The following is a 144179-nucleotide window of genomic DNA, read 5'->3' as shown; positions in this document are numbered from 1 at the left end:
TGGGATTTTGGAAGGCCAGGAGTGTGAACCCTAGATTTTGCAGATAAGGCCAGGTAAGACGAGGCCTGAACTTGAGGGATTTGTTTGGATAGCCAGGAGAGGTAAGGCACCCCTTTGGATATGGTTCCTGGACACCTTTGGGAGAGGTAGTGCACTCTTTGGTATTGTTAAGAGTAAGCATGATTGTGCGTAAAAAGTGTATAAAGTTATTGGAACTGTCAAGCTGTCAAAGAACTGTCCAACTATCAAAAAATTGTCAAAGAACTGTAAAAATCTGTCAAGCGATTGTCAAAGGATATTAGGTGAGTTGGCACTGAAGGGGTAAGCACAAAGGGTGGTGGGTGGGGAGCATGGATTGGCATGAGTTGTCACTAAGTTGGCATGGGGGCTATAAAGGGTCAAGGGCACGGGTTGGCACAGGGGTATGAGCATCATCGGAATGGGTAGGGGGCATGAGGTGGCATAGGGTGGCATGCATGCGGCATGGGGAATATGTGGGGGTCGAGGGGGGTCAGGGGTGAGGACTAGGGGGCTGTTTTTTTGTTTCATTCTTTATTTGAATTCAATTGAACAAAGTGCCAGATCACAGAGGCAGGTCTTCCCCCCAGCCCACCTCCGCAACCGGCAGCCTTCACACTGGTCCAGGGTGGTGGTCCTCAATTCCAATCCAGCCTCCCCGCACCGCACCTTCCCCCCGCAACCCTCAAACCATCCCCACTCTGAAATGAAAATCAGACCTTCAGGTGACTATTTTTAAAGGTCAGGTTGGCAGAGCTGGGAATTCTCTCATCTCTGCACACCTGACCCAGGGGCAAAAATCTGGGCCAACATGACAGGGAGAATGAAGAGAAGTGACAGAGTAGAGGATAAGCTACTGTAAGAGGGAGGGTAGGAAGGAGAGGAGGGCTGTCAGCAGGAGGCCATATCCACCCAGAGTGTTCAGGGAGCAACTCTCCTGCTTCAATCCCAGTGAGGAACAGTGTGTTAGATGTTTCTGCTTCACTAAGGCCATCCTCACTGAAATCTTCCACAACTGCAACCTCAGAGCATTCCCTCAGGATGAAGGTAGTATTGCCAGTGGCTGTGAAGGTGAGTGGGACCATGAATTTCTATGCATCTTGCTCCTTCCAGGCTGGTGCAGGTGATACTTGCAACATCTCCTAGTTTTCCACCCACTGTTGCATAAGAAAGATCACTGTGTCTCTGTATTTAAATAGATTTCATTCTCTCTTGTCAGACAGAAGTAGACAGAGCATACACTCAGCACCATGAGGTTTGCAGGCTTCCCCATGACGTGCCATTGACTGCACAAATATTGTTTTGTAGGCACTGCATGACAATTCTGAGATGACTGCAACCAAAAAGACTGGGCCATTTCAGCATGGCGGCACCTGTCTGGGCTGGCTGGCTGATCGGCAACAGCAAAGACACGAGCAGTGTAACAGTGGTGGGAGGACAAATGGTCTCATCCTGAGAGTGGACAGCAGTTTTTGTACTCCACAGTACCTTTGTCCCTGTCCTGGGCCGATGCTTCAGCAATTCCAGTCATCTGCTGGAGGACAAATTGCTGGACTGTAGTGAGAGCTCATAAACTCCTTTGAACAGTGGTATCTACAACCATAATGGCAGTAGCCTGAGCTCCCAAAGCAGCAAATTGACCTTGCAGGGCTTCATTCTGAGGAACCAGACATTGGGTGGCTTCTGTTTGTTCTAAAGCGGAAGCTGAGACATCAGCCATCAGATGCTGGGTCCACAAGTGTGCTAATAGAGCTGGCCACTACTCCCATGCTGGAGAAGATGGGCTCTGCACAAAGTCCTATGTCAAGTTGATACTGGACAGTTCCATGCTCCTTGTCATTGTCCACAGACCTTTTGACAGACCAGCACATGCAACAAGAACATTTTCTGTAGACTGCCCCAGAGGGGTCCTCCTTTGAGGTCTCTGCAGCAAAACCCATGTGCAACCTCCTCCTCCAGCGAGCTGGCACCTAAACTACAAATGTCTCCTACTCAAGCTGCAAACCACTCATGCTCGATGTCTCACCACATGCGAATCCTGTCTCTCAGCTATTCTTTAAAGTTCCTGCAATGTTAGTGTCTGAGCTGATTGCTCCAAGTGTGAGAGGGAGTGATGGTGTCTCTTCTTCATCACTGTCTTCCTGTTCCTCCAGTTTCCAGTCGCTGCAACCAGCCCCCTCGCCCCCACCCCCCCCCGCCACAGACCCCCACTGCTGCCTGGCCAGGTTGCAGTTCTTAGGTACCTGAAGGTAGAAAGGCACAAAAGCAGTGTTGTGTTGAAGGGCCGAGGGAGAGCAAGATGTGCATGTTTACACCATCTGCAGCTTCTAAATCAGAAGTGATTATAACAACGGTATCTTATTCAAGAAACATATTCGCATTCCGAAGGCTTAATTGCATTGTGACTTACATCAAAAAATTCACAAATAAACTAAGTAATCAGGTTAAAAAATGCAAACATGTAACAATCATGTAGTAACAAAAATAGACAAATTCAGGAGGTGGAAATGATGGATGGGATATTAAAGGAACAGTAATGGTGAATTAAAATTATATTAAAATTACAAATCAACACACTATTGCTACAGTGCAGGTACTTCAAGTACATATAGGGCAGAATTCCCGCTCACCGACGTGTAAAATGATGCGCGGTGATGTTGGGTGGAACTCCCAATGTCACTGCGCCTCATTTAAATTTTCAGGAAGGCGGGAACACAGCAAAATCAGCTGTGCGCCCACCGACCTCCCAATGCTCAATTGAGGCCATTGACAGGGTCAATTAAGTAATTGAAGGACCTGCCCATCCAACTGGCAGGCCAGGAGCCCCGGCGGGAACTAGAAAAAATAAGAAACTTCATCCACGGGCGGGATGAGGTTTCACGTAGGCTTTAAAAAATTTAAATAAAGGTTTTGTAAAAATTATGGACATGTTCCAACTCATGTGACATTGTAAGGGAAATTTTATTTTTCTATTTTTGTCTTTTTCACATTTAGAGCTGATCTCCCTGAGGCAGCACTTAGCCTCAGGGAGATGAGTGCGCTTTTTCGTGCGCATGCGCGAAAAAGTGCACTCTCAATTTTGGGATTCCCAACCCCGCCAACAGAGGGAACTCATAGTGCTTCCTGGTGGATGTCACGATGGGCAGGCCTTAATTGGCCCGCCCACATAAAATGGCAGCATGCCTCCGATCGGGGATGCCGATCCGACGCGCGCCCATACGTGCCCGCCCATCAACCTCCCCCCCTCGATGGGGGGAAAGTTCAGCCCATAAATTTCATCATTTAAGTACATCATTGAGGACCTGAACCCTGTAAGGGTTAGGGCTACATCGGTACCTTTCTGTCCTGGATCCTACAGGATTGGATTAGTCGCAGATGCCTTAATTGCTCTGGGCGTGGTGGTGGGTAACCAGTTCTATAATTGGGTAGGTTTTCCAAAATTAGCACAAGTATTAACTTTCCAACTGAGCATTGTGATGTGAAGGGTGTTGTCGTACAACTGGTACTGGCTGGGGGGTTGCCTAAGATCAATCTCAGTGTGGGTTTCTGTACTCTTTCAATCTGAGCAGTTTGCATGCATGCGAGGCACAGATTATCTGACCAGCGGGTGAACGTAGCCTGTGTAGATGAACCACAGGTCATAGACAGGGAGTCCGAAAATGATAAGGGACCTGAGAATGAATATCCATTCATTCATTGTAGGATGAGGGAGAAGTGGGATTGAAGAAAGAGGAGACTGTCAACTTCAATTGCTTCAGTCCTGCCATTGGCCACATCCTCAGCTATGGCCACATAAATGGTGATGACTGCCATCCTCTCCATGGGATGAGGGTGTGCAGCCTTTCCCTCCCTAGCTGGTTAGGTGTCATGTGCCGCCTTGTCCTGCAAGAGGGAGGTAAGTGTGTCAGTGAGTCTGGTGAAATGTGTTTTGGTGATGCGGCTGTAATAATTGACCAGCTGGCAATGTGGGCAAGCTGTGAGATGGATGGGTGTTGGGCTCACAGCAGAGCTAAGTGTGTGATGTTGAGGTGAATATTATGAATGTTATTTATGAATCATAATTGATAGAGATTGTTGGTAGGTGAGTGATAAAACATGATGGATTAAGCCATGGTGAGATATGGCATTTGAAGATACAGTCACTGACCTCGACCACTCATGACCTCAATCACTCATTTAAGGGTTACTATCTCTCTAAAGTCTAATTTTTGGTTACATTTAGCAATTAACTAATTATTACTGTTTAAGTTAAGAGGTAAGTTAAATTTCTTCCAGTCTTAAACAGGGACACCCAAGCTGTCTGAGAGCAGCTGTAACTTGTGAATTAGATCGCCAGCTTAAACAGGTTTGTGAGCTGACTCATCATTGTTTTTCAGAGAGTATATAAAAACAGGGCTTTTTAAGTGCTGCTTGAGTGCACAGAGTGTGAAGCTGGCAGTCTGGGGAGTGAGGGGTCTTAAGAGTTAATGGGAAGAATTTTCCCCCCGTCGCGGGGGAAGTGCAGGAGCGGGTGCGTGCAGGCGCGCCACCAATCGGCACCCCTAATCGGGGGCACACCACCATTTTAAGTGGGCAGGCCAAGTAAGGCCGGCCCAGTGTGACGTCCGCCAGGAAGCACTATGCGGGCGGGGCGGGATTCCCTCAGCTGAGAGTGTGCACTTTTGTGCATGCACGCGAAAGAGCGCACTCATCTCCCTGAGGCTAAGTGCTGCCTCAGGGAGATTGGCGCCAAATTTAAAAATGGTAAGTATACAAAAATAAAATTTCCCTGATATGTCCCCTCATGTGACACTGTCACATGAGTTGGGACATGTCCATCACTTTTAATCAAACTTTTATTAAATTTTTAAAAACCCTCATGAAACCTCATCTCACCCGTGGATGAGGTTTCATGCCTTTTCTGAAGCCCGCCAGGTCTCCCAGCCTGCCCGCCAACCTTAAGGTTGGACGGGCAGGTCCATTAATTACTTGAATTAGTTTTTAAATGGCCTCATTAGGCCGTTGACAGGTCGGCGGGCGCACAGCTGATTCGGCTGCACCCCCCACTGACCTGAAAATTGAAATTTTACGCTCGTCGACCTCAATATCCTGGCCAATGTCTCTCTAAAGTCTAGTTTTTGTTTACATTTAGCAAGTAACTAAAAATTTGCTTATAGGCCATGAAACAGCAGTGGTAAAGTAAATCACAGTATAAATCCGAAAATTAGAGGTGTACGTAACAAGTGATCATGGGGGATTTCAATCTACATGGGTAAAACTAAGCAGTACTAATGTTGTGGAGGACGGATTCTTGGAATGCATGCAACATGGTTTCCTAGAGCAGTACATCGAGGAACCGACTAGGAAATGGGCTATTTTAGGTCTAATGTTGTGCAATGATAAAGGGTTAATTAATAATCTTGTTGTAAAGGAGCCTTTAGGAAAGAGGATACTAATATGATAGAATTTTACATTAAGTGTGAAAGTGATGTAGTTCAAGCAGAAACTAGGGTCCTAAACAAAGGAAGCTATGAAGGTATGAGGGGCAAATTGGCTATGGTGGATTGGGAAGCTACGTTGAAAGGTATGATGGTGGACAGGCAATGGCTCACATTTAAAGAGCTAATACATAGTTTACAACAAAAATACATTCCTCTAATGCACAAAAACCCAGCAAGAACTGTGGCTAATGAAATAAATCAAAGGTTGTATCAGGTCAAAAGAAGAGGCATATAAAGTTGCCCAGAAAAACCTGAAGATTGGGAACATTTTAGAATTCTGCAAATGAGGACCAAGAGAAAGGTTAAGAAAGGGAAAATAGAATGAGAGTAAACTAGTGAGAAACATAAAAATGGACTGTAAAAGCTTCTATAGGTATGTAAAAAGGAAAAGATTAGCAAAAACAAGTCCATTACAAGTGGAGCCTGGAGAATTATAATGGGGAGCAAGGAATGGCAGAGAAACTAAACAAAAATGTGTCTGTCTTCACAGAGGAAAATACTGACAAATTTCCCAGACATAATGAAGAATCAAGGACCTGATGATCTAAAGCGGGGAGTATTGGAAGAGATGGCTATATAGATAGTAGATGCATTGGTGGTCATCTTTCAAAATTCTACAGACTCTAAAATGGTTCCTGCAGATTGGAAGGTGGCAAATGTAACCCCACTATTTAAGAAAAGAGGGAGAGAGAAAACGGGGAAGCACAGACCTGTTAGCCTGACATTAGTCATAGGGAAAATGCTGGAATCTATAATAAAGGATGTGGTAACAGGACACTTAGAAAATAATGGTAGGATTGGGCAGAGTCAACATGGATTTATGGAAGGGAAATTATGTTTAACAAACCTGTAGATTTTTGAGGATGTAACAAGCAGAATAAATAAGGGGGAAACCAGTGATTGTGGTATATATAGATTTTCAGAAAGATTTGATAAAGTCCTACACAAAGGGTTAGTAAACAAAATTAGAGCACATGGATTGGGGGGGAGGGGGGATATATTGGCATGGATTGAGAACTGGTTAATGAACAAGAAACAGAGAGTAGGAATAAATGGGTCATTTTCAGGTTGGCAAGCTGTGACTAGTGGGGTACTGCGAGGATCAGTGTTTGGGTTCCAGCTATTCACAATCTACATCGATAGTTTGAATGTGGGGATTAAATGTAATATTTCCAAGTTTGCTGATGACACAAAACTAGGTGGAAGTGTGAGTTGTGAGGAGGATGTAAATACGCTTCAAGGGGATTTGGAGATGCTAAATGAATGGGCAAAAATTTGGCAGATGGAATACAACATGGATAAACGTGATGTTAGCCACTTTGGTAGGAAAAACAAAAATATATTTCTTAAATGGTGAGAGGCTGGGAAGTGATGCACTTCAAAGGGACTTGGGTATCCTTGTTCATGAGTCACTGAAAGCTAACATGCAGGTGCAGCAAGCAATTAAGAAGGCAAATGGTTGGTTTTAATTACAAGAGGATTTGAGAATAGGAGCAAAGATGTCTTACTGCAATTATACAGACCCTTGGTGAGGCCACACCTGGAGCATTGTGTGCAATTTTGGTCTCCTTACCTAACGAAAGGTATACTTGCTATAGAGGGAGTGCAACGAAGGTTCACCAAACTAATTACTGGGATGAAGGGATTGTCCTATGAGGAACGATTAAATAGACTGGGCCTTTACTCTCTGGAGTTTATAAAAATGAGAGGTAATCTCATTCAAAAATACAAAATTCTTACAAGGCTCAACGGGAATGCAGGAAGGACATTTCCACTGCATGGGGTTGTTGGGGTGCCGGGGGGTGTGGGGTGGGGTGGTTTAGAACCAGGGGACACAGCCTCAGAATAAGGGGCAGGCCTTTTAGGACTGAGATCATGAGGATTTTCTTCACTCAGAGGGTGGTGAATCTTTGGAATTCTCTGCCCCAGAGGACTGTGGAGGCTCAGCCATTGAATATTTTCAAGACTGAGATGGATAGGTTTCTACAAATTAAAAACATCAAGGGGGTATGGGGGAAGTGAAGGAAAATGGTGTTGAAGTAAAACATCAGCCATGATCGCAGTGAATGGCAGAATGGGTTTGAAGGCTGAATGGCCTACTGCTGCTCCTGTTTCTTTTGCACTTATGTCAGGCTTTTGAACCTCTTGGGGCACTGCATGCAGGTCCTTGGACTAAACCCCTGGCATTGAACACCACGATTATCTGCTGCCACTGCTTTAGCCCACCTATAGATTGATGACCTCTTCCCACCTCTTCACCTCCTCAACCAAGGTATCCAGCAGAGTGTTGGAGAATTTTAGAGTATGCTTTCTCCCTGTTATGCCGGAACTCAGTCTTCCTCTTGCTCACACTATGTCCTGGAACCTAGGTTTAGCTATGGCCCAAGCCAAAATGCACCATTCCCTTTAAAAATTGCAGGTTGGCTTTACTCTGAGCAATGCAGGCTACCTTGCAGTGGTGCTAGCATCACACAAACATGGGCCATGCTGAGAGATGCAGCAACTTTGGAGCTGCGTCCACACGGTTATCATGCAAATCAGAAAGCAACAGGATGTTTGTCTGCTGCCTGCATCAGAAGCAGGGTGCAGGCTAATTACAAATTGTGATAGCCGCACCCATTTACGGGCCCTGACCAATCTCAAGGCCAGAGTTCCAGATAATAAACCACTCTAACAAGGAGTACCACAAACAGAGGTAATGTAGGAAGCATTGCTTGCTGGTATTATGCTCAGAGTTCTGGATTGATGCAGTGGTCCTTTTGTTTCTGCCATAAACAGAAACTGCCAGACCCTCTGTGGGATAGATCAGAATTATCCATTCCGACTGCTTTCATGACTTTTGACTGTTGAATGCAGAAGCGAGAAATTGGTGCCACCCACCGCCTACCAAATAGAGCTTTAATATTCTAGCTTGAGCAGACCTTGTCGAATGCTGAAAAACTGACAAGTAAAATACTTGTTTCCCCAACAATGTTTAACTATAGTTCTGGTGATATCAAATCTGACCTAGCCTTAGAGCTAGAGTAGAATACACTAATTTGGAGGAGGTACTCACATAGAAGGAATGCTTGGAGCACTATAGACTTTAATGTGGAGGGATGAATGGAAAGTTAATACGATCTAAATTTAACATTATTGCAGCCATTTAATATGTTTAAAATAGATGCAATAATAGCCAGGTATTATAGAATTGATTTTCCAGGCAACTTTTCTTGGTAGAAACATTGAACTTTATTTACAAGACAGCATCAGCAGCTACATGTGTGCACCTAACTCTATAACTAAAGATGGGCTCTCTCCAAGAGGTTCCCCATGCTGCTAACTCATTGGTTTACACAGATCATGTGATCTTACAACACAGGATTATTCTTAAAGCTATAGTCCTACGTTTATCAAAACGATAATTACTACACCAGGTTAGCAGTCCAGAGGCCCCCACTTGGGGCAGAATTTTGCCCTCAGTTGGCGGGTGGACCCCACTGGCTCGGCGGCGGATGGGCAGCCAAACTCTGCCGCCGAAGCGGGCCCCGCCGCCATTTTAAGTGGGCGGGCCAATTAAAGCCTGCCCAGCAGCCTGCCCGACGGGATGCGCTATGCGCTTCCTGTGCGGATGTGGGGGTGGGGAGAGGGATTCCCCATCTGTCAAAGTGCACACTTTTGCGCAAGCACACAAAAGAGTACACTGCTCCCTGAGACTAAGTGCTGTCTCAGGGAGAGCGCTGACAGTGTCACAAAGTTAAAAAATAGAAAAATTTAAAAATTATTAACATGTCCCCCTCATGTGACAATGTCACAAGAGATGGGACATGTTAATAAATATCACAAAGTTTATTAAAGTTTTTAAAAACTGACATGAAACCTCATTCCACCAGTGATGAGATTTCATGTATTATCAGAAGCCCGCTGGGGCTCCTGGCCTGCCCGCCAACCTTAAGGTTGGATGGGCAGGGTCTTTAATTATCTTAATTACCCTGTCAATGGCCTCAATTGGCCATTGACAGGTCGGCGGATGGACAACTAATTTCACTGTCCGCCTGCCTTCCTAAAGATTTAAATGGACCTGGATGACGTCGGGGGTTCCTCCCGACATCATCCCGCGTCATTTTCCTGTCGGCAAGCGGGCCCCGCCCCCAAATCGCTGGCGGGAAAATTCAGGCCTTGATCTGCACAAGTCCAGGGCATCTAAATTGATCAGAGCCCTTTTTTAAGCAACCCTGGTGACTGCCTGAAATTAGCATTTAATATTGAAGAGAAGCACCTGCACTCATTTCAAACCCATGTTCCTAAATTTTCTTGCCATAGTCACAGCTTGTTGTCTTGTAATCGCTGTTTACTTAAGATTAATTTTCTGTCTGGCATGGCTGAGTGATATGCTAATTATTCCCCACTGAGCGGAAAATGCCAGAAGCTGTGCAAGCTGATTTTTATTTTTTTGCATGTTAAATTGATAAGAACGTAAACAATTTTGTTGCTTTCGGGGTTTTACTAAAAGGAAGTACTATAGGCCTCTTCACTCCGGCAAACAATATTGTTTAAATTATTTAATGGTGGTGTTTATGATTGACAGAAAGTTTGGCCATCCACAGTGGATGTTGCTTGGGAGCCCTACCCTCTAACCACATTCAAAAAGATGCAAAAACTGTTAACTGAATTCTGCTAGTTCAAAGTGAAAATAACATTTTATTAAATTAGCCATGTTCATATTAACATTTCCATAGGGGCAGAGGCACAGAGAGGGAATATTTATTTATGCAGCTGTGATATTCAGTTAACCAAGGAAAGCAATATTTTGCCAAGAGCAAATTATGAAATAATTAATTCAATGTTTGCAGAGATTTATTAGAAACTTACAGCCAAGTGTAGGCTAGAGACAGGAACTTTCTAGCCCCAATAATCCACCGATGACCTAGAGGATTGCTACCAGTTGTTCCCAGCACTATGCCACCAAAGTCAACACCACCATCCTGTGCTGTAGCACCACAGGACTCCCACCTTAGTATTCCCAAGTTAGGGACCCCTCCTCAGTGCTGCCAAAGCCAGGACATTCCCAATTTTTATAAACTTTGTGATCTCCCTCCATTCTCAAAGCTGTTAATCCCAGGTACCTGTAACCTAATACATCTTGTTTTTAATCTTACTGTTATGCTAAGCTTTAAATACAGGACAAAAATTAAATGTACAGATAATTGAATCTATTTAGAATTAATTCTACCTATTTATCAGTCTCCTCTCGATCATCAGCAAAGTGATGGAAGGTGTCGCCAACAGTGCAATCAAGCGAACTTACACAGCAATAACCTGCTCATGGATGCTCAGTTTGGGATCCGTCAGGGCCTCTTAGCTCCTGAACTCATTACAGTCTTGGTCCAAACATGGATAGAAATGCTGAACTCAAGAGGAGGATGAGAGTGACAGCTCTCGACATCAAGGCAGCATTTGACCGAGTGTGGCATCAAGGAGCGCTGGTAAAATTGAAGTCATTGAAGATCATGAGAAAAGCCTCCACTGGTTGGAAAAATACTTAGGAAGATGGCTGTGGTTGTTGGAGGCCAATCATATCAGCCTCAGAACATCGCTGCAGGATAATGTCCTCGTTCCAACCATCTTCAGCTGGACCTTCCTTCCAACATAAGTATAGCATAAGGGTCTGGCACATACAGGATTAATGTGGGACTGAATACCTTACCACCCTCACAGTGATGCAAGAAGGCACATGACCCAGACAGTGTCAGTGTGGTGTTGAGCAGAGACTGAATAGACCTAAGCATAGAGATATCTCCTAACCTGTACCCTTTACTGTCAGTGTAAATAGTTATAACAGTTAATAAAGACTTACAGTTAACCTACAGGAGACTATGAAGGCCTCCTTAAGACATACCGTTCTGTAACCAACACTTTCCCAACATAGTGACAGTAATGGAATAAAAACCCAGAGCCTCACTAAAATGCAGGGACAAACCGAAATGCTGGAAGACTGAGAAAAGTTCAGCAAAGCATTCTGACCTGAAGGAAACTCCTAAAGAAGTAGAGGCACAGAGGAAAGATCACCAGAAAACACTCCAGAGAAAAGGCCTGGAAGCTGAAGGCAGAGATTTAAAATTCCTTACTGCAGCAGAAGACTCTATTGAATCTCCTTTGAAAGTCCAATTTCAGAGTGCAGTTGACAGAACCTGCAAAGGTGAGCTAAATCTTTTAAAATTCCAGGCTGCAGCAAGTCCTGAGAACTCCTTTAAGTAATTCAGTGTCACAAGATCCATTTGAAAGAAGCCCATCACTAAAACCCGATCTGTGAGTCAGAGCCTGAAAACGTGGCCTCCAAGTTCATCAGGAAAAAAAAGGGGAAATAATTAATTAAATATTTCAGGAACATTGCAACAGCCAGCTCAGTAAAGTACAAGCAGAAGTTCCAATCGACCAACTCAACATTTTAAAGATTAAACCCTTGAACAAGTGAAGTCGGTAGGCAGTAGATCCAGGCAGCTATTGTTAAATTTTACTTTGTAAGAAGTTCGCCATCGCCATTTTGTGGAGTCCACCAAAACTAGGAAGCACAGGAATTCCCTTTGCCTTAAAGTGAACGGCAATGCCATCTTGAAATTCAGGAAAAGCTCCAGAGAAAGTTTTTAAAAAGAATGGAAGGCAGAACAATAAATCTCCTTCCAGCATAATTTTTCAATGTAAAATCCCCCTGACTGACCCAAAAGTCTTGTTTGGAGGCCTCGCTGCAGAGTTAAAACCTTGAACAAAATAAAACAGTCCATCAGCACAACTGAAGCTCACAAAACCCTCCAAGAACCCTTGGAAGAAGAGCAGTGAGAACAAAATCAGTTCCTGCACAGCCATTCTTAAAAGGACAATGACATTTAAAGCTGTAACTGCAAAAAAGTAGAGAGAGAAAAAAAATAGCTACTGCTCAGTCATTCTTGAAAGGACAACAACATTTAAAACTATAACAGCAGAAAAATATTAAATGAATATGGATCAAAATATCCCTCTTTTTAAGCTCTGTGTTGCTACACAACTTGAAGATTAAAAAATCATCAAAGCCTTTTAATATTCTATTGAAGCTGGTTGAGGATTCATCAATGCCTTACATTAAGATTACTCAATCTGCAAATATACCAAATGAGCACAAAAACGTATTCATCTGGACTTCTTCAGATTCTGTGCTTAGACCTGATACACTCTGGTAATTTAAAAATTCCCTTTTCCAGGAAACCCAATTTTTCAGTAGGTTTGGCCCTTGAATGCTACTTCAGAAAAAGCTGTGTTGGAGCCATCAGTAGCGACAAAGCAATGCACTGAAATGCGGAGCGTGAAGGCAAGAGCTGAACAAGAAAATAAATTATTGAAAGAACAGCTAATTGTCCTTTAAGATCAAATTCATAACCCTTCAGTAACATGACGGAATAAAGTCTACCTTGAGCATTAGAATGGCAGAACAGCAGAACAAACTTAATGAGGCTCTTTTAAATTACAAGGAAGCTCAAGACGAAGTAACCGAGCATCGCAACAAAAAGGAAAACCTGTTGAAGGACATTCACATGGACAAGGATCCCTCAGGCCAGAGTTTGTTCCTCTAGAAAATTATGAAGTGAAACAAAATTGAATTTAATGCCACTTGGAAAGAACTGAAGAACCAGATGTCAGAGCACACTCAGAAATGTTCTATATTCCGGGAGGAAGACAAGAAGTACAAGAAAGAGGCTGCAATGCTGAAGAAAACAGTTGAAAATTTGCAAGGAACCTTGGAAAAACATTATGGCCTGAATTGCGGGTGTGCGCGATCTGCGGGCCTGGGAGCCAATTAATAGCCAGCCAGCATGAAACACGCGCTGAAAAGCGCAGCGCTGCCGGGATGGGGGTGGGAAGAGGGCGGGCGATGACCTCACTGCAGGCGCGGGTGAGCGGGTGAGACAGCTGCCTCAGGGACCTGCAGACCCGCAAATGATCAAATAAAGGTTTATAAAGCTGCAAAGAAATGTCCATGCACCACAATCAATCACCTGAAAATAGAGCTGATAAAAATGCTGTCCACAGATATTTATTTTTATTTTATTTCATAACGGGAATTTCATATCGCCCTTGGATAAGGTTTGATGAAAAATGCAACGGTCGCTTGGCTGATTTGCCCATCCGCCAACCGTAAGGTTGGACGGGCCAGGAAAATTCGGAGACAATTGCACCATTAATGGGCTTAATTGCCCTCTTAATTGTCAGCGGGCGCGCTTCCAACTTTTGCGCCTGCCCGCTGAGCGAAATATTGCACGAGTGAGCGATGACGTCCAACATCTTCTCATGCGATTTTATGCCCGATCGGGTCGGGCATGTGCCTGCCAGCGGGACATAAAATTCTGCCCTATATTTCCATGGAGATATACAAAGAGATGAAAGTCAAGAACATATAATGACAAGCAAAGGTAGAAGTTCTCACTAAAGAGCATGAAGTGTCTCAAATACAATGAGCAGAAGTGCAATTACAGAATGTGAGCTTGAACAATAGCACAGAGAAATTATATTCTGCCAAAGAAAAACTGATCAGTGCAGAGAACCAACATGCACATACAAATGATGATTTTGTTAAGGAGAAACAACAGCTGATGAGAACACTGGATTGTCGCTCACATGAAGTAGAATGAAGACGTCAAATGCTTACATGGTGAACTTGTGCAAACAAATTCAACAAAAATAGACCTTCAGTCACAACTTGATGAACTTGAAGCATCAGGTTTCTCTAGTAAACATTGTGAGAAATGCCTGGAACAGGAGAAAGACTTGAAGAATCAGAGCAGTTGCTTGAATGCAGAATTAATAACCAAAACTGATGAAATTGTTGAACTCCAATCCAACCTGAACAACATGATGGATGAGAGACGTAGTGTGGAAGAGCAAAGCCTGGCTTTGAAAGCAGATAAGGAGAATTATAAGAAACACATTGAGAACCTAACAAATGAACTGAAAGAGTCTAAACAGCAGTCGGTGACCAGGAAAGAAACATTCCAAACAGAACTGAATGCCCAGTTGAAGTTGTCAAAATTATATAAGAGTCCCGCAGATAATTCTGGGACAAAGACAACTCAGCTTACTAGAGTATTGCAGAGCAGGGTTGTTAGTTCTTGTTAGAGATCCTGGAAAATCCTCAATGGTCAGACCAGCCAACCACAGAATCACATAGTGCAGAAGAAGCCCTTCGGCCCATCGATACCACTATATCTTCTCACCACAGGAATGCTCTTCCTCAGCCACAGAGTGTATCGAGACAGCCCACACAATGAAAGAAGAAGAGAAAGAAGTGCCAAGGAGACAAATACAATGTTCATCCACCCCACAAGAAACAAATTAGATAGCAGCAGCCACTGATCAACTCAACAGCCAAACTGACCAAGTACAGTTCAACAAGAAGGAATAAAAGAAAAGAATGAAAGAATACTCAGTTGCTAGCTCAACCTCCAAGCCAACAATAAGAACAAGCAATTTTAGAGCCTACCACTCCTCCAGTAGAACTGCAAACAAGATATAGAAGGGTTATAAGGTCTCCAGGCCACCTGGAACTTTAAATTCAAGGACTTGAAGAGGGGAGATGGGGATAATCTAGTAATAGTAATAATGTAGTAACAACAATGCAAATGTATGGGAGCAATAACAACGTAAGACAAGAAGTAAACTAGTAACACTCCAAATACATTGGATAAAGACTTCTGGGGAGGTGTAGTATAAGGGTCTGGCAAATACAGGGTTAATGTGGGACTGAGTTCAGTACTGAGTACTAGAGATGGCTTCTAGCCTGTACCCTTTACTGTACATGTGTAAATAGTTATAGTCGTTAATAAAGACTTACAGTTAACCTGCAAAAGACTACAAAAACTTCTTTAAGACACTTCTTAAAACTTCCCTCTTTAACCAGCTTTTGATTGTCTACTCTTTTCTTCTGTGGTTCAGTCAAATTTAGATTGATAACACACCTGTGAAGCAATTGGGATGCGTTACCACATTAATGCTGCTATATAAATGCAATTTGTTGTTGCTGTAGCATTTTCCTGTCACACCAATTTCTGACATACCACCTCCTGCTTCTTCTCAGAGTTCCCGCTCCATCTCACACCCAAATAATCACATCTTTCTTCTTACTCCCAATGTAATTCCAAAAAACCCCTTTGGCTACAATTTTGTCAGCTGCATCCCAGTACCTGACACCCAGAATCCAACCCCCTTTCATACTGCCGCACCAAAGCTAGTACTATCCACAGTACCATTTCTTAATACTTTTAACCTGCACAGTCTCCACAATTGTTGCACACAATTCTTACAGCTTAGTTCCTCTGTGCTTATACAATTTCTCTACCATCTTCTACCATATTTAGAAGAGTAAGAAATAAAAATTAGCAGCATAGTTAAACTAGCATTTACGGTAATTTAAAGATTCCATTAAAAAATGTGCACTTAATCGTAGAATTTGAGCTTGAAAGTATAATCTACAATAGAAATGCAATATGGTTTATTCAATCTCCATAAGCTAATACTCTTGATAGCATAGGGCAGGATTTTCCAGTCATCAGGCAGGCATGGTGGACGGGCCCGGGAGCAGCGGCGAAACAGTCTGCCGCCCACGATCGGGCCCCAACCGCAATATCACGCTGACTGGCCAATTAACGGCCAGCCACCGTGAAACACGCACTGAGAAGCTCAGAACAAAAACAGAATTACCTGGAAAAACTCAGCAGGTCTGGCAGCATCGGCGGAGAAGAAATCAGTTAACGTTTCGAGCCTTCATGGCCCTTCGGCAGAACTGAAGCATAGTTAGAAGAAGGGAGAAATATAAATTGGTTTAAGGTGGGGGGGGTGGGGGGGTGGGGGGTTGGTGGGGGGAGAGAGAGACATTGAGGGTGTGGTGATTGTGGAGATGAGCAGATAATCAAAAGATGTCACAGACAAAAGGGTCAAAGAGGTGTTTTGTCTGAGAAAAGTGCTAATTAAGAATGGAGGACAGGATATTCAAAGTACAGCTCTAGTGGGGGTGGGGTGGAAAGGCTCAAAGGATCATCCCCCATCAGCCTCCACATTCAAAGGATCATCCTCCGCCATTTCCGCCAATTCCAGCATGATGCCACCACCAAACACATCTTCCCTTCACCCCCCCTGACGGCATTCCGTAGGGATCATTCCCTCCGGGACACCCTGGTCCACTCCTCCATCACCCCCTACTCCTCAACCCCCACTTATGGCACCTCCCCATGCCCACGCAGAAGATGCAACACCTGCCCCTTCACTTCCTCTCTCCTCACCGTCCAAGGGCCCAAACACTCCTTTCAAGTGAAGCAGCATTTCACTTGCATTTCCCCTAACTTAGTCTACTGCATTCGTTGCTCCCAATGCGGTCTCCTCTACATTGGAGAGACCAAACGCAAACTGGGCGACCGTTTTGTGGAACACCTGCGGTCTGTCCGCAAGAAAGACCCAAACGTCCCTGTCGCTTGCCATTTTAACACTCCACCCTGTTCTCTTGCCCACATGTCTGTCCTTGGCTTGCTGCATTGTTCCAGTGAAGCCCAACGTAAACTGGAGGAACAGCACCTCATCTTCCGACTAGGCACTTTACAGCCTTCCGGGCTGAATATTGAATTCAACAACTTTAGATCTTAAACTCCCCCCTCCCCCCATCCCCACCCCGTTTCTTCCCCCCCCACCGCTTTCCTTTTTTTTTCAATAATTTATATAGATTCTTCTTTCCCCACCTATTTCCATTATTTTTAAATCTAAAACTAAAACCTTGTTAGCCTTTCCACCCCACCCCCACTAGAGCTGTACTTTGAATATCCTGTTTTCCATTCTTAATTAGCACTTTTCTCAGACAAAACACCTCTTTGACCCTTTTGTCTGTGACATCTTTTGATTATCTGCTCATCTCCACAATCACCACACCCTCAATGTCTCTCTCTCCCCCCACCACCCCCCCCACCCCACCTTAAACCAATTTATATTTCTCCCTTCTTCTAACTATGCTTCAGTTCTGCCGAAGGGCCATGAAGGCTCGAAACGTTAACTGATTTCTTCTCCGCCGATTCTGCCAGACCTGCTGAGTTTTCCAGGTAATTCTGTTTTTGTTTTGGATTTCCAGCATCCGCAGTAGCTTTTAGCTTTTTGTTTTTATCTGAGAAGCTCAGCGCTGCCGCCTGGGTGGGGAGGAGTGCGAGTACATAAATCTGCGCATGCGCGGGAGAGCACGCGCTGAAAGCTCCCCAAGTGCATAGAGCTGCCTCAGGGAGCTGACAAATTGTGGACGCAAAAATAAACATTTTAAAAATGGGAGAAACATGTCCCCACATGTGACTCAGTCACATGAAGCTGGACTTGTTTAAAATGATGTTTAAAACTTTTTATTTTAAAAAAATTACTTCTGGAAACCACATCCCGCCTGTGGATGAAGTTTCGTAAAAAATCCAAAGCTCCTTGGCTGATTTGCTCGCCCGTCAACTGAGCGGTTGGACGGGCAGCGAGAAATACAAATGAATTATCTGCTTAAGGGCCTTAATAAGCCTCTTACCTGTCGGCGGGCATGCTGCCGGCTCTTGCGCGCACCCACCGACCGAAAGGTATGGCAAGTGTGCAATGACGTTGGGTCACTCGCCTTACGTCATCACCCGTGATTTTATGCCCGATTGGGTCAGGCCCGCGCCCGCCCGCGGGACATAAAATCCTGCCCACAATGTGCATTACAAAGCACAAAATACCATATCCTCAAGCTAACTGTGACTAATGCCAAGGGCAATGCACTAGTAACAATAAACTGTATAAAATACAATTACATGGAACTTAGAATTATTATTATTGGAAAAATAATACAATTAGCTACTTGTCAGTATTTTCTACAATCAAAACAACAATTATTGATAACTAAATAAATGTTTCCTCAATATACTGACATTGGTGTATTAAGTTCTTGATTGCCTATTAAAAATAATTAAAGATAAGAACATTAAGTCCTTCATAAAGTTAGAGTTCATTGATTTTCAACAGCACAATTAATAAGATCTAAATCAATTCCACCGTCCATATTATGAATTTCCTTTTTGTGCCAAGGCAGAGACATGGAAATGTCATGGACAATCTAAGCTGCAACGCAATTTTAAAAATTGAAATTCAACTCAATTTAATAGGTGTTACTGAGGGTAATCCTTTACACATTAGCATACCTGGCGAGTAGGTAGCTCAATAAAAAGGCAGATTGGACATTTGGTCCATAAACGGCAGTGGACCCAATTTGGAGCCCCTTTCTGGTCATTCAAATTCATGGAAAGGAATAAATCCTCATTCTATCTCTTTCTATAAATTTCCCTAGCCAAAAAACGTATTTGTTGGTCTGGTCAATGATCTGGTCCTTATGGGTCAGCAAAATTGAATTGTCCAATGCATAATTCAGTTTGAAGGCTTTTATCATTTTTATTTGTTAGCCTTCCTTTGAAATACAGCTGGTAATCTGGAGTGGAGTGTATTTTAACTGAGTGGTTTCCAGACTATCGGCTAATATTTGCATATATTTTGAGTGCAGCTGTTGAATTTCCTTTCAGAACCAAGTGGAGCAGAGCATTACACTATTTCAGTAAATGCAAAAAACCTTGCATTCTTTAAAGTGTTTGATCAAATCTTAAGGATGCATTTGATGAATTATGCCATTTTAATAGCTGCATCTCTAATGACTTGTACAGTAAGTCCCCTCCTTAAGCTGCCCCGTTTTAAGTCATTTTTTTTTAAAGTCCTGCAGGTTTTAGGGCCAGAATTCCCAATTTATTATGTCTTCGGCTCGGTTTTATGCCAATTCCCATTATTGTTGCACAGTACTGCTCTGTGTCGTTTTGTGACATTGCATTCATTTCACGCCACCGTTTCGTGTTGGCTAGCCTCGGGTCCCAATCGTCACTGTTCTGAATTGAATGCGAGGAGAGGTGTTCAATTGCATTTGAAGGATTCACAATTTTTTTGTTCAAAACCTCTGAATCAAATTTTTCCAAGAAGCATATCCAAATGAACAGGAATTGTTTTTGGAAGGAGGAGGTTGAAGGCTGGGCTGCTCATTTCTGTGAAGAAAAGGCCTATTTCTTGACTCTGCAACCTGTTCTTTACTTTGGAGTCCCCGGTGTGCTTGCTGTTCATGGAGATTTACATCGGGTGAGGCAGAGAGGCTATTTTAAAGTCTTTGAGAAAGAGGCATTTGTTACAGTTCACAGGTAAAATTGCTTTCCTTGTCTCGGGGCTTGTTTGGGTGAAAAATACAGGGTGCAGTACTTACCCTTTAGGAGCCTGAATCCACAATTTTCTGATTAGCTTTGGGGCCTCAAGTCTGGTCCTTGTTCAACTCTGCAGTAGATGAGGTGGAGAGGCCATTTTAAAGCCAGTGAGAGGACTCAGAATTGAGGTAGTAATCACTCAAAGCCCCTCCACTAAAATGGTTTAGGGATGTCATCAAAGCATTCCTGAAGAGGTCAAACATCTCCACTGATCGACTCATGGTCACAGGCCAAAATGGGAGAGGGTTCACTTGGCAAGACACCGGGCATAGGGAGACTTCGTTGGGAACATGCAGAGGCAAAGTCAAGGCAGCGAAGAGAGTGCAAAAACTTCCAAAGAACTCATCCAACTGATCCTCCAAGCCATACCTGCCCCATATATGGCAGTCTGCAGATCGCACATTGGACTTATCAGCCATGTTAGAAGTCATCAAACTGGAGAGGAAGCAAGAAGGCATCCGGCCAGCGCCTTCTCAGGGCAACTAAGGATGAACAATAAATGGTAGCCTTGGCAGTGATGGCCACATCTTCAGAATTAATTAAAACAAAGACTAGGCTCATGGAAGGTGATGTTGTGGCTGTATCCACCTCTGGGAAGGGCATGTGCAGTGGGGAAACTGGATCCTTGAGGCAAACTCAAGAGACAGAAAAGACAATGGAGAGAACCATTGTTGCAGCTTACTATAAAATACCTTATGTTTTGAGCTAAGCCTGAAAAAAGTTGAAAGCCTAAATTTTCAGGATGGTGGGGACTTGGCTACTGCCATCTGAAGAGTCGGCGGAGAACACATCCCCGCCGACTCAGGCAGCCTTGATACAATTTTACACTCTAACGAATGTTGATTGGCATAAGGTGGGACTTCTGCCCTCACTTGAGAGGAAGTCCCGCCTTGGAGAGCTGCTGCCCGCCCCACCATAAAATTGCTACAAGGTCAGGGCGGGAAGCTGGAGGGAATCCCGTCCGTGCAATTTCATGCTCACTCCCCTCCCCCCCCACACCCCCACCCCCCCACCTCAGAACCCATTGGGTTCTGGCCGAAAATCCTGCTATCTGGTGAATATGTGGCTCTTCACATTTGCAAGACCTGAGGATATCATTTGCCTCTTCATTCATTCAATAAATTTATGCAATTACGGGCAGAATTCTCCAGTCGGCGAGCGTAAAATGACGTGCGGTGACGGGCGCTTATATTTTCAGTTCGGCGGGCGCACAGCCAAGTCAGCTGCGCGCCCACTGAACTGTCAAAGGCTTATTAAGGCCATTTAAATAGTAATTAATTCAATTAGCCGAGCTGCCCATCCAACCTTAAGGTTGGCGGGCAGGCGAAGAGCCCAGGCAGCCTTCGCATTTTTCATGAAACCTCATTCATAGGCAGGATGAGGTTTCATGAAGTGTTTTAAAATCTAATAAAAATTTTAACATTACTTCTTTGACATGTCCCAGCTCATGTGACAGTGTCACATGAGGGGACATGTTTTAAAAGTTTTTATCCTTTATTTAAATTAACACATGCCAAATTAATCTCCCTGAGCTCTTAAGAGCGCAGGGAATGACTCAGGCAATGACCCCCCCCCAACCCCCGCCTGCACAGGGAGCGTACAGTGGCCTTAATTGGCCCACCCATGTAAAATGGTGGCACGGACCTAATCGGGGGTGTCGATCGGGTTGCACTATGACATTTGGTGAGATTTTCTTGTTGGAAAATTATGGGCTGATGGTGTAGACATTCCTGATATGCCCTCTTGTCATGTGCCGAATTACTGAAGTGATATATCTCCCCTACAGGACCAAATGTTTTCTTCCACCTTGTCGATTCCTCAAGCCTGGAAAAAAGTACATGTTTCTGGAAGAGCTATAACACTATGACCTTCCGGCATATTTAATTTCACTTGACAATCAACTCATATTTCAGAACACCCCAACAATGTTTATTCAAGGCTCACGTGGATTTCACTTTTCTGCACTGGTTTGTGTTTATTTTTATTTATTTATTTTTTGCTTGCTTTAGTAGGAAACTAAACTTGCTTTTTAGGGAACACTTTAGTAACTCAGGTTATCAGCTTTCTTTTGATTACAGTGGTTAGGAGCTAGATTCTGGCACCATCTAAGATTGTTAAAGATTGATATGTACATCGATTCCACCTTCAAGGGATGGGAAATCATTGGTAAAAGTTTGTGGCGTTATTACAGGAAAATTCCAAAAATTAGAGGCAGGTAAGTCTAGTGGCTCATAGACCAATTGATAGGTCTGTTGGAGCTTCATAGTGACTCAAAGACAACTGCTGATTGTGGAGGAACAAGTTTGTATGTGGGCAGCTGAAGCAGCTAGGTCAGGTATGGTTGGATAGTGGGAAGAAATTGAAATTGAGCTCAAAGATTTAGCCAATCTGTTGGGGCTCGGGCAGCCAGTTGAGGCCAATGACTTGAGTCATGGGAATGCATGCTTCACAGCGTTGTGAATGAGTTATGATTTGTGAAGGGTGCAAGTAGGGAGACTTGGAAGGAGACTGTTGAATTTACATCTGCAAGTAACAAAGGCATGCAAAGTGTTTGACAATTTTGAAGGAGTGTGAGGCATTTCTTAGGAGTAGATGAAAGTAAGTTTTGCTAACAGTTTGGATGTGGAGGTCAAAGCCAGAGGAATGCGGGTGCTGGAAGCTGGTGGAGGATGGGTTCAGTTTTCCCAAGAACAAAAACATACCTCAGCTGGAACTGCTGAGTACAGTTGCCAACCAGAAATTGGGACCAGTTGGCAACAGTTGACCTCACCCCCTGCTCGTTGTTGCCGGTTGGCTTTCCAGGTTGGAACTGGTCGAACCCAACTAATAAAATGGAAATATCGCGAGCCCACCATTCATGCAGCTCTAAGTGCCTTGTGCATCAGCATGATGATGTGTGCTAAATTGTGAAAAAACTAGTGAAGAAGCTAAAAGAAACACTGACTAGCTATAAGTTTCAAACTTTTATTGGGAAGAACAGAAATGCAAGAAAAAAAATTAAATTAAACATTACATATATCAGCAAGTTTATTTACATGCCTAACATGTCACATACTTGAATTACAAAACTTTATAAAATTTTCTGCTCAGTTCATCTCAAGGAATCTTTGCTTTTAAACAAAGAGAGAGAGGGAACTGGGGAAGAGAGAGAAACAAACTGAGGGGGCAGAAAGGGAGAGAACTGGGAGAGAGATAGAAAACACGCATTTGAAATAAAAGATCTTATAGCTACCTGTAAAAATTCTGAAGAGATCAAGAAAATAAGTATTTAAACATGCAGCAAATAGGTGAAGGAAATGTTGGTTCATCCAGGATTTAATATCATGAGCAATTAAAGAATGTAGCACTGACCTTAGGACTGAGGGAGGAGACAGAGGAACAGAATGAGGCATTTTCAGCGTCCATGGGGTGTCCAACACTCTGGATTTCTAAATATTAACATATAAATGACGAATAAAAAAAGGACAAAGATTGGAGTGTTACATGGAATGCACTACCTGAAAGGATGGTGGAAGCAGGCTCGATATCAACTTTCAAAATGGAATTGGATAAATACATTAAGGGGAAACGATTGCAGAGTTATGGAGAAAAAGCCAGGGTTTGGGACTAATTGGACAGCTCTTCCAAAGAATCATGCTGGCAAGAGAGGTAAAATGACTTCCTTCTGTGCTGTATCATTCTATGATCTAGGAACTACAGGAGATGGTATACATTTTATCAGGTAAAGAGTGGAGTATTTACAAGACAAGGGAGTACAAGGGAGCTGGGCTGCAGAAGAGCAACATTGGAAAAGAATAGAATAGTTGTAATATCTTTGGCGGAATCATCCCAGATTTGAACTAAGTGCAGTAGTGGGTGGGGAAAACGATGTTTTACCCACTAGACACAATGGTGGTTTCTCGCACTGTATGGTCCCAAACCTGCTGCATTAATTATCCATTCCTGCGAATCAAGCAGGCTCTCATTTGCCCGCCACGCCATCACTTCACTGCTTCATCGCGCCAGGCGCCATATTTAAAGTGCAACCGCGTGCACACCTCTCAGGGCTTCCAGCCCAGGGCGGCTGCACAGAAGGCAGAATGGCCCCGAAAAGCAAAAAGATTGCAGCCCCAGGTTTAGTGATGCGTCTCTCAAGCACCTTTTGGACACTGTAGAGGACCGCCGTGATGTCCTCTACCCCTACACTGGCCGCAGGAGGGGCAGCAGCATCACTAATCCAGCTTGGGAGGTAGTGGTAGTGTGGTCAGTGCCAACGCGCTGCAAAAGAGGACAGCCACCCAGTGCAGAAAGAAGATGAATGATCTCCTCCGCTCCGCAAGGGTAAGTCACTCTTCTCATCACTCTCAACTCACGCACTCTCAAACCCATCACACATCCACAGGGATCTCACTCATTGCCAGTTCAAGGGGCATCACCATTCACTCTCTCACACACACCTTCATTGTCCTCATCCCATCCATGGGACCACTCACCACCCACACATGTTAGGTATGCTTATCATCTGGCCTAGCAGGCATCCTGCTTACACTCCATCTCTATTCATGCTGGACAAGCTGGCACACAACCAGAGAGAGAGGTTGCAGACTGGTGGAGGAATGCCTGAAATCAAGGTCCTTACAGGCTTTGAAAACAGCCATTCAGCTGCCTGGCGAGGATCAGGACTGTTCCTGCCCTGATGGTGAGGTCGGCGGTGAGGTTCCAGCAGTGCAACATTCATCAGACAACCATGCTGTGAGTGATGTGTCCTGTTTCACAGGCCACTGCCATGTACTAATTATTTCCCCTTGCTTTTCAGGCACATATGGGAAACAGCCAATGAAGTCCATGACCCAGGGTCTCCAATCAAGCCCCGAAGAAACCACCAAAGAGGAATCTGAAGGCACCCTCATTGAAGGTCCATCACAGTGCTCACCCAAATCCCTCCACCAGTGCAGAAACACATACCTTGTTGGTGGGACCTAGCTTTAGGGTAGCCTCGGGGTCACAATCTAGTGAACACATCGCACTTTCTGATCCACAGCAGGTGGCAGCAAGGACGTCCTAGGTGTCCAGCACTCGGTGGACTGCTGGAGGCCGGAAATTTGCTGAGTCCAAATCAGATGACAAGCAGCTGGACTCGGTTATGTCTCAGTTGCTGGAGCTGCAAAGCGACATTCGGGAAGGGATGTCCGCTGCACTCCTCAGATTGCAAGGCATGATGGAGGAGTCCATCCGCCTTCAAGCTGAGGTGATAGCACCAGCATGCCAATGCAATGAAGTCAACACTGGTAGGATGGCGACCGCCATGGAGACCTTGGTCCAGGACGTCGTTCCTGCGCTGCTGCGCGGGCAGAACTCTATCGCTGATGCCTAATTGGCCTCCAACAGTGTGTATGCAAGACGGGTGCAGGGCAGCTCCCTCTTAATTCAGCCTCCCCTTCTCCTCAAGGATGTCAGCCAGGGGCCCTTGGGCACCTATAGGGAGGAGGATTAGCAGGTGCTCTGCCCAGGGCCATCAGCCCAGGTAATCTGGGAGGTTCCAGTCCAGCAGCTATGACCCCAGCAGCTCTAGCTTCACAGGCTGAGGAGGGTACCACTGCCAGACAGCAGGACCCCAAAAGCAAGCTGAGACCCTCCAGGCCTCGGCCCTCCAGAGGATGCCCGTCAATTAAATCCATCACAATTAGGGCTTCGCAGTCAGCAGGCTGCCTCCCCCTCCCCTGTGGATGCCTGGGGAGCTCCAAGACGTAGCTGCAGGGTTAGGAACCTTAAGAAGCTGTAGTTGTACAGCCTGGCCATGGGTGTTAACCACTTGTACATAATGTTCACTGTTGTAAATAAACTGTTAACAATGTCTCCCTACCTATGGTTCCTTGTTATGGTGAGCAGATGTGAAACCTTTCTGCACAAGATAAAGGCAGGTGTCTTAGTCCAGGACGTCTTCCCTGTGCTTTGTGCAGCCTTCAGAACAAAGTGACGGTCCAGCCTCACGTATTAGAAGTGCCTGCACCTCGATGGTGCTTGTTATTGCTGCCAGAATGTTGTGAGCAGGTGTCACCAAGTTCTATCATTCTCTCTGTGTGCTCTCAGCACCTTTAAGATGGGACTGGCCCCCATCCCTTCAGCATCTGTGACCAGTGAGCCTGTTCTCCTGAAGGTGTCAGGTGCAGAAGGCAGACAAAAGATCAGGCTTTTTAAAGCTTCATGGCTGTGACTCCATGATATGACCCTGATCACAGAGTGCTAGGAGCTGCCCTCGGCTAGACAGGAGTTAGACATTCTCAGAGGCTATGTGAAGATCTATGGAGTTGCATGTTGTCACCATCCTCCTGCAATCGGCGACTATTAGGGCCTCCACTGCATCTCCATGACAGGAGCATTATCACAGAGGGCATGTGTGCTGTCATAAGCCAGATTGGAGTCAAATGTTCACAGATGCAATGTGAGGATCTATGGTGGCTCTTCACTGCATGTCGTCATCCTCCTTCACAAATCTAGTAGTTATGAGGGCCTCCTGAGCGCACCTGCCTCTTCTGGCCAGTGCGAGGGCATCATCACCGTCATCGTCGCCTTTGAGAACCTCCTCACCCTTATCACCATCGACTCCCTCCTCAATGGAGGAGAGCTCCAGCTTCTCCATCTCCCCCTCAGCCAGCTTGTCTCTCGTTGCAGCGCTAGGTTGTAAAGGGCACTACAGGCGACAACGATGCGTGACACCCTCTGTGGACTATATTGCAGGGCTCCACCAGACCGGTCCAGACACCGGAGTCTCAGTTTTAGCATCCTGATGGTATGCCCCACCAAGCAGAGAGCCTCATTTTACCGTCGCTCTGCTGTAGTCTGAGGCCGCCGCACGGGTGTCATCAGCTATGTCCTCTGCGGACAGTCCTTGTCGCCGAGGAGCCATCCCTGCAGTCTCTGTGGATCCTGGAAGATGTCAGGGACCTGTAACTGACTAAGGATGTAGGAGTCGTGGACACCCCCGGAAACCTTGCGCAGACCTGGAGGATGCGTTTGTGGTGCTCGCACACCAGCTGCACATTCAGCGATTGGAACCCTTTGCGGTTGACATAGTTGACTGCTTGGTGGGACAGAGACCTGAGCGCCACATGAGTACAGTCAATGGCACGCTGCACATGTGGGAAACCCAAGATCTGAGAAAATTCACTCGCTCGTGCATGCTGGCTTTCCTGGTCCTGGGCGAAATGCACAAATTTGTGTGCCCTTGCAAAGATGGCATCCGTGACTCATGGATGCATTTGTGGGTGGAGGTTTGCGATATCTCACAGAGTCACCTGTGGATCCCTGAAGGGATCTACTGGCGTAAAAATTGACCACTGCGTTCACTTTCACGGCCACTGGCATCCATGTCCCTATCACGCCAAATCTTGCAGCAGCTGGCAGATGTGACCAACCAGTTCCCTAGACATGTGCAGTCTTCGGTGACACTGTTGTTGATCATCTTCAAGAATTATAGGTGGCATCTATAGACCCTGGGTCTAGCTAGGCACCGACATGCGCCTGCTCGCTGTGACTCTTCAACGGTGTGTGCGAGAGCCCCAGCCGCCCCTTTTTCCTGAGGGTGCCGCTCCTCCCTCTGCCCAGCCAGGCACCTCCATCACTCTCTTCTCTCTTGTCTTCGCTCTCTGTACGCCACAAGGCATACAGCTAGTTCATCAGGCTCCATGTTCTTGATGTACTCCTTCTGCAGGATGAAAGAGAGAGCCACGTGGGTTAGCTTGGGCGTTCTAAGAACCTCTCTTGGTTCAGTCTGAAAGCCCCTTAATACATCCCGGAAAGTGCTGGCCACCACTTGGATGGCCAGAGTTTAGTGCGCTGCATGGCTGCCCGAAACCCCACCTTCCTCCGCCCCACTCCACCTGACCGATTGGCAACAGCTTTGCCCACTGGACTGCATGCTATGTTCTCAGCTCAGGCACAGGCATTCTCCTAACCTGCACTGCAAGGCTGCGCTGTTAGCTTGAACCATTGGGGAAGCTGGTCCAAACCAGTTTGATGATGTTGCAAAGGTCTGTGAGTGCCTCCACCAGTGACTGCTCCATGGCCAACTTTAGCAAGGAGATTGTACAACGTGCCCAGTCATCCAACTGTTCTGCTGTTCACTAAAATTCTTATTAGTTTGCAGTCTGTACACAAGGGGTGAAAAGCTCTGGAGCACTTGGTGGCACTTTCATGCCTCTGTGGTGCCTGAGTGGACAGGTAAGCTAGAGTCCCGACTCCACGCACGTCAACGTGGCTGCATCTGAACTGTCTCAGCTGCAGAGTAATGGTCACTTTATACAAGGTTTCCTTAATGTGTGGCCGCATCCCTCCCCGTCACCTGACACGTACTTGTGCACTACCTTCAACCACAGGGCAGCCCTTGTTCCCCAGCTCCCCAACGCACCTCAACCTTGAAGTCCAGCAGGTGACCTGGGTGAGCGCTGCGCAATGTTACTGTTCACTCACCTCCAAGTTTCCCTCGAAGTGTAGCCCACCAAATGCACACCTTATATATGCAGTTGTAAAACATGTCGGCGTGGACAGATGATCCAGCTTGGGGGGTGCTGATTTCGGCATGCTGGCCTTATGGTATACAGATGTATTACAATGAGGTTCCTGACATCCGATGGCAGGAAACATGGCCTGCCATTGACGGGCTAAGCGGACGATCGCAAACTGGTTTCACGACGTCTTGAAACCTATTTCTGGCCTTCTCACCATATTGTCTGCTCACAAAATCACAGAATCACAAAATTGTTACGGCACAAAAGGAGGCCATTTGGCCCATTGCTTCTGCTCCCTAAATGAGCATTGCAGCTTAGTTCCATTCTCCTGCTTTCTCCCTGTACTGTTGTGCATTATTTCTACTCAGATAATCATCTTTAGCCCTCTTGAATGCCTCGATTGAACCTGCCTCCAGCACACTTCCAGGCAGTGCATTCCAGACTCGAACAACTCGCTGTGTGAAAAGGTTTTTTCTCACATCACATTTGCTTTTTTTGCAAATCACTTTAAACCTGTGCCCTCTTTTTCTCGATCCTTTGACAAACGCGAACAGTTTCTCCCTATCTATTCTATCCAGCCCCCTCATGATTTTGAACCCCTCCATCAAATCTCCTCTTCGGCTTCTCCTCTCCAAGGAGAACAGTCCCAAACTCTCCAATCTATCTTCATAACTCAAATTTCTCATCCCTGGAACCATTCTTGTAAACCACTTCTGCACTTTCTCCAATGCAATCACATAATTCCTATAGTGTGGCGCCCAGAACTGTACACAATACTCCAGCTGAAGGCTAACTAGTGTCTTATATAAGCTCAGAATAACCTCCCTGCTCTTACACTCTATGCCCCTATTAATAAAGCCCAGAGTACCATATGCTTTATTAACTACTCTCTCCACCTGTCCAGTCACTTTCAATGATTTATGCACATATACACCCAGGTCTCTCTGCTCCTGCACACACTTAAGAATTGTACCCCTTATTTTATATTGCCTCTCCATGTCCTTCATACCAAAATGAATCACCTCACACATCGCTGCATTGAACTTCATCTGCCACCTATATGCCCACTCCACCAATGTGTCTATGTCCTTTTGAAGTTCTATACTGTCCTCCTCACAATTTGTAATACTTCTAAGTTTTGTATCATCTGCAAATTTTGAAATTGTCCCCTGAAAACCAAGATCTAGATCATTAATGTACATCAGGAAAAGCAAGAGTCCCAATACCGACCTCTGGAGAACTCCACTACAAACCTTCCTCCAGCCCAAAAAATATCCAGTGACCGTTACCTTCTGTTTCTTATTACTCAGCCGATTTTGTATCCACGTTGCTACTGTCCCTTTTATTGCATGAGCTATAACTGTTCTCACAAGTCTGCTGTGGCACTGTATCGAATGCCTTTTGGAAGTCCATGTACACCACATCAACAGTATTACCCTCGTCAACCCTCTCTGTTCCCTCTTCAAAAAATTCCAGCAAGTTAGTTAATCGTTAGACGATTTCCCCTTTAAAAATCCATGCTGGCTCTTCCTAATCAAACCACATTTTCCATGTGACTACTAAATCTATCCCGAATAATTTTCTCTAGAGGCTTGCCTACCACTGAAGTTAAACTGACTGGATTATAATTGCTGGGCTTATCCTTACAAACGTTTTTGGACTATAGCGTAATGTTTGCAATTCTACAATCCTCTGGCACCTCCCCTGACCCTAGGGATGACTGAAAGTTTATGGCCAATACCCCTGCAATTTCCATTCTTACTTCCTTCAATATCCTTGGATGGATCTCATCTGGTCCTGGGTCCCTTGTCAACCTTAAATACAGATAGCTTATCCAACACTTCCTCCTTACAAATTTTAAATCCTTCTTGTAACAGAGTTTCCTCCTCTGTCACCATGGCCTTGGTAGCATCTGCTTCCTTGGTAAAATCAGATCCAAAGTATTCATTTAACACCTCAGCCACGCCTCCTGCCTCCATGTGTAAATCTCATTTTTGGTTGCTAATTGGCCCTACTCCTTCACTTACCACCCTCTTACTATTTATGTGCTGGTAGAAGACTTTGGGATTCCCCTTTATATTGGCTGCCAGCCTTTTCTCATGATCTCTCTTTGCTTTTCTTATTTGCTTTTTCACCTCCCCTCTGAACCTTCTGTATTCCGCTGGGTTCTCAGTTGTATTTTCTACCTGACACCTGTCATAAGCACACTTTTTCCTCTTTATCTTAATTTGTATTTCCTTTTTCATAGAGGGAGCTCTGGATTTGTTTGCCCTACCTTTCCTTTTTGAGGGTATATACCTTGACTGTGTCTAAACCATTTCTTCTTTGAAGGTAGGCCATTGTTCAGCTACAGTTTTTCCTGTCAACCTTTAGTCCCAGCTCTGTTCTTGCCCTATTGAAGTCGGCTCTCATCCAGTTAATTATTCTTACTCTGGATTGCACATTGTCCTTTTCTATCATCATCCTAAACCTTAGGATACAATGATCACTGTCTCCTAAATGTTCCCCCACTGATACTTGATTTACTTAGCCCACCTTATTTCCAAGAACCAGGTTCAACAGTGCATCCTTTCTTGTTGGATTGGACACACACTGCTGTATAAAATTCTCCTGAACACAATCTAGGAACGTTTTCCCATCTCTGCCCTTTACAGTACCACTGTCCCTGTCTACATTTGGGTAATTAAAGTCCCCCATTATAACTACTCTATAATGTTTGCATTTCTCTGTAATTTCTCTGCAGATTTGTTCCTCTACATCCTTCCCACTAGTTAGCAGTCTATAGGCTACACTGAGCAATGTAATTGAACCCTTTTTGTTCCTTAGCCAAATCGTTTCTGTCCTTGATCCCTCTGGGAGATAATCTTTCTCCAGCACTACAATGCTCTCCTTAACCAATACCGCCACCCCTCCTCCATCTCTTCCTTTCCTATCTTTTCTGAACAGCTTGTACCCAGGAATATTTAGCACCCAGTCTTGCCCTTCCTTGAGCCAGGTCTCTGCTGTTGCCAGAACATCCTTTTTCCATATGGCAATCTGCGCCTGTCACTCCCCAATCTTATTTTCTGTACTCCGTGCATTCACATACATGCACGGTAAACCTGATTTAGACTTTGTGACTTTCTCCCTTACTCCGACTCCACATATTAATTTACTATTCTCTATACTAGTGCTATCTGTCTCTCCAATATTTTGTGCACCCTGGTATTCATCTCTAATACTCTCTGCTGGTTCCCACATCCCTGACAAGTTAGTTTAAGGCCCCCCCACCCCCACCGCCGACAGCACTAGCAAAAGAGCCCACAAGGAACTCAGTCCCGGCTCTGTTCAGCTACAACCTATCCAGCTTGTACAGGTGCCAACTTCCCCAGAACCAGTCTCAGTGTCCCAGGAAACTAAAGCCCTCCCTCCTGCACCATCTTTCCAGTCACGCATTCATGTGACTTATTTTCCGATTTCACCGCCGAGCATGCCCGATGCCAGCAGGCAGGGAAAATTCCACCCCTTATCTCTGACACCTTTTTGTATGTTGGTTGTGACTGGCTAAGGGATATTCCAGCCACATAGATGCCTGAACAACAACTGGTTTATTGGATGAACATACCTATATACAAATATACAGGACTATGGGCGGAATATTCCGAGCCCGCTGGCGGTGGGCATGATAGGTGGCATGCGTGGAAAATATGGCGGGACCCACTTCACGATGGCGTGAAGACAGGTCGCAATCTTCCGCTTAGCCTGCTGCCGACGGGCCACCATCGGTCGGCGGGGAGCTAATTGTAATGCATTAGCATATAATTAAAAGGCCATCCTGCCAGGCTTTGGGAACCCCACCGGATCGTCCATCCACATCGGCGGGAAAGCACACCCACATGTTTCACAACAGCACACAGGCGACGGGCACTTGGCGGCCTTCACTTTGGGAGAACTGAGGTGAGTGAGCAGCAGCGTTCTCCACAGTTCACCCGCTGTTTACAGGCCTCAGGGGCGCTGGTGGGGGGCAGGGTAAACTGATGCCTGGCCATGCAGGTGACTGTTGAGTGGTGGGGGGCATCTGGGGGCAAGTCCTGGCCAGCCTCTGAGGCAACTGCTGAGGAGGGGGGCTCTGGGGGCAAGTGCTGGCCAGCCTCAGAGGCGACTGCTGGAGGCGGAGGGTGGTTGAGGCAGGGGGCAGGTCAAATGATGCCCTGGTGTTGCATCCCACGCACAGGCAATCGAGGTGGGGGACAGGGTAAGCGAGGGAAGTGGCCATGCATTAGGGACACCTGTATAAACTGACCATGCCTCTGCAACTAAGACAGATCAGGGGCAGCCACGTGATATGATTGGGGTCAGGCTCCTAGCCTGCCCACTCATGCAAGCATCGCGGAGGCACCAAAGGGCCACCAGGCACTCCATACCTTACTACAAACCCCCCCGCCCCCACCCACCCCCCCATACCCCCGGCACAGACTTCGAGTCCGCCACCACTTTATTGGACCGCAGGACAGTTGGGCTGCACACGTTATCTAATCTCCTCGCCAGCACTGGCCATGTAGCAGTCACTGCTGGAGGTGCTCACAGCCCCTTGCAATCTCAGCATCCTGTTCCGGACCAATGTCCCTCATGTCACAGGTTGACAGGGCAGCCATGCAGCTCACTCATCTCTGGCCATCCAAGGGGTGACCAGCAATCTCCGGGAAGCATTAAGGGGCAGTCACAGAGGGCCAAGAAAGGTGCTAAGTACAGCCGTGATAACCACGTCTCTCTCTCTCTTTCATGCTGCAGGAGAACCACGTCAGGATCATGGATCCTGCTGACCTAACTGCATGCCTGATGGCCTACAGAGAGCATAGAAGATGGAGGAGAGAGCGACTGTGGCACCTGGCTGTGCAAAGGCAAAAGCAGCAACCTCATGAAGAAGGGGCTCCCGCACACACTGTCCAGGAGCGACAGCGAGCCCTGGCTGGTCAGCGCCTAGCGACACCCAGGGTCTATAGACGCCGCCTGCCATTCCTGCAGATGACTGAGAACCAATGTCACTGACGACTGCACATGTCTAGGCACCTTGTGGCTCACATCTGCCACTTACTGCAGGACTTAGCGCCAAGGGGACATGGAGGGTGTCCACTGCCAGTGGTTGTGAAAGTGGCTGTGGCGCTCAATTTCTATGCCAGTGGCTCCTTTCAGGGTTCCACAGGTGACCTCTGTGGGATTTCACAATCCGCCACCCACAAATGCATCCATGAGGTCACAGATGCCATCTTCCCCATGGCACACAAGTTGGTGCATTTTGCCTGGGACCAGCACAGCCAGGATACAAGGGCCGTTAGATTCGCCCTGATCTTGGGATTCCCACAGGTGCAGGGTGCGATTGACTGCACTCATGTGGCGCTCAGGTCTCCATCGCTACACTCTGTGGACTTCATCAGCCGCAAGGGCTTCCACTCACTGAACTTGCAGCTGGTATGCGACCACCAGAGACACATCCTACAGGTATGCGCACCGTTTCCAGGGAGTACGCATGATGCCTACATTCCGAAGTGCTTGCAGATCCCTGCAGTTTCCCAGGGTCCACAGAGGCTGCAGGGTTGGCTCCTGGGGATAAGGGCTACCCCCAGAGGCCGTGGCTGATGACACTCGTGCAGCAGCCTCAGTCTGCAGCAGAGCAACGCCATAATGGGGCTCATGCAGCAGCTCGCAACTTGGTGGAACAGGCCATCGGGATGCTCAAGATGCGGTTCAAGAGGACCGGTCTGGCGGAACGGAGGAGATTATTCATCCATTTGCGGCACTGGGCAGCTGTCCTCTTCCGTAGGGCATTGGCGCTGACCAGAACTGCCACCGCCTCCCAAGCCAGGTTGGTGACATTGCTGCGGCCAGAGTGGGGTAGACCACATCCTGGCGGGCCTCCACGACATCCAGCAGTTGCTCAAGAGACCCGTCGTTGAAGCGGACGGGCTGCAGTCTTTTTGCCTTTGCTGGCCATGTCTCCCAGACAGCGGTGGTGAGCTGGTGGTGATGAGCGCTTTGCTGGCGGCTGCCTTTTAAAGATGGCAGCTGGCCTGATGCAACAGCGGGGTGATGGCAAGCGGGCGAATGAGAGCCCACCTGCCATGGAAACGGCGTGTTTTGTGGGAGTGAATATATAATGAGGCAGGCTCAGGAAGATACGGCGTGAAAACCTGTCATTTTCATTGGCGGGTAGAACTCCATTTTCCCTGCCCGCTACCGCACTTTGTGCAATTCTGGGAAAATTTGGCCCTACGTGTTACTCAATCTAAGCCATAAACTTTCTCCTTGTTGCGTCTTAGTCATGTGTCTCTCTTACATCATCATGTGGGTAGTACTGTTTTTCCAGTCCCACACATTAGCCCTTTCAACTCTAAACATCTTAATATTACAATAGGTAAAGGTAAACCCAATGAAAATAAGAACATCAAGCTATGATCACATCACACGTTGGTTATAGTGTGGAAGACTGGGTGAAAGCCAGATTAGAAACTCTTGAGCAAGGAAGACCAGGAGCATAATTAGGGCAAGGACACACTAGGACTCTTGAGGGAAAGGGAAAGGGCAGTGTAGTAAGTATGGGTTTATTTAGTGTGTAATGTGCCTTTAAGAATAATACTTGTTAGGCAAGATCACATGACATGTAGTAATCAATAGGAGTGTAGCGCGGGCTACCTCAGCAGTCCAGGGTAGAGATAGAGTTGGAGTTGAAAGTGCACATGTAGTTGCTGCTGAATATATTGTAAATAAACTTAATGTTTCCACCAAAGAAGTGTCTGCTGATCAACTCTATCATTAATAATACAACTCAGCCACCCTACAACAAACTGGTGATGAGGATAAAACAGGATTGAACAGAAGAAATCAAGTTAAAAAGAAATCGGCGCTATACCTCACCCAGTGATGGTAAGTAGCAAGCTCTGTTAGAATTGAAGAAGTTATCCCCTCTCAAAATGCTACAATTTTGAAAAATTGATCCTTTTGAACCTGCTACTGATGATTGGTCTCAACACATAGAACGCCTCACATTCTTTTTTCAAGCGAACAAGTTTACGGGGGAAGACAAGAGGTGAGCGATCCTCTTGAGTACTTTTGGGACAAAAACCTACAGCTTGATTCAAAGTTTGACAGCACCCAGTGCTGCAGATTCAAAGAATTTTGAAGAATTGGTGGACATCGTGAAGGGTCATTTTCAACCCAAGCCCTCAGTCACGAAGCAGAGTCAGGTTTAATTCACAAAATGGTGCCACGGGTGAGACAATTGCATGCCACATGGCAAATTTGAAGCAGTTAACAGAACATTGTGAGTTCGGTACGACTCTGAACAACATGCTCAGATGTCGTTTAGTGTGTGGTCTGAAAGAGGACACTGTTCAGAAAAGATTATTGTCCGAAGTGAATCTGGATTTCAAGAAGGTGCTAGAGATAGCATTGGCCATGGAAAGTGCAGTAAGAGATTCAAAAGCAATACAGGGTGTGTATTCTCCACATTAGGCGAGAAACCTCAGCCGAAAGAGGCGCGAGAAAGTGAAACTCTGCCGAGAAGCGGGAAACAGCTTCCACTAGCCGAAGAATAAAGAAAAATAACTTAGCAGCGAAATTGAAGAATAATTTTAATAGAGGTGGAAACAATCAGTCTTTTAGCGATTGGCCGTTTTAAAAAATCAAATGCTACTATTGTCATAGAAATGGACATGTTATGAGGCAATGCAAGGAAAGATTCAAGCAGGCTTGTAAACGGAAGAAGAAGCCCATTGAAATCGACAATATAAAAGAGTCTGAAACAACAAATTTAGACATTTATTCATTGTTTAAGCTGAAAGTTAGAAAGACAGAACCAATATTCATCACAGTGAAAGTAAATGGCATATCTGTTAGAAAGGAAGTGGTCACGGGAGCTTCCACTAAAATAAATGGGGAACATACCTTCGAATTTTTGAATAGTGGTGAACATCAATTAAGTTTAGAAGAAACAGATGTCAAGCTAAAAACATATACGGGTGAAGACATTCAAGTAAAAGGCATAAGCAGAGTAACTGTCCATTATGGAAGCTAATCAGCAAAGCTACCAATGTTAGTATTGTGAGGCAGAGGACCAAGCCTTCTAGGGCTAAACTGGCTAAGGGTAATCGAACTTAATTAGCCACTGGGATTCCAAAAAGAAGCTGGAAGCATTCCTGTTTTGAAAAAGGAGTGTGTAAGGACTCAACAACCTGAAGAAATGCAGACTGTCCTAAGCCAAAATCTGGAAGAACAGTGGAAGGAACTCGAAGAGACCCTGCTTAATGACAGAGTTTGAGATGAGGTGAGCAACCTTCGAAGTGAAACAGAAAACCTGTTGAAAGACCTTCACACACTACAAGATTCCCTCAGGTCAAAGTTTGTACCTCTGGAAAAGTATGAAGAGAAACATAAAGAATTCAACATCTCTCTGAAGAGTCAGTTGACAGAGAAGTACAACAATGTACAATTTTCCAGGAGGCAGTAAACAAACATAAAAAAAAGAGATGGAAGAACTGAAGAATCAGCTAAATGAATCCAAAGAGGCTTTGGAAGCAAAAATCGCAGAATTTTCCAAGAAGCAGACAGATAATGAAATTTTGGGAGGCCTAACCACTCAACTAAAAGTTGAGCTTGCATCTGAGAGAAGTCTGGCCAACAGTGAAATCAAAAAGAAGGCCGAGGTTAAAGTCTGCGCTTGAAAGAAAGAGGTACGTAGAAAGAAGGTACAGAAATACTAATAGGGCCTTCATTCTGGCAGCATACGAATACACTTCCGTACATAGGCCTGGCAATCAAATCGCAAATGCCGATGCCCTTAGTTGTTTGCCTTTACAAAATTTCATTATCTATCCGCTTCTTAGAAAGTTCTGCGACTTTTGCATCTAATTTACAAGGAAATGATGAGCACGTCCCAGTTCCACAGGAACTACTTTTACTGTTAAATTTCTTAGATTCCTCGCCGATATGTGCCCAACAGATCAGAGACTGGACAAGTCGGGACCCAGTCCTATCTCAAGTACGAGAACAAGTGCTTCATGGTTGGTCACAGGAGCTCGTATCTGATGAAATGAAACCGTACTTCAACAGAAGACATGAAATAACCAGCCAGGATGGCATCTTATTATGAGGAGCACAAATGGTAGTTCCTCCAAAAGGAAAGGGAGCCACTTTTAATTGAACTACACAGTGCCCATCCCAAATGAAGACTATAGCGCAAAGCTATCTATGGTGGCCTGGGATGGTTGGTGGAATAGAAAGTTTAGTAAAGCACTGTGTATCAGTTTACTTTACTAAACTCAATATCAGCAGCTGCAAAAGTTGTCAGTGACAGCTCCGTTACACCCATGGGAGTGGCCAGGTACACCTTTTGTGTGGTTACACATTGACTACGTTGGGTAAAGGCAAAATACTGCGGATGCTGGAGACCTGAAACAAAAACAAAAAATGCTGGAAAAACTCAGCAGGTCTGACAGCATCTGTGGAGAGAAAGACAGAGTTAATGTTTCGAGTCTGTGTGACTCTTCTTCAGACTACGTTGGGTCTTTCCTGGGAACAATGTTTCTGCTCATTGTCGATGTCTATTCAAAATGGTTGGACGTATATAAGGTGGGGTCACCGAAGTTGGCCGCTACAGTTGAGAAGCTACGTCAGAGTTTTGCCATTCACGGACTACCAAAAGTAGTCGATTCCGATAACAGCACGGCATTTACAAGTGCTGAATTTCAACGGTTTAACAGCCTCAACGGTACCACTCATGTGAAAATTGCACCATACCACCCTTCCTCAAATGGGCTGTCTGAAAGCGCAATTCAAACATTCAAGTCACGCATAAAAAAGCTAACTGTGATTCCTTGGCAACCAAGCTAACATGCTTTCATTTTCATTACAGGTGTCACACCTGCAGAATTATTGATGAAACACCGTCTCAGGACAAGATCGAGCTTAATAATACCAAATTTAGAGGGGAAGGTGGAAAGGAATCAGGGAAGTCAGAAAACTACACACGGCTGGCATAGTCTTGAGAGGCAATATATCATGGGAGAGCCAGTATTTGTGAATAACTTCAGGAAAGGACCAAAGTGGATCCAGGTGAAATAAGTGCAGCGATTGGACCTCTATCTTACCACATTAAGATGGAAGGCCGGATCATCCATAAACATGTGGACCATTTACGGAAGAGAGAGACAAATCATCAAGATATGGTTCCACCAGACTGGGTCTACATTTCCTTTTGAGAATATTCAACCCAGGGCTGACATGTCTGATGTTCCTGTAAGAGTTGGGGATACAGAACTGCAAGTGCCCAGCAAAGCACCTGAAGTTCAGGCAACTCCAGAAAAGGAGGTTCCTGACAAAGAATCTGAAGTTGTGGAGCTGCAACATTCCACACGTACCAGGAAACCACCTGAAAGCCTGAACTTGTAAATTCCTTACCCAGTGTAAATATTATGTTGTCTTAGCAAATATGTACTTTTAAGTATATGTATAGCCGAGTTAAAAGGGGAGGAATGTAGTAACTATGGTTTTATACTGTGGTAACTATGGTTTTATCTAATGTGTACTATGCCCTTAAGAAGGATGTTCTAAAGGAACATCACATGATCTTGTGTAACCAATAGAGTAGCGCGGGCTACCTCTGTAGTTAGTTGGAAGTCAGTAGTCAGCAAATGAGCAGCAGAAGTATGTAGATAGAGATTGGTGCAGAAGCACCCATGTGTAGCTGCTGAGTACCTTGTAAATAAATAGTATGTGTTTCACCTAAGAAGTGTCTGCAGAACTATTCTATCTAAAGTACCAACTCAGCCATCCCATAACAAGTGTGCAATTACGACTCACAAGTCTCAACATGTATCTTTATGAATAATAAGTGTTAGGCAAGGTCTCATGATCTGCAGTAACCAATCAGAGAGTAGCGCGGGCTACCTCAGCAGTCAGTATAGAGTTAAGAGTTGGAAGCAGACATGTAGTTGCTGCTGAGTATATTGTAAATAAACTTAACATTTCCACTCAAGAAGTGTCTGCTCATCAACTCTATCATTAATAGTACAACTTGGCTGCCCTACAACAGGCAGTAACAGAGGGCTGGGGGTGGTTTGAAGGAGGCCAATGTTGCAGTTGGGAAGGAGGAAGTAGCAAGTTTGAAGGAAAGAGGCGTGATGATGCAGGGCTTTCTTTCTTTGGATGGAGTTGAAAAATGGTATGACATGAGTCATGAAATGGTCCTGCAGGAATTGTGAGCAGCTCAACAAGCTGATGGTTGGTTTTATCAATTGGCTCTGTGAGTTCTGCCCAACTGGGAGAGGAAATAAGGAGCATGGGGACTGGGAGAACTGGATGTAGAAGCAAGGATGTAGATGCCCTGATTTTACAAATAAAACAGATTTTCAAACGGATGATGCAAAATAAGCAAGTTAAATACTGCAACAAGGCCAGTGAACCAGGGCCATAATGAAAAATAGTTCAAATCCGCTTCACCTGCACAGTCTCTACCAGGGGGCCATTAGTGCTGGCTGTCTAAAGAGATGCCTGCTGAATCTGGGGGGGGGGGTGGAGAGGGGATGCTGGGAGAAGCACCGTAAAACAAACCAAGATAATAAAAAAATGAAGCTAATTAAATCAGTAATCTTGATTTACTGGAAACATTGTTTTTTTTCAACCTACACTTTTCTTTCGGGATATGGAGTAGACAGCTCAAAGGGCGGTCCTTTCTCGGAACACTGACGTGTGATAGAAGCAATCCGTTCCGGGTGACTCAGCGCGGTCATTTCCGGGTCAGGCGGTGCCCAGGAGTGGCTCAGGAGGGACAATGTGAGCGAAGCGACTTCGCGGCGGGTGTGGGGACCGGGCCGGTAGGACAGGACGGAGGACGGGTGTAGGGAGGTGGAGATGGTGCTTCAGTTGCCCTGACATGACTCAGTGCTGAACATTTCAGCAGTAATCCTCTGCCAGCCGCTGCCACAGTGACAGGGATGTGCACTGCAGTAACATCATTCGAAGCCCGTTAATCACTGCAGCAATAAAGTGTTGACGTGGATCATTGATGTCCCTTTCCCTTCAACCCGTGTCCCATTGTGTATTACCCCCCTAGGCTCACCTTATCCACCAGATCCACCTCCTGCTCCCTCAACCCTATTCCCGGGCCCCCCCTCCCCCCCCCCCAAAAAAAAAACAGTCACCTTCCCTTCCTGGTCCCTGTGCCAGATGTTGTTCTACACTTTCCCTCTTCTCTGCTTTCTGCCCCTCTCTCCTTTCGGATTTACTGTCACCTGCCCCTGTGTACTTGTCAGCCTTTTTTTCCAGATTTACTTCTCTGTAATATTGTCTGCTGCCATTCCTCACCATTGCCCATATGCTGAAACTCTGACCTGCCATCTTCGTACTCGACTATTCCACAATCTGCAAAAGACTGCGTGTGCTGGAAATCAGAAATAAAACTGAAAATGTGGCTCCTGAAAATTCTGATGAAGGATCACCGACCTGAAACATTAAATCTGTTCCTGTCTCCACGATTGTTGCCTGTCCTGAGTATTGCTAGCATTTTCTGTTTCATTTCGTGACTTCCTGGCTGGCCTATCTTGCATTTTCTATAAACTTGGGTTTTAACAAAACTCTGCTACCTGTTTCCTATCTCCGATTCCTCAACTCATCCCACTCACCTATCATCCCTCTCCTGAATTGCCTACTCTCGACTCCTCACCTTCTGGTGTGTTCATATTCTAATCTTTTCTGTTTAAAATCTTTCATTAAACACTCACCTCTTTGATCAAGAAGGACCATTCTTATTTACTGTTTGCACAATTAGCTGTCATCTGTGTCTATATAATATTGCTTAAATGTGTCCTGAGGACTTGAGAAGGCACTGTGTAAATGCGACCATTCATTCGTAATAGTAATTTAAAAACCAGCAACAGATGCTAAAACATTATTAACTTAAAGCATGCAACAAAAAGATTAAAGAAGTGGGGTAATGTTATTAGCAGCAGTGTTAAGATTGGTAATAGTGTAAAAAGGGAATGGGCATAAACAGTGATAGACCAATATCAGCAGCTGAACAAAGCTAGTAACAGCAACTTTGACCAGGCTATTATTCATATCACTGTTAATGTCATTATTATTGTACTCACAGCAGCTAGTGGAGGCTGGCTAACTCTGTCCTGATTTTTTTTATTAGGTCAAAAGTCACATTTAAAATCACGCTGACGTCTGATCCAAAGTTGCCCTACAAAGTGTAAGTGAGTGTAGCTGAGAATAGTCTATGGGAGCTGCTGCTCCAAAGCCTTGTGACACTTTTCATCCTCCTAGTGAATGCTTGTTATGATGTTTAATATGATGTTTGCAGCTGTTTTAAAAATTGTTTCCACTGACTGTGGTATTGGGGAGTGGTTCATCTTTTTAGTTACTCTTTATATAAAATATAACTTTATTTGCAACTGTTGTCTTTTTTAAAGTATTTATGTTGGTAATTATGCTGTGGAAATGATTTTGTGTTTTGAACATGTAAACAATGTTGGCTAATTTTAACACATTATCATGCTTTTGTTTAAGTGTTTAAGGTTAGGTGTTCAGTCAATATGTGTCAGATATATAGTGGTTGTAATGTATGTAACAAATGTGTTTAATTCTAATTTGAAGTACATTATAACCTTGTACAGTCTGTCAAGGCGATGTTTAGTGTAACTTCCTGTGGTATTTATAACACTCAGAAATTATTAATAAGGGACAGGTTTAAAATTTTATAACACACCCTACATTGAAGATCACCATTTTCTCCCAATCCTCACCACTACACTTCAATTTTGGCTATTCTACTTTCAAAGTTGTGTCAGAGAGATTTAGTGAGTAACAGGCAATTGCAGAACTTTAATCTTATGGTAGGAAGAGAGAGAGCCGCAGAGTTGAACATATTTATGGCAGAAAAGAAGAAATAAAAAGGATATGAAGCAAATAAAAAAATGCTGTGAGACATGGAAACTGTAGATGTAAACCCATGATTTTGTTCCGATTGTGAGTGCAAAGCTAGATGATACGGGATGTGAGTATTTTGAGTTATGGCATATGGTAAGTGTAGCATTCTTGGGAGAAGCAGCTGTCTTTGGCCCTCTAGTTTCCAAACCTTTCCACCACTGCGGTTTATTCTTACCTCATGTCTTAGTCTGTTTTAAACTAATTGATAGAGATTGATTATTATCATTCATCAACAACTCTGTTACAATACAGTGTCTCATATCCCGCTGTGCAAAAACCAAAGTTGTCCCCAAAACGGACGTTTTTAGAATGTGCCATGCATCAATTTTAATTGAGTAAAAGAAAGAAAACAAACTTACCTGGACAATTTGGCTAAGTGCTGCATTGTTGTGGTATTGCATCAGACTAGTTATCCCATTTGTCACTTGCACGCCGGACTATTCCTGTGCTCTGTGCAACCCTTGACTCCACCTGACCCGAAATCTGGCAAGATCCGAAATCCAGCATGGCTTCAGTCCCGAAGTTATTGGTTTGGAAACACTCTACCTGTATTGTAATCCTTTCCTCTCGTTCATTTCCATCCTTAAAATGTCTCAGTCCAGGTACTTGAATAAGAAATTGACTTTTCATCACGTTCTGGTAGTAAGACAGTATTAATGATTGGTTATGTTTCAGATTGAGTGTACCTGAAGTCACACCTTTCACAGCAGTTTTGAAGTTTGCAGCTGAAGAGGTAAGCAAATCAGTTTGTGTGATAGAATCATAAAATCATGCAGCACAGAAGGAGGCCATTCGGGTCATCATGCCAGTACCAGCTCTTTATAAGAACTGTGTCTTACTCTCCTCTTGCTCCATAGCTCTGCAAATCTTTCCTTTCGAAGTATATATCTCTCTTTTGAAAGATACTATTGAACATGCTTCCACCACTATTTCAGACACGATAACTATGGGCTGTCAACTTCCTGTTGTGGTTTGTTTGCAGACAGAGGACACTGTTCAATCCTTTTGTTTACTGATCGATTTTGTATTGGAAACAACACAGGTTTCCATCATGTTTCAATTCTTATGTAAATGTGCTGTCTAGGCCACTGTGGTATAGTTTCAAATCATCTAAATATCTACTTTAATAGAAATTCCTATCTTTTCCCTCAGATTTGAGGTATTTTCTCCCCTAAAAGGTTGCTGATGGATTTGAATTATTTAAATTAGGGTACAGTGCAAGTATATAATCTCACAAAGTGGAATTTTACAAAATATATCCTGATTTGTGCAACATGGCTCTTGTGCAAGTTTGTAGTTGCAATATATTTTAGAATGATCTTGTGAAGCCAGTTAAGATAACGTGTTTGCATGTTACCCTTTCACATGTCAGTCTTGGGTTTGAATCCTTCCCAGACAGAGTAGGATTTTTTCCATGATTGTAAGGTTCCGACCCAAGAAGACTTCCCACATCTCTCATGCAGTCCTAGATAGGATATAAGATAAAACTTGTCATCTGATAGGTAGTTCTTCCCTCACCTCCAACTCCTTCATCACAAGTTCTCTTTCATATTTTATCCCTACCAGTATTCCTCTGAATATTCCTCTGATTACTTCTAAGCTCCAAATACGCCATTCTACAGCTCTTCCTCTTACATTCCTAGCATGGTAGTATTCAAGATTCATTGCCTACACAGTTAGACTTGACACATTCTCACCTGAGCCATAGGTCATGGGTTCAAGTACTCCTCCAAGCACTTGAGCATATTATCTAGGTTATAGTACTGAGGGAAGTGCTGCGTTGCTGGAGGTGCTGTTTTTCAGGCGGACCCTTAAACTGAGGTCCCACTTGGGCAGATGTAAAACATTATGTGACCCTGTTTGAAGAAGAGCAGGGGAGTTTTGTGATGTCTTGTGAACATTTATCCTTCAACAAACACAATGAAAATCGATTATCTGATGATTATTTAATTGCCGCTGTGGGACTTTGCAGTGTACAATTTGGATGCTGAATTTCCATGTAAAAACAGTGACTGCACCTGGAAAGTGCTTTACAAGCTTGAAGTGCTTTGGGATGCCCAGAGGTCATAAAAGGCACTGTCTTCTGAGGAGAGGATGACCAGGTTGAGCCTGGACTCATTGGACTTTAGAAGAATGAGAGGTGATCCTATTGAAACAAAAAGATTCTGAGGAAGCTTGACAGAGTGGGTGCTGAGAGGATGTTTCCTCCCTTGGATAATCTAGAATGAAGGGACACAGTTTAAGATTTAAGGTGAAGATGAGGAGGATTTCTTTTCTCTCAGAGGGTTGTTAACCTTTGGAATTCTCTTTACCAGCGAGCAGAGGAGGCTGGGTCATTGCATATATTCAAGGCTGAGTTAGACATTTTTGTTTGGCAACAGAATCAAGAGTTTTAGGGGCAGGAAAGTGGAGTCAAGGCTATTATCAGATCAGCCATAATTTATTGAATGGTGGAGTAGACTCAAGGGACCAAATGACTACTTCTCCTTTTTCTCATGTTGTGTATGGACGGACCTTTGTTCCACCGTTCTATTCAAACAGGGCCTTAAAATTAGGATCCTTCTTAAGTCATTATTTCCTCCTAGGGTCCTCATCTTTTGACATAATTGCCACGTTTTGAATAACCATTTCTTTTTTAATCAACTGCTGGTGGAGCCTTTATGACAAAGGGATTGAAGTATAAGAGTGAAAAAGACACTGCAATTACATAGGGCCGTGGTGAGACCCCACCTGTAGTACTGTGTACAGTTTTGGTCTCCTTACTCAAGAAAATATATAGTAGCCTTGGAGAAAGTGCAAAGATGGTTCAATTGACTGATTCTTGGGATGAGGAGATCATTCTATGAGGAGAGAGTTGAGTAAACTGGACCTATATTCCCTTGAATTTAGAAGAATGATAGGTGATCTGATTGAAACACATGAAATTCTTGGCTTGATAGAGGAGCTGTTGGGTGAATTGCCCTACCTATGAGTCTAAAACTAGGGGTCATAGTGTCAGAATAAGGGGTCAGCCATTCGGGAAAGATTCCTTCAAAGGTTGTGAATCTTGGAATTCTCTATCCAAGGGAATTGTGGATGATCAGTCGTTGAATATATTTGACCAAGATCAATAGATTTTTGGATGTTAAGAGATGTGGGGATTGTAAGACTACCCCCCGCCCCACCCTCTCTGTCTAAAGGTTCTTGTCTCGATATCAATGGACACAACAACACCTTTATTAAATCTATAAGCAATAGTACACACTCACAGTGCCACTGGTTGCTTAGGAATCCTGCGAACTAGGATCCGTATCAGGTGACCAGCCCTTCATCAGATCTCCCAGCGTGACTTCGGAATGGCTGACCAAGCCATTCTACCGACTGCAGTAACAATGTTATTGAGCACTGAGTCTTTACACACCTTCCTGGGCCTTAGCTTATAAGGCAATACCTTAAATCGGATCATATGATTGGGTTTTTCCCCCCTGGCCATCCAGGACCACCCCCACATGGTCATATCCTGCCCTCATCAGGGTGGGGTTTCTCCAGGTGCAGGCCAATAGCGGGTGTGATTACTGTACAGTGGGCAGGGAGAAGGCCATTCACACATTCCCGAGTGGCCATTGTCTAGTTCAGTTTCTGTAGACAAAGTGTCTGTGGCAAGCCACCACCTCAGGGGCATACCCTGACACGTGTGTGTGTATGTGTGTGTGTGTGTGGACCAGCTCACATTCATTAATATGAAAGAAATGAAGGCACATTTACATGATTAAAAGTGATTAATACAATGCTGAATGACGCATTGGCTTACAGCATAGCACAGGAAGGTGGAGTTGAGGTAGAAGCTCAGCCGTGTTAGATGGTGGAACAGGCTTAAGGGGCCGAATGGCCATGTCTTGCTCCTATTTCTTAAGTTCATGTGGCGTTCTGCTGTATAAGTCTCAGACCTTCACCTGAGTTTTTGTACAAAATATTTAGGACTCCAGCAGTACATGAATCATCCCTTTAAAGTGAACTTTTGCTATCTCTGAATTTGTGTGACTTTATATGCTCAATATCCATAAATGAGGCAGAGTTCAGGGTCAAATAGAGTACCAATATTTTTATAATTTCTTAACTGGAATTGTTGCAAGCACTCTCATGCTTTCATAGTCTTTGGATAACGGAAGAATGATCCCGCTAATAGACCTTGTGGCTGATATTGAAAGAAATAAAGCAGTAGCAAAAGATTAATAAACTGATATCACTTGATAGAAAATTTAATTTTCACCTCCTCAATGCAAATAATGAAGGTCATAACACTTCACTAGCTCGTCAAATAATTTTTAGCTGGACCAGAATTTGTAACCATAAAACTTTAATGTGTTGCTGAGTCTCCATCCATGGACATTTCTACACGGGCTATGGTAAAGTCGAAGAGGAAGAACTGACAGTGGGCTGCTGAATATGTTTCTCTTTTCAGACATGGGGCTGTCCCATCAACCCTTTCTTCTAGAGATGGCCTGAGGATATTGATCTTAATGCAGTTGGGTATGTCGATCAGCAACCAAAAGATAGTACTAATTACACCTTAACACAGATTAAAGCAAACTTTGATAATCCAGCCATTAAGAATGATGATGCCTGTTACTCCGGCTTGTAGCATTCTGTAATGTGCATGAAAAGATTAAGTAACAAGATCATAACTCTTTAATTTAGTTACCCATTCTAAAAAAGAAGGCAGGCTGACAAGATACAATATTGGGGTGTACAATTGCCACTCTTTGAGGTGAGTTTAAAGAATATTATAACAAGGGTGGAATAGGAACTAGAATTATGCTATATTTACACTGATTGAAAATAGAAGTGGAACTATTAAATCCCTAGCACAAGCATCCATGATCTTAAGCATTGTTTTACAAGAAATACATTTTTCAGTCTAAATCGCAGCATGTTATAAAGAAAACCAAATTGTACAACTTGTAGAGTTGGGAAAGATTAGACTAACTGCAGGTACAACACAGAGAGCAGCATTTTATTTAAAACAAAATTCTGCTTTTGAGGCAAAGCCGTAGTAGTGTTATGCTGGGACAGGGAAAATAGAAGTTACTGTGCATTGATATTTATTGGAGAGCGCAGCGTATATTGCATTGCAATTGTGCTACTTTACAGGTTGATGATGTGGGCACTTTTAAAAATATTTGTTTCTGAATGTAGTGGGCAAAACAGATTCCTATAGTGAGAGATTGTATTTTAATGTTGCTCACTGAGGTATTGCAAATTCTCCACAAATATTCAGCTCCTTAGCTTGATAATCATAGCTGATTAATGCTGGGACAAACAAGTTGCAGAAGCAAATAAAAACAAGTCAAAGAGTAGAAATTTTCAAAGAGTATCCACACTAATTACAATTGGTGCCTTTGTCGTTCTGTACATTATGCACAGAATGTATTTTGTTTTATCTAACTGTTCTGGTGTAGAATTCTCTACGAGATAGGAGAGTAATTTGTACATGGAGCTGATCATTACTCACAACCTATTACAAAAGTATTAAGGCTGTTAATATCCTGCTTGTGTGAAATCTTTCTACTAATTATTAATATACAAAAAAGCCAAGGGATTCTTTGTTGCTGTTTTAGTAGTTGTACATTTAAGACTTACATGTGTGGACATCTAGCCTAATGGGATTGGGAGGTTGCTAATTGTACATTGTGAGGATTATTTTGTTGTTGCAGCTTTGAAACATCACTTTTGAAATGCAGCAGGCAATCACCAATTACAATGTATAGCAGGATGATGGGTGGCAAGACTTGGATTTTATTTTATTTGTTCATAGGATGCAGACGTCGCTAGCTAGACCAGCATTTATGGTGCATCCCTAATTGCCCTTGAGAAGGTGGTGGTGAGCTGTCTTCTTGAACCGCTACAATCCATGTGGTGTAGGTACACCCACAGTGCTGTTAGGGAGAGAATTCCAGGATTTTGTCAGTGAAGGAACGGCAATATATTTCCAAGTCAGGGTGATGAGTGGCTTGGAGGGGAACTTCAGGTGGTAGTGTTTCCACATGTCTGTTACCCTTGTCCTTCTTGGTGGTAGTGTTCATAGGTTTGGAAGGAGGCTTGGTGAGTCCCTGAAGTGCATCTTGTAGATGGGACACACTGCTGTCACTGTGCATAGGTAGTGGAGGGAGTGAATGTTTGTGGATGGGGAGCCAATCAAGCAGGCTGCTTTGACCTGGATTATGTCAAGCTTCTTGATTGTTGTTGGAGCTGCGCTCATCCAGGCAAGTGTAGAGTATTCCGTAACACTCCTGACTTTTGCCTTGTAGATGGTGGACAGGCTCTGGGGAGTTAGCGGGTGAGTTACTCGCCGCAGGATTCCTAGCCTCTGACCTGCTCTTGTAGCCACTGTATTTATATGGCTAGTTCAGTTCAGTTTCTGGTCAATGGTAACTCCCAGGATGTTGACAGTGGGGGATTCAGTGATGGTAATGCCATTGAATGTCAAGGGATGATGGTTAGATTCTATCTTGTTGGAGATGGCCATTGCCTGGCACTTGGGTGCTGCAAATGTTACTTGCCACTTGTCATTCAAGCCTGGATATTGCCCAGGTCTTCCTGCATTTGGACGTGTACTGCTTCAGTATCTGAGGAGTTGTGAATGGTGCTGAATGTTGTGCAATGATCAGCGAAGATCCCCTCTTCTGACCTTATGATGGAAGGAAGACCATTGATGAAGCAGCTGAAGATGGCTGGACCTAGGACACTACCCTGAGGAACACCTGCAGTGATGCCCTGGAGCTGAGATGACTGATCTACAACATCCACAACCATCTTCCTTTGCCCTAGGAATGACTCCAACCAGCGGAGTGTTTTCCCCCGATTCCCATTGACTCCAGTTTTGCTAAGGCTCCTTGATGCCACATTCGTTCAAATGCTGCTTTGCTTGATAGGGTGGTCACTCGTAGCTCACCTCTGCAGTTCAGCTCTTTGGTCATGTTTGAACTGAGGTTAGAATGAGGTCAAGAGCTGAGTGACCATGGCGGAACCCAAACTGAGTGTCAGTGAGCAGGTTATTGCTAAGCAAGTGCCGCTTGATAGCACTGTTGGTAACCCCTTCTATCACTTTACTGATTATGGAGTGTAGACTGATGGAGCAATAATTGGCTGGGTTGGATTTGTCCTGCTTTTTGTGTGCGGGACATACCTAGGTAATTTTTCACATTGCCTTGTAGATGCCTGTGTTGTAGCTGTACTGGAACAGCTTGGCTATGGACGTGGCAAGTTCTGGAGCACAAGTATTCAGTCCTATTGCTGGAATATTGTCAGGGCCCATAGCTTTTTTGGTATCCAGTGCTTTCAGCCATTTCTTGATATCACGTGGCGTGAATTGAATTGGCTGAAGACTGGCATCTGTGATGTTGGGGACTTCTGGAGGAGGCCAAAATGGACCATCCATTCGGCACTTCTGGCTGAAGATTGTTGCGAATGCTTCAGCCTTATCTATTGCACTGATGTGCTGGGCTCCTTCACCGTTGAGGATGGGGATATTTGTGGAGCCTCCTTCTCGAGTGAGTTGTTTTATTGTCCACTTCATCAGCTGGGAATTTAAATTCTATGAATTAAAGGTGGAATAAAAAGCTCATCACAGTAATGGCGACCATGAAATACTGGATGGTCATAAAAACCCATCTGGTTCACTAATATCCTTTTAAGGAACTAAAGCTGCTATCCTTACCCGGTCTGGCCAGATGTGACTCCAGATTCTTAACTGCCCTCTCAAAAGCCACTCTTGTCGACAAGGTGGCTCACCAACACCAACTCGAGGACAATTAGAGATAGGTAACAGATGTTGGTCTGTTAGCGATGCCTACATCCTACAAATGAGACAAATAAAAATTGCTACAAATAGGAATAAATTACCAATAAGATTGTACCTTTTGCATGTACAATGAGTCCTCACTTAACGGTGTAGTTGTGTTCCTGAAAAGTGAAACTTCAAATGAAACAACATTAAGCAAATCAAATTTTCCCACTATAACCACAGTGAAAGCTGTAGTTGGGCTCTGTAGGATCTTTCTCATTAGAAAAAGAATTAGAACATTTTGCCCTGTAAGTCGAAATACTTCACATTGCTAAATTCCTATATTCGTTAAAGAAATCACTCAAAATAAAATTAATTAAAAAATATAAAAGAAATAAGCTGATTCTAATTACCTCAGGCTTCCTGCCTCTCTTGCTCCCAACCAACCTGGTCACCACCGATTGTGCTCTCTGACCCGCCTCCTCGCTGCCTCCCTCTCCTTACCTCCCTGTTAGAGCAGAATGAATTAAAACAGGGCAATGTAAAACGGGGACTTACCGTATTAGCAAATTCAAAACCCTGTGCTTAGTTATTTAGAATGTTGAGAAAATAAGGGGCTAAGATACTCTTAAAGTTATGTCAGATCATTTTAAAAAAGTAACTTTACTGATTCTGTGTTTCATTGCCTGGTTCAAGTGAGCCAATTGAAGGGTGGCTTTAAATAAAATCAAACTACTGACTTCAGAATCAATAGAGATGACCTGACCAGTGAAGATTTCAAACATAAACACATAACTCTTATCAATTTAAAAGAAAATCAAAGCACATTTGGTTAGCAGCATGCATAATAAGCTTGTAGAAGAAATTCAATAAAGTAGAATGATGCACATTACTTAAAAATTCCATTTTATCACAAAATGCTTTTGCAGATGAAGAAAACTAAATATAGATATTACATAGGATTTCAATCCAAAAGTAACAGCTGCACTTCAAAAAGTGTGCATGCAAATTTTAAAATCAGATCTGAGTTGAATTTCAAGGTAATAAAACTTGAAAAATCTCCAAATTTAGCCATTTTACACTCGGTGATTTCTTGAGCTCTAATGTAGCTACATTGCAAGGGAACCATTAAAGATCTGTTTTTTCACACTATGAGCTAGTCCCTTAATTCTTCAACTTTTTATTCAATGAAGAGCTTCTTAAATTAATTTCGTATTGTGTAATCCCAAACTTTATTGAAAATGTGTTGAGCAATACTTTACATTTAAGCAAAATGTAATAAGATTTTGAATGGCTGATTGTTATGTCCAGACCCCAAATGTTTGGTATTATCCAATTAGGCACCAGTAACTATTTGTTTAAAGTAGATAAAGTTTGAGATTCGAGACACTAAGAGAAAAAGCCACAAGATTCCACTGGTTTTGAACAAACAAAAATAAACTTTACTATACAAGGTCAAAATGATAAAACAATTTACAACCTCCATCTTATACTCAAACATTCAGGGTTAATGTGAGGTACACGTGAATTAACAGGCAAACTGTGGTCGAACACATCACACCGCACAATAAATGGCAGCTGCGACAAGTCAGAGTCCAGGATTGCTCAATGACCCACCCAGGGGTCATAAAACACTGTGAGTCAACCAATCTCGTTGAAACTCTGTCCCCCTCATGAGGGACTCCAAACTTTTAACTTTCGAAGATCAAGCCACTGAATTCCCTCAAAGCCGCTGCAACCCGGACTGCCTCAATGACTGCACACCTCACAGGGTTTCAGTCTCATCGCCTGAGACTCTGTTCCCCTGGCTTTCTGAGTCTGCACTCCAACCCCCAGTTAATGTCACAATTTTAGCTCTTCAATAGCTGGCTAACTTCACTGGGCTGGCACTGCCCCTGAATTTCATCAAGCTTCAATCTCCCCAGCTATACCAAAATGGCTCCCAGGGCTTCTTCTGAGCCCTAACCCTTTCCAGCTCAGAGCCAATGATGACCTGCCCCCTTCTCAGCCCCCTGGGACTTCTCCTGAGCCCTAACTGCATGGAGTTATCAAATGGCTCCTGGGACTTGTCCTGAGCCCCAATCACACAAAACAAGCTAACAGCAGTACTTTTGCTGTGTGGAGCCTGCTAACAGCAGCACCTTTTCCCTTGCTGCAGAACACTCACTCTCCTAGCAAGCACACAGATAAATTGAAACCCTAGAACTTTCTTAAGCTCCACCCATCTCCATGGCGACGTAGCCTTCCAGGGCTCTCTGCTTTTAAATTAATGTAGCTTTAACTCCCAAAACAAGCCAACTCTTTTGGCTGCATTTCTTTGCCAGCATTGTAGACCCCTCATCTCCAATTCTCCAGCTATCTAAGCCCACTCGATGTTATATGATCTTACCTTTCCAGCTGTTAACCCCTTAAGTCAACATGGCCACCAACTTTTAAATGTAATAGTCTTCAAGCTGCTTTAGTTGCATTTATCCAATTTTCTACAGTTAACTTTAATTTTCCCAGAACTAAAAATTAAATCTAAAATATTACTATGAACTAGGTATTTATAACAAGCTGGAAGCAGCTCATGGGTCCGAGAAAGCAGCAGAGCAGATAGGACAGGCAGGAGACATTTAATAGCGTGAGGCAGCAAAAATTTGGAAACCTTGACTGCTGCAGAATGGGCTCTGGCTTATAACAACTCCCTCCATTTTTGGCATCAGTAAGTGCTGCAGAAAAAATGAAATGAAACCTTCAGATCCCTGAAGAAATTTTCCAGACCTACTTCCAATTATTATCCAAGGTTATCTTGCCCCCACTCCATGACTCCTCACAACTATATTACTTAGATTACAGGAGACGCTAACCATTCTACTCAATGGCAAAATACTTTGCAGTCATGCAGCTAACTTCAAGATATAAAATAGTGATGCCAGTCACAAGAACACAAGAATTAGGAGCAGGAGTAGACCATTTTGCTCCTTGAGCCTGCACTGCCATTCGTTAAGATCATGGCTGATCTGATTGTGGCCTCAACTCCACATTCCTGTCTGCTCCCCATAACCTTTGACTCCCTTGTTGATTAAAAACCTATCTAACTCAGCTTTGAATATATTCAATGACCCAGCCTCCGTTGCTGTCTGGGGAAGAGATTTCCACAGACTAACAATCCTCTGAGAGAAAGCATCCTCCTCACCTCCATCTTAAATGGGAGGTCCCTAATTTTTAAACTGTGTCCTGTGTTTGAGACTCCACCACAAGGGGAAACATCCTCTCAGCATCCACCTGTCAAGTCCCCTCAAGATCTTATACACTTCAATAAGATCACCGCTTGTTCTAATAGGCATAGGCCTAACCTGTTCAACCTTTCCTCATAAACTAACCCCTCTCACCCCAGGAAACAGTCGAGTCAACCTTCTTTGAACTCTTCAAATGCAATTATATCTTTCCTTAAGGAGACCAAAACCGTACACAGTACTCCAGCTACAACTCACGAAGCCCCTGTACAGTTGTAGCAATACTTTCCTACTTTTGTATTCCATTCCCCTTGCAATATATGCCAGCATTTTATTTTGCCTTCCCAATTACTTGTACCTACATAGTAACTGTTTGTGATTTGCATACCAGGACAGCCAGATCCTTCTGTACCATAGAGTTCTGCAGCCTCTGTCCATTTAAATAATATACTGCTTTTCTAATCTTCCTGCCAAAGTGGACAAGTTCATATTTTCCCACATTATACTCCACCTGGCAATTTTTTGCCCACTCACTTAACCTATTTCCCTTGGTAGACTAGTCATTTCATCTTGACATTCATGTGTTTCTGTGCAAAGACCATGGTTGTTTCCTTTAGGCTGTACTTACTTAAAAAAAAAGTTCCAATTTTGCACAAGTGAATACAGAAGTAAATGTCATTCTGTCTGACAGCCTGTTCCAGAAAGATGATCATTCCCAGAACTGCATAGGTTTCACTGCTAGGGAGGAAGACTAAGCAAAATTATAATTCCTAATCGTTTCAGAATCTTATCCTTTGAAATATAGAAGGGGTTCTTGAGCAACTTAATAGCCTGTTTGGATCATTTGTGAGTCAATATTCTTCTTTTAAATGTTACGACTTATTTTGTGTTGGAATTGTTGAGGTGGCTTTAGCCTGAATTGTATAATCAAGGTTGGGGTAGTTTTGAAAAAAACCTTGAAGTGATCTGGTAGCATTGGAACAAGGTGTGGGATTTGTGTATGCTGAATATTTAGTTTATTTAGAGTTGTAAATTGTGAATTTGTAACTGTATGTGTTGAAGACGTATAATGAATAGTGTCATCTCCCACATCAATCCTTCCCACTTGGATTGCATGTTACTGTTTACCTAGTTACTGTGACATACTGCAGCTGAGATCCTGCTTACGTTCATGGCAGAATGAGCAGTGTGTTGTTTCTTCTAAAATAAGTACTTTAAGTAGAATATACACAGTGCAATAATCATCAAAAATATCAATCACATGCATTAGACATGTGGGTACATTATTAATGTGCGCTCAAAATTATTAATGGATACAGTATCATCTAATTTCAGAAGATATTGCTAGTGTTCAAAGAGATTATGTGTTTCTAAAACAAGTGATCAATAATAAGGATTCATTTTTTGTTAATGTGTGTTGATTTTGTTCCTTGGAATTATTTTACCCCAAGTGTACGCTACCTGATTAAATGGTCTCGAGAAAAAGGTTAAGTATTTTGCCAGCCTGATGACTGATTCTGGATTAATTTGAGTTTTTGCTTATCTGCGATGGTGCAGGCTTATTTCACGCTGACAGCAGTGACCTTATCAAAAAATAATGTAGTCAGACCTGGATTAAATTCTATTTTTGCTGGTAGGGTACAGTATTTGTATTGAGGTGTAGTAAGCTTCTCTGACAGCAAAAATATTAAGCTTAACAAATTGGTTTGTACTGTAATCACAGTGCGTACACCAAGAATACACAAGGAAAATCTTTCGGGTTTGTGTGAATTTGGTTCGCTTTTTCCTTTCCACTCGTGCAGAATTAAATTTATTTTTTTGAAATTTGAAAATTTGTTGCTGCGTTAGTAATACTAAGCTCCAGTCTGCTATAGTGCAAAACCACACGCACAAGTTCTGAAGCTTCTCACTGAAGAGATTATTTGAAACAAAAAATTCAGTGAGGGCACCCATTGCACCTTAATTCAGAAAAATAATATATGTAAAATCCATGAAAAGCTAAACATGAGATAAATAATTATTGAGCTTTGCCATTTTTCCATCAATATTTATAAAGTAAACTGCTCATCTGGTGAGATTGATTTCCACTTTGTGACTTTTCTAATTAGTTACTGAGCTTCAAGAATTTTTCAAATTAAATAATCAGTTTAGTTTAATTTGTGCAGATTATTTATTGTATTTACATAGATTGTAAAGTCAACCATGTTAGTCTTAAGTATTCTAACCATTAAATAGCTGAGTGAAGAGCACTGCAACTGGGTGGCCTTTGTTTTCTGACTGGCTGGGTCATCAATGGGGAGACAGTCACAGTGGACCCACTTATAATCACTTGGAACACACCTGATCATCTGAGGGATTGATCTTTACCCACAAATGTTGTGAAATGTCAAAACCAGGGTATTGCACTACAGATAGAGCACCTCAAATCTGGTTACACAAAAACTGGAACAAAAACAAAAAATGTTGGAAAAACTCAGCAGGTCCGACAGCACCTGTGGAGAGAAAGACAGAGTTAACGTTTCGAGTCCATATGACTTTTCTTCAGAACTAAAGGGAAGTAGAAATGTGGTGAAATATATACTGTTTAAGGGGTTTGGAACAGGTGAAGCTGGATAGAAGACCAGCGATAGGTGGAGGCAAAGGAGAGATTGCAAAAGATGTCATAAACAAAAGGTTGAAGGGTTGTTAATAGTGGTGCCACTGGCTAAAGGAGTTGCTAATGGTAACATTAAGAGTAGAAAGTAGAATATGATAATGGCCGGACTAGGTTAAGCACTCTGGAAAGTGACAGATGGCCCTAGTGGGGGTGGGGTGGGGGCAGGGAACGGTGGTGGGAAAAAAGATCGAAAATAAGCTAAAAGCTGGGCATAAAACAATGAATAAAAATGGAAATAAATTTTTAAAATAATAATAATGAAAATAAGTGGAAAAAAATAAAAATTAAAAAATAAAAATAAATATAGAAAAAGGGAGATCAAAAAGGGTTAGGGATGGAGAGAAAGTTCATGGTCTGAAGTTATTGAACTCAGTGTTAAGTCTGGAAGGCTGTAAGGTGCCTAATCGGAAGATGAGGTGTTGTTCCTCCAGTTTGCGTTGAGCTTCACTGGAACATTGCAGCAGGCCAAGGACAGACATGTGGGCATGAGAGCAGGGTGGTGGGAAGAAATAGCAAGCAACAGGTCTGGGTCATGCTTGCGGACAGACCGAAGGTGTTCCGCAAAGCGGTCACCCAGTCTGCATTTGGTCTCTCCAGTGGAGAGGAGATCGGGAGCAGTGAATGTAGTAGACCAAATTGAGGGAAGTGCAAGTGAAGTGCTGCTTCATTTGAAAGGAGTGTTTGGGCCCTTGGACAGTGAGGAGGGGAGAAGTAAAGAGGCAGGTGCTGCACCTTCTGCGATTCCATGGTAAGGTGCCTTGGGAAGGGGCTGAGGTGTTGGGGGTGATGGAGAAATGGACCAGGGTATCCCTGAGGGAACGATCCCTACGGAATCCCTGCAGTGGGGGTGAAGGGAAGATGTGTTTGGTGGTGGCATCATGCTGGAGTTGGTGGAAATGACGGAGGCTGATGGGGTGAAAAGTGAGGACAAGGGGGACCCTATCATGGTTCTGGGAGGGAGAGCAGAGGTGTGGAAGATGGGTTGCACACGTTTGGGGGCCCTATCAACCACCATGCGTGGGAAACCTCGGTTAAGGAAGAAGGAAGACGTCAGAAGCACAAAAAACTGGCATTGTCTGAGAACCAGACATTTTTATCCCCATGCTCCAGCAAACTTTGCCCTGATCCAACTCAATGCAAATGTGACAGACGGTTGAACACACCCAGGAAGAACAAAAGACTCTTGCAGAATCCAATGAGGTAGAATATTTAGCTATGTATTATACCTGGAATCAGGACATATGCCTACTCTTACTACAGTACAGGGTACTTGTATTGAATTTTGATGCAATTAAGGCCACCCAAATAGAAGCCCACGGGCTTAAATTCAAACATTGCACTTGATTCCCAAAAGCCTTTAAGTTCCATGACCACTGGTTGCCTTCTTGTGGCTGGCCAAGTCAGTCCAAAGAGAGCTATTAAAAAATACTGTACAATCTTGCATGAATAAACAACCGATAGTTTTCAATTACAACTACAGTATATTTTAATATCATTTCAGTTTAATTGATCTTTTCTCATTTTAAACAGGTGAGTTGAAGTAGGGAATTGGGGGAGGTTTGAAAGAGTTATTAAATCCAATGCATGAGAAGTAATTTAATATCAGCTGCAACATAGCCATTAACCTAAAGGGCTGTGCAATCAAGAACAAAGAACAAAGAAAAGTACAACACAGGACAGGCCATTCTGCCCTCCAAGCCTGCGCCGATCATATTGCCTGTCAAACTAAAACATTTTGCACTTCCGGGGTCCATATCCCTCTATTCCCATCCTATTCATGTATTTGTCAAGCTGTCTCTTAAACACCACTATCGTACCTGCTTCCACCACCTCCTCTGGCAGCAAATTCCAGACACTCACTACACTCTGCGTAAAAAAACTTGCCCCGTACATCTCCTCTAAAGTTTTCTCCTCTCACCATAAACCTATGTCCCCTAGTAATTGACTCTTCCACCCTGGGAAAAAGCTTCTGACTCTCTACTCTGTCCATGCCACTCATAATTTTGTAAACTTCTATCAAGTCATTTTCCTGTGTCTCCTATTCACTGAATTAAGGCTTTCCAATTTGAATTAAGGTGCCCTGATTTTTTTCCCGAAAACTGACGAGTTCCAAAATCTAGCAGGGACTCTATCCTGAGGTTGCTGGATTTGAGGTACTCTACCTGTATTGGGCCCCCCCTGCTAAATAGGCTTGAGCAATGTTTAAAGCTTGTTCTTGCCATCTAGCATGCCATCTGGAGGTAACATCTGTGCTCTTCTAGATATTGTCCAAATGGGGTACATTGAGCTGAAATGCTGGCTTGGTGATTGAAATATGTCTTAAACAGGAGTAAATTTGGCATGTCTTACTCCTTAAGGAACAGATCCCCTGAAGTTGCCCTGGTACCAAATGAATTTAATCATAGAGGTAATGGAATAGTACAGCATAGAAGACAGTCATTCAGCCCATCGAGTCTGCAGCAAACCTTTTGAAGAGCAAACCAGTTAGTCCAACTCCCTCGCTCTTTCCCCATATCTCTGCAATATTATTTCCTTCATTTATTTATTCCATTCCCTTTTTGAAGGTACTGTTGAATCTGTATCCACCACTCGATCAGGCAGTGCATTCTAAATTCTAACCGCTCATTGTTAAAGTAAATTTTCCCTCCTCTTGTCTCTGATTCTTTTGCCAGTCACATTTAATCGATTCCGGTCACTCGAGCTGGCACAAATAGGTGGAGCTTGCATGGCCGTAGGGTCTGCTTATTTTTATACAGATTTTAATTGGGGTTCTACAATGGGGGATAAACCCTAGTTTGTCTGTGTATAGTTCCAACTCCTGTTTCAAAAATACCCTGGACATCTAAAAGGCAAATCCAGAACTTCTGATGAAGGGCCATTGACCTGAAACGTAAAACTCTGTTTCCTCCGCAGATGCTGCCTGACCTGAGTATTGCTAGCAATTTTTGATCTTATTTCAGATTTCCAGCATCTGTAGTATTTTGCTTTTGTTTCAGAACTAAGTTCTGCCAGTATAAAGGAAAGAAGAAAGAGAAATGAGCAGTATATTTTTAGCTCTAGTGGTAAAACGTTCACTCCAATCCACAAAACTGCAATTCTCCTTATTTGTATATTGAAATAAGCATGCAATATCCCTTTTCTCGGCCATCAACACCACCAAATATAAAACTATATGTTGTTATTTAAACCTACAACTAGGTTACTGGATGCATTGCTTGAAAGATAAGAATTAAAGTTTTGTTAACACAATCCTTTTTGCACCTACTTTAAGATGTAAATCTACAAACAGAATGTGCTCAACTGCACTTTAACACCAGCTCCGTAAATAGTAATTTATGCTGGAACAGCAAAGTCAGCCTGACCTGTAAACAGTGTACAGAAACGGTGTACAGCCATGATCTTATTGAATGGTGGAGCAGGCTCGAGGGGCTGAGTGGCCTACTCCTGCTCCTAATTTCTATGGTCGTATAGACGTGCATGTATTCAATCTCATGGGAAATTTAGATGCATCAGCTTTGCAATGATTCGCAGTTTTAGATTTTTCCAAAGCAATGAATTATTGCTGAAAAAAATGACATGTCGAAGCTTTTCGTCTTGCACATATCTAGACGCTTGCAAGAATATCAATATAAGGGGAAACAACAATTTATACTGTATAAGAAGAGAGTGCTGATTGGTTGGCAAGTGGATCCTGATTGCTAGAGGCGTTGCCATGGAGAACGCACCAGGATGCTGACTGACGGTTAACTGCCAAGCGTTGTTTGAAATTTAAACGAGGCAGCTTGATCCTGATTGGTAAGGAATCAGGATGGGAGTGGAAGGGGAAAGGGCATCATTCAACAAATGTCTTCTTTTGTCCTTATAAAACAGTATAAACTTTGAAACAAAAACAAAAATACCTGGAAAAATTCAGCAGGTCTGGCAACATCTGCGGAGAGGAGCACAGTTAACGTTTTGAGTCCGAATGACCCTTCAACAGAACTAAATAAAAATAGGTGAAATATAAGCTGGTTTAAGGGGGGGTGGGACAAGTAGAGCTGGCTAGAGGGCCAGTGATAGGTGGAGATAACCAAAAGATGTCACGGACAAAAGGACGAAGAGGTGTTGAAGGTGGTGATATTATCTAAGGAATGTGCTAATTAAGGGTAGAAAGCAGGACAAGCAAGGTACAGATAGCCCTGGTGGGGTGGGGTGAAGGAATCAAAAAAGGCTAAAAGGTAGAGGATGGAAAGGTAGACAATGGATGGAAATACATTTAAAAATAATGGAAATAGGTGGGAAAATAAAAATCTATATAAATTATTTGGAAAAAAAGGGGGGGAATCGGAAAGGCGGTGGGGATGGAGGAGAGGGTTCATGATCTAAAATTGTTGAACTCAATATTCAGTCCGGAAGGCTATAAAGTGCCTAGTCGGAAGATGAGGTGCTGTTCCTCCAGTTTGCGTTGAGCTTCACTGGAACAGTGCAGCAAGCCAAGGACGGACATGTGGGCATGAGAGTAGGGTGGACTGTTGAAATGGCAAGCGACAGGGAGGTCTGGGTAATGCTTGCGGACAGACCGAAGGTGTTCTGCAAAACGGTCACCCAGTCTGCGTTTGGTCTCTCCAATGTAGAGGAAACCGCATTGGGAGCAACGAATGCAGTAGAGTAAATTGAGGGAAGTGCAAGTGAAATGCTGCTTCACTTGAAAGGAGTGTTTGGGCCCTTGGACGGTGAGGAGAGGGGAAGTAAAGGGGCAGGTTTTACACCTTCTGCGGTTGCATGGGAAGGTGCCGTGGGAGGGGGTTGAGGTGTAGGGGGTGATCGAGGAGTGGACCAGGGTGTCCCGGAGGGAACGATCCCTACGGAATGCCGCCGGGGGGTGAAGGGAAGATGTGTTTGATGGTGGCATCATGCTGGAGTTGGCGGAAATGGCGGAGGATGATCCTTTGAATGCGGAGGCTGGCGGGGTGATAAGCGAGGACAACTTATCACCGCACTTGTCACCCCACCAGCCTCCACATTCAAAGGATCATCCTCTGCCATTTCCGTCAACTCCAGCGTGATGCCACCACCAAACACATCTTCCCTTCACCCCCCCCCCCCCCTCCCCCCGGTGGCATTCCACAGGGATCGTTCCCTCTGGGACACCCTGGTCCACTCCTCCATCACCCCCTACCCCTCAACCCCCTCCCACAGCACCTTCCCATGCAACCGCAGAAGGTGCAAAACCTGCCCCTTTACTTCCCCTCTCCTCACCATCCAAGGGCCCAAACACTCCTTTCAAGTGAGGCAGCATTTCACTTGCACTTCCCTCAATTTAGTCTACTGCATTCGCTGCTCCCAATGCGGTTTCCTCTACATTGGAGAGACCAAATACAGACTGGGTGACCGCTTTGCAGAAAACCTTCAGTCTATCTGCAAGCATTACCCAGATCTCCCTGTCACTTGCCATTTCAATACTCCATCCTGCTCTCATGCCCACATGTCCATCCTTGGATTGCTGCATTGTTCCAGTGAAGTTCAACGCAAAATGGAGGAACAGCATCTCATCTTCCGACTAGGCACTTTACAGCCTTCCGTACTGAATATAGAGTTCAACAATTTTAGATCATGAACTCTCTCCTCCATCCCCACCCCCTTTCCGATCCCCCCACTATTTTTTCCAATAATTTATATAGATTTTTCTTTTCTCACCTATTTCCATTATTTTTAAACGTATTTCCATCCATTGTTTTATCTCTACCTTTTAGCCTTTTTTGATTCCTTCACTCCACCCTACCCCCACTAGGGCTATCTGTACCTTGCTTGTCCTGCTTTCTACCCTTAATTAGCACATTCCTTAGATAATATCACCACCTTCAACACCTCTTTGTTCTTTTGTCTGTGACATCTTTTGGTTATCTTCACCTATCACTGGCTCTCTATCCAGCTCTTCTTGTCCCACCCCCCCTTAAACCAGCTTATATTTCACCTCTCTTCTATTTTTTCTTAGTTCTGTTGAAGGGTCATTCGGACTCGAAACGTTAACTGTGCTCCTCTCCGCAGATGCTGCCAGACCTGCTGAGTTTTTCCAGGTATTTTTGTGTTTGTTTTGGATTTCCAGCATCCACAGTTTTTTGCTTTTATCTTAATATAAACTTTGGCTTCCATAAGCAATGCTAATTTATTGACAAATAAAAAACATATAACAAGGCTTTATTTTATTCTTTCATGGGATGTGGGCATCACTGGCAAGGCCAGCATTTGTTGCCTATCCCTAATTACCCTTGAACTGAGTGTCTTGCTAGGCCATTTTGGAGGGCAGTTAAGAGTCAACCATATTGCTATAAGTTTGGAGTCACATGTAGACCAGATTGGTAAGGATAGCAGATTTCCTTCCCTAAAGGGCATTAGTGAACCAGATGGGTTTTTACAAAAATCAATGATTGTTTTCATGGTAATCATTCCTGAGGCTAGCTTTATATTCCAGATTTATTAATTGGATTTAATTTCCACCAGCTAGCATGGTGTGATTTGAACCCCTGTCCCCAGAGCATTAGCCTAGGCCTCTGAATTACTAGTCCAGTGACAATATCACTCTGCCACCATCTCCCCCAATTTACTCTTACCTTGACTCAGATCATCCATTTATAGAAACCTGATGTTAGTCAACTTGTATTGTGGAGTTGAACATGCATCAGACATGTCACAAGATTGGCGTGTCATTGTGCTGTTCCCTCTATTGTGTCTGTCTTTTCTGTTCTATATCTAGACTTACCTCAGTGTCAGAAAGCCATGTGGTCTTTTCCCATTTGGGTGACGCATTACCTTCTTGGGCTACTAATCTTCAAATACATGGCGCAGATGTCAGTCTGTTCTACTAACATTCTGCTACTGCTGCTGGCCCTTTCTCAATACTTCAGTATGAAACTATGGTTAAAGAATTTGCTTTGTGTATATGCAAAAGATTTCTTCTTGGAAGAGTATTAGTCATTTTTTGGGTTTTGGGGCCTCAAAAGTAGTTTTGCTTACATACGTTTTATGACAAATTAGGTTTGGGATGATTGCACTTGTGCTTTGTAGTAGGTGGAAGAAAAAGAAGCATACGGGTATGAAGTGACAGGTTTATAGCTTATTTTTGCACAATGAACATTTTTCTCAGAATAACAATTCTGATATTTAATAGGCACAGGCATTGTCAGAAATCCTGGCTGTCTTCAGCTTTTAATTCTGGACAGAGATTTGAGCGTGATAATGAGAGACATGAAGAGGAGAGGCATTTAAAATAAAACACAATATTAGATGGTCTCCAATTATTTTAAAGGTTTAAGTATATTCTGCATGTCATTTTAAGTATTTTGTTAAGTAAATTGGAGAGAATAATGTAGTTAAAATTGCTGTTAATACAAAGGCCCTTTAGTGTCAGTTACAGTGACATTGATGCAACATTTTGACTCCTACGCAAGTCAAGATATATAAACCATTTTGACGGTAACACCTTACTCATCCCCAGTTTTGCATGATCTCCAGAAACCATATTACAGGAATTCATAATCTCACTGTTCTGAAAAAAATCTTTTCAAAGTGCAAATTTTTATATATTTTTAATGTGTTTTGTTTTCAGTTTAAAGTGCCTGCAGCAAGCAGTGCTATCATAACAAATGGTAAGAAAATAATTAAACATTTTATTACAATAACATTAAAGATGAATGTTTATTTGCCACTTGCTCTTTAGATCAGTGCTTTCTGCTAGACACTGGCAGATCCTAAATCCAGAATAATTGCAATACAGTGGATGTTCAACAGCCTGAAATGTGATGGTGCAGCATTTGAAAATTCGGGTTGCAAACTAACATTGATGTCAATACTTTTATTACTGTAGTATTTAATTAAGTACGCAATATACATTACAGTATTGTGGGCGCACTGAGCAAGATGGCTTTAATGCTTTTAAAGGCAGACATAATTTTAGAAAATTGATGCAATGTGACATTGCTTCGAAATACACCAAATAGAAACATGTTAATACAAATATTAAAGCTATTGTAAAAAATATTTTGATTGCATAAAACATGCCTGCTGAATCGCTGGATAATCTTAAATGTTAAATGTAAATACCGGTATACTCACTTTTTCTGCTATCTCTCAAGATTGTCTTCATGCTCACTTTCTAGTGTTTGCCATAAAGCATAGGAGTAAATGAAGGTTTTCGAAAAGAAAATTATAAGGGCCTTGAAACCGATTTACTGAATAGCTATCTAAATGTAGCAGTTTTATCAAAGACTGCATACTAATTTTACAGAATTTGTATCATTTCAATATGTACACTCCAAATAGTAACTATTTTTAAGTGTAATTCAATTGTATTACCATCTACTTTTCTTTCAAAAGGCAAGATGCCTTTCTGCTGGAATTGTGATAATTTAAGGTGAATTTGTTTCTTTGCAGATGGAATAGGGATCAACCCTGCTCAAACTGCAGGTGAGTAAAGTTTTTTAAATTGACAATCTTTTTGGGATGTTGTAATCGATTCCACCAATTTTATAATGGAATGAATTTTATGATTTTTTGAGCAGTTTCCAAACCACTACATTAATAGTTGTTTTTTTAATTCATTCACGGGATGTGGGCTTCACTGGCTGGGCCAGCATTAATTGCCCTCCCTAGTTGCCCTTGAGAAGGTGGTGGAGAACTGCCTTCTTGACGGCTGCAGTCCATGTGTTGTAGGTACACCCACAGTGTTGTTAGGAAGGGAGTTCCAGGATTTTGACCCAGCAACAGTGAAGGATCAGCAATACATTTCCAAGTCAGGATGGTGAGTGACTTGGAGGGGAACTTCTAAGTAGTGGTGGTCCCATCTATCTGCTGCCCTTGTCCTTCTAGGTGGTAGTGTTCGTGGGTTTGGAAGGTGCTGTCGAAGGAGTCTCGGTGAATTCCTGCAATGCATCTTGTAGATGGTACACACTGCTGCTACTGTGCATCAGTGGTGGAGGGAGTGAATGTTTGTAGATGGGGTGCCAATCAAGCGGGCTGCTATGTCCTGGACGGTGTCAAGTTTCTTGAGTGTTGTAGGAGCTGCACTCATCCAGAGAAGTGGGGCATATTCCATCACACTCCTGATTTGTGCCTTGTAGATGGTGGACAGACTTTGGGGTGTCAGGAGATGAGTTACTCGTTGCAGGACTCCTAGCCTCTGACCTGCTCTCGTAGCCACAATATTTATATGACTCGTCCAGTTCAGTTTCTGGTCAATGGTAACCCCAGGATGTTGATAGTGGGGGATTCAGTGATGGTAATGCCATTGAACATCAAGGGGCGATGGTTGGATTCTCTCTTGTTGGAGATAGTCATTGCCTGGCACTTGAGTGGTGTGAATGTTACTTTCCACTTGTCAGTCCAAGCCTGGATATTGTCCAGGTCTTGCTGCATTTGGATATAGACTGCTTCAGAATCTGAGGAGTGGCGAATGGTGCTGAACATTGTGCAATCATCACCGAACATCCCCACTTCTGACCTTATGATGGAAGGAAGATCATTGATGAAGCAGCTGAAGGTGATTGGGTCGAGGACACTACCCTGAGGAACTCCTGTATAAGTATTTGTGCTATATATATAAAAATAATTGAATGTTTCAGAATAGGATCATGAGTTTGTACTTAACATCAGAATGGCTTAACTCTGGAGACACCTTATTTACAGAATTTTCCCGAGAGTTGTCGGTTGCACTTTTAATATATTTTCAATGTCATTACTCCTCACTAAGTTATAATTTTTTTGTTTTATGTATTCTATTTGGCCAGTTTAAATTTGAAGCAAACTTGCACACAAAATACATTTTGTATATCATGAAGTCACTGTTGCATATAAAATTAATGGCACCTTTTTCTCCAGGATCTTTAACATCATCTCAGCCAGAGCTAAGTTGTGAAATGAACTGGATTGCTTCAACACGCGATAAAATTTAGTGCAGTAGCCATGGTATTGTTTGACACTGGAGCATTATCAATTTATACTGCCCTGTTCTAACCACTTTCTAATCTGGGAGAAGTAGGACAAAGCAGCTCACCGCCACCTTCTCGAGGGCAATTAGCGATGGTCAATAAATGCTGGCCTAACAACTTCCACATCCCATGAATGAATGCAAAACAAAGCCAGTGAAGTTTCTGAACTTTTGTCTTGAGTTGGAAATTGGCTTTTTCTAACATTGGAAATTTAAAGATGACCCTCCTGGACATTATTTTTTCCTTTAATGGTGTAACTGCAACCATTGCACAGATAAAAGTATTGTGAGACTCCTCCAAGTGGCCTCATATCTGACACTGGTTTGGCTGCAGTTGTGCTGTTTATTTCATCATGGCAATGACAAAATGTGCACAATACTGCATTACTTTTAGCTTTGGCTTAAATTGGAACTTTTGTAGACAGGTTTATCTAATCATTGGCAGTCCAGTTATTAACCCCAGGCCTTGATAACCAAACATAGTGTAACTAAGCAACCTCTCTGGGCATTGTTCCACCCTTCAATTATATCATGGCTGATCCGAACTTGAACTCCATTTACCCACCTTTGCTCCATATATCCCTTAATACCTTTCAACCTAAGTCAAAAGGATGCCTCTTTCCTTATTTCCTGGTCAAAATTCTGATCAATCTCAGTATTGCAAGTTGGAACTGTCCTTGCATCCACAGCCTTTTGGGAGAGAAAATGCCTAATTTCTACTTTGTATCTGCTGGTGTAGTCTGCTGGTGTATTCTAAGACAAGGAGCTTAAAGTCAACCAGGCTATTTAGGACAGATGACAGGAAACACGCCTTCTTACAGAGGGTGGTAGAAGTTTGGAACACTCTCCCACAAAAAGCAGTAGATACTAGCTCAGTTAATTTTAAATCAGAGATTGATAGATCTTTACTAGCCAAGTGTAATAAGGGACACTGTTCCAAGGCACGTAAATGGAGTTAGGATGCACATCAGTCACAATAGAAGTGAACGGGCTTGCGGAGCTTGAATGGCTTACTTGTGTTCTAGGTTACTGTCTCTCCTAACTTAGTCCTAGCTGCAAACTTGGATATGCAACCTTCTATTCCTTCACCCAAGTCATTAATTAACACGGTGAAACATCAAGGCCCCTGAACACGTCCCTGGGGAACACCACTTGTCACATGCTGTCAATCTGAGTACATACTCTTTATCTCCACTCTCTGCCTCCTACCTTCTGATCAATTTTCAACCCAACTCAAAAAAGCTGCCTCTTTCATTGTTTCCATGTGCCATCGTTCGTGTTTTCATCATTTTTATGATGGTCCTTGTATGCTCTGATCTTTAATTCCAACTTATTGATTTTCCATGACATCCTAAAACTAATAGTAGTTGCCTTTTTGTAATAGAACATCCTTATCCAGTAGCTTTGCAACCTTTTTAAAAACATCCCACTGTTCCCAGTCCTGTGTGCCATTTTCCCCTTCCACCTCAACCCAATGCTGGTACCAATACCTAACAAAATGTTATTGCTCTTCCATGACACCACATCTTTAGCTGTGCATTGGTTTCTGTAATTGTCTTGTCTTTCCCTTGTAAGGCTGAGGAAGTAATCCTGAGATTAGCACCTGTGAAACTCTGCTTTGTTATGACCCCCATGGAGACCAATAACTTTTAAAAGATATCTGGATTTCCCAGTGACCGACTCAAAGGATCACATGACAAGATTTCACGTTTTAAGACTTTTCTTGTAACAAACAAACTAAAATCAAAATAGGCTAGACAGTACTTAGTAGGCAACTAATGCACTGAACTACAGAAGAGGCACTCTGAGTAACTTCTTAATACAACTGAAAACCCCACGCCGGATACATTACACCAAACCGCAGAATTGTAGTCCAGGGATTAAAGTGCAAAGTTCCTCCTGGCTCTAGCAGAATCACTTCTCCCTGCTTCACCAGGGTGAGTCTTCCAATGTCCTTTTAAACAAAGTCTCATTTACTAAACCCTTTGAGTATAATCAAATGGGCTTCCTGTTGCAAGACACCCTCTGGTGTTTCTATGGTCTTTAACTTATAAGAATCCTTGTTTCCTCGAGCATGGGTTCCTTCTTCACCAGCCCTTACAATCCAAAAGCAGACCTTTTCTTCCTCCTGGCACAGAGGCACCTGTTGTAGGTTGTCTTCCCCAAAACTTTTTGTGCCCACAAGCAACAACCACAACTGCCTTCTCCTTCGTGTTCAGATGTTTAAGCTTGCACTTTACTTTCAAGTTTTGGCCTGGGCCCCTGTCCCCATGGCAACCAGGCCACATGGACTTGTCTCCAGTCAGACTTTGTATGAGGTCACATGTCCCTCTCTACTACTCCATTTTACTTTGAATGAAAGGAGACAAAACTAACCATCTTATAACGTCCAACAGTCATAACATTCTAAACTGATTCACTTGAATCTCCTAAACTTATTTTGCCATACTTTAAGCCTTTCTTCACCTACATCATTAGCTCCCAATTAGAGCACAGTCACTGGTTGCTCTCCCTCCCCTTGCGTGATCGTTTTCACTCAATTCAAGAGTAAGGGACATATTAAATAAAAAGAAAAAAAAGCATTTTGAGTGAAAAAGTTGATTCCATGACCGTTGGTTGACCTATTACAAATGTTTCTATAAAATGTTGCCATTCTAAATATTGGAAGAAAAAGTGTTACAGAAACTATTGCTTGTGGGCACGAAGTGCATGTCTTGCACAGTGTTTAAAATACAAATACACAAAGATTAAATGTCTTTATTGATCTTTCTGGCAACAAAATAATATGAAGTCTGCTATTTGAGAAAGATCCTGTAATCTGCCTTGTGTTCCGAAACAATAAACTGTTAATGGAGTACTAAAGGTGAGACTTTGTTATCTAGATTATAATTATATTAATAGAATAATAGGTTTTTATTTTCCCTGAATATTTGATTGAAGGCAGTGTGAACGATAGCCAATATTCAGTGGCCTGGATGTAAAGAAGCCTCCAGAGAAATGAATGAGGTGATGTGCACTTGGTCTAGTTTAAAATAAATTTGATCAGTGAGAAGGAACGTAAGTTTTTTTTCTAATAACTGTTGGAGTAGATAAAACTGGATGAAGATACTCCTCTGCTATATTCTCAGGACACTTTGGGCAGGATTCTACTGTCCCCCTGCTGGCAGGGTGAAGGTGGACAAATGCGGGGTCGGGGTCTCGTTAAACCCAGCTGGTGGCCTGCCTGTTGCCTGCCTGCCCCATTGTACCAGCAGTGGATGGGGTTGCATTGGGTGGCCCACCCACCAATGGGCCAATTAATTCTTGCTCAAGGGCCTTTTCTCATTTCTGCTGAGATTTAACTGGCGGCAGGAGAGGCCCAAGAGGCCAGCCCGGTAGGTTTCCCTGCACCAGCTGGTGGTGGGGAAGTTGGGGATTAGAATTCATCCTTAATGGACGTCTGGGCCCATTGGAGGGCCCCCCATTGTTGGTCTCTCAAACCCCAGCCCCCAACCTCCTCGCCAAGGCCTGCCAGCTTGGCACCCAGCAAGACCTCCACACATTGACCCAAATCCTGATCAAATGCTGCATGCCTCTGCCCTGAAGTACCTCTGATTGGCCGGCAGCTTTCTGAGGCTGTACTTGGTGTCCCTGAGGAGTGGAAATTCTGTCTACAGTCTATTAACAGCCAATTGCCATAAAATGGCTGCGGGGTAGCTGGTGTTTTCCTCAGGGGACCAAGCCCTGACTCTTTAGCTGGGGGGGTGTGGGGGGTTGTTGGAGGTAGTAAAACTGATGCCCTATGTAGAAATGTAGGAAGAAATTCCTTATGCCAGTTTGGGAATCCAGTATTTCACCCAGCGGCATTTTTAACTGATAATGGAAACTAGCCAATTGCCCAGCTGGACCATTTAAATGAAGTCCAGAGAATATCATTTGGATTTGCATCAAATTTCCTAGAGATTATGCAGCAATAACAGAGTTATGAACCTACCCCATAGAAAATGGTTTGCCAGGTTTAAAATAAAATATCAGGATTGCTAGTGACAGTGTTGTATGTGGAAATGGATTTAAAGAGATCTGCATGGTAACTGCTGTATTTTGCAGCTACTTTTATATCAGTTTTTTTTTAAATTCCCTTTTCAACATTTAGCTCCACAGTATTGGGACAAAGAATTTCCCCAAGGCCAATTTCCATGATCTTTCAGATCAATAAACACCTTTAGTCATATGAAGAAGCTCTGAAGAAGGGTCATATAGACTCGAAACGTTAACTCTGTTTCTCTCTCCACAGATGCTGTCAGACCTGCTGAGTTTTTCCAGCATTTTCTGTTTGTATTTCATTATTTTATATTCATGCTGTTTTGAGATAGCAATATAGAAATGCAACTTGCAGTTGCAAATAACCTAGAGCAACTTAATCTAGAACTCTCACTCACTGTTGAGGTTTGATGTTTATCTTAGCTTGCCTTGCAGTACTAGAAGTTGAGGCACCTGCATTTTGTAAAGGTCTACCTTATGGGCACACAGATCCTTTAATATTTACAATCACTACATATCATTGTGTGAGAGAGAGGTTTATCTGGTGGTTGCATGCACAGGGCTCTGGGTTCAATATTCCATATTAACAGTCTGCATGCTAATCAGCTATAAGAAAAATAAATATGCAGGCTAGACATTTTAGACATTAAAATAGGTTATGTAGAACTTGACACACAGATAAAAACCCAACTGGTCAATAAAGAAAGACTAGAATGTCACAAGTGTAATCTTTTTTCATGAAATTTTAAACTGGTTTTGATTTTACATCAGTGCAAATTGGGAAGATGACAATGTGCAGGTGCAGGACCAGCAAATGGGGATAGATATAAAATTAATTCAAATTTCTACATTTTTCTGCAGGCTGTCCTTGAGGACTGATGAGCACAACTGTCTGAGACAGTGGTTTGAAAAATAGTTGAGAGCCCCTACTCATGAAACAACATTTTTGAAATGTGTCTGCATAAATCTCATGATAGGGCAGCACATAATTTAAATAAACAATTAACTTGGGGATTGTTTAGGAATAATTGACATGTGGCAATAATTCTAGGAATGTACTAATTTGATGGTTCATAAATAACAGAAACCAAAAAATTGAGAATCCAATTAAAAATTGTGCCACCACTCTCAATTTGCTAAAAGTCAGCAGTAAATTTGGGATGCTTGTTTTTACATTTTGTATTCATAAGAATGTACAGAGCAGCTAAAACTAGTATTACGTTTTAACTGAGTTTCACCTCCCAGTATTAGTTTATTGTAGGAGATGGTATTGTTGCATTCTTAAGTTATTTATCTTTCAAATTATTACTATTCATAAGCTTGCGATTTGTGTTTTTTAAGTAAAGAATTTAAGGTCATTTAAGACTATACATTTCCCAGTAATGCTTACTATTTACAACTTTCTATATCATCGAGATATGAGTATTATGGCTTTTTAAGTTCCATATAATTTTTACTGTAGTTTTTATCTGCAAGTTAATGAAATTAATAGGGTGGAACAAATTAAAATAGTCGAAATGTAATTCAACAACTAAAATTGTCTTCCCATAATTAATTTACTAGGCACTGAACATTTTAATAAATGTATCTTTAAGCACATCAGTATGTTTCATGGACTGCTGCAAATTAAAAGCATTAAGTTATTGGTTATTTCCAGAAGACAAATTCTGACAGCGGAGGTTGCTTAACTAAAGGGATAGTTAACTAAGTTAATACTGAAGATTAATATTGAAGATTAATAACTTGCCGTGGTAGCTTCTAATTCTTCAGCCTCTACAATTCCTTTCTGAATTGATGCCTTTCTCTCTCCTGTTGTGTTCTATATAAATAGCCAAAATATGAATACCCTGTGCAGATATGTTTAAATGTTTGCAGTACGTTAGAGGATGTTTTATATACATAGGGGTATTTATGCCATGTAGGAGATAATATCAGAGCTACTGATATACAGTTTTAAAAAAAATTGTTTCATGGGGTGTGGGTGTGTCTAGACCAGCATTTATTGGCCATCGCTAATTGCTCTTAAGGAAGTGGTGCCTTCTAGAACCACTGCAGGCCATGTGGTGTAGGTACACCCACAGTGCTGTTAGGAAGGGTGCTCCAGGATTTTGACCCAGCGACAATGAAGGACAATGAATAGTTCCAAGTTAGGATGGTGTGTGGCTTGGAGGAGAGCTTTCAGGTCGTGGTGTTCTCATGTATCTGCTGCCCATGTCCTTCTGGGTGGTAGAGGTCGCGGGTTCAGAAGGTGCTGTGGAAGAAGCCTTGGTGAGTTTCTGCAATATATCTTGTAAATGATGCACACTGCTGTCACTGTGTGTTGGTGGTGGAGGGAGTGAATGTTTACGGTGGTGAATAGGGTGCCAATCAAGTGGGCTATTTTGTCCTGGATGATGTTGAGCTTGAGTGTTGTCAGAGCTCATGCAGGCAAGTGGAGAGTATTGCATCACACTCCTGAGTCGAGCCTTGTAGATAGCAGCAGGCTTTGGAGAGTCAGGATGTCAGTTACTCACTGAAGAATTCTCAGCCTCTGATTAAATCAAATTCTGTTTTTACTTAATTGTATTCTGGGATTGTTACTGATACTTAAGTGATTGGTATATGCAATTCCCTCCATTACTCTGTGAAAACTGTAAAGGATTGGTGTTTGTGTGATCTATTCATTTATTTTTGTATCCTATGTTTCATTCCTTATCAGAGCCTGCATGGTAAACAGGACCATTTAGAGGCAGATATCTTAGATATAGAATTACTGGCTAGGAGGATTAGGTATTTTTTTAGCTGCAGTGAAGATGTGATTTAATAGCAGTGAAAACATTAAAAAAAAGTTGATTGATAAATGGAATATTATTACAAAATACTTTTTTGTTGCATTTTAAATTTTATTGAAAACCCTGCTTTGAGTGTTAGAAATTTCAGTTACTGAGAAAATAATGGATTTTTTTTTCAAAAAACACTCTGAACTCTTAACAAATTATGACTGAAAGGTGACATTGTTTACCTATTAGAAAATGTTGATATGTGGTTTATGCATTGTTACATGGTGACGCTAGCTTTCAATCAATAAAGCATGATTCGGAAATATATTGTGAGCAAAAACATGAACCATATGCAAGATTTTTAGCATATAGGTTATGATCCATACAGGTAGCAATTGTTTTAAGATTATTTGCAAACCTGAATGCAAGTGTGGCCAAACCAGCCTACAGTTTAAAAAAAAAGTTATGATTTTACTAGTAAAAGTAGAAAAACATTGTTTACATGTGTTTAAGGTTTCACAGATGTTTGTGGATCATAGAATACTTATAAGAAGTTCCAGCTAACATGTTACAATACATAAAATGAGAATGTAAAAGTTTCAATGTCAGCAAATTAATCTTAATGTAAAAATTAGATCTTTTAATTTGGTTAGAATTTTTGAATAAAATTTGGCATAAACGGAGGGGCTGAAAGGCCAGCATTCCATTAGCATTTTTGATTATTTTCTGTACCTGTTTATGGCATTTTAATGACCTATATACTTGAACCCCCAAGTCTCTTTGGCTGTCCTCTGTTTCTAGTTTTTACCCGTTTAAAAAACATCCTGTCGTGTCCGTTTAATGTCCAAAGTGGATGAGCTCACATTTACATTAAAATCCACTTCATATAATCACAGACTGCCCACACCAGAGAATGAGGCTATGTGGCTCATCGGGTTCATGCTAGCTCTCTGCAAGAGCAACTCTGCAAGTCCCATTCCTCTGCCCTTTGCCAGTAGCCCGGCAAGTTATTTCTCTTCAGGTGCTTATCCAAATCCCATTTTGAAAACTACAGTTCAATCTGCATCTGCCGGGCTCTTAGTCAATGCATTCCAAATCCAAGCCGTTCCCTGCGTTCCTCCTTATGTCACCATTGCTTCTTTTGCTACTCACCATAAATCTATGTCCTCTTGTCTGATGGGAATGGTTTCTCCCTATCTATTCTGTCCAGACCCCTCATGATTTTTGAACACCTCTACTAAATCTTCTCTGAACTTTCTCTTCTGTGAGGAAAACAATCCCAGCTCCTCCAATCCCAGTCTATGTAACTGAAGTCCCTAATCACCTGGAATATTTCGTGTAAATCTATTCTGTATCCAGTCCAAAGACTTTACATCCTTCCTGATGTGTGGTGCCCAAATTTGCCACAATATTCCAGCTGAAGTTGAACCAGCATTTTATAAAGCTCATCATAACTTCCTTGCTTTTTTAATCTAAACATCTATTTATAAAGCCCAGTATCCTGTATGTCTTTTTAATCACTTTCTCAACCTGCCCGGTCACGTTCAACAATTTGTGCACATAGGTCCCAAGGTCTCTGTTCCTGCACCCACTGTAAGAACTGCACCTTTCATTTCATATTGCCTCTTGTCTTTCTTCCTATAAGAACGTATCACTTCAGACTTCCCTGCATTTTATTTCATCTGCCACGTGCCTGCTCATTCCACCAACCTGTCTATGTCTTCCTGAAATCTATCACTATTCTCACAGTTCACAATGTTTCCAACCTTTGTATCACATACAAATTTTGAAATTGTGCCCTGTACACCCAAGTCTAGGTCATTATTATACCTCCAGAAAAGCAGTGCTCCGCCCCTGGGGAACCCCACTATATCTTTTTTCAGTCTGCAAAACAACCATTCACAAGCTCATCAGATAAAGGGACGACAATGAGAAGGGGGGCGGGAAATACAGGACTGAAGGTGTTGTGTCTGAATGCACACAGTATACGAAATAAGGTAAATGAGCTTGTGGCGCAGATTGAAATTGGCAGGTATGATGTGGTGGGCATCACGGAGACATGGCTGCAAGGGTATCAGGACTCGGAGCTAAATATCCAAGTATATACATCCTATCGAAAAGATAGGCAGGTTGGCAGAGGGGGTGGGGTTGCTTTGTTAGTAAGAAATTAAATTAAATCGATAGCAAGAAACGACATGGGGTTAGATGATGTAGAATCTGTGTGGGTAGAGTTGAGGAACCACAAAGGTAAAAAAAACATAATGGGAGTTATGTACAGGCCTCCGAACAATAGTTAGGATGTGGGGCACAAGATACACCAGGAGATAGAAAAGGCAAGGTTACAGTGATCATGAGGGATTTCAATATGCAGGTAGACTGGGAAAATCAGGTTGGTAGTGGATCCCAAGAAAAGGAATTTGTGGAATGTCTACGAGATGGCTTTTTGGAGCAGCTTGTTGTGGAGCCCACTAGGGAACAGGCAATTCTAGATTTAGTGATGTGTAATGAGACAGATTTGATAAGGGAGCTTACGGTGAAGGAACCCTCAGGAGGAAGTGACCATAATATGATATCCTGCAATTTGAGAGGAAAAAGCTGGAATCAGATGTAACGGTATTACAGTTGAATAAAGGTAACTACAGAGGCACGAGGGAGGAGCTGGCCAGAATTGACTGGGAGATGAGCCTAGCAGGAAAGACAGTGGAACAGCAATGGCAGGAGTTTCTGGGAGTAATTTGGGAGACACAGCAAAAATTCATCCCTATGAAGAAGAAGCATACTAAAGGGAGGACGAGGCAACCATGGCTGATAAGGGAAGTCAGGGACAGCATAAAAGCTAAAGAGAAAGCATACAATGTGGCGAAGAGCAGTGGGAAATCAGGGGATTGGAAAGCCTACAAAGACCAACAGAGGACAACTAAAAAAGAAATAAAGAGGGAGAAAATTAAATATGAGGGTAAACTAGCCAGTAATATAAAAGAAGATTGCAAGAGTTTTTTTTAGATATATAAAGGGTAAGAGAGAGGCAAAAGTGGACATTGGGCCTCTGGAAAATGACGCTGGAGAAGTAGTAGTGGGGAACAAAGAAATAGCGGAGGAACTGAATAGGTACTTTGCGTCAGTCTTCACGGTGGAAGACACGAGTAACATCCCCAAAGTTCAAGAGAGTCGGGGGGCAGAGGTGAGTATGGTGGCCATTACCAAGGAGAAGGTGCTAGGAAAACTGAAAGGTCTGAAGGTGGATAAATCACCTGGACCAGATGGATTACACCCCAGAGTTCTGAAGGAGATAGCTGAAGAGATAGTGGAGGCATCAGTGGTGATCTTTCAGGAATCACTGGAGTCGTGGAGGGTGCCAGAGGACTGGAAAATCACTAATGTAACCCCCCCTGTTTAAGAAGGGAGTGAGGCAAAAGATGGGAACTTACAGGCCGATTAGCCTGACCTCGGTCGTTGGTAAGATTTTAGAGTCCATTATTAAGGATGAGATTTCAGAATACTTGGAAGCGCATGGTAAAATCGGGCAAAGTCAGCATAGTTTCATCAAGGGGAGGTCATGTCTGACAAATCTGTTAGAATTCGAGGAGGTAACGAGCAGGTTAGACAAAGGAGATCCAATGCATGTTATCTACTTGGACTTCCAGAAGGCCTTTGACAAGGTGCCGCACAGTAAGATAAGAGCCCATGGTGTTAGAGGCAAGGTATTAGCATGGATAGAAGATTGGCTGCCTGGCAGGAGGCAGAGGGTGGGGATAAGGGGGTCCTTCTCAGGATGGCGGCCGGTGACTAGTGGAGTTCTGCAGGGGTCAGTGTTGGGACCACAACTTTTCACTTTATACATTAATGATCTAGATGAAGGAACTGAGGGCATTCTGGCTAAGTTTGCAGATGATACAAAGATAGGTGGAGGGACAGGTAGTATTGAGGAGGTGGGGAGGCTGCAGAAGGATTTAGATAGGTTAGGAGAATGGGCAAAGAAGTGGCAGATGGAATACAACATGGGGAAGTGTAAGGTCATGCACTTTGGTAGGAAGAATAGAGGCATAGACTATTTTCTAAATGGGGAGAGAGTTCAGAAATCTGGAGTGCAGAGAGACTTGGGAGTCCTAGTCCAGGATTCTCTTAAGGTTAACTTGCAGGTTGAGTCAGTAGTTAGGAAGGCAAATGCAATGTTGGCATTTATTTCGAGAGGACTAGAATATAAGAGCAGGGATATCCTGCTGAGGCTTTATAAGGCTCTGGTCAGACCACATTTAGAATATTGTGAGCAATTTTGGGCCCCGTATCTCAGGAAGGATGTGCTGGCCCTGGAGAGGGACCAGAGGAGGTTCACGAGAATGATCCCAGGAATGAAAGGCTTAACATATGAGGAAAGTTTGAGGACTCTGGGTCTATACTCGATGGAGTTTAGAAGGATGAGGGGGGATCTGATTGAAACTTACAGAATACTGAAAGGCCTGGATGCAGTGGACGTGGGGAAGATGTTTCCATTAGTAGGAGAGACTAGGACCCGAGGGCACAGCTTCAGAATAAAGGGAAGACCTTTTAGAACAGAGATGAGGAGAAACTTCTTTAGCCAGAAAGTGGTGAATCTATGGAATTCATTGCCACAGAAGGCTGTGGAGGCCAGGTCATTGAGTGTATTTAAGACCGAGATAGATAGGTTCTTGATTGGTAAGGGGATCAAAGGTTACGGGAAGAAGGTGGGAGAATGGGGTTGAGAAACTTATCAGCCATGATTGAATGGTGGAGCAGACTCGATGGGCCGAATGGCCTAATTTCTGCTCCTATGTCTTATGGTCTTATGGTCATTCAGCACCATGCTCTGTTTCCTGTCACTCAGCCAACTTTGTATCCATGCTGCCACTGTCCTTTTTTCCATGCTTGTTGGCAAACTTATTACATGGTACTTTATCAAGTGTCTTTTGGAAGTCCAGGTACTCCACATTAACCACATTACCTTCATCTAACCACATTACCTTCATCAATCCCCTCTGTTACCTCATTAAAAAAAACTCAATCAAGTTAGTTAAACACAACTTCCTCGTAACAAATCTATGCTGGCTTTCCTAAATTAATCTGCACTTGTCTAAATAACTGTTTATATTGTCCTGGATTATCATTTTGAAAACCTTTCCCACTACAGAAATTAAACTGACTAGCCTGTATTTGCTGGTTCATTTGTAACCCTTTACTTAACAAGGGTGTAACATTTGCAATTCTCCACTCCTCTGGCGCCATCCCTATTTCTAAGGACGTTTGGAGGATTATGGCCAATCCTCCAATTGGATTGCCAATTTCCTCCTCAATTTCTACCTTTACTTCCCTTTGCATCCTCGGATGCATCCCGTATGTGCCAAGGTACCTATCAACTTTTAGTACAACCAACCGTTCTAATGCTTCCTCTTTATCAAGTCCTGACCCATACAACATCTCTTTCAATGTGACTTCAGCAGTATCTTCTTCCTTGGTAAACACACATGTAAAGTACTCAATTAGTACCTCAGCCATGCCTTCTACCTCCAAGCGTAGATCCCCTTTTATGGACCTAATCACCCCTTTTCATATCAGATCCTCTCCCCACCCCCCCACCGCATCGTCCTACAACCATTTTACTATTTATTTACCAAAATTTTATCCATTCACTTCATTTGTTAATCTCTCTTAATTTTATGCTTCCATCTAAACTGTTTACAATAGTGCCTACCTTTGTATCATTGGTAAATTTGCATTTTTTTTTGTAGTTTCCGAGTCCACTCACTCATTGCTGACAAAGATTATCTTTGATCATAAGCCATTACAAATAGTGGTTCTTCATAGCTTTTCGTTATTTTTCTTTGGTTTAAAATAGTGCTGAATCACAAATCTACAGTATCTGACTTGATGATTTGTGATCTGACCCCATTATGAACTTGGTAAGAGAGTTTCATCCATTTTCTTCACCTTTATAACATTCATTATTTTGTGTTACTGCTTTTTTGTATTTTTCTCCCTTTCACTATAATATGGATATGTGACCCTCACAGCATATAATTTGATGCATATGCTGCAGACTTCTTCTTACGCAGTCCCTTGGGATTGAGGATGATTTGCTTCCACTCTGGTTTACTGGGTTTGGAGATGGCTAATAGTTCCAGTGCATAATCTGCAGACTCTATCACATGTGGGGCAGCTGGTGCTCGAAGGGTTGGGCAGATGAGATGTTTTGAAGTTTGTGTGCCCTTTCCGCTGCCTTGACTTTGCCTCTGCTTGCTCCTGATAAAATCTCTCGATGCATTCGGTGCTTTCCTGAATAAACCTTTTACATTTTGGTCAGCTATAAGCTAGAGACTACCATGTGTTGGCAGGGATATTTGATCTCTTCAGTGATGCTTTACGGACATCCCTAATCCGTTTCTGCTGTTCTCTGGGAGTCTCCTGCCATGACTGAGTTCCGGCCATGACTGAGTTCCGATTAGAACAGTTGCTCCCAGAGCCTGGTATCAGGCATATGACCAACATGTCGCGCACAGTGGAGCTGGTTTTGAGTGGTTAGCAATGTTGGCCTGGTAGAGGATGCTGCTGTTGGACCACCTTTCTTGCCACCAGATTTGGAGAGTCTTGCAAAGGGACTGCTGATGGTACTTCCCCAGTGCTTTGAAGTGCCTGCTGCAGGTTGTCCTGTCTTCGAAGCATATAGCATCATGGGGATCAATGCTGCCCAGTAAACCATGACTGCAGACTGATGATCAATGGCAGGAAATATTTCAGCCTCTTTGGTGCAATAAATATATCAATTTATAAGCTTTTAAAAATATTTTGTATGTGAATGATGCCGCAGACGGCCGACTTGCAATGGAAAACATTTGCTTTATATCAGTTGTATAGATTAGAGCAGAAAGTTTCAAAGGAACTTTGACAGGTTAAGTGGTTAGACAAAACTGTAGCAGATAGATTTCAGTGTGGCAAAGTGTCAGGTCATCCACTTTGGATACAGAATGGACAAATCAGTATATTTTCTAAATGGCATAAAACTGTGGAAAAGCAAAGGGATGTGGGTGGCCAGGTGCACAAAAAAACTAGTGCCCATGTACAAATAATAATCACCAATACTAAATGGATGTTGCCCTTTATTTTAAAGTGGCTGAGATACAAAAGGAAGAGATGGCAGTCATACCCTATCTAGAATACATAGTTCAGTTTTGGGCACTGCACCTCGGGAACAATATGTTGGCCTTGAAAGGGGTACAGCACAGATTCACCAGAATTACACCAGGCCTTAAAGTGGAGGACAGGTTGCCTAAACCTGTCTTATATTCTTGAGTTTACAGGGTTGAGGGTTGATGTAATTAAGATGCTTAAAATGACGAAAGATTTGATAAGATTAATATAGAGGAGCTACTGTTGTTAATGTTTAGCCAAAGAATCTTTAATGGGAGGGGCCAAAATTTAAAGTTAGAATTAGGCCATTCGAGAGCAAAATCAGGAAGTACTTTTTTTTATTAAGAGTTGTGAAAAATCTGGAATTCGCATGCTAGGTAATTTGACATTTTCAAGATAGCATTTTATTAGGTAAGGGTCTCAGAGATAAAGGTAGATACATGCAGTTGATATACAGATCAGCTGTGACTTAATTGATTCAGGCTCAAGAGGCAGAATGGCATAGTCCAAATAGAACATGAGAGTAAACAAGCCAGAAATATAAAAACATTGTAAGAGCTTTTATAAGCATAAAAAGAGGAACAGAGTAGCTAAAGTAAACGGACCCTTAGAAGCAGAGAGAGGAGAAATTATCATGGGGAACGAGGAAATGGTGGAGACATTGAACAACTATTTTGTTTCTGTCTTTACAGTAAAAGACACAAGTTCCATACCACAAATAGACAATAACCTAGAGGCTAAAAAGAGTGAAGAAATTAGGGAGATTAATATCAGCACAGATAAAATATTGGAGAAACTTAAGGGACTAAAATCTGACAAATCCACGGGACCTGATGGTCTACACCCTAGGGTTCTAAAAGAGATAGCTGCAGAGATAATGTATGTGCTAACTATGATTTTACAAAGTTCTTTAGATTCAGGAATGGTCCCATAAGATTGGAAGTTGGCAAATGTTACACCACTTTTCAAGATAGGAGGGAGAGAGAAAGCAATGAATTACAGGCCGGTTAGCCTTATGTCAGCTGTTGGGAAAATGCTGGAATCTATTATTAAGGAAGTCTTAACATTGCACTTAGAAGAGCATAGTATGATAGAATGAGACAGCGTAGTTTACTAAAGGGAAATCCTGTTTGACGAATTTATTAAAGTTTTTTAAGGGTGTAACGAGTAGGGTAGATAAAGGGGAACCAGTAGATGTGGTATACCTGGATTTCAAAAAGGCATTCGGTAAGATGCAAAAGTTAATAGGAAAAATAAGGGCTCATGGAGTTGGGGTAAGATATTAGCTTGGTTAGAGAATTGGTTAATGGATAGAAAACAGTGTGGGCATAAATGGGGCTTTTTCAAGTTGGCAGGCAGTGAATAGTGGGGTGCTGCAAGGATCAGTGCTGGGGCCTCAGATATTTACAATCTATATTAATGACTAAGATGAAGAGACATAGAGTAATGTATCTAAGTTTGCTGACTAGATGGAAAGGTAAGCTGTGGGGAGGACACGGGCTGCAAAGAGGTTAGATAAATGGGCAAAAAGATGGCAGATGGAACATAATGTAGGAAAATGTGAAGTTATTTTATAAAAAAAGCAGAATAATTTTTAAAATGTGAGAAACTTGTAAGTATTGATGTTCAAAGAACTTTGGGTGTGCTTGTATGAGGCACGCAGAAAGTTAACATGCAGGTGCAGCAAGCAATTAGGAGGGCAAATGGCGTGTTGGCCTTTCTTGCAAGGGGATTGGAGTACAAGAATAAAGTCTTGTTACAGTTGGTTTTTCGTGAGACTCCATCTGGAGTACTGTGTGCAATTTTGGTCTCCACATTGAAGAAAGGATACGCTTGCATTGGAGGTGGTACACTAGCGAATGTTCTGGGATGAGGAGGTTGTCCTATGTTGAGAGTCTGAGTAAATTGGGTTTATATTCTCTGGAGCTTAGAAGAATGAGAGGCGATCTCATTGCAACCTACAAAATTCTGAAGGGGCTTGATAGGGTGAGAGATTGCTTCCATTGGCCAGGGAATCTAAAATATGGGAGCACAGTTTCAGGATAAAGGGCTGATCATTTAGGACTGAAATGAGGAGAAATTACTTCACTCAAAGGGTTGTGAATCTTTGGAACCCTCTACCCCAGAGGGCTGTGGATGCTTCATAGTTGAATACATTTAAGGCTGGAATAGACAGATTTCTGGTGTCTCAGGGAATTAAGGGAAAAGGGGGGTGGGCAGGAAAATGGAATTGAAGCCCAAAACCAGCCATGATCATGTTGAATGGCGGAGCAGACTCGATGGGCTATGTGGTCTACTTCTGCTCCTCTCCTGTTTCTGTTCGCTCATAATTGAGTTCAAAAGTCTGTAACTGAACAGAATGCTTATCCAGTTTGGCCTCTAAATGTTAATGATCAGTACATTTAACTCTAAATGTTAATAATGAGAATGGGTTCAACTACAGAACCGCTAAATGTTGAGTCATGTTCTTTTTACTCTACCACAGCAATATTTTTGTCTAACCTGAGAAGAGCACCACATACCATAACAGTGTGAATTGTCCACTTCCCTCACTAGCCTTCATTATGCCTTTTCAGTGTGAGCTCTTCATTTTAGAGATGATTATGTGCTGTAGACTTGGGAGATGCATTTCATGTATGACCTACACAAACTGCAAGGAAGGCAATTAGGATCCAATTTTGCTAGTTATGAATTGCAGTGCAAAGGGTGAAAAGTGTTTAGTCTAAAACTATTGAATACCCAGTCTTTTTGTTCTGTTGATTCTACAGTTACGTAAAGCAATGAAAAAGACTGAATCACAGTCTTCAATCTTGATTATTTAGATTAATTACAGTATTTAGATTCTATGGAAATTTTAATGCCCCAAGTGTTTTTTTGAACTGAATAAAATCATTATTGAATAAAATTAAGTAGGTGATTCATGTTACCAAGTTTTATAGCTGTTCCTTTATCAGAATTTGAGAAATAATCATAGATTTCCTCTGACAAAGGAGGCAAGACGGGAAAAGCAACCACAATTGATGCTGTGTTAGGACATGTTATGCATATTTTATATTGGAAAATAGTTACATGGACGTTGATATACACCATAAGATACTCGTATGCAAATATTTCCTTTAAACGCTGGGAAGAAATAACCTTGTATAAATGAATTTCACATAATACAGGTTTAAAACCGTAATGAATTCAAGGTATTTAACACATTTAGAATAGGAAAACATGAGCGTCTCTGAAATCACTAGCCGCTTTGTTTATATCGTGTTTTTTTAGGAAGCACAAAATATTACATATAAGTAGGAAGCATAAACAGTTTAGACAGTCGTGTCAGATGAACACTTTTAAGAACATTCTGTATGCTTTTACTAACCAGTTTTCTTTTAATCTTTTATTGCAGGAAATATTTTCCTAAAACATGGATCAGAACTGCGACTTATTCCCAGGGACCGAGTTGGAAGTCATTAACCATTTGTCATCCAGAGCACCTTTTCCTGCAGAAGAAAACTATTTATTTTTGGAATTTTTTACCCATGTGTCCTTGCCACTTTAACACGCATTCCTTTAAAAAAAACTCTAGTAGGACTCTAAAGGTTTAATGAAATGGCAGGCCTCTGAAGCAGAGAAAATCTAAAAGATGCATTACTGTAAATTCTCTTAACAGTACTCCCTAAAATGTGTTCTATAATGCAATTTTAAAAAGAACCGAGCTCAAAAGAAATATAATCCTTAAGCAGGGATTGCTAATACCTTAAGAGTGTAGAGTTTTTATGTGTATAGCATCATACCTACATGAGGAAATTATCTCAAAGTATTATACAAAGCCTTTGTAAAATGCTTGGCATTAAGCTCTTTATGCATAGATTTTAACGCATTATAACCTTGTACCACCTGTTTTCTCTATTGAGACTATATGAATCCTGAAATTCATTAAAATAAAAATGAACTGCAGAAGATACCTTATATCTGAAATTATAAGCTATGTTGACCTGTAAGTTTTCAAATGTTATATTTACTGTTACACATGTAAGAGCTTATTTTGATAGATTATTCATTTAGGTCGGTGTGTCTCCTTTGGACAAAATGTTCTGAACCAGGATGTCCTGACATCCTTTCATTTCCATAACATGCATTAGAGTTGCTTTAATTGACTGTTTGTACATGTATGTACCCGACTTGATTCTCACGTCCACTAGGGGAGCGGTTCTTCCCCAGTTATATTTTTTTCTTTCAGCTTGAGGCAAACTGCTCTCCATCATAAATGATCAAACTTGATGCTTTCCTTGTCTTTATAATACAACGCCACATCTGATTGGCTCATTTACCCACAGAGTCCAACAGGGTTAGGGCAACATACTACTGTTAAGGACAGGAGGAAGGTTAATTTAAACAGCATTAGTTTCTCCTCTCAACACCAGTCTGTAAACAGAAAGGTGTTTTGATTTGATTCCCTCTTTATAATTGGTGACGTATTTCCCCAAGCCCTCGGTTTTTGCATGATCCAGCTTTCCATTAATGATCCCACAATAAACTCAAGATAGGATGAACTCAAAGGGTTAGTTTATTTGCACACGCTCAAAACGCAGGAAGGAAGGTTCGCAACATCACCTCCAAACTCAAAAGTGAGGAATAGAGAAAAGAAGGTTTTACAGTACAGAGACCACAGAGAAAATAAATATTGGTACACGTGAGTTTCAGAGTCCAGAATCAAAGTCCAAATAGGTATTCCTTCATGGAGGCTGGCAGGCTGAAAACCAGTGTTGTAGAATTCACTTTTCCGGTGGTGTTGACTTCAGAAGATGAGATAGGTGTGCAGAGATGAATCAGTCATGTAGGCGCTGGCACAGAACTTTCAACAGAAGGAATATAGATGGGGCCAGGTGTTCAACCTGGGTAGAGCTCCTTTCTGTGTGGCTGTCAGTCAGATGTTAAAGGGCAGACTGAGCTATACAGTTCAGAAAGGCAATATTACTTGTTCCACAAGCCATAGGCCTAGGTAACATGACCCCCGCCTCTCCACCAGGTCTTCAACAAAGGATGTGTATCCACTGTCTGGAATTTGGCTGGGTCTTAAAGACCGCTAAATGTACCAGCCATTGTGAGTTGAAAGAAACGCTTGAGGGTTTTTTTGTCATAGCAGACCATCTATTTCCTGCTGGCAAGCCTCGGTTACCAAATGCAAATTACGTTAGTAGAGCTCTCTTTGAAGTTGAGATGTGCAGTTCCCAGGTGATCATTAGTGGCTCCTCCGAGATAACGAGGTGAGAGTTTTCCCAAAACTACAAAATGGCTTCTTTTATTCTGGAGTCACAGTCAGACGTAGGTTCAGCCATTTTAGGGATCTTGTTCAGCTAAGGTCCAGTTTTAAAATTTAGAAATTGCAATGACTAAATATATGTATACAAAATATAAAAGTACAATTAAAGGTTGTAGTCCATCACACTACTTTTAAAGTTTAATAGATCAGCCTTCCTCAAAATGCAGATTTTAACTTGAAAGCTCCATCTGGTTCTCCAAATAAGATTAAAGAAAACAGAAAGGAATCTCTGGTGTGGGTTGGAAAAATGACAGGTGCACATGAGTTATGAAGGTCTTAATACAACCCTGCATTAAAGTAATAAGTCTAGTATTAATCTGGATTTATATGATTTATACTGTAGGCATATGTTCAGTTAATAAACTGGACCAAAGTCAGCATACATCAGCCATATTTTTTAACCTTGCGTGCCACTGTGAGATAAACTATCGTGGTTATTTCATTCGTCGTAAATTCCAGAAGTGATATATGTACTTGTCTGCTTCCTGAACGTGAACAACTTGAAAACCGCTAACCTTGTGCTAAATTGAAGAGTAATGAATATGATAAATCTGATGGATAATTTTTAAATTGCAGGAAACATAGCAACTGAAAGAGAAAGATAATTTAGTATTTCAGATAGGACCCCTCATCAAAATGTCATGCATTTGACATTTCATAATTTCCAATTTTGACCCTGTGACCTCCAATAGCTAATGCTTTTCACTAGATTTAGTGTTGATCAGAAAAGTCAGTGAGCTGCAAACTCAAGTACCTGACTGTTTTCAATATTTGGCAGAAGAAGAAAAGAGGTTTGAGTTCATTCATGTGCTCTACCAGAAGACAGGTCCTTGGCTTATTGTCTGCTGATGCTTCATCCTGAACTGCTTTCTTGACAGTTTTGTCAGTGGTGGTTTATCATTGCCTTTCACACTCAGAAGCAGGGCAAGGAGGCAGGTCCCAAGCTCAACCACCAGAACCCATGTTATTATTCTGAAGCACACACCGGCCATAACACCAATTTTGCAATTCTGATTTCATTTTTCTTATAACCTGTTATTTAACAAGTTGAAGACTAATAGAGCTCACAGTAATTTAGAAAAGGATTTACCTCCGTAAATTAGTTCATTCAATCATTACATTTCTGACATTTGTGTAAACCATTCCTGATCAAAATGACTATTGTTAATTTCCATGCATTTACTTGGCTTGGTGACCAAATTAACACACGGATATGAACTGGATGCAGATTTTTGGCTGGTCTGGAAACAGTGGACACAAGCTTCAATTGTCTGTTCCTGATTTCAGTCATGCTATTATGGAGGAGCATTCACCAGATGAAAGATACTTTGCCATAGAAAGGTAAGAAAAATTGACATTCATTCTAGCCCACTCTTGTGGACTTTATGTTGAATGCCTGATCATCATGCCAATAGTAACCCTATTAATTATGAGTTGCTGTTACAATTATAATAAATGTATGTTTGGGTTTGTGACATTGGTTAAGAGCTAGAGAATAGGCTTGCACTTTGGCTTCAGTTCTGGAAATAGCCCAAAGGATTGTTAACTTCAATCTGAATACAACTTATCAGAACTATGTTGAAAACTACAATAAGTGCTTTATTCAATGCAAGTCTCTACAGTTATTGGTTCAATGTGTGACTTAACAATTGTCCATCAGAGGTTCAGAACTCCAAGCCACACAATGATGAGTCTTCCTATGGCTCATGTGTGAGATCCAGACCAAGCTGTGCTGTGAATTGTTCCAAAAGGGGAAGTGGGCAAGTTCTGATCTTTAGTGACCTATTAGGTAACACCCTGGAGAAGAAGTCAGCTTTACTATAGGCAGATCTCTCTGACAAAGTACCTGGATTAAGTACATATTACTCTTCAGAGCTAAAGGGAAGTAAAAATGTGGTGAAATATATACTGTTTAAGGGGGGGGGTGGACCAGGTGAAGCTGGATAGAAGGCCAACGATAGGTGGAGGCAAAGGAGAGATTACAAAAGGTGGCATAAACAAAAGGTCAAAGGGTTGTTAATAGTGGTGATATTGGCTAAAGGAGGTGCTAATGGTGACATTAAGGGTAGAAAGTAGAATGTGATAATGGCCGGACCAGGGTAAGCACTCTGGAAAGTGACGGGTGCCCTAGTGGGGGTGGGGGACGGTGGTGGGGAAAAAAGATCAAAAATAGGCTAAAAGCTGGGGACAAAACAATGAATAAAAACTTAAATAAATTTTTTAAAATAATAATGAAAATAAGTGGAAAAAAATTAAATAAAAATGAAAATGAATATACAAAAAAGGTGTGGGGATGGAGAGAGAGTTCATGGTCTGAAGTTGTTAAACTCGATGTTAAGTCCGCAAGGCTGTAAAGTGCCTAATTGGAAGATGAGGTGCTGTTCCTTCAGTGTGCGTTGAGCTTCACTAGAACATTGCAGCAGGCCAAGGACAGACATGTGGGCATGAGAGCAGGGTGGTGCGTTGAAATGGCAAGCGACAGGGAGGCCTGGGTCATGCTTGCGGACAGACCGAAGGTGTTCTGCAAAGCGGTCATCCAGTCTGAATTTGGTGTCTCCAATGTAGAGGAGACCGCATTGGGAGCAGCGAATGCAGTACACCAAATTGAGGGAAGTGCAAGTGAAGCAGTGCTTCACTTGAAAGGAGTGTTTGGGCCCTTGGACGGTGAGGAGGGGGGATGTAAAGGGGCAGGTGTTGCACCTTCTGTGATTGCATGGGAAGGTGCCGTGGGAGGGGGTTGAGGTGTTGGGGGTAATGGAGGAGTGGACCAAGGTGTCCCGGAGGGAATGATCCCTATGGAATTATGGAATGCCAACTTGGGGGTTGGGGGGGGGGTGCGGGGGAGGATGTGTTTGGTGGTGGCATCATGCTGGAGTTGGTGGAAATGGCGGAGGATGATCCTTTGAATGCGGAGGCTGGTGAGGTGTAAAGCGAGGACTCCCCCCACCCCACCCCCACTAGGGCCACCCATCACTTTTCAGAGTGCCTACCCTGGCCCGGCCATTATCACATTTTGCTTAATGTCACCATTAACACCTCCTTTAGCCACCACTATTATCAACCTTTTGTTTATGCCATCTTTTGCAATCTCTCCTTTGCCTCCACCTATCGCTGGCCTTCTATCTAGCTTCACCTGTTCCACCCTCCTTAAAGAGTATATATTTCACCACATTTCTTCAGAGCTAAAGGGAAGTAGAAGAGTCATACAGACTCAAAACGTTAACTCTGTCTTTCTCTCCACCGACGCTGTCAGACCTGCTGAGTTTTTCCAGCGTTTTTCATTTTTTGCTTTTGTTTCAGATTTCCAGCATCTGCAGTATTTTGCCTTTACTTGGATTATGTAGTTGGTGTTGAGTGACACAGCTGCCTGATCAGTAGCAAATCCAGTATCTCAAACATCTCCCTCCACTAATGATGCACCATGGCTGCAATGCGAATTCACTAAAGGATACACTGGGAGCATATCACCATCAAGGTCATCTCCAAGTTTCTCACCACCCTGACTGTTCCTTCATTGTTGCTATGTCAAAATCCTAGGACTCTCTACCTTCATCACATGGACTGCAGCCGTTCAATAAGGTGGCTCATCACTGCCTTCTCAAGGTCAAGTACAGGTGGAAAATGAATGCTGGCCTTGCTAGTGACATCCATCTCCCAAAATGTTTTATTCTTTAGAAAGCTGATACATATCATGTCTGCAGCATCAGGATAACTGGCAAATTATGTCCTGTCCAAGGTGAATCTTCCCAGCAAGCTGAAGGTGCATTCTAGAGCTAAAAATGAACTTGAAAATTGGGCTGACAGTGGTTAGGAGATATTGCATGGAGTTTGCTGTAAGAGTACAAACTCACATTTGCAGGTTTCAGTATTGACCCTGGGTTTCAGAAAGACAAGCTGCTGGCAAAGCCCTGCATCTCAAATTTGTAGAACCCCTGGTGGATTCAATATGAGATGTCTCCGCACTGCTGAAAGGGGTAGTGATCTACTGGTTCCTTGTACCTGTTGTCTCTTGAATGAGTGCTCAAACCCTAAGGTGGTGAGCATGATCTGCTCTTCCACAGAGTTGGTTCCAAGGTGATTTGCACGAGAATTGAGTATTGGAATTGAATAATTCTTCAATGGCAGTCTCAGTAATCCAGGATAGCAGTATGCCAGAGTACTGAGCAGACAGCCTAGTTCATCAATGAAATCTGAAGGATGGACATGTCACATGGGAGCAGAGATTCTTCCCACTCAAATCCCGATGACCCAGCTAGCCAATCGCATTACAGGTACGCTGGCTCTGTAGTGAAGTGGAGTGTGAGTAAGTTAAATGCCGTTAAGTGGTTAAATTCCAGCACGCATTGTGTGCTCAAGTCTCGAAGCCTCCCATCTGCACCCTGAAGTTCTGGATTTAAGTAAGGGTGGTATGTCTCTACAGGGAGAAAATATGTTCTCAATATTCTCAAAAAGAAAAGAAGACGTTTGTTGAATTCGACATGGATTGGGATAAGGACAATAACGGAGATTGATTTTATGAGAATATTATCAGAACAGAAATAGAAGGAATGAGGCATTGAGGTAGTAAGCATTAAAAATACTTGCAGCAAAGGCAAAGGATATCAAAAAATTAAATGACAAAGCCAAGAAAAAGGGCAAAGGATAACTTTTTTAAAAATTGGAGCTGGCATTATGCCTTCTGGAGGTGAATGCACAACACATTCAAAACAAACTTGGAGTTAGAATCATTAGTAACCATGGAAGGATTTGATTTTTTTTTTAGCTATTCTTTCATGGGGTGTGGACATGACTGACAAGGCCAGCATTTGTTGCCCATCCCAAATTGCCCTTGAACTGAGGAGCTTTGCTCGGCCATTTCAGACGGCAGTTAAAAGTCAATCACATTGCTGAAGGCCTGGAACCACATGTAGGCCAGACCAGGTAAGGATGGCAGATTTCCTTCCCTAAAGGACATTAGTTGAAGCAGATGGGTTTTAATTGAGATATAACTGAGACATGCCTAGGTTTTGACCGGACGGAATCTTTCTGGTTATAATATTGTCAGGTGAGATAGAGACTGGAAAGGGGAAGAAGTTGACAGTGTTTCTAAAGGATTGTATCACAATACTAGAATGTAAGAATGTTCCAGAGAGTCCTACAGAATCCTTATAGATAGATTTAAGAAACAGGAGGAGAAATCACTCAACTAAGTGCATTATTGACCAAACAACAGAAATATGAAAAAGGGGCACATTTGTATAGAGCTTGGAAATATATAAGAACGACAATGCAATACATTCCTACATTAAAAATGCGACTACAATTCAGAAAGTACATCATTGGCTGTATGAGAGCTTTTGGAGGTGCTGTGGTGGTGAAAAGCGCTGTATGAATGCAAATCTGTCTTTTGTTCAATTATGGCAGATTTTAACTTATCAAATCAGACTGGAATGGAAGTAACACATGTTAATGGAGTTTAACAGATAAGTGTTGCTTAATTTAGTTATATGAAATTAAATGTGGTAACTAAGGCAGAATTTTCTGCCTGTCGGGTGGGTGGTGCAGGAGCGGGCACGAGCTGGTGCGGACCCAATTGGCGCCCCCAGTCGGGTGCGTGCCGCCATTTTACGTAGGCGGGCTAACTAAGGCTTGCCCAGCGCAATGTGCACCCAGAAGCACTGTGCACTCCCGGGGGGGGGGGGTGGTTGCTGCCTAAGTCGGAAGTGCGTTCTTTCACGCATGTGCGCGAAAGAGCGCAGAAATCTCGCTGAGGCACAGAGCTGCCTCAGGGAGATTAATTTGAGTGTGAAAAACTGAAAAAAGATTTTTTTTAAATATTCAGACATGTCCCCTCGTAAAACTGTCACAGGAGCTGGGACATGTGCATTAATTTCAATAAAATTATTTTTCAAAATTTAAAATTAATCATGAAACCTCATCCCGCCCGTGGATGAGGTTCCATGAAAAATGCAAAGGCCGCCTGGGCTCTTCGCCTTAAGGTTGGACAGGCAGCTCCATTAATTATTTTAATTGACAGTTAAATGGTCTTAATAGGCCTTTGACAGTTTGGTGGGTGCGCAGCCGACTCGGGTGTGCACCTGCCGACCTGAAAGTCTGAATGACGCGCCGTGATGTCGGGACACACGTCATTTTACACCTCAGCGAGCCCCGCCCCTGCTTGCTGAGCTGAAGATTCACCCCTCACTGATGCAAGAGTCGGAGAGCAAATGTAATAGATAATAAATAAGGGAGAATTAGCGGATGTGGTGTATTTGGATTTTCAGAAAGCTTTTGATAAAGTCCCACATAAGAGGTTAGTGTATAAAATTAAAACATATGGGATTGGGGCTATTATATTGGCATGGATTGAGAATTGGTTAGCAGACAGGAAACAAAGAGTAGGAATAAATTGTTCTTTTTCAGAGTGGCAGGCAGTGAGTAGTGGGATACCGCTGGGATCAGTGCTTGGGCTCCAGCTATTCACAATATATATCAATGATTTGGATGAGGAGGTCAAATGTAATACTTCCAAGTTTGCTGATGACACGAAACTTGGTGAGAATATGAGCGATGCGGAGGGTGTTAAGAGGCTTCAAGGTGATTTGGACAGGTTGAGTGAGCAGACAAATACATGGCAGATGCAGTACAACATGGATAAGTGTGAAGTTATCCACTTCGGGAGAGAAAATAGAATGGCAGAGTATTATTTAAATGGTGACAGATTGGGGAAATGTTGATGTACAAAAGGACCTGGGTGTCTTTGTACACCAATCATTGAAAGCAAGCAGCAGGTGCAGCAAGTAATTAAGAAGGAAAATTGTATGTTGGCCTTCATTGTGAGAGGACTTGACTACAGGAGCAAGGATGTCTTACTGAAGCTGTACAAGGACTTGGTGAGACCACACCTGGAGTATTTTGTGCAGTTTTGGTCTCCTTACCTAAGAAATAATTTACTTGCCATAGAGGGAGTGCAGCGAAGGTTCACCAACCTGATTCCTAGGATGGCAGGATTATTGTATGAGGAGAGATTGGGCTGACTAGGCCTCTATTCACTGGACTTTAGAAGAATGAGACAAGATCTGATTGAAACAGATGAAATTCTGACAGGGAGGGATAGACAGACTGGATGCAGGGATGATATTTCCTCTGGCTGGGGTGTCTAGAACAAGGGGTCAGAGTCTCAGGATATATGGTAGGCCATTTAGGACTGAGACGAGGAGAAACTTCTTCACTCAGTGGGTGGTGAACCTATGGAATTCTCTACCGCAGAATGTTGTGGAGGCCAAGTCACTGAATATATTTAAGAAAGAAATAGATTTATAAGACCATAAGATATAGGAGCAGAAATTAGGCCATTCGGCTCATCGAGTCTGCTCCGCCATTCAATCATGGCTGATAAGTTTCTCAGCCCCATTCTCCTGTGGTATGGCATTGAGATAGAGGATCAGTCATGATCTTATTGAATAGTGGAGCAGGCTCAAAGGGCAGAATGACCTACTCCTGCTGCTACTTTCTACGTTTCTATGTTTTCTATGTAATGACAACAAAGTAAGGCTCACTGTAAGCATAGAAAAACCTAATGAAGAGTTGAAAAAAAAACGGGCCCTGGGCTGATACAAGATTGATAAGATAATGGATCTGGTCCAAATAAATTGGATAGAAAAAGTAGCAACAGATCAGCAATAGGAATTCTTCAGTTCAGGAGCATGGAGTACAAAATAAATGCATTCCTATAGGATGAAAAGGAAGTACGACAAAGAATAGAGCTCCGTTAATATTCCTAATTATTAATAGATTAATAGGAACAGAATAGAGACAGAAACAAAAACTAAACTAAATTAAAAATCTCAAAATTAGAGTTAACAATGCTGAAGAAAATTGAAAAAATATAGAAAGCTTGGTGGGGAGGTGGAAAGGGAGATTAAAAGTGCTAACTGATAGTATAAAAATGTTAAGGCCTTTGTAATTGATTAAAGAATAAAAGAGCATTTAAAGTGAGAGAGAGAGAAGGAAATTCAATTATGGAATGTGATATTATAGTGGGGATATTGAATAAATGTGTTGAATTGGTTTTTGAAAATGGTTGTAGAAATGAGAATGGAAAGAGCAAATGAAAAATAGTTAATAATGACTAGGAAAATAATTGGTTCAGAAAAAAATAATGGAATTGATGGCATGCACCCTAGACTGTTCACGGAACCCAGAGAGGAGGTAATGGTTCAAGTCACAATTCTTGAATTTCTCAATCCTCTTTAAATATACACTTTGTGCTGTTGACCTTCAGAATCAGCAGCTGATCAACTTGCTCAAGAAGGGAAAGAAGGATAAATTGGTTAATTACAAATCAGTTGGCCAAGCACCAGTTCTGAACAAACTTTAGAATTCAGAATTTGAGGTTAAAAATAATAAGCATTTAGAAACGCACAGTTTAATCAAAGATGGATTTGTTAAAAATCAAATCAAGGGCTTTTGAAGAGGTGACTGGTTAGATAAATTGAATGTATTATGGATTTTCAAAAAATATTTCACAAGGTGTTACAAAAGGGACTCATTAGAAAACTGTATGTATACGGCATAAGTGGAATGTAGTAGCATTGATGGAAAGCTGGTATTTGGAGAGGAGATTTTTTTTTAAAAATTTCGTTCAAGGGATGTGGGCAGCGCTGGCTAGGCCAGCATTTATCACCCATCCCTAATTGCTCTTGAGAAGGTGGTGGTGAGCTGCCTTCTTGAACTTTTGCAGTCCATGTGGTGTAGGTACACCCACAGTACTGTTAGGGAGGGAGTACCAGGATTTTGACCCAGTGACAGTGAAAGAACAGTGATATGTTTCCAAGTCAGGATGGTGAGTGGCTTGGAGGGGAACTTCCAGGTGGCAGTGTTCCCATCTAACTGCTGCCCTTGTCCTTCTAGATGGTCGTGGTCGTGGGTTTGGAAGGTGCTGTCTAAGGCGCCTTTGTGAGTTCCAGCAGTGCATCTTATAGATGGTACATAGTGCTGCTACTGTGTGTCGGTGGTGGAGGGAGTGAATAGGAACATAGGAACATAGGAGCAGGAGTAGGCCATTCAGCCCATCGAGCCTGCTCCACCATTCAATACAATCATAACTGATCGTCTACTTCAGTGCCCTTTTCCCACACTATCCCCATATCCCTTTACTTCATTGCTATTTAGAAATATGTCAATCTCTACTTTTCATGTACTGAATGACTGAGCTTTCATAGCCCTCTGGGGTTGTGAATTTCTAAGATTCACAGCCCTCTGAGTAAAAAACATTCTCCTCATCTCGGTCCTAAGTGGTTTTCTCCTTATTTTGAAATTGTGTCCCCTGGTTCTAGACTCCCCAACCAGGCGAAACATCTTATCTGCATCTACTCTGTCTATTCCTTTAAATATTTTGTAGGTTTCAATGAGATCACCTCTTATTCTTCAAAACTCTAGAGAATACAGGCCTACTTTCCTCAATCTCTCTTCATAAGACAGCCCTACCATCCCAGGAACAAGTCTGGTAAACCTTTGTTGCAATACTATCTTTCCAAAGGTAAGGGGACCAAAACTGCACGCAGCACTCCAGGTGCAGTCTAACCAAGGTTCTATACAATTGAAGCATGACTTCACTACTCCTGTACTCAAACCCTCTTGCAGCAAAGGCCAACATACCATTAGCGTTTCAAATGTTTGTGGATGGGGTGCCAGTGAAGCAGGCCGCTTTGTCCTGGATGTTGTCAAGCTTCTTGAGTGTTGTTGGAACTGCACTCATCCAGACAAGTGGAGAGTATTCCATCACACTCCAGACTTATGCCTTGAAGATGGTGGATGGGCTTTGGGTAATCAGGAGGTGAGGTACTCACCAAGGATTCTTATCCTCTGACCTCTCTTGTAGCCACAGTATTTATATGGCTAGTCCAGTTCAGTTTCTGATCAATGGTAAGCCCCAGGATGTTGATAGTGGGGGAATCAGTGATGGTAATGCCATCGAATGTCAAGGGGCGATTGTTAGATTTTCTCTTGTTGGAGATGGTCATTGCCTGACACTGGTGTGGTGCGAATGTTACTTGCCACTTGTCAGCCCAAGCCTGGATATTGTCCAGGCCTTGCTTCATTTGGACATGGACTGTTTCAGTATCTGAGAACTTGTGAATGGTGTTCAAAATTGTGCAGCCATCAGCGAACATCCCCACTTCTGATCTTATGATGGAAGGAAGGTCATTGATGAAGCAGCTGAAGAGGTTCAGCCTAAGACACTACAGTGAGGAACTCCTGCAGTGATGCCCTGGAATTGAAATGATTGATCCCCAACAACCATAACCGTCTTCCTTTTTGCTAGGTATGACTCCAACCAATGGAGAGTTTTCCCCCTGATTCCCATTGACCACAGGTTTGCTAGGGCTCCTTGATGTCACAATTGGTCAAATGCTGCCTTGATGTCAAGGGCAGTCACTCTCACCTCACCTCTGGAGTTCAGCTCTTTTGTCCATGTTTGAACTAAGGCTTTTATGAGGTCAGGAGCTGAGTGGCCCTGACGGAACCCAAAGTGGGCATCAGTAAGCAGGTTATTGCTAAACAAGTGCTGCTTGATAGTACTGTCAATGATCCCTTCCATTACTTTACTGATGATCGAGAGTAGAGTGATGGTGCAGTAATTGGCTGGGTTGGAATTGTCCTGCTTTTTTTGTACAGGACATACCTGGGCAATTTTCCACATTGTCGGCTAGATGCTAGTGTTGTAGCTGTACTGGAACAGCTTGGCTAGGGGCATGGCAAGTTCTGGAGCAGAAGTCTTCAGTACTATTGCCAGAATATTGTCAGGGCCCATAGCCTTTGCAATATCTAATGCCTTCAGCCATTTCTTGATATCACGTGGAGTGAATCGCACTGGTTGAAGACTGCCATCTATGATGCTGGGCACCTCAGGGTAAATATAAATGCCAGATTTTGCATGCAGCTGTTCATTACATTTACACTTGTCCACAGATTTCCTATGGGGTTTTCCACAAGAACTTACTGTGATTCGAAACCCTTTCAGCATAGTGCTGTCTACAGGGGATCTGGGACCTGTATCAACAGGGCAAGCAACTGTATCTTCTTAAGCAATCAGATTAAAGAATTAGGCACACAAGCATCTGAACCAGGAAATGTTAGAATATTTAATTCAATGTCAGGTCATATGTACCGGCTTGAAAGGGTATTGGAGAGGGACGGGGAGGATCCAGTTGTTGTGGTCCACGTCGGGACAAAAAACATAGGTAAGACTAGGAAAGAGGACCTGTTTGGGGATTATCAGGAACTAGGAACTAAATTAAAGAACAGGTCCTCAAGGGTTATAATCTCCGGATTAGTACCCGAGCCACGGAAAATCGCTAATGTAACCCCCCTGTTTAAGAAGGGAGTGAGGCAAAAGATGGGAAATTACAGGCCGATTAGCCTGACCTCGGTCATTGGTAAGATTTTAGAGTCCATTATTAAGAATGAGATTTCAGAATACTTGGAAGTGCATGGTAAAATCGGGCAAAGTCAGCATGGTTTCATCAAGGGGAGGTCATGCCTAACAAATCTGTTAGAATTCTTTGAGGAGGTAATGAGTAGGTTAGACAAAGGAGAGCCAAGGCATGTTATCTACTTGGACTTCCAGAAGGCCATTGACAAGGTGCCGCACAGGAGGCTGCTCAGTAAGATAAGAGCCCATGGTATTAGAGGCAAGGTACTAGCATGGATAGAAGATTGGCTGTCTGGCAGGAGGCAGAGAGTGGGGATAAGGGGGTCCTTCTCAGGATGGCGGCCGGTGACTAGTGGAGTTCCGCAAGGGTCAGTGTTGGGACCACAACTTTTCACTTTATACCTTAATGATCTAGATGAAGGAACTGAGGGCATCCTGGCTAAGTTTGCAGATGATACAAAGATAGGTGGAGGGACAGGTAGTATTGAGGAGGCGGGGAGGCTGCAGAAGGATTTGGACAAGTTAGGAGAATGGGCAAAGAAGTGGCAGATGGAATACAACGTGGGGAAGTGTGAGATCATGCACTTTGGTAGGAAGAATAGAGGCATAGACTATTTTCTAAATGGGGAGAGAATTCAGAAATCTGGAGTGCAAAGGGACTTGGGAGTCCTAGTCCAGGATTCTCTTAAGGTTAACTTGCAGGTTGAGTCGGTGGTTAGGAAGGCAAATGCAATGTTGGCATTTATTTCGAGAGGACTAGAATATAAAAGCAGGGATGTGCTGTTGAGGCTTTATAAGGCTCTGGTCAGACCACATTTAGAATATTGTGAGCAATTTTGGGCCCCGTATCTCAGGGAGGATGTTCTGGCCCTGGAGAGGGTCCAGAGGAGGTTCACGAGAATGATCCCAGGAATGAAAGGCTTAACATATGAGGAACGTTTGAGAACTCTGGGTCTATACTCGATGGAGTTTAGAAGGATGAGGGGGATCTGATTGAAACTTACAGAATACTGAAAGGCCTGGATAGAGTGGACGTGGAGAAGATGTTTCCATTAGTAGGAGAGACTAGGACCCGAGGGCACAGTCTCAGAGTAAAGGGAAGACCTTTTAGAACAGAGATGAGGAGAAACTTCTTTAGCCAGAGAGTGGTGAATCTATGGAATTCATTGCCACAGAAGGCTGTGGAGGCCACGTCATTGAGTGTATTTAAGACCGAGATAGATAGGTTCTTGATTGGTAAGGGGATCAAAGGTTACGGGGAGAAAGTGGGAGAATAGGGTTGAGAAACTTATAAGCCATGATTGAATGGTGGAGCAGACTCGATGGGCCGAATGCCCTAATTTCTGCTCCTATGTCTTATGGTCTTATGGTCTTAGATATTGAACTAAAGAGACAGGAAAAAAAAGTCAAAAACATATAAAAATGTATTTTATAAAAAATGTCCAACAAATATTAAACCCTGAAGGATTGAGAGTCAACACTTGTAAAAGTTAATTTTCACTGCCACAGAGGTTGTTTGACAAAAAAAATTAAGGCTTGTTTACTTACTCTGGAATGAACAAATCCCATTGTTTTTCAAGCGACTTTGGTGTGTATCTATCATGTTCCCAGTTCCTCGATTGTGTTCAGGAGAATTTTCTACTCCAGTCTAACAAGAAAAAATGCACTGTTGGGCCTGGTTCTTGAAAATGAGGTGGGCCAAGTAAATCAAGTGTCAGTGGGGGAACATCTAGGAGACAGTGATTGTTGTATCATAAGGTTTAGGATGACGGTAGAAAAGGACAATATGCAAGCCAGAGTAAGAATAATTAACTGAGGAGAACCGACTTCAATGGGGTAAGAACGAAGCTCTGCCATATAGACTGGAAGCGACGGTTGGCAGGAAAAACTGTAGCTGAACAATGGCACTGTCAAGGTATATTCCCTCAAAATGGAATGGTAGGGCAAATAAATCCAGAGCACATGGCATTAAAAAGGAGATACAAAGATAAAGAAGAAATGGTGTGCTTATGACAGGTGTCAGGTAGAAAATACAATTGAGAAACAAGTGGAATACAGAAGGTTCAGAGGGGAGGTAAGAAAGTAAATAAGAGAAGCAAAGAAGGATCATGAGAAAAAACTGGCAGCCAACATAAAGGGGAATCCCAAAGCCGCCTATCGGCACATAAATAGTACAAGGGTGGTGAAAGGAGGAGTAGGGCCGACTAGAGACCAAAAAGGGGATTTAGGCAGGGGGCATGGCTGAGGCGTTAAATGAATACTTTGCACCTGCCTTTACCAAGGAAGCAGATGCTACCAAGGCCACGGTGACAGAGGAGGAAACACTGTCAATAGAAGAGTTCAAAATTGGTAAGGAGGAAGCGTTGGATAATCTGTCTGTATTTAAGGTTGACAAGGCACTGGGACTGGATGAGATGCATTCAAGGATATTGAAGGAAGTAAGAGAGGAAATTTCAGGAGCATTGGCCATAATCTTTCGGTCTTCCCTAGGCTCAGGGGAAGTGCCAGAAGACTGGAGAATTGCGAACATTACGCCCTTGTTCAAAAAAGCTTGTAAGGATAAGCCCAGCAATTACAGACTAATCAGTTTAACTTCAGTGGTGGGGAAACATTTGAAACAATTATTCGGGATAGAATTAATAGTTGCATGGAAAAATGTGGTTTGATTAGGAAGAGCCAGCCTGGATTTATAAAGGGGAAATCATATTTAACTAACTTGCTGGAGTTTTTTGAAGAGGTAACAAAGAGGGTTGATGGGGGCAATAGTATTGGTGTGGTGTACATGGACTTTCAAAAGGCATTCAATACAGTGCCACACAGCAGACTTGTGAGAAAAGTTATAGCTCATGGAATAAAAGAGTCAGTAGCAGCATAGATACAGAATTGGCTGAGTAATAGGAAGCAGAAGGTAATGGTCACTGGATATTTTTTGGGCTGGAGGAAGGTTTGTAGTGGAGTTCTCCAGGGATTGGTATTGGGACCCTTGCTTTTCCTGATATATATTAATGATCTAGATCTTGGTGTACAGGGAACAATTTAAAAGTTTGTGGATGATACAAAACTTGGAAGTATGCAAACTGCGTGGAGGGCAGTATAGAATTTCAAAAGGACATAGTCAAGTTAGTGGAGTGGGCAGATAGAAGTTCAATGCAGCGATGTGTGAGGTGATTCATTTTGGTAGGAAGAACATGGAGAGGCAATATAAAAAAGGGGTACAATTCTTAAGGTTGTGCAGGAGCAGAGAGACCTGAGTGTATATGTACATAAATCATTGAAGGTGGCAGGACAGGTGGAGAGAACAGTTAATAAAGCATATAGTATCCTGGGCTTTATTAATAGGGGCATAAAGTACAAGAGCAGGGAGGTTATGCTGAGCTGGAGTTAGACTTCAGCTGGAGTATTGTGTACAGTTCTGGGTGCCACACTGTAGGGAGGATGTGAACACATTGGAGAGGGTACATAAGAGGTTTATGAGAAGGTTCCAGGGATGAGAAACTTGAGTTATGAAGATAGATTGGAGAGTGTGGGATTGTTCTCCTCAGAGAGGCGAAGGCTAAGAGGAGATTTGATGCAGGGGTTCAAAATCATGAGGGTGCTGGATGGAGTAGATGGGAAGAAACTGTTCCGCTCGTAAAAGTATCAGGAACGAGAGTGCACAGATTTAAAGTGATTTGAAAAAGAAGCAATTGTGATGTGAGAAGAAACTTTTTCACTAAGCGAGTGGTTCGAGTCTGGAATGTACAGCCAGGAAGTGTGGTGGAGGCAGGTTCAATCGAGGCATTCAATAGGACATTAGATGATTATTTGAATGGAAACAATGTATGGGGGCAAAGCAGGTGAATCCCACTAAGACATAATGCTCATTCGGGGAGCCAGTGCAGACATGGTGGGCCGAATGGCCTTCTTCCACACCGTAATATTCTGTGATTCTTTTCTGTAAGTAAACCATCTTCACATTGTTCCATGCTGAACCTCGCTGCATGATATTAGTATAGTGAATGTTCAGGAGGAGTAGGGCAACTTCAACAGCAACTTCCTGATTTCTGTATTTAACTGCGTATATGTGGTCACCAGAATTTGCTGTCTGATTTGTACTTTAATAACGATTAACACTGATAGCATCATTGTTATTTTGACTGTAAAATCCTGGCTATAAAACCCAATGAGGATGAATATATAAAAAATGCTGGAAACGTACAGTAAATAATCCAATGCCTATGGAGTAAAGAGATAAGGTATTTTTGGTATGGTTCTGAGGAAGGATCAATGCCGAAAGTGCCTTATCTGTTTTTTCCACGTGTTGCCTGGCCTACACAGTGTTTTCTGTTTTGGGATAAATTTGTCTTCCTCAAACTGGAGGAAGATAGGAAGAGTACAGATGGATCCTGTGCCATTTGGTTTGTTAGTGCTAAAGGATCTGGGTTGCACATTTAATTCGGGGTGACTGAGTTGGTACACAGACAGAGAACATCAGTAGATCGCTGTTAGAATAAACACATGTTGTTTATTTACAAACTAAACTCAACAGCTGCATTTGTGTGCTCACAACTCAAAACTCTGTCTTCAGTCTTCAGTGTCTAACTCAAGATTCTCCCCCAGTGGTAGCCCGTGCTGGTCTGCTATTGGGTATTACGATCATGTGATCTTACATTCCAACATTTGTCTTAAAAGTATATTACATTTAAGATTACTACATCCCTCCCCATTTACTGAAAAATGCATTTTACAATTTTTCAAAATATCAAGTTATTTAAACAGATCAATTATTTACTAAGTCAGTCTCTCTGGGGGTTTCTTTATGCGTGTAGAATATCTCAGCTCTGCAGCTTCTGAAGTTTGATTCAGAACCTCATCTGAGCATCTGGTTCTTCAGTAGATACCTGTTAATCTGTTTCTTCAACTCTTTCAGATACAGTCGGCCCTTCAAACATATTTGCACTCGGTTGAGTTATTTTAACAGGAGTTGTTGATTCAGTCTCAAAAACTTGTGGAATCATTTCTGGATTTTTGGTTTCTCCTTTTCTGATGTGATCTACATGTCTGCTAATTATTCGATCTTTGACTTTCACGTGGTAGGAAATAGGTCCGGTTACTGCACTTATCTCACCGAATAAGCATGCTGGACCTTCTCTTAAAAATTTCACAAATACTTTCTCTCCTACATTAAATGTTCTGTCATGACTGTGACAATCATGTCCCATTTTCTGACTTTGCTGCCTTCCTTCTCCCTCCCCCCTGCAAGTTCGGCATAATTAGGCTCAGTCTCAATCGGAGACGGCGCTTTATTAACAATTCCGCTGGTGTGACACCTGTTGTCGAATGAGGAGTGGTTCTATAATGGAAACAAAATCGTGACAATTTCTATCGAATCTCCAGACAATTTCTTCATACCAGATTTGAACGTCTGAATTGCTGTCTTGGCAGTCCATTTGCAGAAGTGTGGTATGGAGATGTTTTCACATGAACATTACTGCTGAGGCTCGTAAATCGGTTAAACCCAGCACTTGTGAATACTGTTCCATTATCTGATACTTGCCCTTCAAGTAATCCATTGATTGTGAAACTTTGTTGAAGCTTGTCTATCATTGCTGAAGATGTGGGTGACCTCACTTTGTATATGTTCATTCATTTTGAAGGCACGTCTATGATATGTAGAAACATTGTTCCCATAAAAAATGTTTCCAACATAAAGTTCCCACATAATCAATGTGTACTCGTACCCATGGTCCTCCTGGCCACTCCCAGGAGTGTAATGGGGCTGTTGAAGTTAATTTTTGTACTTGTTGACACTGCATACAACATCTCACTGAGTTTTCTATTTCTCCATCCATTCCTGGCCACCACATATAGTTGTGTGCTATTGCCTTCATTAACCTTTGTGTTACTTCTGGATCTATATGAATTCTTGCTTGTAGCCCTTCAATTTTTCCAAGTTCTTTCTTGAAAACTGAGGCATATTTTTGTAGTAGCTCTGAAAGTCTATTAGTTCTCAGTTGGAAGATTTCCGTCCATTCCAATTTAATTTCTTTCAGCCAGTTTTGTCCGAGGAGACTAGGTCCTCGCCTGCTACTACTGTCATGGGTAATCTCACTGTTTGAGCTCCGTAGTGTACTGTGGCTTTACATACGCCCTTTACTTGAATGTTCTCCCCCGTATAAGTTCTTAATTTGTCATCAGTTTCTTCTAAATTCAGCTTATGTACTCCATGATTCATGCTCACCAATCACCGTAGTGACTGGACTAGTATCCATCTCCATTCTGATAGGCTTCTCATTCACTCTCATGGCTACATAGGCTCTGTGCTTCCTACCTTTAAATTACATAACAAATAGATATCAGGATCTCTTACTTCAGGCTTTTGAACACTGTTTATCTCATTGGGTTTTTGCTTTTGTCTGCCAGCCTGCTTGATTCTATCTTTACAATGTTTCATGAGGTGTCCATATCGATGACAGAACAGACATTCGATCTTTTTAAACTGTGATTCATTACAAAGTTGTCTGTTTCCATCTCTATTTCTATTATGCCATGATTTTGCTGCTAGGTTTTCCCTTTTCATTTGTCTGCTAGCAGTGGCTGCTTCCCGCTTCTGAGTAACGCTCTGCACTTTCGCGCTCTTTTTGGTTGAGGCTCCCTGCCCAACATGGAGGTCGGCGCCATTTTGCGCTCCTCGAATGGCGCCTGAGTCTCACCCTGCACCTTCCATTGCTAGAGTGATTTCCAATGCCTTCTGAAAATCTAAATTTGTTTCAGCCAATAATCTCTTCTGAATTGCATCTTCATTTATACCGCACACCAAACGATCCCTAAGCATATCTTTAATAGATGTACTAAACTCGCAATATTCAATTAATTGCTTCAGACTTGCCACATAATGAGCAACTGTCTCTCCTGCAGCTCTAATTCTTGAGTTGAATTTAAACCGTAGCATCATCACCGACGGCTTGGGCTGGTAATGATTCTTTAGGAGGCTCATTAAATCATCAAAACTTTTCGAATCTGGGGCACTGGGGGCCAACAGATTTTGTATATGGGCGTATGTCTTACTCCCACACGTGGACAGAAGGATCATGCACCTCTTCTCCTCCCCCTTAATGTTGTTCACCTGGAAGAAGAACGTGAGGCGTTCAACATAGTGAGACCAGTCATCCGAGGTTGGATCAAAAGGCTCCACTCTTCAAAACTGCGGCGTGCTCTGAGGGGATTGCTTCGGCGATCAAGAAGGAAATTTTCTTTTACTTACAACTACCGTGCGAGGTGTGGCCCAATTTCAGTTCTCCTGATTTCCTTCGTTCTTCCTCGCTTTTTACCTAGTTTTTTCCATGGTTTTTCGTGCTTTTACTCTCATCGCCAGTTTGTGGATCCAGCGTCCTTTGGTTAGTTGGGGCTAAAGGATCCGGGATGCATGCTTCATTCGGGGTGACTGAATCAGTACAGAGACAGAGAACACCAGTAGATCATTGTTAGAATAAACACATGTTGTTTATTTACAAACTAAACTCAACAGCTACATTTGTGTGCTCACAACTCCAAACTGTTTTCATTCTTCAGTATCTAACTCAAGACTCTCCCACAGTGGTAGCCTGCATTACTCTGCTATTGGATACTAAGATCATTGCCAGGGTTTTCCATACATTGGGCGGGCTTGGCGGGGGCAGGCGGGGGCGATCGGGAACCCGACCACCGCCCGCAATCAGCTCCGCACCGCGATGTTACGCGGGCAGGCCAATTAAGGGAGCACGAGCTCAATGTCTGCTGGGTCCAATGGCAACCTGGTGGCTGACTGAAAAGCAGCCCAGGCAGCCCCTGGAACGCTGCCACAGAGGGACTCGAAGTTGCTGTGAAGGATCTGGTTTCTGGTGGACATGACAGGTGGGAGGGTAGGTCGGCCGGGTAGTAGACCTGCGTTTCTCTGATGAGTGCCTTGCTACTCTCTTGGAGGCGGTGGCAGTGAGGAGAGAAACCCTTGTCCCCAGGGACAGGAGAAGGAGGCCCCCACAACCTCACCAAAGAGGCCTGGGAGGAGGTGGCATCTTGGGTCAGCAGCCGCAATGTGGTGGGGCACACATGGGTCCAGTGCCGGAAGTGCTTCAATGATTTCCTGCGATCGGGAAGGGTGAGTACCATGTTGGCATAGGCCACTTTGCAGAGCTGTTAGAAGCTGCACATCCCCCCCCCGCAGACCTCAGAGGTGTTAGAGTGTGAGTGGCAAATGTCAATGAGGCAGCACCTGGCTAAGGGGGTGAGCCCTGGCTGCTTGGACTGAGTGTCTTGAGGCTCTAGTGTCACGAATCGGCTGAGCCCTGCAAGATGTTCCTCAGGTGGGTTTGGCCAGACTGCAATGACGCTTCAGGTACAGGGTGGATGAATCAATGCTCCTCTGTCTTTTCAGGAGAAGACATCCCATAATAATGCCGAGAGGTTTTGGACTAGTGGAGGACCGCCCCACCTACTCATCTTGACCCGATATGAGCAGGAGGCCATGGAGCTGGAGAGGCGCCATGTGCCTAGGTCAAGCAGCCGCGGTGAGGTTGGGGTGCCACAGGGATGTAAGAGTGCCATGCACTGAGGTTAAAAGGTCGGCAATTGCAACCGTTCCACTGTAGTATCTATATTGATGTGAGCTTCGAACCTGTAATCCCCATTGATGATGGAAAGATGAGGGCACCCTGATCTGGGTGCCAGGCATGCACAGTAACAGTGTAATGACTTCAACTAATGACATATCCTTGTTCTTCCTTTCAGGCTCACTAGCAGCTCATCGGGGTGAGGAGTCTGAAGGCCCACCGCTGACCCCAGAGGACAGCACCCAAAGAACGCACCTGCGTCACACCCTCTCAGCCAAGCGGGCACCAGCACAGATACCAGCAACTCGGTGGGCATTAAATCGGCGGTTAGTATCTCGGAGTACATTGGTGAGCGCACTTCACACTCACTTGAGGTGCAGGCGGAGACAGAGAGTGCCCAGGGTGTCGGCAGTTGGAGGAATTGGGTACTAAGATCATGGCCAGAATTTTCCGCTGGGGACCAGGAACATGCTCAGTCGATGGCTGATGATGGGCCTCTGGAGTCGTGCCTGAGGCAGCAGCTGCTGGAAGACAAGCAGGATGTGGGGGAGGATCTGGCCGGGATACATGAGACATGGTATGGTCTCCGTTGTGGAGGAGCCCCTGTGGAGCATGAGCACTGCGTTGACCCTCATGGTTGAGCGCACTGCCTCCATGGAGAGAGTGGCGACTGTCATGGAGAGGCTCCTCCAGGAACTGAATCAGGGGTTCCTGGGGATGCACTCGGACCTGCAAGCCCTCCCACCGGCAATGACCTCAGGTGGTCACTGTCGGTGTAGGAGATGGATTGGGCACCCAGTATCCCAGCTAGGTGCCCAACCATCAATGGTGAGCAGGGAGGTCCAGATCGACCTCACGTTGGCATACGAGCTGCCTGTCATGTCTGCAGGCTCCTCTCAGGGCGCTCTGGATGATGGCAGCAGCTCCTCTGCCCTCTCTGTCAGTGACTGTGGCATCTGATGAGGCTGCAGTGACTGGGGAGATGCCAGCTGTGGCACTGGCCTCTCACTCCCAGGCGGGGCCAGCACAGACTCCACAGGCCAGAGGACGCTCACCATGGTCATCAAGGGCAGCAGGACAGCAGAGTGAGCAGGCTGTCTCCAATGCTGGTGCCAGAAAGGGGAGAGCACCTCGATGGAGCACCCGCAAGCGAAAACTTAAAGCACCTTAAGCACAACACGGGCTGAGCACAGGTTATATTTGTTTTCCCTACTTTTAATTTAATTCTTAATTGGTATGATGGAGAACACCTCTGAATTTAATTTGTTAACTTTATGGCAGGCACCATATCATTAAATGTGTTTCTGTTCAACAAGCCTCTGGGTGCTTCATTTGTTCTGCAGGTGCAGTGTAAGCCATGATGTTATGTGTGACTTGTTTCTCATTAAACTTTATTGAGATGGCACATAGTGCATTTTGGTGACCAAGCAAATGTTCCTGTCAGGGATCGAGTATGGAGCCTGCAGCCCTGGCATGTGGTGGTGGTTCTTATTTGATAGGCTAGCTGAAGGAGGGTTGGATCAAAGCATCCTGGGTGTCCCTGTCTCCCTGGAGTTGGCCAGGTCAGCTTCTATGGCCCTCAGTGTTATCCTGACCGTGCTTGTCCTCTGACTCACTGCTGGACTCATCGTCTGTTGCCTGAGCAGTTGTGTCAAGATCTTCTTCCTCCACTGCATCCCCCCTTTCCAGTGCCAGATTGTGGAGAGTGCAGCATGCAACCACTATCAGTGACACACGATCTGGGGAGTATTGGATTGTGCCCCCTGAACGGTCCAGGCATCGGAAGCGCATCTTGAGAAGACCTATGGCTCTCTCTACCATGGCCCTTGTGGAGGCGTGGCTCCTATTGTATCGCTGCTCAGCCTCTGTTCTTGGATGGCGGAGAGACGTCATGAGCCACCTTTTGAGGGGATAGTCCTTGTCACCCAGCAGCCATCCATCCAGCCGGGTTGGAGCACTGAAGAGCTTCGGCACCTGGGAGTGTCTCAGGAAGTAAGCATCATGGGAGCTGCCTGAATACCTTACACAGACTTGTAGAATCTGCATCCTGTGATCACACACTATCTGCACGTTCATGGAGTGGAAGCCCTTCCTGTTGACGAAGGCACCGGGCTCACCTGCTGGTGCCTTGATGGTTATGTATGCAGTCATTTGCACCCGGGACAAAGGGGAACCCAGCAATCGCTGCAAAGCCTCTGGCTCACTCTGTCTGGCTGACCTCGTCTGTGCGTTAGTGAATGAAAGTCAATGTATGCCTGAACAGAGCGTCTGTCACCAGCTTGATGGAATTGTGGATAACTGATTGGGAGACTCCACGAAGATCACCCACTAAGCCCTGGAAAGATCGGAGCCATAGATGTTGAGGGTTACCGTAACCGTCAGCGCCACTGGCATGGGGTGTCCACCCACACAGTTGGAGCTGATCTCAGTGCCGATCCTCTGACAGATGGAGGTCACTGTCTCCCTTGAGAGATGGAGCCTCCTTCGGCACTGCACCTCAGACATATCGAGATAGTTGCATCGCTGCCTATAAACCCTGGCAGCAGGATAGTGGTGTCTTCTGCGGCCCCTTCCGCCTTGGACTTCCTTTTGGCCCTGTGGCCCTTGTGACTGCGCCTCTCCTCCCACAGATCGCTCCACTGGAAGCTGAATAAGGACACCTGGCTTCCTCCCTCTTCTGGCCCTCTCTTCCTCCTCAGAGGAGGTGCCTCCAGAGGAGACCAGAATCCCTATTCCCAGGGTAAGGGAAGGCTGTCTGATACCTGGAAGGCCCCATGCGGTATGAATCCCCCGGGGGCCTGGAAAACAACACTGAGTCCTGAACGGAAGCCTCTTATTTCTGTCAAAGCAGCTCTGAAGCGAAATGAAGATGCTCTGTTCACACAAGCAACCAGCAGCAAGCTATAAGCTAAGGTAGAAACCACTCACATTTACAAGCCCACTCACCCCTTTTATCCTGCCCGTGGATGAGGTTTTTGAAAATGTGGCCTGCCCGCCTGCCCATTTAGCCTGTGCGACGAACTGAAAATCGCACGGGCCACGTAAAGTCCGGGACAATTGGTGTCTCAAGGACCTTAACTGGCCAGTTAATTAATGGCGGGCGCGCCTCCATCTTCATTGCGTGCCCGCCTAGCGAAATATCGCAAGAATATGCATTGGCGTCGCTACGCTCGGCTGACATCAATGCGCTTCATTTCTCGGTTGGACATGTCGGGCACGTACGCACACGCTGACCTAAAAATTCTGCCACATGTGATCTTACATTACAGTACTTGTCTTAAAGGTATATTACATAACAGATTTCTACAAATACCCAAATATCAGTCTTCTTTTCTTTCCATTTTTATTTTCAGCGTACATATGGATGAATTAGGGACACAATGTCAACATTCAGTGCAACACAAAACTAGGAGATCTGGCAAATGGGAGGATTAAAGACTTTTAGGAAGGCATTGGTTGGCAGAGAGGGAAGACAGCCCTGAAGATTAAAGGAATGGTGCATCTCCCAAACTGATTTTTAAACAAACTAAAGTAACTAAGTTAAATTAAAACAAAAACATTTCAAAGCTCCTTAGAGGTGGAAAAAGCCGGGAAATAGGTGAAAAACCCTATCTGGATGGCTCCCTGAAATGGTCCCCTCTCCAGGGGAGCATCACACAAGTCCTGCAGCCGCTGTTCTCAGAGCCCAGCAACGATTCAGAGTTGACTTCATAGTGAGAGGAATTTTACAGCCCCATCATGGTGGGGGCAGAGCTGGAAAATGCAGTGAGCTGTTCAAAAGTCCATTGACTTTGGTGGGACCGAAAAATCCCAATTGCATAAAATTCCGCCCCACAACTTGTTGCACATGCCAATATAAAAGGTTCAGAAAGGCTGCGAGCAGAGCGTCTGCTGCCAAATTCATTCACTCCCTCTCCAGATGATGCCCCTGACAATCCAGGGCCTATGGCTTGGGTGCTGAAGATGTTATAAGTTTTTGAAAATATTTTTTCTCTATCTTTTTTTTTCTCTCTCTCTTTCTCTCAATCTATCTTTCTTTCTGTCTCTTTATTTCAATGGATGCTGACAGTTTCCCCTGTAGGAGAGACTTGAACCGGGGACACAGTTTAAAAATAAGGGGCCTCCCATTTAATACAGAGATGAGGAGAATTTTTTTTCTCTCAGAGGGTAGTGAGTCTTTGGAATGCTCTTCCTCAGCGAGCAATAGATGCTGGATCGTTGAATATTTTTAAGGCAGAGGTAGATAGATTCTTGACTAATAAGGAGTCAAAGATTACTGGAGGTAGGCGGGAATGTGGAGTTGAGGCCACAATCAAATCAGCCACAATCTTATTGAATGGCATAGCAGGCTCAAGGGGCCGAATAGCCTACTCATGTTCCGAATTCGTATGTTGCACATATGACTGTATGTTTTTCTTATGACAATTGGACCCTTTCATATATGTGTGTTCCATCTTGAGGCGCTCTCTTCTCCCTCTGCCTGAACAGTGCCCATGTGTTCCTCCTATCAGTCCCTACAGTAGGCCTGCCCACATCTGTGTGATGCCTGCTCTCGCTAATTGGACAGTTAATTGGCTGCTTCCCGTAAAATTAGGTCGGAGGGTGTGCTATACCAAAAGACCAGAAATGATCCCAATGCCTGGTTCCCGACGCCTTTGGGAAAATTCAGCCCTTTAAATGCTTGATGGATCCCTATGGACTAAGCCTGATTCCAACTTTCTGTGCAATATAGGACCCATCAGTTGGATATCTTCCTTGGCTGGTCGGCACTTCACAGGGCATTGTGTTAGATTTTCAGATCTTGTTGTGATTTAATTTGGGTACATTAGTTACCTTTCATCAATTAGTTTGTGTTCAAGAAGTGTTTGTGTAGTATAATGGGTTGATAGAATAGCTATGCTAATGAGTGATGTAGACTATGATGTATCAGTGACATCAGCATTCATGTGCTAGACTATCTCTCGAGAGGATGAAACACTTGGTACTCGAGAGAGACATACCCAGACTGTAACCTATCTTATATATAGTGTTATTAAACCAATTAAAGGAAGTACCAGAGTAAGACTACAGTCTTTCTAGATAAGATAGGTTATGTATACCAGAAGCCAGAAACCATGCCACCAGCATATGAAATGTGGTAGCAGCGGTGGTGACACCAATCTGACCAAGCATTGATGTCATCAAATAGACCAGAGCAAGAAAGTGCAGAAAACCTGGTAGCAGTGAGAATTTACAAACTACCGAAGGAGGAGGCAAATTAGAAAGAGGTAACGATGTCCGTACCTGGTGAACAGCCACTGCCCCTACCCAACCCATTTGAAAGTCTGGAGGACCTGCAGAGAGGCCTAAAGTGGGAGTTATGGAAGAAACACTCCCTCAAATATCAAGCAGCATTGAGCCTTCATGCTAAAGAGCCAGAAGCACCAGGTTAGCTTGTTTCTATATGCTGTGGGTCCGGTAGCCAATGATATCCTCCAGAGTCAGAGGGTGAAAGAGTCCTTCACAAACTTCAATACTGTTCTCAAAGCCTTCGACATGTATTTGACCCTGAAGTGAAAGCTAGTGATCCAGCGAGCATGCTTTCACCAAAGGTCCCATGGACCAGGGGAATCTAGCTCGCCTAGCTAGTTCTTGCAAATACGAGGCATTGAAAGATGAACTCATCTGTGACTGCTTCGTCGCTGGAGTCCATGATGAAAAGATCTTGTGTCTTTTACAGACGAAGGATGACCTCACTGTAGATCAAGTGGTTCAATATGCAAGGCAGGCCAAAAACCGGGGTATAATCCATCATGACACACAAAGCTATAGATGACTCTGTTAATTGAGTAGGCCCCCAGGCAGCGGCCCCGCTCACTCGAAAGCCTGCCAAAATGGGCGAAAGGGCGGGAAACCCCACAGCACCATTTTGAGATGCTCACATTGTGGTGCAAAGAAACAACACAGATGCCAAGATTGCCCAGCAGTAGATGCAGAATGCTTCCAGTGCTGAAAGACTAGTCATTTCAAGTGCTCCTGCAAGTCTAACAGCTTTAATAGGGGAAGAAGACAAGAGAATATTTATGAAACGCATTCTATGAAATGTTACTAGGAGGAGTAAATGGTCTTATCCAAGTCTATACGTCAGTTACAGTGCAAGTTTGTTGCAGGGTGGCCTAGTTGTGCTATTAATGATAGAGTTGATCTGCAGACACTTCTTGGGTGGGAAACATTAAGTTTATTTACAAAATACTCAGCAGCAACTACACACATACTCTCAACTCCAGCTCTGTCTCTGCACTAATTGCTGTTGGAGCCTGCACTACTCTCCTATTGGTTACTACAGATCATGTGATCTTCCTTAAGTATTATTCTTAAAGGTACAATGCACACTAAATAAAACCATAATTACTACAAAATCAAAGGCTTCGACACCAACTTTAAAATTTACACTGGAGCTGGTGTTAGCATGCTAGCTAAACATCTGGACTGGCTTCAGCCAATACCCCCTCATCCATCAGATATTAAATTGCAAGGTCCAGGTGGCATTAACCTTCCAATAAAAGGTTGGATAATTGCTCCTCTTCAGATCGTTGATTCTCTCTATAAGGACATAAGATATAAGAACAGGAGTAGACCATTCGGCCCCTCAAGCCTGCTCCGCCATTCAATAAGATCACTGCTGATCTTCTTGCGTTTTGATTTCCACATTCCCATCTAACCCCGATAACCTTTGATTCCCTTGCCTAACAAGAATCTATCTACATCTACCTTAAAAATATTCGATGATCCTGCCTCCACCACCTTCTGAGGCAGAGAATTCCAAAGTCGCACAACCCTCTGAGAAAAAAATTCTCCTAATCTCTGTCCTAAAAGAGCGACCCCTAATTTTAAAACGGTGCCCCCTAGTTTTAGACTCACCCACAAGAGGAAACATCCTTTCAACGTCCACCTTGTCAAGGCCGTTCAGGATCTTGTAAACTTCAATCAAATCACCCCTCACTCTTCTAAACTCCAGTGGAAACAAGCCCAGTCTGTCCAACCTTTCCTCATATGACAAACCCCTCATTCCAGATATCAATCTAGTAAACTACGCAATGTTGTAGTTTACAACAATATTGTTCACAATGTTGTTCACAATCAATTCACATCCTTGCTGAGTGGAGATGTTGGTGTAATATTGGGAATTCTGGAAAAAACGGATGATGGCCAACATTTAGACAACTTGATGCCTTTCATGGAAGAATCTTTAAAGTTTTATATAGAACCAACGGATTTTCAGCCTTCAGCTGAGAATGTTTATTCAGTCAGCAGTGTTTTCCTTTCCATCTCAGAGACACCATCCACAAGACTTTGGGTGGATATTGAGGTTGTGGATCTCTCAGTTCTTTATGAAGCCAGGCCAGAGGTGGCAAATACAGAAGGCACTGTGGCAGATAGTGGCCCTGGGTTGGCTCTTTCCTGAAGAAGGTAATGAGGAACAGGCCTTTGCCATTCTGAATGATGTATCAGAAGACAAGGCCCTAGAAGTAAGTACCTTATTTGAATTTACAGCCAAACCGTATGAAGTTGCTGTAAGTTTTTTGAGGATTCAGCTGTGTTTGGAGCCAAAGAAAAGTTACGGTGCAGCCCATTGTGTCTGTGCTGGCTAAAAAGAGGAGAAAGAAACTGGCCACTCATTTTAATCCCACTTTCCAGCACCTGGTCAATAACCTTGCAGATTACAGCATTTCAGATGCAGATCCAGGTGCCTTTCAAATTATCTGAGCATTTCAGCCTCAACCACCAACTTAGGCAGTGTTTTCCAGATGCCCATCACCCTCTGGGTGAAAATGTTTTCCCTCATATGCCCTCTAATCCTTCTACCGATCACCTTAAATTTATGCCTGCTGGTCATTGACCCCTCAGCTAGGGGAAACAGGTCTTTCCTGTCTACCCTTTCTAGGCCCCTCATAATTTTGTACACCTCAATTAGGTCACCCCTTAGCCTCCTGTGTTCTAAGGAAAACAACCTAATCTCTCCCCATAGCTGCAATTTTCAAGCCCTGGCAACATTCTTGTAAATCTCCTCTGCATTCTCTCCAGAGCAATTATGTCCTTCCTGTAATCTGGTGACCTGAACTGTACACAAAATTCCAGCTGTGGACTAAACAGCATTTTATACAGTTCCATCATTACATCCCTGCTTTTGTATTCAATACCTCGCCCAATAAAGGAAAGCATTCCATATGCTTTCTTGAGTACCCTTGTCCATCTGTTTACTGCAATAGAGCAGCATTCAGATCTTTATTCCACTGAACCTGCCAATGCAATGCTTGTATGTCGCTGGTTGACCATGCAGTGTTATCCCAGGAGAACAACATGCTTGATTCCATGCTTGAGTCTATAGAGGATCACACTGCCAGAGAGGTGGTAGCACATGTTTTCATGAGTTAAAGTAAATTGATGCCCACACTTCACCCCAGCTGAAAATCTTCCTCCCACTAGAGCTGTCCTAAAGCTTCAGAATTCTGTACATCAAATTTATATCATCTTAGAGATTCATCCCGTTGCAGAAAATGGTGTTGTCTTAACCCCTTATCCTCAAGCATTCTTTCCATTGCCCACAGTGGAGCAACTTCGCACATAGAAATGTTACCACTGCCTACAGAAAGCAAACACCCTTTCCGAAATGTCATCTGAAACTCATCTCTCCTTCATTTCCTGGAATGCTTACCAGAATTTGGTGTTTTTCTTCTCATCGCCCAGATTAATTAGAATGTCAGATCATCAATACCTTCTTCGTCTTTGATGTAGCAGAGAATGATATGGCTGTGAGAGTCTTCATTAGAGTGGAAGATCTTTTGTCTTCTCAAGTCTTTCCCCAGTGTGCTTCAAGGGAACAGAAGATTTCTGAAAGAGCCCTTCATTCCTTCTAGTTCAAGAGAGGTCCTGTCCTTCAGTCTTCTCTCTTGGCCTTTCTTTGAAAAGGATCCATGGTCCTTTCAGCAGTCTTGAAATCTACACTCCAATTATTAGCAGTCCTGCAAAATTCATGTTCCATTTCACTGGTGATGTTCTCTTCCAAGGAAAAGAAGAACATCCACGAGTCTTGAAGACGTCCTCCCAAAGAACCAAGAACACTGGTGAGAGGGGTACGGTAGGGGGTTGGGGGGGGGGGCTGCTGGGGTGCGGGGGTGGCGGGGGCGGGGAGAGAGGTAGGAATTGCATAGAATCTGTAGCAGTAAATTGGAGTTACAGAAATGTAATGTAAAATATAGTTTCATATTGTTGTTAAGAAGAATAGTTGGGGGGAGGTGTAACATAATGGGTTCATAGGGTAGATATGCTAATAAGTGATGTATATCATGATGTATCAGTGACATCAGCAGTCATGTGCTAGACTCTCTCCCTCTCCCTCTCTCTCTCACTCACTCTCGAGAGAGAGAGGATGAAATACTCTGTACTCAGGAGAGACAAACCTACTCTGTGACCTTTTTTATAGCTGGTGATAATAAACCAAATAAAGCAAGCATTAATGTAAGACTACTGTAGTAACTATGGTTTTATCTAATGTGTAGTATATCTTTAAGAAGAATGTTATAAAGGAAGATCACATGATCTTGTGTAACCAATAGTGAAGTAGCGCGGGCTAACTTAGTTATTTGGAAATCAGTAGTGTGTATGTAGATAGAGTTTGGTGTAGAAGCATCCATGTGTAGCTGCTGAGTATCTTATAAATAAATAGAATATTTTCCACCTAAGAAGTGTCTGCAGAACTACTCTATTTAAATTACCAACTTGGTCACCCCGAAACAAGCATGCAATTGAGACTCACAAGTCACAACAACTGCAGTCTCTCTGGAGAAGATAGGTGATGCATACCAGAAGCCGGCAACCACACCACCAACATATGAAACAGTTTGAACTTCCTGGAATTACTAAGGCTGTCTGCTCCTTAATGTACTCCTGCTTCCACCAGCTAAATACAAAATAAGATCTATCTGCTGAGCACATGTATTCACTATACATTAAATAAAATGCAGTTTTTTCCCCTTTAACTTATAGGATTGCAATGCCTATCAATCATGTAAATCAATGGCCTTCTCTCATTTCATCGTGTTTTATGTTCCTTTCCCGACTTTAATATGTTATGTGGAAAAGTACAAAATTTAAGATATCGGAGAATTTCTTCATCACACTATAAATTATTTTGCACTGTTGAAATAAACAAAAATACTCTCTAGCAATTGTTCAGATTTCAACTATAGTTGAAGGCTATAACAATAATGTGCTCACAGAGATGAACATGTCACTTGCAAAATGTCTGCAATTCAGACCACTTCTATCAATTGTGAACCCAAAGCTGTGGGCAATGAAATTTACTGCACTTAATGTGACGAAAGAACTTCGGCATTCTTTCAAGTTGTCATTTTCATCAAGTCTTTTTTGCCCATATTTCAACAGGTCAGGCAAATGTCACACCTTGGGTTGTCACAGTCATTCATTTTGGTTTAAAAATAATTGTTTCAGTCTTAAAAGTGAACACAAAAACATATCTTTAAATAGGTTTCCAAATGACATCGCTGCTACTGATCATAAAAATCTCTCCTGATATTTAAAACTCTCGTGATTGGATTTGGTGCAATAATCTATTTATGTAGATTATGAAACACAAACAAAGACTTGCAGATATTAGTGCCTTGTATATCTTTAGGATGTACTATAGCACTTTACAGCTAATGCAATACTTTTGAGGTGTAGACACTGTTGCAATGTAGGAATCGCAGCAGTCAATTTGTGCACAGTGAACTCCCACAAGACCAGATAATTGGTTTTGGTGTTGTTTGAGGGATAAATATTGGCCAGGACATCGGGGATAACTCCCCTGCTCTGCTTCAAAATAGTGCCTGGGATATGTCACATCCACCTAAGAGAGCAGATGAGGGCTAAGTCTAACATTTTATCTAAAGAATGGCACCTTTGATAGTGTAGGATTCCCTCAGTACTGCACTGGAATGTCAACCTAGGTTTTGTGCTTCTACCTATGAAATGGGTTTTGAACCCACAGCTTTCTGACTTGGACATAAGAGTGTTACCACTGAGCCATGGCTGACACAAAAGAAATATTAAATCTTTACATTTCCAATTCCATGATATGTGTTGGACACTTTAATCACAGAAAATGGTTCATCTTCAAGGGCTAAGAACATTCAGGAAGGATTTGTGCTTTAAAAAACAAATTTTCCTTAAAGGGTTACTGCAAGAACTCTTACTGCCTTTCTTAGAAGAGACACCCATTTGCAAGAAAAGGTAATTAAGCAATTTTAAGGAAGCTGGAAACCTCTAGACCCCGGTGGACTGCATACAAAAGGGGTCATATGGTAGTTTATGGCTCTGGGAAATAAAGAACCATGCCTGGAACTGTGTTTAAAAGTTGGTTTTGGTTTTGCTTTGAGGAGAAGAAGGACCAACTGCTTGTACAAGGAAAACAGCAGCTTTTTTGCAGTCCAGAGCCAGTCCCCACCCGGAAGCCAATATAAGCTGCTTCTAAATTGCCACGTGCTGGAATTAAGTGCCTGCAGGTACTCGAGTCCGCCTAAAAAGCAGTGCAAGAGTCATCGACTGTTTTTTGCTGATCAGTGCTGAGTGACCAAGCATACATTTCAAAGACTCCACCATCTTTCCTTTTCCCTTGAACCATTGACTTTTAACCTTTGGCAGAATTCTTCTATTTGTATTTATTTTTTGGTATGTGTGTGTGCGTGTGTGTGTGTGTGTGTGACTTAGGATATCTCAAAAGAGTAATTAGAATACTTTCAGATTCCATACTAGATATTAATAAACTTTGCCTTTCTGTTTGACAAGACTGGTTTTATAATAAACTAATAAGTTTGTTGTTTATTGAAAGAACCTAGTTAAAGTTTCCTTTAATCTGGGTAACAGTAGCGAAGATAAATAATTGGCCATTTTGGTCAGTGAATCGAACTTTTAAACTAACGTGCAACCTGTGGAGTAGCGCGGTGAGTCAGAGTGCACACTCCTCCCATGCCCCAGACGTAACAAATGTCTCAGATATTGATAGTTGGCAATTAATTAATATTTCCACATTAATCAGTTAGCTGACAACCAACAAAATAATGAGTGGGTTATGTTGGACCTCACAAGTGGACATATCATTCATTATTTTGCAGGTTCTCCTGATATTTAAGTGGATCCATACTCCAGCACCCCCAGGCCTGAATCTTCTGTTCGGCCTGCGGGGGCAGGCCCCACATGCCGTTGCATAAAATGATGCGCGGTGACGTCTGGGGTGCGTCCCGACGTCACTGCGCGTCATTCCGATCTTCAGCTCGGCGGGCACGCACCGGAGTCAGCTGTGCGCCCGCTGAACTGTCAACGGTCTATTAAGGCCATTAATCAACTAATTGAGGCACTTGTCAGGGCTGCCTGTCCAACCTTAAGGATGGCGGGCAGGCGAAGAGCCCAGGCGGCCTTCGCATTTTTCATGGAACCTCATCCACGGGCAGGATGAGTTTTTGTGAATGGTTTATAACTTTAGTAGAAACTTTTATTAAAATTCATAGACATGTCCCATGAGGGGACATGTCTGAACAATTTTTTTCATTCTTTTTTCCCATTTTCCATAATCAAATGAATCTCCCTGAGGCAGATCCGTGCTTCAGGGAGATTTCAGCGCTCTTCTGCATGCATGCATGCATGCAAAAGAGCGCAGGCCCCCAACTCTCCCTCCTTCCCCGGCCCGCACAGGTAGGGCTGAGTGCTTCTGGGTGCGCGTCACGCTGGGTGGGTCTTAATTGGCCTGCCCACGTAAAATGGTGGCGCGCAGCCAATCGCGGGCGGCATTCGGCTGTGCACCCGCCCACACCCACTTCCACTCAACTCCCCTTACGGGGAGAACATTCTCCCCCCAGTTTAGACCAATGCTCACAAGGAAAATCAGGGCTTCATGCCTGCTCTTTCCTGAAATGAAAATTTCAGATGTTAGCTATTAAATTTGTTGAATATGTATATATTTATATTTATTAAACACATATATTAATATTTAATACTAATAAATAAATGCATTAAATATTTATGTTTTAATATATAATATGATAAATTAATACGATTACTCAGTAGTCTCTGTAGTTATGAATAAGCACAGTCCAGATTTATCCACATTTAGTTGTAGCCTCTGATGTGCAATTCCACCTTCAATGATTCTCTGTTATTTTTAAAACAGATTAAAAATTTATTGAAAAAATGACATTCTGGGAAAGGAAACAAAAACCAGCAGCATCTGAAGAAGAAAGGTTAACAGGGATGCTGACTGATTTATTTTCCAGTTCTAACATTGTCTTTTTTTTAATATCAGACTTTCAGCATCTACGCAGTCCATGAGCTTAGACAGCTGCTTGCCACCAGTTTTGCTCTCAATTTCTGTGTAAAGATATTTCTGTAACAAAAATGCCAGCAAGGATGAAGCCAATGGCAAAGGAGCACTAATTAGCAATAAATTTTGTCCCCCACCAAAAAGTATCTCTTCACAGAGCCATTCATCCTGAAAATGTTCAGAGGGAGTCATTCCTCACTTAAAGGAAGATGGTTGGGGTTGTTGGAGGTAAATCATTGATGTCACAGGACATCACTACAGGAGTTCCTCAGGGTAGTGTCCTCGGCCCAGCCATCCTCAGCTGCTTCATCAATGACCTTCCTTCTATCATAAGGTCAGAACTGGGGATGTTTCTTGATGATTGTACAATGTTCAGCACTGTTCGCAATTCCTAAGATATGTAAGCAGTCAATGCAGCAAGCTGCAAGTCCTGGACAACATTCTGGCTTGGGCTGGTAAGTGACAAGTAAGATTTGTGCCAGACAAGTGTTAGGCAAAGACCATCTGCAACAAGAGAGAATCTAATCATTACCGTCACTCAATCTCCCACCATCAACATCCTGGGGATTACAATTGACTAAAAACTGAATTGGGCAAGAGCAGGTCAAAGGCCGGGAATTCTGCATCATGTAACTGACTTTCCGACTCCCCAGTGCCTGTCCACTTTCGAAAAAGGCACAAGTCAGGATTATGATGAAAAACTTTCCAGTTACCACATATAGGGGTTCTCCTTTTCCCTCAGAGACCCTACCCACACTCAAGTTTGTGACACCAGATTCACAAGTGTATGACTTGAACAGAATGACCAGTGAGACAAGTTTCTTCTCATAATTCACAATTGCTTTATTGAATCACCCACAATCCCACAATCACCGCCTGTGATCGGGTCCGCACCGCCATTTTGCTCAGGCGGGCCAATTAAGGCTGCCCAGCATATTTCTCGACTCCCGAGGATAGTGGGAGTGGGCAGGTGGTGGCGGGCATGCACAGACCGCCGGGTTGCCATTGGGCTTGGCGGCCTGTTTAAATAAAGGCCTGACAGCCTTTGCAAGGCTGCTAACAATGGCTGGCAGGAGAGCTCAGCAGAGGACTACTGTGCAGCACGCAAGTCAGGAGGGTAGGCCAGCGGGGCAGGCCAGGCCGGAGGGTAGGCCAGCGGGGCAGGACAGGCCGGAGGGTAGGCCAGCGGGGCAGGCCAGTCCGGAGGGTAGGCCAGCGGAGCAGGCCAGGCCGGAGGGTAGGCCAGGGGGGAAGTGTGCCCCTCGTTTCTTGGATGAGTGACTAGCTGCCCTCCTGGAGGAGGTGGCAGCACAGTGGGAGGTCCTGCTTCTGAGGGACGGGAGCCGGAGGCCTCCTGAACTGAGCAAACGTGCATGGGAGGGGGTGGCTGAGAGTGTGAGCTCCCATGATGTGATGCGGCGCACATGGGTCCAGTGCCATAAAAAATTCGATGACCTCCTGTGCTTGGGAATGGCGAGTACCATGTTGCCTGAGGTCATTTAATGCAGCCGTCACCCTTTCTCCCCCAACCCCACCTCCCCCGCAACTCTGAGTACAGCAATGGTATTGAATCCTTCACGGCATGTATCCCTCACTGGGTGGGCCAGCAGGTATTGCTCATGCTTAGTTCACCCTGAGAGGGTTGAGCTAAGATGGGTTCTGCACCCGCTGCATGTGTGACACTGACACCCAGAGTATAGAATGGGGGTGAAACTCAAGGATCTGCACCTAGGCAGAGTGCTGAAACTGGGAAGCATGTCAAAGTCAGGGTGCTAACATCCTGGGAGGGGAGTATCCAGGTGGCAGGACACCAATCCATCTGCTGACCTGAGCGATCCACGTGCTTGTGCCTTCTAGCTTAGCAAGGTTACACCTTGTGGTGCCACATGTGAAGCATTTTGGCAAGGGAGGGGGGTCAGCCCTGGCCTCTTTGTGTGAGTGTGGGGCAGCTGCGGGGTAACGAAGAACTGGAGTCCTGCAATGTACCCCTCTGGCTGGGTTGGGAGGGATGTGATGGGAATTCAGGTGCAGGCTGGACTAATCAATGCTCTTCTCTCCTTTTCAGGAGGAGACTGTGCACTGGCGGAGGCCAGGCTCAGTTGGCCATCCTGACACCTTTTGAGCAGCAGGCCGTGGATCTGGAGAGGCGCCACGCCCCTAGGTCCACCAGTGGCGGTGAGGCTGGGGTGCCACGGGGAGGTATGTTTGCTGAGTAATCAGGTCACCATGTGTGTCCCAAAAGCCATGGCACTACTGAATGCTCAGTGATTGAAGTTTGCAACATGAGTTGACCATTGATTATGGAAGGATGAGCGCATAATGACCTGGGGGAGCAAATTGACATTGTCTGCACTGTAATTAACCAAATGTCCTTGTTCTTCCTTTCAGCATCACCGGAGCAGGGCCAGGAGGAGGAGGCAGAGGGGCCACCTCTCACCCCTGAGGGCCCAGAGGAAATCGATTCACCAACGTCACACCATATCTACCAGGCAGGCACCAGTGCAGATACCAGCACCTCGGTTAGATCTTCGGCTAGTGTCCTGGGGCACAGCAGTGAGGGCACTTCACATTCGCTTGTGGTGCAGACAGAGACAGAGAGTGCCCAGGGTGCCGGCAGTCGGAAGACTGCTGGGGACCAGTCACATGCTCAGTCGGTGGCTGTTGATGTGCCTCTGGAGTCGTTTGTGAGGCGGCAAAAGTTGGAAGTGCAGCAGGGTATGCGGGAGGTACACGAGGCTATGCGTGGCATGGTGCCTGTGCTGGAGGAGTCCACGCGGAGCATCACCGATGCAATGAGCCTCAGGGCCGAGGGCCATGCTTCCTCCTTGGGGAGAGTGGAGACTCTCGTGCAGCGGCTCCTCCAGTAGAGTAAGCAGGGCCTCTTGGGGTTGCGTTCAGACCTGCAAGTCCTCACAGCGGCATTGACCTCAGCTGGTCATTGCCTGTGTGGGAGATGGTTTGAGCACCAAGTATCCCAGCTTGGTGCCTAACCATCTAAGGTGAGCAGGGAGGTTCGAAGTGACCTCACGTCGGCACAGCAGTTGCCTGTCATAGCCGCGGGCTCCTCTCAGGGCACAGCAGCTCCTCCGCCCCTCCGCCAGTGACCGTGGCATCCGATGAGGCTGCGGCGGCTGGGGTGGCACTGGCCGCTCCCTCCCAGGCGGGGCCATCAAAGGCTCCACGGGCCAGAGGATGGCCGCCAAGGTCATCAAGGCCAACAGGACAGCACAGTGAGCAGGCTGTCTCAGATGCCAGAGCCAGCGAGGGGACAGCACCTAGACGTAGCACCCGTAAGCATAAATTTTAGGCATCTTAGGCACACCATGGCTTTCTCACTGGTGCTTCTATGCTGCCCCATATTAGTTCATTTAAGACTTGTTGCGATGTGCAACACCTTTTTTTTTGTTTATGAAGTTACTTTTGTTCTCTCAGTAAGTTTTGATATGTTGCCATGTCTCAGGGTGATCCCTTACTTCTCCAAGTAGGCGGGAACCCATGATGTCATGAGTGAGTTGTTTGACATTGAGCTCTAATGACAAGAGCCTTAGTTAATGTTACTATCCAGGCAGATTTAGCACTCAAGTATCGAGTATGGAGCCTGCAGCCCTGGAGTGTGTTGAAGTCCATCTGTGGTGGGCTAGCTGAAGGTTCTTTGGATTAAAGCCTCCCAGTGTCCCTGTCTCCCTGGCCTATGCCCAGGTCAGCGTCTACTCCCTCAGTGTTGTCCTGTGTGTGCTCATCCTCGGACTCACTGCTGGACTCATCGTGTGCATCCGGAGCAATTGCGTCTACCGCTTCCTCATCCACTGCGTCGCCCCTTTCCAGCGCCAGGTTGTGGAGAGCGCAGCATGCAACCACTATCAGCGACACACGATCTGGGGGGTACTGCAGTGTGCCCCTTGAGCGGTCCAGGCAGGGAACCGTGTCTTAAGAAGACCGATGGTTCTCTCCACCACAGCCCTTGTGGAGGCGTGGCTCCTATTGTACCGCTGCTCAGCTTCTGTTCTTGGATGGTGGAGAGGCGCCATGAGCCACCTTCTGAGGGGATAGTCCTTGTCACCCAGCAGCCATCCACCCAGCCGAGCTGGAGCACTGAAGAGCCCCGGCACCTGGGAGTGTCTGAGGATGTAGGCGTCATGGGAGCTGCCTGGGTACCTTGCACAGACTTGTAGAATATGCATCCTGTGGTCACACACTATCTGCACGTTCATGGAGTGGAAGCCCTTCCTGTTGACGAAGGCACCAGGCTCACCTGCTGGCGCCTTGATGGCCACATGTGTGCAGCCTATTGCACCCTGGATGCGGGGGAAGCCAGTAATGGCCGCGAAACCTCTGACTCGCTCTGTCTGGCTGGCCTTGTCCCAGCGGTAGTGGATGAATGTCAATGCACGCCTGAACAGAGCATCTGTCACCTGCTTGACACAAATGTGGACAGCTGATTGGGTGACTCTGCAAAGATCACCCACTGACCCCTGGAAAGAGGCGGAGGCATAGAAGTTGAGGGCAACTGTGAGCTTTAGCGCCACTGGCATAGGGGTACCCACCCATAAAGTTTGCGGAGATCCCAGGGCCTATCATCTGACAGATAGAGTTGACTGTCTCCTTTGAGAGACACTGCACCTCAGATATATTGAGGTAGCTGCTTTGCCACCTGTATACCCTGGCAGCAGGATAGTGGCATCTTCTGTGGCCCCTTCTGCCTTGGACTTCCTGTTGGCCCTGCGCCCCTTGTGCCTGTGCCTCTCCTCCCAAAAGTGGCTCCCCTGGAGGCTGAATGTGGACTCCTGGCCTTTTCCCGCTTCTGGCCCTCTTTTCCTCCTTAAGGGAGGTGCTGCCAATGGAGAGCACAACTCCCATTCCCAGGCTAAGGGAAGGCTTCCTGAAACCTGCAGGCCCAAAAGTGATCTTTACTGTAGAATCCTGACCTGAAGGCTTTTACTCCTGTCAAAGCAGCTGGTATGAGTTTTGAAGTATTCCTGCTCACACAGGCAAGTATCAGTAACTTTCACAATTAAATATTTAACAGATACCACTCGTGATCCACTCACCCCTCTTATCCCGCCGTGGATGAGGTTTATATAAATGTCTCCTACCCGCCTGCCCATTGCGCCCGTGCGCTGTCCTGAAGATCACACGGGTCCCGAAAAATTGCAGACAATTGCTGCCTCAAGGGCCTTAAATGGGTGATTAGTTAATGGCGGGCGCGCATCAGAGAACATTGTGTGCCTGCCCACCTAAATATCGCGATGGCGTGCGGTGAGTAGGGACGCTCGCCCGACGTCACCCCGTGTCATTTTACATGTGGAAAACTCTGGCCGTAGAAACGTAGAAACTAAGAGCAGGAGTAGGCCATTCGGCCCTTCGAGCCTGCTTCACCATTCAATATGATTATAGCTGATCCTCCATCTTAACACCATTTTCCCACTTTCTCTCCATACCCCTTGATGTCCTTAATATCCAACAATTTATCAATTTCTTTCTTGACTATACTCAGTGACCTGGCCTCCACAGCCTTCTGTGGTAGAGAATTCCACAGGTTCACCACCCTCTGAGTGAAGAAATGTTTCCTCATCTCAGTCCTAAATGGCCTGCCCCATATCCTGAGACCGTGGTCCCTGGTTCTTGACTCCCCAACTGGGGGAAACATCCTCCCTGCGTCCTGTCTGTCTAGCCCTGTTAGAATTTTATAAGTTTCAGTCAGATCCCCTCTCATTCTTCTAAACTCCAGTGAATACAGGCCTAGTCGAGCCAATCTCTCCTCATACTAGAGTCCAGGCATCCCTGATATCAGCCTGGTGAACCTTCGCTGCACTACCTCTATGGCAAGTATATCCTTCCTTAGGCAGGAGACCAAAACTACATGCATTACTCCAGGTGTGGTCTCACCAAGGCCCTGTATAACTACAGTAAAACATCCCTACATCTGAACTCAAATCCTCTTGCAATGAAGGCCAACATACCATTTGCCTTCCTAATTGCTTGCTGCACCTGCCTATTTACTTTCACTGACTGGTGTACAAGGACGCCCAGATCCCTTTGTACATCCACATTTCCCAATATATCACTATTTAAATAATACTCTGCCTTTCTGTTTTTCACACTGAAGCATATAACTTCACATTTATCCACGTTTTACTACATCTGCCATGTGTTTGCCTAAACACACAGCTTGTCTAAATCACCCTGAAGCCTCCTTGCATCCTCCTCACAACTCACAACCCTGCCCAGTTTTGTGTCATCAGCAAACTTGGGAATTTTGCATTTGGTTCCTTCATCCAAGTCATTTATATATATCGTGAATAGCTGGGGCCCAAGCACTGATCCCTGCGGTACACCACGAGTCACCACCTGCCACCTGAAAAAAGACCCATTTATTCCCATTCTCTGTTTCTGGTCTGTCAAGCAATTCTCAATCTATGCCAGTATATTACCCCCGAACCCATGTGCTTTAATTTTGCCCACTAGCTTCTTATGTGGGACCTTATCAAAAGGCTTCTTGAAATCCAAATACACCACATCCACTGGTTCTCCCTTATCTATTCTATTGGTTACATCCTCAAAACACTCCAGTAGATTAGTTAAGCTTGATTTCCCTTTCATAAACCCATTCTGACTTTGTCTAAATAGCGGGGTTACATTTGCCACCCTCCAATCTGTAGGAACTGATCCAGAGTCTATAGAATTTTGGAAGATGACCACCAATGCATCCAATATTTCCAGGGCCACTTCCTTTAGTACTCTGGAATATAAATTATCAGGCCCTGGGGATTTTTCCACCTTTAACCCCATTAATTTCTCTAGCACCATTTTTTTTTTACTAATACTGATTTTCTTCAATTCCTCCCTCTCACTAGACCCTTGGCTCCATAACATTTCTGGGAAATTATTTGTGTCCTCTTTTGTGAAGACAGAACCAAAATAAGTGTTCAATTCTTCTGCCATTTCTTTGTTCCCCATAATAATTTCGCCTGTTTCTGACCATAAGGGACCTACATTTGTCTTTGCCAATCTTTTACTCTTCACATATTTATAGAAGCTTTTGCAATCAGTTTTTATGTTCCCTGCAAGTTTACCCTCATACTCCATTTTCCCCATCTTGATCAATCTTTTTGATCACTTTTGCTGAATTCCAAACTGCTCCCAATCCTCATGCTTGCTGCTTTTCTGGTAATTTTATATGTCACCTCTTTGTATCTAATTCTATCCATAATTTCTTTTGTAATCCATTAAGGTTGAGCCACCTTTCTTGTTTTATTTTTGCGCCAGACAGGAATGAATAATTGTTGCAATTCATGCAAATGTTCCTTAAATATCACTGTCAACCCCTTTAGTAAGGTTCCCCAATCCATCATTGCCAACTCACGTCTCATACCACGTAGTTCCCTTTATTTAGATTCAGGACCCTAGTTTTGGATTCAGCTTCTTCATTCTTTATCTTAATGGGTAATTCTATCATTTTATGGTCGCTCTTCCCCACAAACACAATTAATCCTTTGTCACTGCACAATAGCCAGTCTAGGATAGCCTGCTCTCTAGTTGGTTCCTCAATGTATTGGTCTAAAAAACCATCACGTACACACTCCAGGCAATCCTCCTCCACAGTATTATTGCTAGTTTGGTTTGTCCAATCTATATGTAGATTAAAGTCACCCATGATTACAGTTGTACCCTTATTGCATGTATCACTAATTTCCTGTTTGAAGCCTTCCCTCACATCTCCATTACTGTTTGGGGGCCTATAGCCAACTCCCACCAATATTTTCTTCCCCTTGGTATTTCTTAGCTCCACCCAAACAGATTCCACATCATGATTTTTCTGAGCCAAAATCCTTCCTCATTGATTTCCTCCTTTACTAACAATGCTACCCCACCTCCTTTCCCTATTTGCCTGTCCTTCCTAAATATTGAATACCCCTGGATGTTCAGTTCCCATCCTTGGTCACCCTGCAGCCAAGTCTCCATAATTGCAACTAGATCATAACTGTTTACATCTATTTGCACTGTTAATTCATCTATCTTATTGCGAATGCTCTGCACATTAAGATACAATGCCTTTAGACTTGTCTTTTTAACCCTGTTAGTCATCTTAGCTTTATTTTGCACTGTGACCCCATTTGTTTTTTTCCCTTGTTTTTTCTGCCTTCCACTTTTGCTTCATACTTTTCTGTCTTTCATTTCTATCCTTGTTTTCCCCCTCCTTTGCCTCCCTGCTCAGGTTCCCATCACCCTGCCATTCTAGTTTAAATCCTCCCTGACCGCACTAGCAAACACCCTCCTGAGGATATTGGTCCTGGTCCTGCACAGATGCAAATCGTCCTGTTTGTACTGGTCCCACCTTCCCCAGAACCAGTTCCAATGTCCCAAGAATCTGAATCCCTCCCCTCTACACCATTTCTTCAGCCATGTATTCATCCGATGTATCCTGTTGTTTCTACTCTCTCTAGCACCTGGCACTGGTAGTAATCCTGAGATTACTACCTTTGAGGTCCTACTTTTTAAATTTACGTTCTAACTCCCTATATTCAGCTTGTGGGACTTCATCCCTTTTTTTACCTATGTTGTTGGTACCAATATGTACCACGACCACTGGCTGTTCACCCTCCCTCTTCAGAATTCCCTGCAGCCTCTCCGAGACATCCTTGACCCTGGCACCAGGGAGGTAACATACCATTCTGGAGTCTCTTTTGTGGCTGCAGAAATGCCTGTCTGTTCCCCTTACTATTGAATCCCCTATCAATATAGCCCTGCCACTCTTCTTCCTCCCCTCATTTGCAACAGAGCCACTTGTGGTGCCAAAGACTTGGCTCCTGCTGCTTTCCCTTGAGAAGGCATCTCCCCCAACAGTATCCAAAATGGTATATCTGTTAGACAGGGGGGCAGCCACAGGGGCCTCCTGTCCTACCTGCCTTACTCTACTCTGCCTGGTGGTCACCCACCCACTTTCTGCCTATTCAGTCTTTACCTGTGGTGTGACCACCTCATTGAACGTGCTGTCTATGACAATCTCAGCATCGCGGATGCTCCACAGTGAATCCACCCACAGCTCCTGCTCCAAAATGCGGTTCACCAGTGGCTGCAGCTGGACACACTTCAAGCACTCCTGGTTGCCAGGGACACTGGAAGTGTCCATGACTTCCCACATAGCACAAGAGGAACATATCATGGCTCTGCTGCCATGCCTTCCCTTTAGATTGAGCTCATTAATTACTCCCTTTAACGAATACTAGCTATGCTAGGGGCCTTATTCCACTCCAAGCACTCCCACTATAGTCCAAAATCTTCACCTTATTTTGGTTAAGCTAATGGATCGCAGCAATTTAATTAGGAGAAAAAGTAGAAGTAGAAGTAGTCAACTGACCCTACCTAGCAATCAGCTACTTCCCCTGTGTCATGTAATTTTTTGAATCATGATATTACTTCACACTCCACCACCTGAAGGCCCTACGGCTACACCCCTCCTCTCTGGTCTCAGCCTCTGTTTTTCACGCCCTTTTATACCACTCTTGCTGGCCTCTCCTCTCCGGTCTAAAGCTCATCTTCTTCCAACCCTAACAGCAACTTTTAGTTAATTGCTAAATTAAAGAAAGATTAGACTTTGTATAGAACTTAACCTTTAATTTAACCCTTAAACTTCCTCAGTCACCAATATCCCACTGAAGCTCTCTACTGCAGCCAAACACAGCACTCCGGTAAACGTCCTTCGATTCTCCTAACTCATTCCAAAATACACGGTCATATTCCCTTAACAACTCAGGAACTCTTCCTGTTCTCACTTGAAATATTTCTGACTAGATGTTTTTTTTTGTAACCAGCCTCGGCCCAGAAGACTAGGTCCTTCACCTGTCACTATGATCACTGGGAGCTGGGCTATCTCTTGCCTATAGGACACAGGTACTGTAGCGATGCCCTTTATCTGTATTGACTCTCTAGTGTATGCCTTCAGTTGAGCTGTGGTTTGCCCAGTGGCTGGGTACCTTCATTTGTCTATTTAAATGTGTGTTCTCCCACCACTGTGGTTGAGACTCCCGTGTTTACCTCCATGACTAGAAGCTTCCCATTCACTTGAAGGGTGACGGTTATTGGTTCAGTTTTTACTGCTTTGACATTGTAGAGGGAATAGATATTGGTATTGGCAGCTTCTGGTTCTGTTATATTATGCACTTCAATCATCTTGGTCGGCTGTCTGATGGGCTGTCTTGATTTCACCCTGCATTGCTTTACTACGTGTCCCTTTTGTGGCCATAATGGCATTCGGCCTCCTTGAATCTGCAGGTTTCTGGTACATGGTTACCCCCACATCTGCAATAGATTAACTTTGGAGTCACTGCTGAAATGCTTCCATTAGGCCTTTATGTTTTTCGAGCAGCAGCAACTGTCTCTTGCTTTGGTGCTGTCTCTCTGGTTTTCGCGTCATGCCTAGTGGTAGGTTCCCACTTCAACTGAAAAATGGTGCCATATTGCATACTCTATAAAGCCTGCGAGCCCCTCGTAGCACTTTCCATGGCTAGCTCTATTTCCACGCACTCTTCAAATCGATGTCAACTTCTGCAAGTAAATGGCGCTGAATGGCATCGTTGTGAATGCCACAAACTAACTCCTCCCGCAACATGTCATTGAGTGTATTCCCCCAGTCACAGTGCTCAGTCAACTGCTTCAATTTTGCTATATAAGTTGCGATGGACTCTCCCGGGGCCCTTACTCTGAAGTTAAACTTAAATCTCTGCGTAATTACCGATGGCTTTGGCTGAAAATGCATCTTCGCGAAATCTACCAATTCGTTAAAAGATTTAGAATTGGGTGTGGTCGGGACTGTCAGACTGCGGCTGTGGTTATAAGTCTTGCTACCACAGACACTTAAAAGTATTGCTTTCTGCTTCTCTTCTGCGGTTATTCATTTGCCACAAAATAAAAACCTAGGCGCTCTACGTACTGGCTCCAGTCTTTCATGGACGTGTCATTGGGTTGATTCTGCCGAAGAGTGGCATGACAGGTGAGTATACTTTTCTTTTTCCAAGAACTGATGTATTCACATTCACAAGGTGAGGTGCAGGGTCGGAGCTATTTTGCACTCATCGCCAAATTGAACAAACTTGATGTACTGGACAGATTTCTTACTTGAAACAGATAACTTTAGTACAGAGCTCTTTTAGAAGCTACATGCTTGAACCAGGCCCATGATTAGAAAGCTCCGTTCCCCCAGATTACCCATGCTAAGGGGTCATTCATCAGAATGATCACATGACTCCTGATAGGCAGTAGGAAAGGTTATACCTATGATCACGACACTGGCTTTCACTGACTGTCATTAATATTAGATACTTATAGCTTATAATAATTATAAGCATGTAACACATGCATGTGTGGTTGCATCAAATCTGTGGAAATGAGTCTTCAACATTTGAAAATTACTTCACTTTACAAGAGGCTGTATTATCTTGAAGGAATCTAGCAAAACAGAATTCCCATGGAATGATTGATTTGAAATCTTTTGCTCAGTGGAACCTATTTCAAAATAAATCCCCACAATTTTTATTATCCCTGTTAATGACTTAGGCAGCTGACCGGCATGGTTTTGTTTCTTTTAATAATCCATTTATTTCCACTGTGTACCAATTGTCCACGGCCCTGGAACATCAATATCTTCTCTATGAACATACATACAAACATACGATTAGGAACAGAGTAGGCCACTTGGCCCCTCGAGCCTGTCCGCCATTCAATAAGATCATGGCTGATCTGACTGCAACCTCAATCCCACATTCCTGCCTACTCCCGATAACCTTTCACCCCCTTGCTAATCAAGAATCTATCTAGCTCTGCCTTAAAAATATTCAAAGACTCTGCTTCCACCGCCTTTTGAGGAAAAGAGTTCCAAAGACTCACAACCCTCTGAGAGAAAAAACGTCTCCTCTTCTCCGTCTTAAATGAGTGACCCCTTATTTTGAAACAGTGATCCCTAGTTTTAGATTCTCCCACAAGAGGAAACGTCCTCTCCACATCCACCCTGTCAAAGCTCCTCAGGATCTTAAAGGTTACTCTTCTAAATTCCAGTGGAATTTATGCATCAAGCCTCAACAAGTTCCGTCACTGTGAAGAAGTGTATCTACTCATATTACAAAAAGAGGCAGAGTCAACTCACAGTGATTCACTGCAGAACGACGGTTGTGTTATTTAATAAGTTTAATTAACATATCGGAGTTTATTAAAAGTTTCACAAAACTTTTATGGATGTCAGTCAAGTCAATAACTATTCGCTATACTGTTCAGAGTACCTCACAAGTAAGAAGGAAAATGTCATTCAGCAAGGATTCTGACATGTAAAATAATGAAGAGCACTATTAATTGTCTTCAGCAAAATTGTTTTTCTTACAATTAAGCTCAACCTTCTGTTGCTGGTTGCAGTATTTTAAAGCATCATGACAACCGCATTACTTGCAATGCATCTTTTTCAGTGGAAATGTATTTCACCTATGATGCAGATGCACAGTGACATATCAAACCACACTGAACTTTTGCAGGAAGTTGGATTATGTCTCAAGACGATTGAGCCCTGAGCAACATTTACGTCCTCATACAAATGGCTTTTATAACAATTGCTTGTCAGTTCAGCCTAGATCTGAGCGCCTTTTGATCACAAATGTAACGGAACTTAGCCCATTGAAAAATTGATTTTGGAACATTATATATAGAAAAGCTTAATGTACTGATGATAAACACGGTTTGTGCAATTAGCATATTAGCTATAATTCATATTTTGTATGAAAATTGATTTTACACCAAAGATAATTTTAATAGTTAATATAACTTAATAGTTAATAGCTTTTTAAAAACAGTATTATACACATGAAAAGAATCATTGTTGAAAATCAAATTACATTCGGGTGTTTACCAGTTGTTAAGTGCTCTATGTAGCAAAGTTAATGTGTTAATTGATGCATGTGCTGCTTTTAATCATTGTGTGAAGTTGTTTTTCCACATGTCTAGTGTCTGTTTTCAATCATCAGTGAGCTGTAGCAAGGTACCCACTTGCATTGAGGTCATAAAAACTGGTAGAGTAGAAGGCCTTAATAAATTATTTTGATGGGTGATAATGGACATGCCACTGGACATTTATCCTTCAACCATTATCAGAAAAATCATCTAGTCATGATCACATTGTGGGATCTTGCAGCTGCTGAATTTACACCTCTCCTTCAGTAAAGTCAAAGCAGGAAGAATGACAACAATGAAAATCCTGTAGAAGCAACAGCTAAATCAAGTTCTCTGAGAGACCAAAAATACAGAACAGAGGCAGCACATTTTATAAATGTATAGTTACATGTGTTATGTAACTGTGCTGATAGAAAAAAAAATTCACGTTGAGGCACAACATCTTGAATCTTATTACCCACGACTTTTAAAAAGATGTGCCCCCTGGTTATTTTGAAAATAGCAGTGGTAAAGCAATTCTACAGCTGCACAGGAGGAACATTCAAGCCCCGGAGGCAAGACAGAGAAGAGTAACAGCACTTACCTCTAGTATTAAAGGACTGAGAGACAAGGACAGAGTGGAGAATCTTGGAAAACTGATTGCAAGGTGCTCTTCAGGACACGTATAAGTTAGTAACTATATAGAAAGATAGATATGGAACTCTGCTTCAAATTAACCACACTATTAGGAAAATGGTATATGGCTCCAAACTAGTAAATGTCAAAATTAGCATTAATGGCAAGAAATTCTTTACACAAAATATGATACACATGTGAAATGGTTTGCCGAGGCTAATGGTAGCAAAAAAATAAACTGGAATTATTAAAGAATTAATGGTTCAGTTCTGAAGATCTCTGGATCGTCGGGAACTAAACGTCGGCCCCCCCAAGATGTGCTGTGGAAGTCCCGATGCACTGACCCTGTGGGAATTGCCCGGGTAGCTTGAACTCCCAACAGACAATTCCCCTGCTCTCTGGGACCCTCAGAAAACATCCCTTCCTCTGAGCTAGAGTTGGAGACTTCAGACAGTTCCGACTTACTTACCTGAATAGTTACCCAGAAAAATCCTAGCCTAACTCTTGGATAACTATACAACTGACACCCCTGACTCACCCCCTGACCTCGTGACACACTCCCCCAACCTGACCTGACTAGCCGCCTGACCACCAAACACCCCCCCGACCCGACTCCTTCCCTGATTCCCCAAATCCCCCCGATCTGACCAGAATAGACCTCCTCTCCACCTATCCACTCACCCACCCTAAACCACCTCACCTGCCTGCCACCCTAGCCACCAGCCACCCGACCACCTGCCACCCAACCCAGCTACCACCCTCCCCGGCTGCCACCTTAGCCACTTACCTCACCCAACCTACCCATTTACACACCTACATATTCACCCATTCACTCATACACTCATTCGCTAACAGACTGAAAAGTTGTTTAAGTATCGCAAAGCTTTTCAGGGTGTTGTTGGACACTTAGTGAAAAGTGTTGTAATTAAAGTAATTAAACAACTTCTCAGTGTGTTACTGATCACTTACCAGAATATGGCAGCAGCTGCCGTAAAAAGGAGGCGTGGCTTGTCTCCCTCCCCTACCCCCCACCTCCCACCTCCCCCGCCCCACCCCCACCCCCCATCGATCCAGAGCTTTGAGGAAGCAATTTGATGAAAGACCATTCCGCGTTTCTGAAGAAGCCAGGTCAGAAGACCCAGCCAGAAATGTGGAAATGTGGAGCACAGCCGTGGCGAAGTAACGTAGGAACGCAGCGGCAATCCGATGGCAACTGCCGCTCCTCAAGATTTAGGCCAGTGATGAAGAACTTGAGATTGTTTCTGGATGGATAGGTTTGAATGGGTTAATTGGTCTTCCTCATCTGTAATTGTGTTGCGATCTGGTAACATTGTGAAAAAAGACATGCCGAAGCTTTTTTGTCTTGCACTCGTCAGGACACGCACAAGAATACCAATACAAGGGGGAAAACAACAATTTATACAGTTTGTGAAGAGAGTGCTGATTGGTTGGCAAGCGGTGTTGTCATGGAGAATGCATCACTGATGGTGACTGACGGTTAACTGCCAAGTATTGATTGGATTTAAACCAGGCAGCTTGATCCTGATTGGTCAAGACATTACCCTGAGGAGTGAGTCAGTGAATGGCTGTCACTTATTTTGTTTAGCTGAAATAGATGCAATGTATGTGCATGTTCTTTCTGTCTGCAAAGAACAGGGCCCTGTGTATTTATGTATAAACTTCCAGTACAAGCAAATGTACCACATTGCAAGCCCGACTAACAATCTTAAATTGCTTGTCAGTGTAATTCTTAGCACAGTAAGAATTAATAAGAATTCCTTTAGATATTTAAATAAGAAAAGAGTTAATAAAGCTAGCGTTGGTCCTATAGAGAGTGCATCTGGAGAATTGATAATGGAAAGTAGGGAGATGGTGAATGAATTAAAAAGGTATTTTGCTTTGGTCTTCGCTACAGAGGACACAAGTATTATCCCAGAAATAGCTGTAAATCAGGAAATAGAAGGGAAGGAGGAATTCTGGGAAAATTACAAGCATTGTTTGAATTTAAACAAGGCATTTAAACCTGATTGGTCAAGACATTGCCCTGAGGAATGAGCCAGTGAATAGCAAGGAAGTGGTATTGAGCAAATTGTTGGGGCTGCAGGCTGACAAATCCCCAGGCCCAGGTGAACTTCACCCTAAGACCTTAAAAGAAGTGGCTAATGAGATAGTTGATGTACTAGTTTTAATATTCCAAAATTCCCTAGATTCGGGGAAGGTTCTATTAGATTGGAAAATAGCAAATATAACTCATTTATTCAAAAAGGGAGGGAGACATAATGCAGGAAACTACCGGCCGGTAAGCCTAACATCTGTCATAGGGAAAATGTTAGAAGCTATTATTAAAGATGTTATAGCAGGGCATTTTAGAAAAATTCAAGGCAATCAGGCACAATCAACATGGTTTTGTGAAAGGGAAATCATGTTTAACCAATTTATTGGAGTTCTTTGAAGGAGTCACATGTGCTGTGGGTAAAGGGGAATCAATGAATGTACTGTACTTAGATTTCCAGAAGGCATTTGATAAGGTGCCACATCAAAGGTTATTGCAGAAAATAAAAAGCTCATGGTGTAGGGGATAACATATTGGCATGGATAGAAGATTGGTCAGCTAACAGAAAGCAGAGAGTTGGCATAAATGGGTCTATTTCTAGTTGGCAGGATGTGATGAGTGGTGTGCCACAGGGATCAGTGCTGGGGCCTCAACTTTTTAAATTTTATATAAATGGCTTAGGTGAAGGGACTGAAGGCTAAATTTGCTGATGACACAAAGATAGGTAGGAAAGTAAATTATGAAGAGGATGTTAAGGGGCTACAAAGGGGCATAGATAGGTTAAGTGAGTGGGCAAAGATCTGGCAAATGGAGTATAATGTGGGCAAATGTGAAATCATTCATTTTGGCAGAAAGAATAAAAAGGAAGCTTATTATCAAAATGTTGCAGACCTCTGAGATTCAGAGGGATCTGGGTATCCATGTGCATGGATCACAAAAGGTTAGCATGCAGGTACAGCAGGTAATTAGGAAAAATAATAGAATGTTATCATTTATTGTGAGGGGAATTGATTACAAAAGTAGGGAGGTTATGCTTCAGTTGTACAGGGCACTGGTGAGACATCTGGAGTATTGTGTACAGTACTGGTCCCCTTATTTAAGGAAAGATGTAAATGTGTTAGAAGCAGTGCAGAGAAGGTTTACTAGACTAATACCAGGAATGGGCGAGTTGTCTTATGAGGAAAGGCTGGACAGGTTAGACTTGTATCCACTGGAGTTTAGAAGAGTAAGAGGCGACTTAATTGAAACCTTTAAGATCCTGAGGGGTCTTGACAGGGTGGATGTGGAGAGGATGTTTCCTCTTGTTGGAGAATCTAGAACTAGGGGTCACTGGATAAAAATAAGGGGTCGCTAGTTCTAGATTCAAAGATGAGGAGAATTTTTTTCTCTCAGAGGGTTATCTTTGGAACTCTCTTCCACAAAAGGTGGTGGAAGCAGTCTTTGAATATTTTTAAGGCAGGGCTAGATAGATTCTTGATTACCAAGGGGTTGAAGGGCTATTGGGGTAGGTAGGATTGTGGGGTTGAGATTACAATCAGACCCGCCATGGACTCTAGAATTTTCCCCACGACCGAGGTCAGCCATGATCTGACTGAATGGCAGAACAGGCTCGAGGAGCCAAGTGGCCTACCCCTGCTCCTAACTTGTATGTTTGCATGTTCATACATTGAGGATTATTTGGCAAATGTTATCCAATCCCCATTATATTGGTATTCTTACAAGTGTCCTGACGATCGCAAGACAAAAAGCTTAGACATGTCCCTTCTGCCAAAACCTTTAGTTATCTTGAAAACGTCCCTGTTCCAAGGAAATCATTCCTAATTTTTCCAACCTCTCCTCATAGCTAAAATCCCTCATCCCTAGAAACATCCTGTTAAACTTCCTCTGCACCCTTTTTAAGGCCTCTATATTTTCTCTGAAGTGAGGATGAAAATGGTCTTCATATGCCATTCTCCTGTGGGTTGTGCTGGTCTGCTCTTTGGCCATTAGGTGAAAGACCAAGGGAACTCCCATGGAATTCCAGAAATGGCCATAGGAATTATTTCTCACAAATTGACCCTTAATATAGATGTACGCCAAGCACTTTAGCTGCAATTTTAATGCAGATTTGGCAGGAGCTGGCAGGAGGTGTGACGTGAGCATCTCTGACATGACCAGCACTTATTGCCCAATCCAAATTTCACCTGAGAAGGTGGCTGTAAGCCAGTTTCCCAATTCAATTGGGCTATCCAATTAGTCCCAAATCCACTGCTCCTTACCCATAGCTGTGCATTTTTTCCCTCTTCAAGTATTTATCCAATTCTCCTTTTGGAAGTTACTATCAAATCTGCTTCCACCGCACTTCCAGGCTACGAATATCTGTCAAGCTTCAAGATTCAAAGTCAGAAAATAGAAATGTCTTCTGTCCCTGGAACACGAGGTGCTGTTTTAAATCTCTATATGCATACAATGACAGTACGTAGCAGAAAAGGGCTGACCCTATTGGGTAATACAAACTCACACCATTACAAATGTTCAATTTGCTTTCTGTAGCCCTGACCGCATTGTCTGGTTGTTGGCCATTAGCAAAATTATGGGAGCCTGTTAGTATTTTTAATTGCTGTTGGGCAGCTCCAAGCTACATCATAATAGAAGCAAAATATTACAGATGCTGGAAATCTGAAATTAAAAAATAAGAAAGCGCTGGAGAAGCTCAGTAGGTCTAGCAGCATCAGTTGAGGGAGAAACAGTTAGCGTTTCGAGTTGAATATGACTCTTCTTTGGGACTGAGTTTTTATTCCATATAGAATAGATTCCTAGACCACTGTTAAGTCACAGAAGAGTGAGCATGTTGATGCAAAGGCTCAATGCTCTTCTTCACGATGTTTGAACTCAAAGTGCCTTTAAGTGGCCAGAAAACTGTAACTATTGACTGGACTTATCAAAGGTAACTTGCTGGGTGACAGTGCAACAAACTATGAAGAGAAGAGCAAATAATTGAAAGGAGAAATGGCAGGTAACAAACTAATTATTTCTCCACCCAGTTTTCTGTCCTTCCGAGACTAATGCCAGTTTTTGAACATTTATCTGTACCCTCAGATTCGTTTTTTTCTCTCTTCAGCACCACGTTGTTAACCATTAATGACCATGTATTTTGATCTAATGGATTAGTGTTGAACCAATTCCTTTTATAATTAGTCCTCATTTAATTCTTTGAGACAGAAGTAAAATCATCTAAAAATATCCTTTGTGTTTTTTCAGTCTATTTATCTTAATCATAAGGTTAATTTGCTCTGTAGAGTGTGTGCCTTTAATGCTTGAATGCTTTTAATTATAAGTGATTGTCCCTTATTTTAACATTTCTAAAGGAATGATCACACTGCAATATGCATTAGTTCTAATTGTGGAGTACCTCAGCTATGAATACAAATGAAGGCTGTAAGCATTGAAGATCTACATGTTAGTTGATGTAATGACTCCAATGCTTCTCAAATTAAATTTAGTGCAATGGAACTCATACTATTACATACGGAAATAGTAACTTTGATCAATAAGTTTTCACTAGGGAAATATGACAAGAATTACAGTAGGCCAAAATATTATTTAATTAGACAGGGCAATCTTGTCAAAAGTTTTCTGTTTTTAGCTCAGATAACCACAATTTGATTAGCATGTTGATAGTTTTTTTTACAAGTACTGTATGAGCTCCCAGGAAGTGTTGGCTTCCACTGAACATCAACCACCGAACATCAAGCCATTGTTTCCAGGACTGTTACTGACCTCATCTCCTCTGGAGATCTTCCTTCCACAGCTTCCAACCTGATAGTCCCCCAACCTCGGACGACCCGCTTCTACCTCCTACCCAAAATCCACAAACAGGACTGTCCCGGCAGACCGATCGTGTCAGCCTGTTCCTGCCCCACGGAACTCATTTCTTGCTATCTTGACTCCATTCTCTCTCCCCTTGTCCAGTCCCTTCCCACCTACATCTGTGATTCCTATGACACCCTACATCATATCAACAATTTCCAGTTCCCTGGCCCCAACCGCCTCCTCTTCACCATGGACGTCCAATCCCTCTACACCTCCATCCCCCACCAGGATGGTCTAATGGCTCTCCACTTCTTCCTCGAACAGAGGCCTGAACAATCCCCATCCACCACTACTCTCCTCTGTCTGGCTGAACTTGTTCTCACACTGAACATTTTCTCCTTAAACTCCTCTCACTTTCTCCAAATAAAAGGTGTGGCTTTGGCCACCCGCATGGGCCCCAGCTATGCCTGTCTCTTTATGGGGTATGTAGAACATTCCTTGTTCCAGTCCTACTCCGGCCCCCTCCCACAACTCTTTCTCCGGTACATCGATGGTTACTCCGGTGCTGCTTCATGCTCTCGTCTGGACCTGGAAACATTTATTAATTTTGCTTCCAATTTCCACCCCTCCATCATTTTCACATGGTCCATGTCTGACATTTCCCTTCCCTTCCTTGACCTCTCTGTCTCAATTTCTGGTGATAGACTGTCCACCAATATCCATTACAAGCCTACCGACTCCCACAGCTACCTCAACTAGAGCTCCTCACGCCCCGCTTCCTGTAAGGACTCCATCCCATTCTCTCAGTTCCTTTGCCTCCGTCGCATCTGTTCTGATGATGCCACTTTCAAAAACAGTTCCTCTGACATGTCCTCCTTCTTCCTTAACCGAGGTTTTCCAACCACGGTGGTTGACAGGGCCCTCAACCGTGTCCGGCCCATCTCCCGCGCATCTGCCCTCACACCTTCTTCTCCCTCCCAGAAACATGATAGGGTCCCCCTTGTCCTCACTTATCACCCCACCAGGCTCCGCATTCAAAGGATCATCCTCCGCCATTTCCGCCAACTCCAGCATGATGCCACCACCAAACACATCTTCCCTTCACCACCCCCCCGGTGGCATTCTGCAGGAATCGTTCTCTCCGGGACACCCTGGTCCACTCCTCCATCACCCCCTACACCTCAACACCCTCAAACGGCACCTTCCCATGCAACCGCAGAAGGTGTAACACCTGCCCCTTTACTTCCCCTCTCCTCACCGTCCAAGGGCCCAAACACTCCTTTCAAGTGAAGCAGCATTTCACTTGCACTTCCCTCAATTTACTCTACTGCATTCGTTGCTCCCAATGCAGTTTCCTCTACAATGGAGAGACCAAACGCAGACTGGGTGACCGCTTTACAGAACACCTTTGGTCTGACTGCAAGCATGACCCAGACCTACCTGTCGCTTGCCATTTCAACACTCCACCCTGCTCTCATGCGCACATGTCCATCCTTGGCCTGCTGCATTGTTCCAGTGAAGCTCAACACAAACTGGAGGAACAGCACCTCATCTTCCAACTAGGCACTTTACAGCCTTCCGGACTGAATATTGAGTTCAACAATTTTAGATCATGAACTCTCTCCTCCATCCCCACCCCCTTTCCGATCCCCCCTTTTTTTCCCAATAATTTATATAGATTTTTCTTTTCCCACCTATTTCCATTATTTTTAAATGTATTTCCATCCATTGTTTTATCTCTACCTTTTAGCCATTTTCGATTCCTTCACCCCACCCCCAATAGGGCTATCTGTACCTTGCTTGTCCTGCTTTCTACCCTTAATTAGCACATTCCTTAGATAATATCACCACCTTCAACACCTTTTTGGCCTTTTGTCTGTGACATCTTTTGGCTATCTCCACCTATCGCTGACCCTCTATCCAGCTCTACTTGTCCCACCCTCCCTTATACCAGCTTATGTTGCACCTCTCTTCTATTTTTACTTAGTTCTGTTGAAGAGTCATACGGACTCGAAACGTTAACTGTGTTCCTCTCCGCAGATGCTGTCAGACCTGCTGAGTTTTTCCAGGTGTTTTTATTTTTGTTTTGGATTTCCAGCATCCGCAGTTTTTTGCTTTTATCCTAGTGTTAGCCGTGGCTCAGTTGGTACCACTCTTGCCTCTGAATCACAAGGTTGCTGAGCTCAAAAATCAAGGCTGATACTGCAATGCAGCATTGAGGGAGTGCTGCACGACTGGGAGTGCCATGTTCAGATGAGATGGTAAATTGATGCCCCATCTGTCCCATAAAGTGGACGTAAAAGATCCCATGGTGCGATTTCAAAGAAGAACAGGGGCATTATCACTGGTGTCCTGGCCAATATTTATCTCTCAATCAACATCACAAAAACATGTTATCTGGTCATTATTGCATTGCTGTTTGCAGGAGTTTGCTGTGTGCAAATTGACTGCCACACTTGCTACATTGACCACACTTCAAAAGTACCTCATTAGCAGTAAAGTGGTGTCTGATGGTTGTGAAAGTGTGACTGTTGCTTGTAGCACATTGGAATCATAAACCTTGGTGACACTGAAGAGACAGTTTAGTGCTGTGAAGCGACCAAAGGTGGTTGAATTGCCTTTCTCATATGCATGATGGGGTGGAGGGCAGGAGAAGGTTCAGAGTGCAAAGCCAAAAGAAGTGTTAATGAGACAAGAAAAGAAACAAATGATGTGCCTTGAGGAGATGCGAATGGCAGGATCATGGATAGCTGCCATTCAAAAGCAAAGCAAAGGAAATAAGGGAGAAACAAGAAAGAGAAAAACCAAACCAGCAAAGGAAAATAAAACAAAGTGAGGTTATGATCTAAAATTCTTGAACTCAATGTTGCATCCAGATCCTGCCCTGTTGAAAGTTGAGGTGTTGTTCCTCAAGTTTGCATTGAGTTTCATTTGAACACAGCAGGAATCTGAGGACAGAAAGGTTGGAGTGGGAGCAAAGTGAAGAATTAAAATGACAGGCAATGGGAAGCTCAGGGTTATGCTTGCAGATTGAATGGAGGCATTCCGCAAAATGGTCATCTATTCTGCACTTGATCTTCCCAATGTGATCATATTGTATGCAGTGAATACGTTGTACTAGATTGGAAGAAGTATAAGTAAATTGGTGTTTCAACTGGAAGGAGCATTTGGGGTATTAGGCGGTGAGGAGGGAGGAGCTAACAGGGCAAGTGTTACATCTCCTACACTTGCATCAGAAAAGTGCCATGGGATAGGGAAAGGATGTTGGGTTGACTGAGGAATGGACCATGTTATAGTGGAGAGAACAGTCCCTTTGGAATGCTGAAAGGGCAGGGGAGGGGAAGATATGTTTGGTGATGGCATCACATTGGGGTGGCGGAAACATCAGAGGACGATCTATGAACACAGAGGTTGGTGGGATGGAAGGGGAATCCTATATCATGGTTCTGGGAGGGAGGGGAATGGTGAGAGCAGAGGTGCATGAAATAGATCAGACATGGTGGAGGACCCTATCAGCCACTCTGAGGGGCGGGGGGAGGTGGGTGGCGGGGGTGTTTCCTCAATTGAGGGAAAAGGAAGACATATTGGAAGTCTTAGTATAGAAGGTTACATCATCTGAATACTGGGACAATGGAATATAGTTCTTACAGGGAGTGGATGTGAGGGAATATCCTTGAGGGAGCTGTGGGAGTCTGTGGGCTAATAGCTAATATTGTTTGGTAGCTTATTTGCAGAAATGGAGACAGAGAAGCCCAGGGTGGGAAGGGAAGTTTTGGAGATGGATCATGTGAATGCAAGAGAAGAGTGGAGATTTGAAGCAAAGTGGATGAAATTTTCTGGTTCAGGGTGAGAGTAGGAAATGACACTGAAACAGTCAACCATGTACTGGAAAGAGAGGTGAGGGAGGAGGCCTGGAACAAAGAATGTTCAAACACACAAAAAGGCAGGTATAACTAGTACCCATCTGGATACCCATAGCAACACCTTTTATTTGGAGGAAGTGAGTGGAGTTGAAGGAGAAGCTGCTCAGTGTGAGAACAAGTTCATCCAGCTAGAGAAGGATGGTGATGGATGGAGACTGACTGGGCTTCTGTTAAAGGAAGAAGCGGAGAGCCCTCGCACCATCGTAGTGGGTTATGGAGGTGTAGAGACGTTTGATGTCCTTGGTGAAAAGAGATGGTTAGGGCCAGGAAGCTGGAAACAGCTAAAGTGACAGAGGACATCAAAGATGCATGGATGTAGGTGGGGATAGATTGGACAAGGGGAGAAAAAGTAGTTGAGATGGGAAGAAATCAGCTCAGCGGGGCAGAAACAGTTTGTAAAAGATTTAGTGATCCCTGTAGTATAGAGTAGATTATTCCTATGACTCTTTGGTTCACCCAGGAAACAGGAGATTATTTCTTAACTCAAAAAGTAATACTTAAAATCAGTCATGACATGGGACACCAAATAGCTGTTATCTTTATATTTGATCTGGATAAAAGTAATATGATGATGTTGCTTTCTTTCCTCTACCAAGCTGATAGTCAGTGATGCTTAATTAACCAACTCATAATACAATGGCATTTTTTTTAGCAAACAAAGCGGTTTACAAAAAGGTCAACAATGTTTTGCAGGATTTTTTGATCAATTTAAATCTTATCCTCAATATATCTTAGAATGAACACTTGAGATGGCCGTAAGATTGTGATAATAAGGAAACGGGCTGAATTCACAAGGGGCAGATCTGGGGTTGGGTGCAATCTATGCCTATCCACATGAAGATCTCTGATTGATTTCTAAATTCTGGAGCATATGCTGTAGGTGGGCACCCAGGCAATTTATACTGCTATTGTGGTGTGTTAGAGTGTTTTAGCGTGATTTCAAAAGACAGTCCATTCCAGCGTTCCTTTCTTTTAGTATTTTTAGAGGTAAAACAAACATGAGAGAAGAGGAACTTAATTTTGTCTCTATATATGATCAACAGGTCTAGGGAACAGTATAAATATTTGGCCTAATCACTTACTGTACTATAAACAAAGCTTGAAGCACAGAGGCAAGAGTTGAAAAGATTAAAAGCTGCACCTCTGTTATACATACAAACGGTATATTACATAAGGATAGGCCAAAGTTGTATTATAATATAAGGATAATACCCCTTTTAACTTCAGGGCATTCTTGAGGGTGAGGAACAATACAGTTGTACAGAGGGTCTGGAGGACAGGAGCTGATCATCCAGATCTTGCTTCATTTTTAACATTAGACAGTATTCTCAAAGGTAGTTGGAATGGGAACCAGGGTGTATTATTTGCATCTCATTTATTTTAAATGGAAGACCCGATCAGTCACTGCTTGCTTTATAAAAAGCGTCCATGTAAGAATCACAAGGCGTTATTGTCACCGGACTAACAACCCTTTTGTTGCGACAAGAACCAACAAGAAATTTGCTAACATTGGCATTTCCTAGGTGGGCTTGGGTTAAAGGTTTGCAGTTGGGATGCTCGTTGATTGACTGGTTTCTGATGGGAGGAGGGGTAAGCTGAAGCCTAAAAAGGAAGGGGAAGGAGGGGACCAATTGATTATGACCAAGTGATCGAAGGGTAACTAACCCACCCTCAAGCCTAAATTGTGGCGATAGCTGCCCCACAGGATTGAAAACATAGTCATAATGAGTGCATCAGCAGGGATATATTCTACAATCCATACATTGTGGAAGAATGTAAAGCCAAACAAGAAGAACAGGAGGATTTAAATCAAAGATTAAATAAAAGCTAGAGGAATTAACCACTGCCATAGTCAGGGTCCTGAAACGAAAAACAGGACAACTGATGTAACACTGGAGACACAACAGAACTAGACGCACACTGTCATAAGAAAAAGGGGAGGGGAGGTTGAGGGTGAGGGAAGCGGCCATGCACTTGGAAAAGTGAATATTCTTCTGCAGCTGAGACCATTCAGCAGCAGCTCCAATGACATGCTTGGAGTCGGGCCTCTGAAGCATTTCTGCCCACTCAAACAACACAAAAGCATAAATGTGCCACCAAATGCCCCAGAACATTTCACCCCTCGAGTGCCAACTGCAAATTCATGTAGGTTTTAAGGGGCTGCTAAACAATTGGATAACTGGGCAAGTTATAGAATCCCCTTGCGAAAGGTGGCCATGTCTCATATATGATCAACAGGCCTAGGGAATGAGTTAAACAAATTTGGCTTAAGCACTTACTGTATGATAAACAAAGCTTGTCGCACAGATACAAAGGCTGAGTAGATCATAAGCTGCATCTCAGATAAAGGTACAAACTATATCTGGCAAATGTACAGGCCAAAGCAGCATTATAGCATAAGATTAGGACCAGAGTGTTCTTGAGTGTGAGAAACAATGGAGCCTCACAGAGGCCCTGAAGGATGGGAGCTCATT

At 43.4% G+C, this 144179-nt stretch overlaps 1 protein-coding gene across 2 annotated transcripts; it reads left to right on the top strand.

Annotated features, from left to right (window-relative positions):
* Positions 1–39980: 39980 nt before the first annotated feature.
* Positions 39981–83696, top strand: ufm1 (ubiquitin-fold modifier 1). Of its 2 annotated transcripts, XM_078545285.1 has the most exons (7): positions 39981–40071; positions 41435–41491; positions 42904–42961; positions 63450–63489; positions 64274–64306; positions 68766–68831; positions 83139–83696. In XM_078545285.1, coding segments are annotated over exons 1-6 (231 nt in total). In that variant the 5' UTR covers positions 39981–40069; the 3' UTR covers positions 68807–68831; positions 83139–83696. The 2 variants fall into 2 exon arrangements, with proteins under 2 accessions (XP_078401411.1, XP_078401409.1); XM_078545283.1 differs by lacking the exon at positions 68766–68831.
* Positions 83697–144179: the final 60483 nt, after the last annotated feature.

The sequence above is a fragment of the Cetorhinus maximus genome, chromosome 7, assembly GCF_964194155.1.
Source record: "Cetorhinus maximus chromosome 7, sCetMax3.hap1.1, whole genome shotgun sequence".
NCBI lineage: Eukaryota > Metazoa > Chordata > Chondrichthyes > Lamniformes > Cetorhinidae > Cetorhinus > Cetorhinus maximus.
This window is presented reverse-complemented; position numbering and strand designations above follow the sequence as displayed.

What these genes read in the sequence shown, in the direction of transcription:
- ufm1 (XM_078545283.1), top strand. An exon ending in CCAAAGTTGCCCTACAAAGT is followed by an intron (nt 41,492 to 42,903) that starts GTAAGTGAGTGT and finishes GTTATGTTTCAG; the next exon opens with ATTGAGTGTACCTGAAGTCA. An exon ending in CAACCCTGCTCAAACTGCAG is followed by an intron (nt 64,307 to 83,138) that starts GTGAGTAAAGTT and finishes CTTTTATTGCAG; the next exon opens with GAAATATTTTCCTAAAACAT.